The 144179-nt window shown below is 45.2% G+C and overlaps 2 protein-coding genes across 3 annotated transcripts; both read left to right on the forward strand.

Moving 5' to 3' along the window:
• Window positions 1-10241: 10241 nt before the first annotated feature.
• SLC25A28 (solute carrier family 25 member 28) lies at window positions 10242-79967 on the forward strand. 2 transcript variants are annotated; one of them, XM_086922600.1, is made up of 4 exons: window positions 10242-10901; window positions 60124-60352; window positions 64485-64541; window positions 77051-79967. In XM_086922600.1, the coding sequence occupies exons 1-4, from the start codon at window positions 10587-10589 to the stop codon at window positions 77569-77571; spliced, it is 1122 nt and encodes a 373-aa protein (XP_086778726.1). In that variant the 5' UTR covers window positions 10242-10586; the 3' UTR covers window positions 77572-79967. The 2 variants fall into 2 exon arrangements, with proteins under 2 accessions (XP_086778726.1, XP_086778727.1); XM_086922601.1 differs by lacking the exon at window positions 10242-10901 and adding an exon at window positions 13386-13484.
• A 2613-nt stretch (window positions 79968-82580) lies between these two features.
• On the forward strand, window positions 82581-96115 carry LOC147711871 (uncharacterized). Its single transcript, XM_086919551.1, has 2 exons — window positions 82581-82609; window positions 94870-96115. Exons 1-2 carry the CDS (start codon window positions 82581-82583, stop codon window positions 96113-96115), a joined length of 1275 nt encoding a protein of 424 aa, XP_086775677.1.
• The last annotated feature ends 48064 nt before the right edge of the window (window positions 96116-144179 follow it).

The following is a 144179-nucleotide window of genomic DNA, read 5'->3' on the forward strand; positions in this document are numbered from 1 at the left end:
GTCTTGCAGAGCTACCCCTCCTGACTCAGCCCGTCTTGGTAGGTTCTTATAGTCCTTTTTCAGACACCAAATATAATTCAGGGTTTGGGTCTTTGAAGTTTTATGTTGGGGGTTCGCCTTCTTTTGAAGTGGGCACTTCTCCTTTTCATCTTCCTTTATGAAAGAGGTCTGCCACAGCAGGCATGACTCCAAAGCTGACTGTTCACAACATAATTCATGGGAGTGACCAGAGTTTACACCTGGACGGCAGCCACAGTGTTATGTGCATCAACAAGTTATTTCCAGACCCTCAGTCCTACTCTTTATTATCCTCTTATTAGCCCCATCTGCTTTCGTGTAATGTGTCCAGGCCCCTTCCTTGTGATCTATAACTGCATCAAAGTGCAACCCTTTGAGATGTGAAGGGAGTCTTTTCCTTCCTTCAAGTGTGTCCCCACCCAACTCATAGGAAAGCAGAAATACACAAATCTGTCTGGGGGGATTCTGATCCTCATCATGTCTTTACCAGGCAGGCCAGGACTTCCCAAAATGGAACCCGGGGCACTCCGTACAATATACCATTGCAGGCACATTCAGTGTACTTTCACAGCACACTGTAAAATCAGCACTGTTCCACCATCCATTGTACCCTTACATTTACTCATGCATCCAGCACACACACTCAAGTCTGCATGCACTGAAGGTTTTCTATATTTAACGAGGGTGTGCTATTTACAAACACACACTCTTTCAGCATGCACACTCAGTATGTGCGCACTGCACAACACTTCACCCTTCATGTACTGTACTTCAAGCAAGCATACACCGAGCACATGCTGTCCCTGTGTACGCAGTGCATGCCTCTACATCTTGTATGTACTGTATTCCTTTCAAGCATACATACACTCATTACATGTACTAACCACACACATGCTGTACAGTACTGCTCCATCATTGTACTGAATCCTTCCCAGGCACACATACCACTAACACATCACTCCTGTGCTATGGAGCCTTCTACATCTTCTTGATGTTGTTCAAGGGTGAATTAAGCACCCAGCAGCAGAACATTTGAAAAAGCGTGGACCTGTAGGTCTCACTTCAGTGATACAGAGTAAAAAGGTGATGTTCACTACTACTGATCAGTACACTGTGCTAGTACTGCTTAACTCCTGGTGAAGGCAGTAGCCTTTCACTACTATAAAGGTAGCGCTTTGGGTGCTCCTCCGGTCCAACAAGACCATAATCCGTGAGACAGGCCTATCTCAAGGCACCCATGCATGATTTGTGTTCGCCTATGATGAAAAAAATCTATATTAGGGATCCAGAAAACAGTACAATTGGGAACTCAGGGCAAGGGTACACGTCTCTTACCATGTAGAGGACTTTTCCGTCCCAACATCGACAAAGAGCGTAGCTTCCCAATCGTAAGTGACCTTGGGCTGCTTCAAGCCGCATCACTGAGTATGATCCGAGGCTAGCACCACAGGAAAACCAAATGTGGGTCAGTCACAGACATTTGTGACATTCCCCCACAGGGGAACCTGCACTCATGGGAGGTGGCTAGAGTTTCAATGAGACAATAGGGAGGTTTGGATTTGCAACTGTTGGTATAGAAAGAAACTGATATTACCACATATGTGTGGTGCTTATATAGGCCCACATGTGTCACATCCAGTGCGGAATGTCGTCTATGCAGAGCCGCTGGTGCCACATGCAGTCACTGAGGAGCACTAGTGAAAAAATGTCTGAATCTAGCCTGACACATAGAGAAGTATTCAAGAGGTGAGGAATCTGTGGTTAGAAGTCTCTACAAGAAATTTTTATACATACAAAACCAAGTACTCCATTATATCTTGATCACTTGGAGTCGTTTATATCAGAAGAAGAAATAATCACTGAGTAAGAGGCAGATAATATTACTCATGGTATGCAACTGTGTGTTGGTGAACGAAACAACACTGCAAACCATACGTGGAAAAATGCATACGGTAAGCACACCATGGAGGTCATCAAGACCAGTGGGTTAACATGAGTCAAAGCCTACCCTATTCAGGGACAATCATCTGCTCTGACATTGTGAATTAGATACGCAATTCCATTCTAAGGAATGATTCAGTCCTCATTGGTCGGGAGCTTGAGAAAAGATCCACTTAGCTTCTTTCTTATGTAGAACTATTTCTGTTGTTTGTAGCCTGTGATTCACTTATTCAAAAACAGTCCATTTCAAATCTGTTGGCTTATGTGAAGTCACTGTAAAACATCCTACAAATTCTTTGATGATCCTTTAATTCTTGAAAGTGCTCACATGTTCTTGTATACATAGTTAAACTTTACGTGTGGTGCTGCTAATATAGCACAAGCCACACAGACACTGGACTCTGTATTTCAAAAAAGGTCTTGTTGCAATCTGAGAACTACTTCTGTGCCCACATCTTCCCCATGTTAGGGTCACTTCTTTGCTATGCTTGGTCATTTTAAAAACATTGCAAACCTGCATAGGTGTGGCCCATTGGGACAGCAATGCTCTACAAAGTTCTCTGTCTGGGTTCCTCAAAGCTTGGCTGTGCGTGTAAAATGTGATGTCTTAAAATTGTACCTCTTCTGAAAGTAAAACATGACTGAGGGAAGTACAACAAATGACAGTCAGTTCTTACGAGTAATTTTATGTATTTGAGTAGTGAGTGGATTGTAGGTTGATAGACTTTTTATAAAACCAATGATCTTTGATGGTGTTTCCATAGAGGGGCGTGAAGGATTTGTACGGCTCGCTGCAGTGCCTGGCAGATCATGTGTAGTACAAAACTAACCGCTTAAAAGGAGGGTCCTAGGACAAGTTTAACGACCCAACCTAGATACGTACCCCAATCTACAATACTATTAATACAAATGGTATCTAGAGGTCAAGTGATGATGTAACTCAACTGTGGACACCGACCTCAACACAATACAAAAGAGCAGTGGAAACCCAAAAATGCTACTAAGTGTGACATATATTCTCTGAGCTAACACTCAAGGGCATGGGTGAATATTCCCATCAGTAGCTGCTCTGTACCACCATTTTTAACATAATGTGGGTTCTCCTTGCCCAGGGGACAAAGGAACACAACCTACAGATATTCACAAGGCTGTGTATAAACCTTAACAAAATGTGTTATCAAGAAGGGTGGTATTTGAAAGGTTTTAAATATATGTGTGGCCACTGAATAAGCAGTGCAAAAATGTGAGTGGAAAGTAATCAGTGAGAAAAGGGATAAAATTAGATAAACTGAGTAGATATTAGAATGTAATATTATCTTTCATGCCTGAGCCGTGGAGGGAGCCCTGGGCTGTGCTAGCCCACCATGGAGACGCCTTAACAGCGCCACCGAGAGGGAGCAAGAGCCACTGTTGGTAGATAAAGGACAGCTGTGTTTTGTGATGTGATGCAGCACACCCCACTGTGGATTATTTTTGACAATTCGTGTGCTCAAGGGTAGGATACCCACTGGGGAGGACAGGTAACTACAAATACCAGGATGCCATTTGGCTGGTCACGCCCACTGAGGCTGGAGTTATAATGCTGTGTAGCTGCCTAAAATCGTTTGCCTTTGAACACAAGCCCGAGCCTCTGATGAAGTAGAGATACGTAACGCGTCAGGCTGGACTTCCATGCTGTTGCTGAAATTTGCATCCATTTCACTGCTGCTTCCAACAAGGTTATTAAAAGGCTGAACGTTACCTTGCTTGTGGGCCCCTCCTTTCCTGCAGGCAAACTTGTTGGTATATATATATATATATATCTATATATACATTTGCATATTGTTTAATTTTAAGTGTGTTATTATTGCTTGCACATAGATATACCTACTAGCAGCCCGTCCCGACATTGTCCGGGTATCAATTGCTGCCGACCAGTAGTATATTGTTTTGTAGGATTTCGTTTTTTATAGCATTTCTTATCTGTGACAGGCCTGTGAAACGCTCCGATTCACAGTGCACTGCTGATGCACTTAAGAGTGCGCGCTCAGTAGTGTGTGAACTCGAGTTTCCCTACTTTATTTTTTCCTAGCAATATTATATACCGCCAACTCGACAACATGGCATAAGCACAATTTACATTACAAAAGAACACATTCATTTGTGGTGGGCACGGAGAGACACAGCGATTTGCCTGGAATCACAGGATGTTGAGCTGATGCCGAGATTCGAACGTAGCTCCCCAGCTCTAAAGTTCGCAATTCTAGAACTTGTGGCGGGAGGTGTGTCTAAAAGTGTATGTCGGTGCTGTCCATCAATGAGAGAGACCTGTGCATTTTTCAAATAGGTGGTGACAAAATATGAGTATGCTGCTGGAGATGTGGGCCGCCGTGCCACCAATGTACTTACTGGGGGAGGGTAAACACCCATTATTACGAAAGTACCATGACTCTGCAATGCCATTATAACGCATGGCATTACATTTTATATGCTTTTACCACGCATACATTTACAACGAAATTCGTTGTAAATGCATGAATGGTAAAAGTATGTTTTTTTAATGTTTGGATAAGGTAAGTATGGGTATAGGGGTATATGTTTTGGGGTACTGAGGTATATGTTTTGGGGTGTTTGGGTATATTAAGGGTTCAGATATAGTTTTGGGTTATGGGATACAGGGGTAGTTTTAGGGTTTAGGGATATGTATGGGTTTTGAGGTACAGGGGTATTTTTAGGGTTCAGGGCTAGGTTTGGATTTTGGGGTATAGGGGTATTTTTAGGGTTCAGTGGTAGGTTTGGGTTTTGGGGTACAGGGTTATTTTAAGGGTTCAGGGCTAGGTTTGGGTTTTGGGGTACAGGGTTATTTTTAGGGTTCAGGGCTAGGTTTGGGTTTTAGGGTACAGGGGTATTTTTAGGGTTCACGGGTAGGTTTGGGTTTTGGGGTATATGGGTATTTTAAGGGCTCAGGGATAGGTTTTGGGGTACAGGGTTATTTTTAGGGTTCAGGGCTAGGTTTGGGTTTTAGGGTACAGGGGTATTTTTAGGGTTCAGGGATAGGTTTGGGTTTTGGGGTACAGGGTCTATTTATAGGGTTAAGATGGGTTAGTGTTTAAGGGTGTTGGGGTATTTTAAGGAGTAAGCGTGTGTTATGATTATGGGGTGCAGGGGTATTTAAAGGAAGCAGGGTGGGATTAGCACACGATATGAGACATGGCATGAAGGGCGGAACGTACCACACGCCCCCAGCGTTTGTCACGCCCCCAGCACATGCCCACAGCACAACGTGGACACGCCCACAAGGGACTACTTTGCTGGCACGGTTCTTTTACCTTTTAAATGTATATGGAGGGCGTCTGCATAGCCTATGTCCTTCTGCTGCAACTGCCCTTTCCAACGCTGTATTGGGTGTTGTGATTTGTGTTGTGGTTCCTGAAATTACCCGCCTCAAAGTTTTGGGCTCTCTCTTTATTATATTAGTATGGATATATATATTACCTACTGGCAGTCGCCAGTAGGTATATATAATTAGGACGTAGTTACCATAGGAAATTCCGAACATTCTATTGGGAATAACTTTGGCGCAGATTGAGGGATCTGCCTGTAATTTTCCTTAAATTTACCTCGCTGCGCTCCGCTCCTTCCATGAAAGTTTCAGGGGGATTCGTCAAGCGGGGGATGAGAAAAAAGGGGTGTCCCAAAACATGTTTTCCCCATGTTAATTTCCATAGGGACATTCTGACAAGGCTACAGCTCGAACGGCTGAACGGAATTATACCAGATTTGGCAAAATGGTAGGGACTGGTATGCAGCAGTGCCTTTTGTATGTTTGGTGTAAATCCCTCCAGTAGTTCTTGAGAAAAATGAATTTGAAATTTTTAAAATGGCATTTTGGTTGGGACCTTTAGACACGGCTACAGCCTGAACGGCTGAACGGAATTACACCAAACTTGGCAAAATGGTAGGGACAGGTATGCAGTAGTGCCTTTTCTATATTTGGTGAAAATCCCTCCAGTAGTTGTCGAGAAAAAGAATTTGACCAAATTATATATCTATATGCGCTCAACGTTCTATTGGGAATAACTTTGACGCCGATTGAGGAATCTGTAATTTTCCAGAATTTTGGCCAGCTCCGCTCCGCTCTTTCCCTGAAAGTTTCGGGGGGATTCGTCAAGCGGGGGCCGAAAGGGGGTCCCAAAACGTGTTTTCCCCATGTTAATTTCCTTAGGGACCTTTAGACACGGCTACAGCCCGAACGGCTGAATGGAATTACACCAAACTTGGCAAAATAGTAGGGCCTGGTATGCAGATGTGCCTTTGCTATGTGTGGTGAAAATCCCTTCAGTAGTTCTTGAGAAAATTGAATTTGAATTTTTTCAAATGGCATTTTCTATGGGACTTTTAGACACGGCTACAGCCCGAACGGCTGAACGGAATTACACCAAACTTGGCAAAATGGAAGAGACAAGTATGCAGTAGTGCCTTTTCTATATTTGGTGAAAATCCCTCGAGTAGTTGTTGAGAAAATTGAATTTGATCAAATTATATATCTATATGCGCTCACCGTACCCCGCGATTTAAAAAAAAAATTGTTTTGCACTTGGTGTTCCTTCTGAGACCCCCTGAGAAGGGCTAGGGGGTCAGGGGGTCTCAACCTTGCCCCCTTTTTGCGTTTTCCACTCTTGTGCCTCACTTCTCCTGAGAAACAAGATGGCTGCTCAGGTGGTCCCAGAAGGATAATAACAAATATATACATTATCTGCTAATAGAATTAGCATTTACAAAACCTTTGAAATTTATTGAAAAAAATATAGGTTTCACGCCTAATATAGTTAGGAATTAGCATTTAAAAAAAACTTGCAAATTCACTGAAAAAAAACATAGGTTTCAAGCCTTATATAGTTAGGAATTAGCATTTAAAAAACCTTGCAAATTCACTTAAAAACCCATAGGTTTCAGGACTTATATAGTTAGGAATTAGCATTTAAAAAACCTTGCAAATTCACTTAAAAAAATCATAGGTTTCAGGCCTTATATAGTTAGGAATTAACATTTTAAAAACTTTGCAAATTCACTTAAAAACCATAGGTTTCAGGCCTTATATGGTTAGGAATTAGCATTTAAAAAAACATTGAAATTGCTCCTATATAGTTAGTTGTACTAACTATATTTCGCGCACCCGCAATCCACTGCTGATGATGTCACATATTACATCATTCATGACATGGTCAGTGACATCACTGATGACATCACTGATGACATCTCAAATGACATCACTGATGACATCTCATTTGACATCACTGATCACATCACTGATGATATCATTCATGTGATAATACGATGCACCTCCTCACACTCTAATATAACCTTTGATACACCCAGTGTTAAATACAGACTACCATTCTTGAAACCATTGACACACCAATACCAGTTACTATATACGCACTCACTGATTCCTAGGTCTACACACACATTCACTCATTCACCCATAGAATCACTCATACATACAGTCACTCATCAATACAACACTATCATATGCACTCATACACCTATACAGACACTCACACACTGCCACTCATCCATGGAGTTACTCACACACCTAGTCAGTCATGCAAAGAATCAATCACACTTCCATTTCCTCAACTATACAGTTATACACACAACACCTTACTTATTCAAACATATACTAACACATACTTACTCTCTTATACAATCACTGATACAAGTACACAATGATCCATATAGCCACTCGCACATTCACTGGCTCTCATGTATAGTCCTTTATATATGCCAACTCTCACATGCACTGTGTTTTACATATGTACTTACTTGCACGTGTAGCACTGAGATATCCATTAACTCACAAACACACCCATGCACACAGTCAACCTCCCATATAGCTGTTTCCACATGCACTCTTGAACTCATACACCTAGTGAATCCACTGCTCCCACATCTATGCACAGAGTCACACACCTATCAGCCAGTCACACACCTATCAGCCACCCACACACACTCAGTCTCCCATTCAAATACTTGGGCAACCAATCAATAACCCATATAGCCACTCTTCAATATGTAAAACATATTTAAACTTTACAGAAACACACAGTCACTGGATGATGTCATCAGTGATGTCAAATGAGATGTCATCAGTGATGTCATTTGAGATGTCATCAGTGATGTCACTGACCATGTCATGAATGATGTAATATGTGACATCATCAGCAGTGGATTGCGGGTGTGCGAAATATAGTTAGTACAACTAACTATATAGGAAATATAGTTAGTACAACTAACTATATAGGAGCAATTTCAATGGTTTTTTAAATGCTAATTCCTAACCATATAAGGCCTGAAACCTATGTTTTTTTAAGTGAATATATATATAGTTTGCATATTGTTTCATTTGACATCTGGGAAAGTCTTTCTGTTAGAGAGTGTTGCACAAATAAAACCCCAAGATTTATTCAGAAAACTGTCTTTTGATGTACCTCATTTTATGAGAGTGAAATCCCTTTCCGGGTGTTTTCTTGCTTCGCCGGGTTTGTGCGCTGTATTGAATTTATTTGGGAGAGCAGAGCAGGACAATCAGGTTAAGAGGGTAAGATCATGTTTCTAATCGTTCTCCCAGGTACTCAACTTGCTCATTAACACCTCGAATACTAATAAAATTATTTTTGTTATCTAAGAGAATTAACATACTAGTAGGTTCTCCATCATGGACCGAGGATGGGATGAGTCCTAATGAAGCAGACCGCTTTTACCTGCTGGCTTACAGTGAAGGAATGTCTTAATTGATATCCATCGACACAACAAATGTGGATATGGTTTATTCAGCAAATATCTCCAAATGATGGTTTGCATCTTCCCAGAGGCATACGTCATCAATATAACGTTCTATACTTTCAAGTAATTGAAAAGGGGTTAGTGAGTCAACACAAGGTTATCTTCAAATCGACTTACATAAATACATGCATAGCTTAGAGAGACGGTAGCTCTGATCAATGCATCAGATATTTGCAAAAACAATTAATTGTCAAATTGAAATTAATTTTTGACAAGGGCCAACATGATACATTGCAGGACTAAAGGTGAAGTGTTGTACTACCACCAACCTCCACGCCAGTATCGTTCAACAAGGCCATCTGGACAATGTTAGTACATAATGATTCAATATCAAATGTCACCAAGATCTGATAGGATAAGCCAATATGCCATGGTCTAGTCGAGTAACCTCTGCAATATCTTTAATATACATTGTCAAGTGTAAAACTTACTATTGTCGAAAAAAATTAAGATTTTTGACTAAGGTCGAAAAGCTGAATTGATCGCGGATACAATTGGTTATTTTGATGTAGGAATAATGACCTTGGAAAGTATATAAAAAGCTAGGCTGCATCTAATGGCCAGTCGAACTTGCATTGCCTTGCTGGCAGTCTCAAGCTGAAACATAAGACAATTAAGCGTCCGAACGGTGTCTCTCAGGACTCCAGGGTGCATGACTGACAAAACAAAGAGTACAATCCTAAGAAACCAGGGATGTCTGATCACCCTAGTTGACATGTATGAGACCAAATGTGCTTTAAGATTGCCTTGCTCATCAAGTATGCTCCAGGAAAATACTACCCCATACTGTACATTGTAAAGACAGGATCACCTTCGAACAATTTGACTCAAGCTCTGAAGAAGGCTCCGCCCACATAACACGCTAAGCATACCACTTTCGGTTCAGGCGGGAGACTTTCGAGTTGTCTTGCATAACATTTTCAGACTAGGTTTCTCACTCTTAAAATTTCCTCTACTCTCCAATGCATACTAACAGGTAATTTAGCCTATTTTTATGTTAATCGCCTATTTGGCAGGTCACAAACTGTACATGTGTGAATGTTTCCCTTCTACCCGAATACAGGAGAATCTTTAATTTTAGCTGCGACTCTGACGAACTGATTCTAGGGTGGGCCTGGCGCACGCTTTACCAAAAGCTAATTCAATAAAATAATGTATCCTTTCCTTTTCCGCACAGGAACAGCATCTAGCCCGATAGGTCCTCGTATGCCAATAGTAGTACTGAAGCACCTCTCAAAACTTGTGCCAGTGTTAAAGTCAAACTGACCTTGGAGGTGCGACCTTGCAAATTCCTGTTTCATTTTCCTACACGTGACCTCATGTGCCCGGTGCCACAACATACTCTTTAAGGCGTGACTGCTATTGTGCGGAATCACATAGATCCGGACAGTGAAACGTTATTAATTAATCCGGTAGCTGGAATATCAAGACAGCCCAAACTCAGACCCTCATCTCGCGGCAGACTTTAACGCTGACTCACAAACAGGCGCGGAGGCTCGCCGCGCTTATATAAAAACAAACGAGGCTTGGCGTTCTGCTAATTGTCAGCTTCCTTAACCAACCAGGATTCAGGGTTGCGAGTTTTCCTGTGACCCAACCTTTGAGAAGCAGCAGGTACAACCAATCGGCGCTTTTGTTGCTCAAGTGGGCTGCGCCGTGGATGTCAATGGACGCCATGGTGGGCGTGTCTCCAGGCCTCTGCCAGAGTACCCTGACCCCGGGGTACGAGAGGCGGTGGCACGGCGGTCGCGGGTCCGAGGCTACAGGAGCGGTGCCGAGGGAAGCGGCCCTCGGACTGTGACATGGAGCTCGAGGCCGTGCTGAAGCAGCGAGCCTCCGCCGGGCCTGGAGAGCCGGGCCGCATTTTGGACGGTTGGGTTTGGCGCGGCGGCCTGACTGCAACGGGGCCTGGAGGGGTGGGAGAGGTCGGGCCCGCCGAGGGTCGCAGAGCCCGGGAGCTCCGCCATGTATCAGCCCAGCAGGAGCAGGACGACCCGGAGGAGGGTCTGGAGTACGAAGCGCTGCCCGAGGGATCCACCGTCACCACCCACATGCTGGCCGGAGCCGTGGCCGGCATCATGGAGCATTGCCTCATGTACCCCGTGGACTGCGTGAAGGTGAGAGCCAGGGGACTGGGTTACGAGGCGCGTGCTGCTGGAGGAAGGGGATGCTGGCTGGAGGGTTGGGTGAAAGCAGTTTTCTACGCAGAAGGAACAGGTGTGTAGCTCTTGTGGCTTGTTCTGTGAGGTAAAAGACCTTCCTTGGCAATGCAGAGAGATAGGAGTTTAAAGATTCTGAAGTTAAGTTAGGAATGTTTAGTCAGAGTTGCTTGATCTTTTTATTCGTTTTGCGCTTAGGCGTTCATGAATCTGCAAAAAAGCAGTGCGTGTGGGAGAGCTCTTGTGATGCCGGGCTGACATTGAGATGACATGTTTTTTGCGATTGAGGCGTTATTCTGAGAAACGGAGGTCTTTCCTCCCGAGTGCGGTTCACGAGAGCTATCGGAAGTGGACTGAAAATCAGCAACTTGATTAGTCGATTTGCGGAAATACAAGTTGTATTTAACTCAAAAACAGCAGACGAGCCTGTCCACTCGCTGTCCTGCGCGTATAAGTCTGTAGTGACCTTTGTGCTGCATGACTTAAATGACATTCTGCTTGTCAATCGTGAGTAGAAAGTCTGCTTCTGGTGCCCTCTCATAAACTAATGTGAATCTTCTTTTCGCACGGTAGAAGCAAAGATGGACATGATGATCAGTGACCCAACCCATTAACGACTCCTGGTACAAGTGTATTTCTTGCGTATAATTGCAGTGTCTTTTTCAACGCATTGGCCTGCAATGAAAGGGAGTGCAGGGTGGCCGAAGGAGGAATATTTCTTATGTCTGTTAGGTATCGGTCTAAGCGTCCCTGAGACGGCCCTACGTTCCTAGGCTAAGCGTCAATGTCCCTGGTGGTCAAAATAAAGTAGGAAACCAAGGCTCCTCCCAGGGACTTCCTATAGGGGGCCCTTGTTTTGGAGGTATTTTATTTCGTACGGTCCAGTGGAGAAATTTACGAATGATACACAAGTTTCAAACTAAATTATAGACTTCACTGATAACATGCCAGTAAAATTTAGTCACAGAGGTAAGGTGTTTTCTTTAGCACTATCCCCAGTCGGGACCCACCATTCTGCGCACTCTAAACTGAAGCTAGCTTTATTTATTAATTTATTTATTTTAAAAGTTTTGTATAGCGCTAGCTTGACCCGTAGGTATCGGAGCGCTTGCATACATACTGTAAAAAACAGAAGGAAGTTGCATTACATAGCAGGAAGGTAGTAAGGAAGCAAAACAGATAAATAAAAATCCAACTTGAAAAATAAGTAAACAGTGCAGCAGAGGGAGAGAAATAAACAAAGGTGGTTAACACAGTCCCAGTCACCAACTATCCTTGAGTGTCAAGAGAGGGAGGAGCCAACTCTGGTATTGAAGTCTAGGTTAGTTGACGTTGGTCAGGAAAGTATTTGTTAATGAGATGGAGTTTCAGGTCCCTTTTGAAACAGGTGAAGGAGGGGTTGCATCTGAGGACTCTAGGGAGAGTGTTTCACATCATGGGAACACGTTGCCAGAAAACTATCGGTCATTTACATTTACATTGGGTGGTTTTCTTTTTCAGTTTCGGAGGAGTGAGTCAGAGCTTCTCAGCGTTCTGGATTGACCTGCTCTAACCAGTTTGTTGTTCAGTTAGTTGAGGGCCGGAGCGTGAAGGGTTTTGTGTGTGATGCAGGCCAGCTTGTAAATACACCTCTCTTCCATGGGAAGCCAGTTGAGGGAGTTGAGAGCTGGAGTGATGTGTTCAAATCTTTTTACTCCAGATATGAGTCGAGCAGCCATGTTCAGCACTGCCCTTTGTGGAGCTAGGCGAGTTTTTGGAGTCCCTGGTATAATGGCGTTCCCGTAGTCTATTTTAGAGAGAACTAGGGATTGAACTACTGTCTTGAGGTCATCATGGGGAAGAAAAGGTTTCAATTTCTTGAGATGTCTTAGAGAGAAAAGAGCACTTTTACTTTATTTTGCAGTGCCTAAATTTAAGGCATTGCATTATTCCAGCAATAAGTTGTATGTAACCTAGTTACTTCCTTTTGTCACAGATATTTACAGACAGACCAAATGTGTTTTTATCCTAAATTTGAAACCGCAACAATCATTAATCTAATGCAACCCTCTCATATTTACATCAAGGCATTAGGAAGGAGTTGAAAGTCATAAAAAAAATAAACATTCCTGTGATGGGTATGTTTTTTAATACTGCAAAAGGTGCTTTGCGACTGTTTATAATGAATCACTTATTTAAACATATGCATGCTTCGCTCCCCTGTCCGTTGGGAAAGAGCAGTGTGCATTACAAAATATCAGCTTGCTACCTAAAAGTATACGGGATCACAAATTCCGATTTCTATATTAAATTACATCCAAAATATCAAGCAGTTTGTAATGGCAATAGTGTAAAAGATCATAAGATTAAAATCCAATCCAACATCAGTATAAATGTAAAAAAAAGTATTACAAAAATTAAACATTTTTAAAACATCTAAAAGTTCACATGCTTTAATTGCAGTACGGATGCTATCGTGTATGAACATCGACTTAATGCAGGGCTTGTGCAGTGGGGGGAAACCAAAGACCAAATGATCGAAATCTCTGATTCCCCGAGAACGTAAGTTACATATTTGCTAATTTCTACTAAATTCTTTCCCAGTCTTCTATCTTACTCCTAGTGGTAGCATTTGTAATCTAACCATAAATATCAGTTGTTTGATTTTCTGTACTATGTTACATTTCAATAAAAAAAAAACGTTATTGTGGTTGATTTAGAACCATAAAAGCACATTTCATTAAAACAACTACTGTACAGATCATGTCATGGTTACCAGCAAAAAAGATATTTTTTACGTACAATTGGAGTTTCGAGCTTAATACAACCATATTAAAAATTATATAAAAATCATTGAGTTGTATAAAAATCTTTAATATTAGTAAAACATCTTAAAATATAAGTAAGTTACCGAAAAATGTATAATCGTTACATTTCAGGTATGGTTCTATTCTCTTCATGCTAACTCATTGCAAACTACGTCCTATCTAGCATTTGAGAGTCAATAAGCCACATCTCATTCCATCCTTAGTGCCGGGCTTCAAGTTTTAAGAAATGGGTTAAGCTCCAACATGGACATAGATTCCAGTACCTCCTTGTTTTAATTTAAAATGATTTACGGCAGCATAAAATTCCTCATAAAAATACTGTTTTATCTTTGCTCAATAAAAACATTCCTCCAAAGTAACCCCCTCAAACTACTTAAGAGACCTTGTTCTAAATGGATAGCAGCAAGGGAAGCTAAGGTGTTCAATTTCCGAATAACTTTTTTCTCGGTGGAGTCCATAACAGTCCAGCTATTAATTGCCTTGACGTCCACCACATACAATGTGCATGGAGTGATTTTTAGGCAGTTCGGCAAAAAAAAAGACCTCTTTGGACGTTTTAGAAGGGTTGCTGCCCATTACATTCTGCATATTATTTATGCATGTTGCCTGAAGTTAGGTTGGTTACCAGTTCAGATGCAGGAAGGCTTTGTGAGCTCTTTTTTTTGGCATTACATGGTTACCTGGTTACGTCTTCTGTTTGTTTTCATGTGGTTTAGGGCAGTGTTCTGCCATCTCGCATTATGTTCTTAAGTTGATTGACCGTGGTACCTATATTAAATACCTTTGTTGGTGTAGAAGAGAGCATGCATCGACAATAAGCGACAAGAAATGCAGTTATCTTTATTTCCATAAGTCTATAGAACTCTTGAAACAATTGAAGAGAAACTTTGTTTTATCAATACTTGGGTTTATGTCAAACTCTTTTGTTTTGGAATTAATGTTAGCTTTAATATTTTTTCAGTGTTTTTATACAAATAATGTATTTGTCAGAATTTTAGATAAGTAAGCATAGGTAGGTTTGTATTAAAGATTAGAAAATGCCCATTCTTACAAATGGAAACGTGTGGGAATGAATAGACTAAGGCTGTCGGTACAAGTCTTCTAAATAAATTTCAAATCACACACATGAGTTTCTGGTCGAATTTGGATACAGAGCTGTGAGGACATACTTCCCTTGTGGGGTTTTCCCAAGGCACATTTCGCTGGGTAAAAGTAGGTGGGATTTATCTGAGGGAATGCCCCCGTAGTAGCGAGGAAAATTGGTGGCACTTGCTAAGCAAACACTAGTGATAGTGGTTCCTCTCTTTGAGTGCGAAAACCTTTAATTGTATGATAATACAGCATTTAGTTATTACAGTACCCTTGTTGTCACTGCTTTATTTCCCTTCAAAAACTCGTAGTAGCACCATTTTGCTTCTTTCTCTAATTTTATAATGCACAGTGCAAGAATTTGTATTATTTGCGGAGGGTGACTTCCCACTTAAAGGAATAATCATTACTCTTGTCCGGTGAACCCACAAAATTAACCTGAGATCAAACTCCTGATAGCTATGGCACAAAGGAGACGGGCCTAATTTTAAGGCAATACGTAAAATATTTATGCTGCAACAAAACTGTAAAAAAGTCAAAATACCGAATAATAAAAATCCCAAACAGAATTAGAAAAATAGGGTACCATTTATTAACCAAAATGTCAAAAATCCAATGCCGGGAACAGGAAGTATGAATTTTTAAAGGTTCAAGTATGAATACTGCCAACGGCAGTATATGGTTGTAGTAGACAGCAACCTAGGTGTGATGAAGCGCTGGTCAGATAGTCAAACAAGGTTGGTCCCTGTCAAAGATTTTATCTTCTGAATTAGTCTTTCAAGTTCTAGTCAATCATTGGAGTACACTTCATAACCCCCTAGGACATCAGGGAAGACACCCAGACACTATCACCAGCAAATTGGAGACACCAAGAAAAAAGCCCTAGTAGACCGCATCAAAAGAAGCCCCTACAGCTGCAAGGGGCTAGATCTTCTTGATTGTCAAGGATTTCCCCTCACCCACGTTCAACAACATTGCTTCCTCCCAGCAACTCTGAAACTATTTATCCAGCTTCTTTCACAGCAAAATCGCAAACATATACAGCAACCTACCAAACCAACCCCAGCAAACATATCGCTAACCTACCCACCACCAACCAAGAAGGCCATCTGACTGAATGGACAACACTCACCAGAAACGACACTGCAGCAATTATGAGGACCATCAACTCAGGTGCCCCAACGGACCCATTCCCATTCTCGACAACGCCAATGACGCCCTACTCATCCTCACTGACTGACAAGGCAACACCACCAGAACTGACTTCACCGACTTCCTGCCCATTGTAGCCAACTGGATACAAACAAACTACCTGAAGCTCAATTCTGACAAGATGATAGTACTGGGGCCAACACCCATGGACCACTCAAGAAATCTAGGGATCATCCAAGAAGACAAGCTAAGCATGAGTGCTCAAGTCAACACGGTGCACCTCCTGCTTCATCTTACGCATGCTGCCAAAGATCTTCATATAGTTTCCTCAGAACACCAGATGACTTGTCACACAAGCATTCAACAGCAGGCTGGACTACGACAACACATACTGCGCCCAAATCTCCAAACAACTCCTTCAGACTCCAAACTACCCAGACCGCAGCATCAAGACTCATACTTTACCTCCCATGCTGCACCCACAGCATACCGTACCTCAGGAAACTTCACTGACTTCCCATTCATAAGTGTAGCCAATTCATACTTGACATGCACACATACAAAGCCCTAGACAACATAGGAGTAGAATACTTGAACATCTGTATATACTTTCACCAAACCATCAGACATATAAGCTCTGCCTCACTCTCATGCACTTCATCCGCCAAAGCAAAACTGGAGGTTGCTCGTTCTACATTGCACCCAAGACATGGAACCACCTCCCTCATCACATCAGAGCCGCCTCCTCACCTGATTGAGTTACGCAACAAGCCGAATAGCTGGCTCTTTAAATAAGCACTAGCAGCCCGTCCCGATGTTGTCCGGGTATGAATTGCTGTCGGCCAGTAGTATATTGTTTTGTAGGATTTCGTTTTGATAGCATTTCTTATCTGTGACAGGCCTGTGAAACGCTCCGATTCACAGTGCACTGCTGATGTACTTACGAGTGCGCGTTCAGTAGTGTGTGAACTCGAGTTTCCCTACTTTATTTTTCCTTGCAATATTGTGTAGCGCGAACTCAACAACATGGCATGAGCACAATTTACATTACAGAAGAACACATTTATTTGTGGTAGGCACAGGGAGACAAAGCGATTTGCCTGGAATCACAGGATGTTGAGCTGATGCCGAGATTCGAACGTAGCTCCCCAGCTCTAAAGTTCGCAATTCTAGAACTTGTGGCGGGAGGTGTGTCTAAAAGTGTATGTCGGTGCTGGCCATCAATGAGAGAGATTTGTGCATTTTTCAAATCGGTGGTGAAAAAATACGAGTATGTTGCTGGAGATGTGGGTCGCCGTGCCACCAATGTACTTACCGGGGGAGGGTAAACACCCATTATTCCGCAACTTTCTTTCCGCATACCATCACTCCGCATACTTTCATTACGAAAGTACCATGACTCTGCAATGCCATTAGAACGCATGGCATTACATTTTATATGCTTTTACCACGCATACATTTACAACAAAATTAGTTGTAAATGCATGAATGGTAAAAGCATGTTTTTTTTAATGTTTGGATAAGGTAAGTGGGTATAGGGGTATAGGTTTTGGGGTACTGAGGTATATGTTTTGGGGTGTTGGGGTATTTTAAGGGTTCAGATATAGTTTTGGGTTAAGGGGTACAGGGGTAGTTTTAGGGTTTAGTGTTTAGGGATAGGTATGGGTTTTGGGGTACAGGGGTATTTTTAGGTTTCAGGGCTAGGTTTGGATTTTGGGGTATAGGAGTATTTTTAGGGTTCAGCGGTAGGTTTGGGTTTTCGGGTACAGGGGTATTTTAAGGGTTCAGGGCTAGGTTTGGGTTTTCGGGTACAGAGGTATTTTTAGGGTTCATGGCTAGGTTTGGGTTTTGGGGTACATGGGTATTTTAGGGTTCAGAGGTAGGTTTGGGGTACAGGGGTATTTTAAGGGTTCAGGGCTAGGTTTGGGGGGTACAGGGGTATTTTTGGGTTCAGAGGTAGGTTTGGGGTACGGGGTATTTTAAGGGCTCAGGGCCAGGTTTGGGGGTTCAGGGGTAGGTTTGGGTTTTGGGGTACAGGGGTATTTTTAGAATTCAGGGCTAGGTTTGGGTTTTGAGGTACAGGGGTATTTTTAGGGTTCAGGGGTAGGTTTGGGTTTTGAGGTATATCTCGCGAACACGCATTTTGAGAACACGAACAAGCAAACATTTCGCAAAGTCGCGGAACCTGGAATTTTGGGCAATTTCGCGTTCTCTGCGGAACGCAAAATTACCCAAATTCCACGAGCGGAACGGAATTTACCGCCCAGGCCTAGTCTTGTTTACCTAACGGCAAACGTGCTCAAAATGCCATGTTGGGGCATTTTCAAGATGGGGAGTTTTCAGCCATTCTAAACCTGGGGTGTGTTGGATTGTCATTGGAAAATCACCGGTGTCCTCCCACATCTAACCCTAAAATCCAGTTTGAGACCGGCTTTGGTTTTCTGCATAGGACAGCTAGACCAGCTACATTAAAAATATCTTTTTGGGCCTTATTACTGTAGTGGCATAGTAATATTAATTTACTGCATATCCCACTTTTAAATACCATGCACCTTACATTGTCGGTGACGATGCCTACGTAGACGTGACTTAATAATATTTTAAAGAGGGGTTTTCTTCTGTTGAAAAGCATAATTTTGAAGGGTCATACTGCAGAGTTTACTCTGCAGCAATCGGGTGACACAGGGAAATCCCAAATCCATGTTTGTACTGCCACTGTAGGAGATGAATTATTTGGTTCTGCAGTCCACAAGTGTCAATTAACTTCCACATTCTGCAAGCAATTTCTACACCATATGCTACAGAGTTGTATGAAAAGAAATGTGCTGAATAGAAAGAAATGTGCTGAATGGAAGTAAGTCAATCAAGCCAGGTATGTTTGGAGATTGGAAGTAAGTCAACTAAGCCATGTTTGGGGGCGGGGGGCACAGACATTCTATTCCTGGTTGGCAATGGTAAAGTAACATTTAGGGACCAGCATAAGGTGAAAAATCTGGGTGATCACACACAAAAGGCGAATTTCCTACGTATAGCATTATGACCACTAAGGAAAGAACGAATGTGTGGACTGATTTGGTTAACGCTGTTAGGCAAAAAAATACCTCTGAACAGCTCTTTGGGAGTTGTATAGTTTGTAACATTAATTCCTTGCAAAGTTCAAATCTGTTCTCCTTTTTGCAGTGGGTAATGTACGTACCATTTTTAAGTAGAATATTTTCCTGCTAGTAACAGTCCTCTGGATGCATTCTATGGAACTCATTGTTATCTTTGTTAGTGATTTGCTCAAGAGGGAGGGGATGTGGCGTAATGAACAGAGCTGCCGACTTTGGAGCTGGGAATCCAGTTTTGGGTCTCTGCTTTGGCTCAACATCTGTGATTCTCGGCAAACCCCTTAATCTCCCTGTGCCTATGGACAGTGCCTGGATCCCTTCATGGGTGATTAGCCGTGCCGTACATATAAGTATTTATTTACTCCTTCGTGGTATCGGAGCACTGTACAGCAGGTTTTTTTTTTTTTAACTTTTTATTTTTGTTGTTGCCATCACATATTAAACCATGGCAATCCGTCGTTCCGTAGAGCAGCTTCAACATTCCGCTGACTACGTTAAATAGAGCAACTTTTTATATTTTACCCCCCCCAACATAAAACTCGCTACTTCAAGGGTTACAATGCTTGATCACAAGTCGTATTCTAATGCAACATCGGTGTGTATCTAGGCGTACAACAGCCCCAAGGCCCGTCTCTGGTGATTACAGACTCCCCATCGTTTATGTTCCCCAGGTCCCTGATCAAACTGTGCATCTGGGCCTCCCCCCGCCCATCGCCCATTACTCCAGGTCCTCGTCCTCCCCTGAGCTGTCCCCATCCTCCTCTTCGGACAAAGGCTCACAAATGTCCCCCCTGTATGTGTTCCACGGAGTCCAAATTCTGTTCCATTTACGTGGATTATGTCTCTGTTGATACACTGCCCTCTCTGTCACCATGAGCACATCCATATTCTTGCACCATAGCGCTAGCGTTGGTGCCTCTAGTGCCCCCCAATTTTTAGCAATATCACGTTTTGCCATCATTACGCCAATGGTCACCCATCCCTTTGCATGCAATGACAAATCTGTTGGGCCCCATATATTTAGAAGGCATGTTCTGGGGTCCGGCGTAAACGGGTTCTGGAGGGCCTGGCTGATCGTGCGTGTGACACGCCTCCAGTATTCCCGTATGATTGGGCAGGACCAGATAGTGTGGAACATTGTACCCTCCTCCCCACATTTTCTCAGGCAGTATGGGTGTTCTGCTCTGTGTATTTTGTGTAGTGTGGTGCGGGTGTAGTAGACCCTATGAAGTACTTTGAGTTGTACCAACCGAAATCTGGTGGAAATACCTGCCTCCCTGGGCGATGCTAGGGCTGCGTTCCAGTCCGCCTCATCTAGGTCTCCTATCTCGTCCTCCCAGTATCCCTTCAGCTTTTCAAGGGGATCCGGCAGGTTGTTCATCAGCTTGCGGTAAGTGAGGGAGGTCGCACTGGACTCCATGTAGTCCGTAAGCAATCGGTCCTCTAGCGGGGCCGATTCCGGGAGTGCCACACCTGGTTCCAGCACTGACAAGAGTGCGTGCCTAATTTGAATATATCTGTACGTCTCGGTCACCTCCATGTTATACTGCTCCCTCAGGGTCGCAAAAGAGAGCACGCCCTCTCCTGTCCATAGGTCGCCCACCAAGGAGATCCCAATGGTATCCCATTGATCAAACCCCTTGGAGCTTCGCAGGCTACCGAGTGCTTTGGTGTCCCATAGTGGCGTGAGTTTAGTGATCACCCCCTCCCAAGCCAGTCGCCTTTGCGCTTTGTGCCAGATGGCTACCGTGTGTTTGGTGGGTCCCTCCAATTTTCTCACTATTCCTTTGTTGTAGAGTGGGGCCAGAAGGGTGGACGTGCCCAGCTGGTGCCTATCCGCCTCATATGCCGGGTCGTTCTGTGCCGCGTGGACCCATTGGTTGATCACCTTGAGGTGTGCGGCCCAGTAATACAGTTCGAGGTTGGGGAGGGCTATCCCCCCACTGTACCAGTCCCTGGTTAACTTCGATTGGGCAATCCTAGCCGGTTTGTCACCCCACAGTAGGCCAGACAATTGCGCCGACACGTGGCGGAAGAATGATACGGGGACCATCGCCGGTGTATTTTCCAAGACGTAGAGGAAGCGAGGCAGCGCCATCATCTTAAAGAGCGCTGCTCTACCTAATAGAGTTAAGGGGAGATTTTTCCAGTGGCGCACGTCTGCTTTCAGCCTGTCCAGCTGGGGTTTAAGATTCAGGTCGAGGAAGGTTGAGTGATCTCTCGTGATCCTTATTCCTAGGTACTTAAAGGACTCGCGTTCTATGAGTAAGAGGCAGTCCTCAGGCAAGGCTGGGGGGTCACCCTGGACCATGAAGAGTATGGACTTGGACCAGTTAAGTTTGTATCCCGAGGCTGTACCGTGGGTTTCGCACAGTGCCAGTAGAACCGGGATGCTGTTCGTGAGGTCCATGAGGTAGACGAGCATGTCGTCGGCGTATAGGGATATTCTATCTTCCCAGCCACCTCCCCATTGTATGCCTTTCAGCAATCGGGTGGTTCTGATAATTGTGGCTAGGGGTTCCAACACCAGGGCGAACAGCAGTGGCGAGAGTGGGCACCCTTGCCTCGTGCCCCGTGCCAGCGGAAACTCCCTGGATATGTGGCCGTTTGCGGTTACCCGCGCCATGGGTTCGACGTACAATAATTTGACCCACGCAATAAACTTCGGGCCCAAGCCCATGTGTTCCAGGACCGCAAAGAGATAGCGCCACTCCACCATATCAAACGCCATTTTGGCATCTAATGACAGTACCGCCGCTGGTTCCTCCAGCCGCGGGGCTCGGGCCAGCACTCCGTTCAGCCGTCTCAGGTTCAGCGCTGTACTCCGGTGCGGCATGAAGCCCGACTGGTCCGGGTGGATCAAATACGTCAGGTGGGGCAGGAGTCTGGTGGCCAACAGTTTTGCCAGGATTTTGCTCTCGGCGTTAAGGAGGGAGATTGGGCGGTACGATCCGCACTCCTCAGGGGGTTTGCCGGGTTTGGGTATCGCGACAATTGTGGCCGTCCGCTGATCAGGAGGCAACCGCCCCTGTTCCCAACACTCCTGGAACATATCGAGCAAAGGCGTGGATAGTGTTTCGGACATAGTCTTGTACCATTCTATCGGTACACCATTGGGGCCCAGTGCTTTCCCAGGGTGTAGTGCTGCTATGGCTAATTGTATTTCCTCCGCTGTCAGGTCGGAGTCCAGCTCATCCCGTTGGTCGGGGGCGAGAGTGCGAGTCGGCACTCCATTGAGCGAGGTCTCTGCCATCTCCCGTGTGACCTCATATTCGGGGGTGTACACGGAGTGGAAGTGGTCTGCCAGGAGTTCCACTATCTTTGCCGGACTGGTATGCGCCTCGCCAGTAGGGTCTTTCAGCTGGAGTATGGCTCTCTGACCTCCCCTCGTTTTCTCCAGCCATGCCAGGAGTTTCCCTGCTTTGTCGCCTATGTCATACACCCTACTCGTGGTTGCTGACATGTGTTCCCTCACTTGGCGGCGCAGAAAATCAGTATGGCGTTGCTGGGCCATTCGGAGCGCATGCTGTGTGTCCCCGGTTGGGTTCCTCTCGTGGTCCTGTGTCGCCTCTTCGAGTTGTCCCTCCAGACCTGTCAGTTCCTGACGCTGTGTGTGTTTGTGTCGTGTGATCACTGAAATCGCCTGTCCGCGGAGCACCGTTTTATAGGCCTCCCACAGGATCGTAGGCGACGCCACTGAGCCCACATTTTCGGTGAGGTAGGATCGTGTAGTTCTTTTCAAGGCCTTGGCTATGACAGGCTCCCTAAGGTAGCCCGGGTAGATGGGGAAGAGTCGCCTACGGGTCCGTTCCTGACTGGAGAGAGTCAGTGTTAGTGGGGAGTGGTCGGAGACCCCTCGCGGTCTAATCTGAGAGTCAGTGTAAGTGAGGAGACCCCCTGCCAACGTCAGGAAATAGTCAATCCGCGACAAGCTGTCGTGGACCGCTGAGTAGTATGTGTATTGCCGGTCCCCTGGGTGGAGCCGCCTCCATATGTCCACTAAGCCCTGCGCTTCCATGAAGTTCTGTAATTTGGAGTGTGCTTGTGTTTGTGTACGCATTGGGTACCGGTCTAGAGAGTCTTGGGCCACTGCATTAAAATCCCCTCCCAGTACGAGCGCCCCCTCTGGAAGGTCCAATAGGAATTTACCTAGTTCCGGGAAGGCTATGGTGTGTAGTGCCGGCGGGATGTATACTGAGACCACATTAAGCGGTTTTCCTTCCCACTGTCCATGCACCGCTGCGAAGCGGCCCTGTGTGTCTACTGCCACTGATTGGACGACAAACCTGGATGAGCGGTGAATTAGTATCCCGGTGCCCCGGGATCCCCTTGTGAACTCAGAGTGGGCCACCATGCTATAGCCCTTCCTGTCTAGGGCCTTGGTGGCCGTGCCTGTGAGGTGTGTTTCTTGTAGCAGGACCAGGGCGGGATTCTGTCTTTTTATACTGTGCAGGACCAGCCCTCGTTTAATTTTGTCGCCCAGACCCTTCACATTCCAGGACATAAGGCTCAACGGGGACGCCCGCCCTACATCAGTGCCCTCCCCCATCGTGTTCGGGTATGCGGAGTGAGAAGTCGTGCTCGTGGAGGACCCGAAGGTCTGTGTCTTGATTCCGCGTGCAGTACCGTGACATTGCCATTCTGTGTTCATGCGCCCCTATGTAGCAATTTTGACCCCGTGTAGAAACTAAGAGCCATAACCCCATCCTACCCCCAACTCCCCCCCCTCCCTGCCCCCCTGCTCGACGGACTCAACACTGCCCGCCCCCCCAACTCAGCAGAGTGCTTGATCCCAACCCACAACATAGTACTTGCTCGCTGGAGTGAAGGTGTCTCCGTGGTCGGCGGCCCCCTTCCTCAGCTGCGGAGGCCTTTCCACCCAGTGTCCAAAGTGGCCTTGTCAGTCTATGTTGTCCATCGATTCTTCCATTCAGCAGCCTCGATTTATCGCCCTCCGTCAGCACTGTCCTCATGATGATCGGTCAAAGGAGAGCGTACCTCTGCGTCTTCGTCGTCTGCTTGTGGGCCCTGTCGAGAGCCGGCAGTACGGTGTTTGCTCTGTCTGTTGGACCGACGGGGGAGGCCTGTCGTTCTCCATCCCTCCAACCAATCCTGCGCCACCTCCGGGGAATCAAAAAACCAGGTCTTGTTGTCCGCCACGACCCGGAGCTTGGCCGGGAAGAGCATGGAGTACGGGATTTCCCTGGCCCTCAGTTCTTTTTTGACTTCAAAGAAGGTCCTTCTCCTCCGTGCAACCTCGGCCGTGTAGTCAGGAAAGAATGCCAGTGTGGCGTTTTGGATCTTTATGGGAGGTGAGTTCCTTGCCGCCTGCAGGATGGCGTCCCGATCCCTGAAGTTGAAGAGTCTAGCTATTATTGGTCTGGGGTTGGCACCCGTCTTATGGCGTCCTCCCGGTACCCGGTGTGCCCTTTCCACTGTGAAGAAGGCAGAAAGTCCTTTGGGCTTCAGAGTCTCTTTGATCAGGTTTTCCACGTATAGATCCATCGCCCTCGTGTCTTCCGATTCTGGCACACCAATTATACGGATGTTGTTCCGCCTCGAGCGCCCTTCCTGGTCATCCAGCTTGTCGCGAAGTTCTTTATTTTCTCTTGAGATGCGCTCCATGCTGATTTGCAGTTCCGACACGTCTTCAACCAAGGATTTGGTCACCACCTCCATATTATTCACCTTCTCCGTCATCTTATGAAAGTCCGCTCTTATAAGTGTGATCTCAGCCGAGATCGACCCCACCGTGGCTTGCACCTGTGTGAGGGCCCTCATGACGTCGTCAATGGTCGCTTTCTTGCCACTGGGCGCGTCGGCCGTCTTGCTTGACTGCGATTTGGCTTCTTGCGAGGGAGAGCCGGGCTTTTCATACGCAAACCGGTCCAGCCGTGATTGGGCCGCTCCGTTTTTAGGCCCTTTGCCGGCTATTTCGGCGTCCCTTGGGCCGGCCTGATGTTGTGTATTCGCTTCTCCCCAAGTTCCACTGGGGGCCGTGCCTGTCTAACCTCCTCAGCCAGGTATTCGGGGATTGTCTCGGGGTTTTGAGGGCCAAGCTATGTGCTGCGTCCCGTAGGGGTACCAGGCTGGTCAGTGTTTTGGGCGTTCAATAGTACGAGGCTGCCAGTAAGGTTTTGGGCTAGTGTGCGTGGCAGGCGGTCTTGGGGGAATTGCCCCTGCCTTCCGTGATGTCCACGTATGCCACCTCCTGCTCGTGGCCGTCGGACCCACTGTTCGGGACTACTGATGTATCCGAGGGGCCCCGGATAGAAGAGGAGCGCCTCGTGTAGAAGTCTGTCGGGCGTCAGGGCCCCTGCTTTACGGGGGTGTCTCGACTTCACTCCTGCGTGCTGGCTCCCCGCCGCTCACTGCACCTTCGGCGGAGTCACTGACTGGTGCGGGTTACCGATCTCTTGCCCCCGCGCTCAGGCCGCCGCCGGCCAAGATGGCGGTTGCCGGCTCTATGCGCCTGATTCCTCCCTCGTCGGGTGCCCGCAATTGTGTTGCTCTCACCTCCGATGCGTCTCAGTTCAGGAGTCGCGGGCCCCCGATGTCCGGTGCAAGCGGCTGGATGCTCCGGTTCGTCAATCACCGCTCTTCTCTGCGGCCGTGCACTTCCGGTGGACTCGGTGCCCACGACAGGTCACTTCCTCCCGGGCTCGCTGCTCACTGTGGTCCCCGGTCTGTATGCCGCGCACAGGCCCCTCCTGGATGTTGTCGGAGCCGCACTTCCCGACCTCGGATTGAGGTCCCGCTGATCCGGTTCGTTGCCTCCTGGGTGTCTGTGCCTTCCCGCCCGGGAAGTTTTAGAACACGGATAGTTGATCGGATTGATCCGGGAGCCGCCTCAAGCACGGAGCTCTCCTTCTAGGCTGCCGCCATCGCCGGCTGCTAGCCACGCCCCCGTACAGCAGGTTTTTGATGCAGATATAATAGTCAAGGAAAATCATTGACGGCGTAAGAAAAAAGAGGGATCCTAAAAACCGTTAATGTTAACAATGTTATCACACAGAGACAGTTAATGAGTCCTAGAAATAAAAGGATGTGGTCGAGATTCGGGATGGGAAATGAAGCATATATTAAACTGTCAGTTTTTGGGCGCCTTTGAGGTGATTTTTGTTTTTGAAAGCTGACATTATCTAGGTCAGTTGGTGGCCCAGAGCACTCAACCCAGCCCACATTCCGAAGAAATCGGCAAGGAATTTGGATAATATAGTTGACAATATGCTTTCCATGAAAAGATCAGGTCACCGCTGTTTGTGGGATTCGTTATGGAATCCTGCATCTACTTTGCAGCATGTTCCGCTATCTGCCTATACAGTGCTGTAAAATCATCTTTCAGGATATTGGCTCTACCCAACTAGATTATGGGACTGCCATGCATGTTGGCATTGCTTACTATTTTTTCTCATGCTTCCAAACTGTCAAGAACATGGCTAACCATTTGGTCTGTAATCTGCAGGGCGGATCACCTTTTTCACCCACTCTAAGTTCTGTCCCTCGGCTGCCAGTATGCAAACATGCCATCTTTAAACTGCTTTGTCATGTCCACACAGCATCTATGCAAAAGGGCCTTATTACTTCAGGGGTGTGGTATTCCTTTAGCCCGACACCCAGGATATTTTGTTTAGAGTCAAGGACAAAAGATTGTCATGCTTATTATCCTTGGGACAAGTAAGCCCATGCCTCTGCAGTACAAACCCTCTGGCTGCCTATTTACACCACATTATAGATCTGTGGCAGTGGCATTTCTGTAGTAAAGGTAAGATTTTTACACATGTTTGTGCTGTTTGATCTAGTATTTATGGTTCATTAATGCACAGACTTTATTTTTAGGGTGAGCACTCTAAGGAAGTGCCAGATTGCACTGTGTTTGTAAACACAATGCTCGTAAGTTATTCTCTGATTAGATGCGAATACCTGCGGAAGCTTGAAAGCAAGATTAATGATTCTTTGATTTCAAAATGAAATGTTCACAAAAATATTCAACTAGAATAAAGAACTGCTAAACTACTGAAGTTTTTGGTATCACTTCTTTGAAGCATTTAGTAAAATGTGCATTTCCCAAAAATATTCATAATGGAAAATCAGTGTAAAGCCAGTTTTAACTAATATGGTAAACCTGAAAATAAACTAACATTGGCAAAGCCAATAGGTCTGGTGTTGGTGGTCAGTCTTTTGGTTTTATCAATGCGTGTTTTGTTATGCCATCAGTTTTGAATAACTTTACTGTTGTGGGAGCTGCTGGGCACTCCCCATTATAACAAAAAACATTGACTAAAAGCAAGAATTATGTTTTGGTCTCAAAGTGAACATTGCTCCAGTAGTCCTTGGTACTGAAAAAGGTGTTGTGTACCACTATGGTCATTGTGAAAGTGGAGTCAGCAGCTAGATGGATATTTAATAAAATTAAAAGGTCTTTGTTAACACCAGACCTAATTAGTGACCCAATTCTTAAAGAAGGTCACAAAAATGCACCCTTCCTGCAGTCTACTAGGGCCCCCTTTAATGTAAATGCTCTCCGACTCTGACTGGCTGTGCCAGGGTATCCTTCCGAGGATGAGTAGCCCCAGCTAAAAATTACATCAACATAACAGATAAGTATTAATATAAGGTGGGTAGGAAACTGCATACAAGTGGGAGAGCCTATAAACAAATGTACTTTAATGGAGTACTTAAATTAAAATAAAGTTCCTGAATGTGATCAAGGGAGCAGTATGCAAGTTAATCAATCAAAAGGATGACAAAGAGTCTATGTTCTGGGAGTGGGACAAACACAAGAAGAGGAAGGTTGTCCATCGAATAAATAGCAAGCGAATGTATGACAATCAAGCCAACCTATGGTAACCAGTGTGCCTGCTTCAGTTCTTTTGCTTTTTGCCACAGTAGGTTATTCCGTCCCAGACAGCTGAAAGCTGCTTGGTGGGGAAGGTCTAAAAACGTTTTTTTTTTTTATCCGTCTGCCATGCGTTTTTCTTTTCTAGTCACCTTTTGTCCAATTATTTATGATATATTTTTGTATGCAGAGAGGCAGTAAATAACGTCAACGAAAAGCACAAGATATGTCGCTGATGTCTCAGTAGGAAAGAAATACAATTGTGTAAGTTGTGAGTTCATTTAATTCATGCCCCAGCATAGACATAGGCCTTTCGTCCCTTTCTTCTTTCTTTAATCGGCCGTTCCACACCTGGCGAGCAGTCTTTCCTCCTCTGAAGTAGGTTCCCTCCTTCCCTAACCCCGATTGTCTACAAGTTTCCAGACTCTTTACTCTAACGCTAATATTAACTGACATTCTCTCCACCAGTTTATGTATGTTCTTATCTAGTTTACTTTCAGGCTGAAATACTGCCGTTGACGGATATTTTATTTTACCACTTAAGTACAATCTACATAATTACTCACAAGTATAAAGAGTCCTACATCCCAGAGTCTTCCCTAGAAAAAAAAACCTTCGGCTATTTATCAAAATGTATTAACTGGCTGTCCCCTCCATTCCCCAACAACATAACCCAGTCCATCCCGATATTCCGCTGCTGTTGGACAGGTCTGCAGTTCGCGAACTGAGTATTCTTTAAGTTTTGAAAATATGTGGTAATCATTCAGAAGTGTGGCAATGAATTTACATAGTGTTAAGTGTAGTGATGTACACCCTATTCATGATCTTGAATTGTGGGATATTGTTTTAACAGGACATCACAATCTCTGTGCATCAATCAATAGAAAGTGTACATCCAAATTTCACCTTCAGGACCATTATGCCAGGTGTGGAGGTGGTATTGAGACACATATTGGCAGCAGCCAGGGAATCTCACTGCACCACCTGAAGTAATTATCAATTTTTCAAACCAAGTTGCCCACCTCCAAAATGACCAACTATCAATTGGCCATATATAAAATATTTTAGAACAAACAATGAGGCAACAACTGTCCAAAGTGTAAAAAGCAATAACTTAAGCACAATACAGAAGGAGGCAAGTCAGTCACTGCTTGTGATTTTATTTTTTATTCCATTCCCTTTTCAGCAAGTGCAGTCCACTCGTTTTGCCGAATATAGGCTTCCGCAGGGCAAAATCATGCAGATTATTGTCTATTCTCCTTAGCTGTATCCGTGCCCTAGTTTTATCACTGCATTCCCATCAGTTTAACCCATGAATGTCGTCTAACTGAATCTAACCTCAACCACAGTCACTTTTCTATCTTGATGCCGTGTAAGCAGGTTGACAGAATATCACAGGGCAGAGGATATCCACTTAACGCCGTGTTGGTCGAAATTCAGTATCTTGTATAATGCGCGTAATGATAAACTATGACACTGTGATACAGCCTAGGAGAATGGACCATAATCTGCGTGATTTTGCCCTGGCATCCCTAACTGCCTTGTCATTGATATTACATTGTTGAGATTGGAGACCTAATGTGATATTTACTGTGTGGCCCTGCAACAGAAATTAGTCCTTTTTTGTTTCTTAAGCCATGTTGCACTGCATCCACCGCTGCTGTGCAACACCTTTAATTAAATAAATGAATGATAATAATTGGTCCCGCATAGGCGACACCCATTCGCTTTGCTAATGCTTGTTTTAGATGTTAAGTTTTATATTTTAATTTTTTTTTTATAGTGCGAACTCAACCTGAAGGTATTGGAGCTCTTTTAATGAGCAACAATTACATTGCACAAGTACATGTTCATTTTATGTTTCAATAGCGGAGAGATGATGTGATTTGGCCAGAATCGCAGGACGTTTAGTTGGTGGTGAGGCTCAAAACTGGTTCTCCAGCTCCAATGTTGGAATCTCTAGCCGTAACACCACATCCTTTCTGTGTGATACATTTTAGTATGTATAGGTTACAGTCAAAGCGTGAAATCCCGGTATTGTATAGATGCCTGATGGTTTTCGTCAATCTATGAAATATACGTTTTTTGTGAAAATGTTACATACTTTTCCTAGGCATTCTATACAATTTCTAGGCATTATACAGAATGACCAGTACCATTTACGCAAAGTGTTAAAAGGGCACAAGGTGAGAAGCCTTTATTAATTAATACGCATTTGAAACTGAAAGAACAAAACTACGAAATAAAGCACAGGATGTTCTAACCGGAAAACAATGAAAGCAGAACTGAGATTTAAGTACTTGTTACACTAAGAAAGGCCGGAGTAACACGTGGAATTGTACTCCCTTTATTCTTCACACAAAACACCTTATATTTTGGCACTTTGATCTTGTACATACATTTCACGACTTAAAGAAGAATGCGAACAGAATATTGTTACCGGTGAAACACAAAGCAGAACTGGCATGACCTACAGAATGCGAACAGAATATTCTTACCGGTAAAACACAAAGCAGAACTGGCATGACCACCTTGTTGCAGCAGGGAAGGCTAGAGTGACATTTTGAATTGCACTTAATTTTCTTTTTCACACAAAGGCACCTCCTATTTTAGCATTTCGTCTTGCACATACACCTGACGAATCCTTGGCCGCTTCCTGTGGACTGAGAAGTAGCTGCAGATCGGAGAGGTATTTTGTGGTCCGGAACGTCTTCAATTCTCATTATGTTCTTTGGCCTAGAGTTGCTTCAAGACTCCTTGTGCAGTTCCAAGTCGGTAAAATCCATCTTCCGTCACGTTCATAACAACTGCTAAGAGATTGCGTGAGTCACCCCGCCCTTTGTCGACGTCCGGAATCGGAACTCTCACAGTGGCACCCAAAGGCACAGGTGGAATTTTTTTTGTCAGAATCCCTTTTCATTTTTTGGCCTGAATCTTAAGGTTCAATTTCGATTCCATTTTACTTTGAATAGCTTTCTCAATATTGGAGCAAACCTTGCACAAAATGCTAACCCCATAACCTTGTACTTCGTTGCCGTCATCGTCTTTAGGAGAATGTCCACAGATGGCATGTACGTTTCGGCCACACTTTCGACATGTATGAGCACCGCTGGTTTCTTTTAAGCAGACGCAACAGATATGGGAATAAGAAGGATTTTCGGTAACCGCGGAAATGGAAGGCTCTTCGATAACCATGGCTTCATCACTGTTTTGGTTTCCTCCATCATGGATTGCATTCTCAGCTATGTCGTCTGCAGGGAGATGTGCCTCTTGCATTGATTCATCTCGTATTTCTTCCTGCTGTTGTGTTGTTTGTACGCTCTCTATTATTTTTTCGAGCTCTTCCTCAGTCTCTACGTCTTGTAAAACGTTGTCAGGCAGGGACGACGTCGAGAGACCTACTCTAGTTTTTTTTTTCATCTTGCATCCAAGCACACAGCATATTTTCAATGTCCTGATTAGCTCTTTCGACGCTCCCCTGACTTTGTGAGTGGCACGGCTTACCATGGACGATCTTCAAGGTGGGCCAATACTCCTTTAGGCTGCTTACTACATTGTTTGCAAATTCCCTGCCGTTATCGGACTGTAGAATCGTTGGAGCACCAAGCAACGTAAATATATCGACAAGCTTGTAGGCTACTTCTTCCGCTCTCGTACCTTCTTTAACAGGATAGATCAACTTAGTCGTATTCTTGACTATCATTACGTCTGTGTTTCACCAGCCAATAGTCCCGTTGTTCCTTCTTAATGGTAGTCTTAGCCTTTTTCACATCGTCCACTAAATTTTGGTAACTGGGTTTCGGTTAGGAAAACAGTTTTTAGCAGCATTGGCTCTTACTTGAGAATTCATCGCAGAACCGTCGTTGCATGTCCGCATGGCGTGATTCCTGTCTTGGCACTACACTCCCTTCCGACATGGTGATACAAGAACCACGGGAAAGTATGACGGCAGAGCGTCTGTGGAACCTCAGCTGGATGCTGTACACGACCTCTGACCCTGCTTGCAGGCAGGTCGCTCCCGACACCACGGCAAGGCTGCCACCTGCTCTTTGCCTGGTTACTTGTGCTGTCTCTGCCCCTCGCTTGCTGGCAACCTGTGCTGTCTCTGCCCCTCGCTTGCTGGCAACCTGTGCTGTCTCTGCCCCTCGCTTGCTGGCAACCTGTGCTGTCTCTGCCCCTCGCTTGCTGGCAACCTGTGCTGTCTCTGCCCCTCGCTTGCTGGCAACCTGTTCTGTCTCTGCCCCTTGCTTGCTGATAACCTGTGCTGTCTCTGCCCCACGCTTGCTGATAACTTGTGCTGTCTCTGGGATTAGGTATATTATATACTTTGCCGGCGAAGTATACAATGCCTAGGCAATGTATAAAATATCAATTATTTCATACTTTGACATTCGATTTTCAGGCATTCTATACACTACTTAGCCATTCTATAGAATTCCGGATTTCACACATTGCCGGGCGGTAATAAAATGGCGGGATTAGGCGTATTATATACTTTGCCGGCAAACAAACCGGCAAAGTATACTATGACTAGACAATGTATAAAATATCAATCATTTCATACGTTCGATTTTCAGGCATTCTATAGAATGCGGGATTTCACACTTTGACTGTAACATATATATTAAGTTAAAAACAATTGTAAAAGTATTCTGTAAAACATCAGCCCAATGGCCATCCTTTAGTTTTGACAAACTGAAGTGTGTGTTTACAACATTGCATCAGTGCTGATCAGGTTAGCCGAAGTGGGTTCAGAAACAGACTACAGACAAACAAGCACCTGTCACACTGAACTGATTAGCCAGAGTATGAAGGGCACATAGGAGATCTTACCATACCACGTTCAGTGTTCAAATGGCCCTGCAAATGTGACAGGACAAGGAAATCACAGTTTAGAAGAGGGAAAACAAACGAGTCCTCTCTGAGGATAGAGTGTAAGAGAAGGTGTGGTGCTCATCGGAAGGCGACAACGGCAAAGCAAGCAGTAGAGAATCTGGACTGTGGTGGCGCACAACTTTCAAGAGCTCTGTTTAAATATCAGTTGCCAAGATGCACAAAAAAGGATTTTTATTGCAAAACATCAAAGGTGGCATGGCAGTCTATGAATTCATGTCTTGGTATTTACACAGCCATATTTTTCGCCCATGCATTAAAAACAATTAGTGTAAGAATTTGGACGTTTTCATAGGGAAGGAAAGTGCTGTTTTATGTACATCATTGGCTAATTAAAATAGAAATATGAGATTCTAGGTGGGTCAACCTCCCCTGTTCTGTCTTGGGCAACAAGGTAAACTGTATAGATAAGCACATAGCTTCAATTTCGGTTGTCGGGGTTATCTTGCATCTCTTAAGTTTTGATTTGACTATGCTTTTCAGAGAAGCGTTTTAAAATAAATATAGAACAGTGTATTTTAGCGTGAGACCGTAGAAACCGAAGACAGACCAGCATTTCGCCTAGTATTTAGTAACAATGCAACTCCATAATGGCGGTACTTTTTCCAGAAGGCGGGTTCTATGGGATGCTTTGCATTGTGTGTATTTTATATTGTCTCTGGCCGTTATTATGGTGTGAGAAAACAGATGGCAGGGTGGGGAAGTGAACAGCAGGTGGGGGTGTTTAAACGGTTGGCAAATGGGGCGGGGGAAAATGGGGAGGCCCTCAATAGAAAAAATAAGTACTTGGAGCGGAGCGCAGTCAGTGGAAGGACACTGGCCGCAAACAGGAAGCTATGCTGGGTCCATTTTCCATGGCGTGGACAGAAGCCCTGAGATGTCTGCAGGCGGAGGGTGAGCAGCTGGCATGAAGCAGGAGGCATGTCCAGTAAGGAGCAAGGAAAGCAGAGTGAAGTAGAAGCCAACCGGTTGAAAGTAATGGTCCGCTCTAAACCCGTTCTAAGCTCTCCTAGGTTTCTCTTGCGCTGTGCTTGTAAAATCACTTATATTTAATATAATCTTAAAAGGGGGCCCTTATCAGTTCCCATAGCCTAATTACTGTGTTTATTTGTTTTTGTGTGGAACTTTTTTTGTTCTCTTCTGGCTGCACGCATTTACGATACATCTACTAAAGCTGTTCACACTGTTTAAGCCCCATTCACTGTCAAGATAAGATCTCTTCCCACAAAAAAGGCAGACCGCTTTTAACAGTACAGGTATGCTTGCTTTTTATAGTTGTGAAAAGCTGGTTTAGCCTTAGTACTTTTGTGGCATTTCCTGTTAACGTCCCAGTACCTTTCTTTGCAATTTGTAGGCATTATCAGATTGATTTTTTTTTTTTCCCGACGTAATCTATTTGGTCATTATGATGAAATTCTAAATATTGTAATAAACCTTGCGTGTTAAGTTAATATACAAGAGCTATACTATATATTATTATTGAACAGGCAGCCACAAGTGCAGTTAACTTGGCAGTCAACAGGGTCCTATTTTGAATGGTGCAGTAGCACTGGCCCAAACATTGTCAGAACTCCTCTAAACTCATAATATTGCTATAGTTGAATACTAAACAGGCAGTCACAATTGCAGTTACTTTGCAGTTAAAAGAGACTTGATTTGAATGGTGCAGTGGCATTGGGGCCAGGAGCTCTAGGGACCCCCACTAAACCCAGATTATTGCTAAATTTGACTACTAAACAAGTTGTTCACAAATGCATTAATCTAGAAGGAAATCGGGTCATGATTTGAATGGTGCAGCAGGTGCAGTATTACCACATCTAATATTGCTATATTTTACTACTAAACAGGCAGTCCCAAGTGAAGCGTCCTAGTAGGCACTAGGGCCATGATGTCAATGGTGCTGCAGGTGCAGTGGCACGGGCCAAAAGTTGTTGGAACTCCTCTAAACACAAAATATTGCTATATTTAACAACTAAGCAAGCAGGCACAAGTGTAATTACCTTGCACTAGGGCCATGATGTCAGTGGTGCAGCTGGTGCAGTGACAACTGGGCCCAAAGCTCTAGGAACCCCTCTAAACACCAAGTATTGCATTAGTTTACTACTGAACAGGCAGTCAAAAATGCAGTTACCTTGCAGGCAATAGTCCTGATTTGAATGGTGCAGTGGGTGTAGTGTAACTGGGGCCAAAAGTTGTCAGAACTCCTCTAAACATGTAATATTGCTTTTATATCAATTCATTCTATCATTTCCCTCTGTTTCATTTTTCAACATCTAGCTATTACTTACCCGCACTATACCACTAGTAACGGCACAATATATTGCTATTTTGTACATTAATAAGTCAAAACACATTAAAAGACTTTCTGTAACTTATACTGTACAACTACTCAGCAAGCTGCAACAGCTTCTTATTAATCACATAGGCGAAGCCTAATGCATTTACAAATGCTTGTTTATTTCAATGGTTTTAGCTGTCTGCGTGCCTACTGTAGGGGAAATTTAAAGGGGAAATAGTGGGATTAGATCGCCAAAAAAGATGCACTGCCTGCACTTCTCGCTGGTTTTAGGGGGAAAATATAGCACCTCCTGTCAAAGGTCTGTCTTCCCATCAATACTGAAACTTGCAAGAACTGGACACTAAGATGGCAAATGGGGCGGGTCTCTGCCGAGTTAAAATGATGATAATATCAGGCATGTGAGCAGGGCATAGGTGTGCCTGCTGTGGCAGACTGTGCTTTTTCTTACATTGCCTAACACAGAAACTCATTCAGATACTAACTAACGATTATGCATCGTAAACTAATGTCCTTTCACTGCCTGCAAATACGCTCCGAGTACAACTGGTGGTCACAGAGCTCCAGGTAACTTTGAAATGTCAATATTTTTACTCTAGGAAATTGGTTGTGTAATTCTTTTAGAAGGTTAAAGTAATGCATCACGGATGGGAATACGTACAAGCTGGTAACATTAAAAATATATTTTTTAATAAGGTATATTTTATAGAAGCCACACTTGACCTGGAATTTCATATGAATTAAACTATGTATTAGTCTTCATAATGCCCCTCTTCAGGTTGTATAGCAACAGTAGCCATATGTCGTCTTTTAGTTCGTTGTTGATGTCCCTGATCTGAGCATATTGATAGGGAAGAGCAGGTAAAACGTACCTCGAAGCTCTCTGGGTGAAGTTCTCAGCACCCATTAATCCATGTTTTTCCTTTAAGAATCGTTACCCGAAAACAACTCAATAGTCTAGTGCACCATTTAGCTGGTTATATTTAAAACTCCGAAACTGCTGGCTTTGCATTTTTTTTGTCATTCGTTCTTACTTGAGCTGTAGTTTCATGCAGCAGTTGATACCTTCTATGTATCCTCATTATGTTGTAATGCGACCTCGTGGCAGGTTGGCACTGTGGAATCCGGAGTCTTTATCCTGGTTTTGCCCCCTGATTGTGTTTTATCATGGGTACATGCTTTTATCGATTCCGGTCTAGGCGTGCCATATAACCTTTTATTAATGTAAACAAAACATACAAATACGTTCAACGTGGTTTAGATTTGGGTGAGTGCTGGAAGTGAGAATCCCTATATCTCCATTTTATAGGTTACTAGACTATGTATGCTGGGAAGTTTCCTCCATTCCCTAATCCCTCTTTAAATATTTGTTCAATACCGCCTCTGCTTTCTCTGCGGTATGCATTCATTAGCACGACCTGGGCTGTTTGCTTTTTCTTTATCGAGATAGTTTATTCCTTCTTGTGTGTCGTGTTTAGCAAAATGTAATGCTGTTAAGTTTGCCGACAGTATACATTTCCAGTTCGTGTGCTATTTTAAGCTCTCTTTACGTCGCAGCCCGATTTTGGCGAACTCTTTTTAAACTCGCAGAATCTAGTTTTGAAGCATAGTGTAATTATGGTGTTAAGCAATTTGTTGGTACTTATAGGATTTCAGTGTATCTACCCCTTTAAAACATCTTGGCATGAAGGAGAGAATGTGCACAAACACGAGACAAGGTAATTCAAGCCTTCTCCTAATCTGGGACGATTTGAAAGATTTGTGGTAGCTTTGTACAGCCGAGACAAGGGTAGGTGAATACTCGCAGTGCTGAATTAGTCTGAAATACCAACGAGTGAGCACTGCAGCTACCTGCCCCACTTCTTGCTTTTTGAAATCTCTGGTGCTCTGCTAAAATGGGAATCTCATAGGAATATGCAGTATTTTACAACACCAATGTATTTTTTTATTCATTGAAAATATTGTATATTGTGCCTCAAAATGTTTTATTTTATTAGCTGCCTAATTCTCCCATGCCTGCTTTGTACCCCCTCGTGGCACTTAAAGCTTTGCCAGACCTCATCCATAAACTGTTGGACTTGTGTAGATAAGAGTTTCAGCTTTTCTGTAGGCCTAAGAGTCTTGTGGCGGTGGTATTGGCTAGGTTGGCAGCTTTGTTAAATCGTGAGTTATGCACAACTTTTTTCAGATGAAGTAAAAGTTTTTTTCATATTTATCGCATACTTACACGTATTGGATGTGCGTTGGATTCTCTGCTTCACATGTTATGGTGATTTTCGAGTTTCACACAAACTGTAACAATTGGGTCTGGTTGCCTGGTTGAGAAGAATAGGTTACTTATCTTTGGTCATTACAAATAGGAGCTCAGAGGGTAAAGACGCCAGTTGCCCCCCAATCGCAATTATTCATCACAAAAAAACCTGCTCTATATCTGATAGTGTCCTAAACATCACCTGCCTCCCTTCCTAGTGAGGATTCTTATCGTACACGCAATATTTCTGCTGTACTTCCAGTGTGTTCCTATCTCTTTCCTAAACAAGCACTGGCGTTGCCAATAGGTCTCGCAGTAGGAAAGTTGGAGCTATTGGTTTTGTAAATGACATTTTAAATTTATATATTGTTATTGACAATGCCAATAACTATATATAAATATAAAATGTCATTTACAAAACCAATAGCTCGAACTTTCACAAAGCGAAACCTATTGGCAACGCCAGTGCTTGTTTTAAAATGTTAGTTATAAAATGTTTAGGAAGAAAGGCTGGCTGCGAGGGGTGTTGTCCCACTTAGGACTGAGATTCGGCGAGTCCGGCTTCGTCTGTCTTGTTGTCTGTCTGCACTTCTACCTAGTGTAGGTGTTTGTCTGTGGGCCTGCAGTCTGACCTCTTAGGGTGAGTGTTCCGAGTGAGCAGGCATCATCATCCAGTTTTGCTAGTAGTATCAGTGAGGGACCCCTGCGCCCACTCTGAGAACATGAGAACTCCCCTCTGAAGCGAAAGAGTAGGGAGTGTGTGTGTGTGGGGGGGCTCTCTCCTAAGAAGAGCATGGGGTCACTGGCACTCACTCATCTTTGTACTAAGGAAGCGCTGCACAGAAGCACGCGCGGGAGTGCAGTGGTCGTTTCCTCACACCCCTCTATCTGGTGTCTCTGATGCACAAGGGTTAGCTATAACTACTACAGCAGTTGCACCGGGGGCTAGGGGGTGGGGAAAGGGGCGTGGGGAGGGGGGGCGATTGTGCCCCAAGTAGAGCTGATGGAAGGGGACAATTTTCCTATAACTACTTATCGTGCAACGTAGGCTGCGTCTAGCGATAGCTCTGCTGTCTGGGGCCTGCGACGTTGGTGAACCACAGCAAGTACATGCAAGTGCATCAGTGAGGAGGATGCACGCATGCGTGCTCGTCTTTGCGATCAGATAGTTAGTTAATCCCAACACGTAAGGAAGTGTATCAGTGGGGAGGATGCGCGCATGCACAATTTGGCACTGTAAAACAAACACGGGCCAGTGAGGTTTGAAAATCTATGTCTGTCCTTCTTGGCACAAGAGGGCAGAGGCAAAAACAGAACCTCGGAGCTGCCATAGCGAAGTGACTCCGTCTAATGTGAGACTCCAATAGACATTGCGAGCTAATAGAACAAAACCGCTTTGTACTCTGGGTCTTGCAGTTTCCCAGGCACCCTCATAAGTATGGACTTAAAACCACAACACATATTAAACAAGCAGGGCAACATTTGCAGGGAACGGTGGAGGCAGGGCGGGGGAATGTGACGTCAGGGAAACTGATACAGGAGGGAACTGAAAGTAAGGCCGGCCTGCGGCCGGCCATGAATAATTAGGGGAGGAGAAGCCCTTTGATGTGCTGTGCTGGACGTGAATGCGCGTGCTTGTTGCTCACGTGAACTTCAAGAAAACCGCAGCTGAAAGCCCTTGGTTTGACGAGGATTTTGCCGACATGAATTCTCGCTCCGCTCAATGCGCTTGCGCGCATTGATAGGTCGCGAGACCTAAAAACGCAATACTGCCTGTATCTCCACCTCCTATTGCTAACACCTTTTCAACTTAAAAAGTGTGTAAAGGGCCTGGCCTTCAGGCGATCAAGATGGCTGCACTCTAGAGGAGCTCCAGGGAGAGAAGTAGAATCCATATATAATTCGGCACTTATCCGTTTAATGGAATGCGGGGGGGCATCGATCGCACCGCCTTTTGACCTGCAGGAGCTCTACGCGAAATCCCACAGAATACGGCTTGAATACGGCTTGAACGCTTGTCTGCAACCGGGGACTGGCGTAAAATCAAGGGTGGCGGCGAGTGAAATCCAGGAGGGAGCAGGACGTGCGAAAGCAGAAAACAAAGCGCCTCCTGGCAACGCGCATACCCTGTACTTTGCTTTTTTTCCCCCCTGAGGAGCCTACAGGTGGCGAGCTTCGCGGAGTGATCACGGGGCGGGCCCCGGCCCCTGGCTCCAATTTGCCTAAGAAGAGTATAGCGGAGGGGGTGGACAGACTCCGAGATTGCAACCGGCTGCAAAAAGGTACGAGTGCTTGAGACTGGGCAAGCGGTGCCAGATTCCAGCCATTATATGCCAATTTCAGAGCACCGGAGCAGAGGTAGGCCTGCACAGCGGAGACATCGGGGTTTCTCCCCTAGGCCCGTGTGAGGAGTTATGTGGGCCTGGTACTCACGGGGCCCTCTGCCGCATATTTATTGAGGGTGGCAGACTGAAGCTACAACTTGCTCCTCTGAGGCCTGGGGCACGTAGCGGCGCTCAGGTCGGCCTGGCTAGACTGGAGAGTGCTTCATTTGCGGCACAGCAGTGTTATATTATGCCCCAGAGCCCTGATTGACTGACATTGCGGCACTGGCATCTGCACTACTTTGTACAACGCCATAATCCACCGATTTGACTGTAACCGGCGAATGGCTCATTAACTGACAGCCCCCAGAGGCTGAAAGAGGGCGCGCAGAGCGTAAGAATACTCTTGGTGCTACAGTACACCATTACTAATCGCATCTTAATGGTCCAAGGCCCAATCTATTTCAAACTAGCTGCGCGAAAACTGACAGGCCGCGCAGGGATTACCGGCCTGCAGCAGGGATTACCGGCCCGCAGCAGGGATTACCGGCCGGAGCAGCATTCATGGGGCAGAGACCCAGAGATAACAAAGACTTTCCTGTGCTACCTGAGCGCAGAGGCATTGCCGATAAAGACTCTGACCAGGAGGGGGTGACAAAAGTGACGCTGGAAGATATCATGTCGGCCCTCAAGGTGCAATGGACAGTGGGGACCATATCCACTGACGTCTCATTCTTGAGGGCGGACTTTCAGAAGATGATGGCTAGGGTCACCGAGGTTGAACAAGTGACAAAATCTCTATTAAAGGACACCGCCACGTTGCTTAGTAGGGTCAGCCACATAGAGGCAGAAAATAAACTGATGGCAGAGAAGCTGGACGACCAGGAGGGGCGCTTTCGACGTAACAACGCGAGAATTACGGGTATTCCCAAAAGTGAAAGGTCCGGCCATGGATCTCTGAGGAGCTCATAAAAACTAGACTTCAACCCAGAGGGCTTTCCAATTTTTTTTCTGTGGAGAGAGCACACAGAGTGCTCCGGGGATAAGCCCAAACCTGGAGCGCCCCCAGACCAGTCCTGGCCCAATTTTTCAATTTCTGCGACAGGGATGTTATACTACAAACAGCGAGGGTAGACCCACCACTGCGTGTCAAACTCTGTGGTGTCCTTCCTAAACTATACGGCGGCTGTGTCGAAGCGTCGCAGGAGCTTCCTTGAAGTAAAGAAAGAACTCGGGCAGCTTCCATACTCCATGTTATTTCCGGCAAAGCGCCGCGTTGTGGCGGATGGAAAAACCTGGTTCTTCGAGTCACCGGAGGAAGCACACGACTGGCTCGAGGGATGGCGGCGAGTAGAAGGATTCAGGCGGACGGAGAGAAGACAGCAACAGCGCAGAGAGAGCAAAGACTCAACGGACCACAGACTGGGACAAGAGGAGGAAGGTGCGCAGCGGATTGAAAATGAAGACTGAAGAACGGCGCTATTATATAAAAGAGAAATGCCAAACCAGAGAGATGGTTACATGGTTTGGCCACATGCGAGAGGTGTTTCGCAATTATGGCCGAGGTACAAATAACAGGCTCTTCATGCTCGAAGGTAACAGGCCATGGACCGGAGCAACAACATGAATTTCTACCCCCCCCCCCCGCCCCTACACGCAAGTACTGTTGATGGGATTGCTATTTTGGGGTGGCGCATGGTTGGGGATCTGTCTGGCAGGGAGGGGGTCTGGGGGGGGCAGTTTTATGCTCTTTGTGGGGTTTTTTCTACATTTTATGGGCTAACCAAATTGTGATGACTGAACGGACACAAGTGCATTGGATGGGGACTTGACCCCGTCCAGTAACGGGTGTGTTGTTTGAGCCGTATATAACTCCTGTGGACACGGTCTACCTTAATAAACACCAAAAGCAACACCTTGATGAACATTCAATTATAACCCGCTCTTTAACTCAGGAAGGTTTGGTGTTAGGGAGGAAGGTGGAAAGGAGGGGACGGTGGAGTCGGTATTTTCCTTTTGGTGGGGAGGTAGGGGTTGGGAAGGAGGGAATGGGTTTGCTTTTTCGGCTATGTTTGTTCTTTGTTTTAGTTCCTAGTGAAGTTTTCAGGCATGAAGCATTCTTCCACACTGTCCAGCAACAGTACACATGTGACTCCTTAACTTCTTATGCACTTATCGTCAGGTATGATAGCACAACCTCGAGCTATCCCTGACCCCGGAACGTACCCCATAACTCAGGTGACACCCCTGTCGGTGCTTACGTGGAACGTACATGGTCTGGGCGACAAAATAAAGAGGGCATTGTTCTAGACAACGCAGTGCTCTCAAACGGTAGCCCTGCTGCAGGAAACGCACCTTACTGGTACTGCATGCAAGGCTATGGACAGATTGGGTTTTAAAATGAGAGTACACTCTGAATTCTCTTCTTGTTCAAGGAGCGTGGGTATTTTAGTTAAAAAATAATCCCCACTGATAGTGCTTAGCACAATAACGGACGATCACAGCCGCTTCGCGGCCATAGTAGGGCAATGGGAGGGGCGGTCTATACATATAGTCTCAGTTTACATTTTCCCCGCACTGCGTGCGGTAGCGCTCCCAGCTCTTAGTGAATTCTTACTTTATCTTCCCGAATGGGAACTATTGTTTGGGGGGACCTTAATGCAACTATGGATGGCACCTTGGACCGATACCCTACGAAGGCACATGCACCTGGCGTTTCCCGCCTTGGGTTTTTTTTGGAGGCACTTGGGCTTACTGATGTGTGGAGATGGCACCACCCCACGACACGGCAATTCACCTTTCACTCTGGGGTCCACAACAGTTTATCCAGGATACATTACTTCCTAGCTTCAGCAGTTTGCTTAAAAAACATTGACAGTATAGAGATAAGACCCAGAGGTATCTCCGGCCACTCTCCGGTGCTATTGCTGTACACATACCGTCACAGGACTAGGAGACGTACTTGCCCCATTTATGCTGGCTAATTACAGGTCCCAAAAATCAAAAAAGCCTTTATCTCGGCGACAAAACACTACTTCCAGGAGAATGTTATGTCAGTTGACTCTCCGACTACCCTGTGGGAGGCGCACAAAGCTGTCCTCCGAGGGCAGGCCATTGTCTCTATTGCAGCGCACAAACTGGAGAAGCAGCAGGAATTGCATGATATAGAACTAGAATTACATGGCGCTGAGACCCAACTCTTCAGAGACCCAACGCCGGCTACATTTCAGAAATTGCATCTTAAGCAGCAACAGCATAGGCAATATCTTGAAAACCTGACCAGGTCGCGTCTGACGGCCACCCAACACAAGATATATGAAACCGGGGATAAAGCCGGAAAGCTTCTGGCATGGCTAGACAAAAGGGAACAGAGTAATAAGTGGATAGCGAGGATTCGGACGGAGGAGGGACAAGCCACAACAGATCCACACACAATAGTACACACACTAGCACAACATTTTCAGTGGGTATATAATTCGTCCTCCGAGATGACATTAGAGGAGGCGCTATCTTATATAAAAGATATTGACCTGCCCAGGCTCACCCCGGACGCAGCTCTCAGACTTGAGGCTGACCTCACGGTAGAGGAGCTGCGAGTGGCGATCGTGTCATTACAATCGGGCAAAGCGGCAGGACCCAACGGCATCCCCATTGAACTCTATAAAAAGTCGGCTAGGACTATTGCCCCACACCTACTACACATGTATACTGACTGCTTACAGATAGGAGAGTTACCACTGGATCAGCGAATGTCCACTATAGTGGACGACACAGCATGGCAGGAGGCATTGGCCTCGCTGAGGGAGGAGGGTATACCCTCACGACTTAGATTGGTGCAGCTTAAAATTCTGCATCGAGCCTACTACACCAGATTCACCCTGTATAAGATAGGTGAAACATCGCATCCATACTGCCTGAGGAACTGAGGGGAGGAGGGTACTTTTTATCATACCATGTGGCGATGCCTGAAGATTACGGAATATTGGGCAAAAGTGATGAAGACGATATCGCAAACTGAGGAGGTGTTGTTAATACCGGAGCCCAAGAGATGTTTCTTAAATGTGTGGGAACCAAATGACCTTACTCAACCAGCGCAAGAGTGGGCCACGCTGTGGATAATGGTTGTTAAACGCAACATTGTGCAAATATGGGCAGCAGAAGTGTCGACACTCACTGCATGGTGTAAAGACATGGACAAGGCAACGGTAGCTGAGAGAACGATATTCATTAATTGCGGTTATCCCCGAAAATGGAGCAAGATCTGGGGGGCATGGAATACATTCAGGGAAAATATTTGTGAGCCACCACGGGAGCAGGCAGATGAGTTTGGAAGAAGAACTCTAGGGAGGGTGACGTATATAACATGAGGGGTACTGTTTGCTAATATGATATCTCGATTATCAATGTAACAATGTATTGGGGATGTACTTTGCTGGTTTTTAATGAGTGTGTATGCCATTTGGAAAAACTATGCCTTGTTGATGCTGATTATAATAAAAAGAATTACAAAAAAAAAGTGGAAAAAAGTGTGTGGGAGGGTACCTCACTGAAACAACCGCCAGGGAACTACTGATAGCCGGTACTCATCAGTGTGTTCCACTTATCTTCATTGGTACAAATCCACTTGCGAAACAAATGTTGCAAATAATGTGTCCAACTCACTTAGTGCAACAATCTGAAAAAAAATTAAAAACCCGACCCCTGAGTTAGAACTCCCTACATGAATTGTATGGTTCCAACCTGTTAAAAACGAGCTAGACCGAACCCTCGCACTACAATCCGTTTTATTCACTGCTGGATGTCAGCTCACATTAATAAGCATTTGCAATGCAATAGGTCTTGCATTATTTAAGTTTGAGCTATTGGCATTGCTAATAATAATGCAACACCAATAGCTCAAACTTTAATAATGTGAGACCTATTGCATTGCAAATGCTTGTTCATCCTTGCTTCTCCCTTTGGCAATGTTTTCTTATCTTTTGCTTCATTCTTCTTTGATGAAGAATAAGTGCTGCTCCCCAAAGTGAGCGCACGTGTCAATCACCAGCAGCCATTTTCATAAATTATACCTATGCTTTTGAAAGGAAGCTAGTACCCCTATTGTCTATGATTTATGTAGGAGAGATGTTTCCACTGCTGTCCGTGTGTGCTTTACATTTGAAGGAAGGTTCACATAGGTGACAGGAGCTCCCTCACTTTCCATGTCAGGACATCTAGGCACATACCTGCAATTAGAGTACTGAAAGTATAAACTCCAGAATGCATTCTGCTATTGGTTAAAAATAAATTTTGAATTGCTGAATGTCACTCGTGGTTTGAAGTTTCTTGGCAGCTGCATAGAGCTTTCCTGCTGTATGTGCTGCATGTGTATATGTGAAGTATTATGTACTTGCACAGAGTGCAAGAAAAGTAATTTGCAATTGTATCTAGTACAGAATAAGGCAGGTAAACTACTCTACTGCAATCTAACGACTAGCAAAATATAAAAATTGTATTCTAAATTAGGGTAACAAAATAAAAGGTGCACAACAAATAGTTGAGGCTTCAAAATATGAGGCACGAAGGACCTCACCATCGAAACGGCACTGGGTACTGTACCAATCAGTGAAACTTCAGCAGTTACAAGTTTCCCATACTGAATCTGTTCTGTGCGTGATTGGTTGCATGCTCTGTGCAACGAGGAGAACCTGCCAATGCTTCACATGGTTATGTATTGGTATCTACATAGAAAATTCTATACCTTTTGCAAGACCTAGTGTGCCGTAATGTTATTTCTGCCTGAATGAAGCTTGAGAAGAAGGCCGTACTAAACATGCTGGCTCTGATTCACAAAGGAAATATACAATTTTGAGTGTTTACTATTCTTCGGTATTCACAAACTTCGAGTGTAAGTTAATACATCTAATAACAAGCTTACTCTGCGCAGCAGATACTAGTGCCAAACGTAAAACAACAGAGAGCACAAACAATGTTATGTCATCTGCAGTTCTACATTGCAGAAGATATGTTCTTTGCGGTGGTCAGTAAAAAAAACAAACAAACACAAAGCTAGAGATGACAAAGCAAATAGGCGTGACTAGCATGAAGTCTACACTAATATTTTTTAAAAGCAGTAGCGATAAAACTGCTTTTTTTCAATAATACATCTATGAAAAAACATTTACTTTGTGAGTACGCATGCACCTTATATGGTGAAAGGAAATGCAGATTTAAATGTTTCTCACAACCACGCTATCAAAGCCAATGCTGTCTTATTAGAAGTAACTTACAACTCTCTGTACGTGTAAAATAAATTATAGATGGTCACCCTGGCTCTAAGCTAATTATTTCAAAACATGCTGCCTTTTCCAGTGTTTCATGTAGAAGGCAGTACTACGGCTTCTGGCCTTCCTTCGTCAACACTGTCAGCAAGCATTAAATGAGAAGCACATCTTCTGCACAAAACATGCCACGTTTTCCAGCATTTCATACAGAAGGCAGTACTGCTGCTGGAGTTCCTTCGTCAACATGGTCAGCAAGCATTAAAGCGCTTTACATGAGAAGCACATCTACATGAAAGCCTACCTTTCTGCCTCCGTGGCTTGGGGGAGGTCAATCTGAGCTCCTGGTCAACTTCCTGTGTTTCTGGGCAAATCACTTAATCCCCCGCTCCACAATAACAAAAAAAATCCCCTCAAGTGTAAAACCTCTGATGCACGTGTAAAATGCTTTAATGCTGTTGCGTTACGTTTTTGCAATGTAGAGCTGCGAAACACATACTAAGTATGTACCCACTTAACATGGTAGAAGAAAATGCCGATTTTAAATGTCTTTCTCAACCACGCATCAAAGCAAATGCGGTTATATTATAAATAACTTACAACTGCCTGTCCATGTAAAGGGAAGGATAGATGGTTACCCTGGCTCGAAGTTACTTAACTTAAAATATGCTGTGTTTTCTAGCGTGTCATATAAAGGCAGTACTGCTGCTGCTGGTGTTCCTTCCTCATCACAGTCGGCAAGCATTAAAGGGATTTACATGAGAAGCACATCTTATACACAAAAGCATACCTTTCTGCTGCCACGGCACGGGCAGGTCAATCCCAGCGTCGGGTTAACTTCCTGTGATTCTGGGCAAAACACTTAATCCCCCGCGCTCCCAAAACACAACAAGCTAATCTACATATGTAAGGGTCCTTGCACCCCTTGTGCAAATCTCTCTTCACCTAAAATGAAATAGCGGATAAGGCCAATGGGTCGCTAGGGACTTCCCTGAAAAGTCTCACCATGCAGAAATCCACTGTTCAGCTCAGCCTGAAACTCGGATAAGGTGCCATTAAAACAAGCCGCTCCTGGCGGAGGTAGGGCTGAGGCAGTGAGGCCAGCCTGCCAGAGAAGCAGGGCCGAGGTGTCCCTTACAGACCCGCCCGCAGCAGGGATTGCGCCCACAGTCTGGGAGTTCCGAGGCCACAGTTGAGAGGGGCAGTGAGTCCTGGAATGCAAGAGGCCGCGTCCGCGCCACTCACTAAAATAACAAGCAGGAGTTGTGTGAGCAGGTGCGCGGCTGAAGTCAGCGGTGCGGCTGACATCTGCGGCGCACGTCTGCGGCGCGGCCGCCTGGGCTTGGAGGCTGCTGGAGCGCGAGACGGGCGTGCGGGCCAAGAGTTGGTGGCGGAGCAAGGAGTTGTGCGGGGGGCACGCGGGCAGCTGAGAGGGAGCCGAAGCCTCAGGAAGACGTGCGGGTGGAACGATGGGGCGCAGTGGCGCCTCCCGCTGCCGCCAGCAGCCATGGCGCGGGCGCGAGCTGCGATCCTCGGGACTGGACTTGCGAGACCTACACAGGTAAGGAGAGCTGCGACCCCAGTGGATGGGACAGATATGGGTGCTGGGGACAGTGGGGGGGTGAGCCCTTCTCAATTGTGCTGGTGTGCTGTGCTAGCGGAAGGGAGCACTAAGGGGCGCATTGAGGGGCCGTGGAGTCGTAACTGCAGGAGGTTTGCAAGGGAGACAGGAGATGGGCACAGCGCGCAACTGTGGTGAACGCGCGCGTCCCGATCCGCAGCCTGCGCGTGCCCATCTCCTGTCTACCTTGCAAGCCCTTGAAAGCAGAGTCGACGACTATAGGTCTCGCTACGACATCGCTTCGCGCTGCGTCGCAGGTGCGAGACCTAAAAACAAAACTTCTGTCGTACTTTGTTTCAATTTATATGAAGCCAACATGTTTCATTGCCTAGCACTCTTTAACAGGAACTTCTTCAGGGCTAGGGGTCATTCCACGCCACATTGTGACTTCACAGCTTAATACCTGTGAACACAGACACAGACAAAGACACACACAGAGTGACATCCATCAATAATTGCTCTGTCAATAGCCGTTTACTCCTTATGTAATTACCCACGGGACATTTTCAATTACCTGGTGGTTGCCAACTACTGGCATACCTACAGCCACCAGTTCTGAGAACGTGTGCGCATCCACGTTTCCCAGGTCTTCAGGTCTCAATTACTCTGTCAACCTGCAAGCAAAAAAACATCAATTTTTGATAACTATCTATATCGAATCGTTATACACAAGCATACCCCAGGAAGCCACGCTGGTGGCAGCAGCGAGAGCCCTGGCAGCATGTGAGTGGTTTTATGACACGCCGCCATCATTCGTTCTCCAGTGTGTGGAACTAGCTCTAACCAGGAATTTCTTCAAGTTCAAGGAGCAGCTAGCTGTACCTCCAAGTGTCTGGCACTTCAATGGGGGCAACTTTTGCCCCCCAGTCTGGCCTGCATCTACGTAAGCCAGTTTGAAGCAAACTACATCCACCATGCATCTAACCACTTCCAGAATAACCTCTGTCTCTGGAAGAGGTTTATAGATGACGCACTTTGTATTTGGTCCGGCACAGAAACCAACCTCCAAGAGTTTCTCACCTGGCTGAATGGATTGGACGAGTGCCTTAAGTTCACCTATCAGTGGGGTTATGGTGACCATACTTGGATTTGGACATCTATGCAGTAGAGAACAGGTTGTGTACTAATGTACATCAAAAACCGACTGATAAGAATTCTCTACTGCACCATAGGTCTCTCCACCCCCGCACCCTATGGGACAATTTGCCGAAAGAATGCAACGCACTCAATGAGATCAGATGCCAGCTGAGAACAGGTGGACAGGCCTCTCTGAAGCTCAGAGCGGGAAAAATAAGTTGAAGGATGTAAAGACATCCACTGAACCATGAAGGGAGATTTACAGTTAATCGCATTTTTGCCCCAGTAAATACAACCCATCTAGGAGATGGTGACGGGAGACCCACAGGAACATAATGCTATTCACCACAGACAGCTCTAAGGGACTAATCGCACCCAGATTGTATACAAATATCCTACTCCACCAGCACCACTCATACCTATCTAAAAGAAACCAGGCAACGATACCAGCGAATAGAGTAAGCCTTCCAACAAAGGTTAATCCTAGATGGTAGAAGATGGGCACCATAATAATGTACTGCCTGTCCCAAACAAAAGTCTGCAATCCAAGCATGAAAAGGACCATGATAACTGTCACACCCAGCCCTAAGTGGACACCATGCATATGCAGTTGGTAACTGGCCCAGTGGCCCTGGCAAAGTCAAGGCTCCACTGACTGACTTGGTGTAAACCTGAAGAAAAGTACTAGAAATGACACCTCTGACTGCCTAACCTCGTTTGTTTAGTGGCATTAACGCCAGGCACTGCAAGGCCATTGGGTTCGCTGTGGTGGTGGTAGATGTATTTTCCAAATGGCTATGTGTGAAGTTTCTTAAGGAGATTAGTACAGAGAGCACTATCCAGGTTTTGGGTGGGCTGTTTCAGGCAGAAGGTGTTCCATCCATTACCATCACAGGCAATGGAACACAATTAGCCTTGTGGGATATGTAAATATTTTTGAGGGGTATGGTACTGTCCATCATCGCACTTCGCTATACAACCCACAAGGTAATGATCTCTGTGAGAGAGCCAATAGGTTGGTCGAAGGATGATGCAGCTGGCGTGTGCCAATGCTCTTGTGGTGCGGAAGATGGTAGATGAAATGGTGTGGACGTATCGCACTTCTAAGCAAGGGCTGAATATGAAGTCCCCCTTTGAATTGATGTGTGGCTGAACTCCTGGATCCAAGTTGGTGCCTGCATGGATGAAGGAGTGTGTCTCAAGTGGTGGAAAGTGCAGTGAACTTCAGGATGCTCCGGTTGTTGGGAGTCTCATCATGGTAGGATACTTGGTGAAAGTCAAGGCAGAAGGGGTTGGCAGAGGTCTTTCTAAATTTAAAGGGCCCTTTAGGGTTAAAAGTGTTTATCGTCCTGGTGCGATGTTCGAGAATGGTGAAAATTTGGATTTTTAACGTTTGGCACTTTATCAGAGGGGCGGGGTGACAGTTGAGGAGTTAACCACATGGTAGTGGTTATTTGTTGGCACAGGACATGGGTGGGATGTAGGTATGGATACGAGTGGCGAGGATGGTGGAGCAGATGGAGGTGTACCGGACTGTCTCTTTCTGGATGTGAGTGTTCCCCTGGGCCGTGTGGGAGAAAGTCACCAGTGTGCCAGGAATCGCAGGCCACCTGGATACCTGAAAGGCTTTGTACGTTAAATTGTTTTTCTTTCTTTTATTAGGTTTTATTTCTGCATTTTAAACTGTTTTTGTTTTGATAAAAAGGGGGAAGATGTGTTTTATTCTTTTGTGATGTAGTAGTGTTCCAGTTAGATGGAACCAGAAGGGTTCAAAGCAGACATTCCCTGGAGGGTCTGCTTATTCCCTGACCAGCTGGGAAGTGTCTGTTTCTGTTTGAACCTCTACTAGAAATTAAGAAGGTTTTCTTCCCTGCACGGAGTGGTCCTCGTCTTCCTTTACAACAATATGCAAACAGCGTCCATACATGCCAGTGTTTGAAAGCATTAGCACATTAGAGCCATACCTACTGCTTTTGTCAATGCTATTCACCTGCTGGATAAAAGTATACTTATGCCATGCATTACCATCTCTGTACAGAGACCACTAGTTCACCTGCCTACACAAAACCACCATATTCGAACATCCACAGCGCTCTCCGTGTACAGACAAACTATGCTAAAGCCTCATAACCAGCCCTACTGCAGGGTCATCCTGCACCAGGGTCAATCATCTCACTAGTGAGCATAGTCCGACTTCACTGAGCTTACACTAGCTCCTTGTCCTTTCCCACTACTTCTTGTCCAGCAAGGTGTACTACAGGCATATACATAGTGCTCTAAATAGCTGCACTCATTATAGCCATGATATACATCATCATCATCATCATCATCATCATCCGCTACATCAGTGGCCCTGAGCAGTCTGGTAAGATGCCATTACAACAGCTTTGCTTTATCTTTCTCCTGCTGGGCACACTAGGATACATATGGCGGTTCTCCCCAGAATCCTCAAAGTAAATGCGGTGGCCATAGCTGAACGATGGAGTCTGATTACACTGAAAGCAGCTCTCCTTACCAGCAGCAAAGGCCTCGCGTTCCAAGTTCTAGTTACCTTATTATATGCTCAATACTGGTTGTAGATCCCATTGCTATTCTAAATAGTCTTTGGATTATGCTTCATGTAAACACTAAAAGTTTGAGAATGTGTTACTGCCTGCAAATGAACAACTGGGATGTGATGTGACCAGGCCTTATATCCTCCTATATACAGGAAGTCCACTTATACAGCCATAGGGCGCCTTCCACGATCACATTAGCTAAAAATCATACTTAACACATACTGTAATCACGGACCTAGACCATGGTACCAGGTAGCTGTTTAGCAGATGAGACTCCCTCACCAGAATCTTCTCTAACTTTTGTAGAGGCGTACACACTCAGGTGTAACTTGGCAAATGCTCTGCTAATTCCTATTTTATAACATGCCGAAATATAATTTAGATGTTGTACAGGGATCTTTTCTAAATGGTTGGGATGAACATGCCGGTTTCTAATTGGTCAAATCTGGGTGTGGTACATGGAAGAGAACCTTAGTCCCCAGATTTATTAGTAATAATCCCCATTCATAAAATCTTTCCTTGGCTCAAACCATTTCAATGATCCTCTTCCACGATGATTCTGAGAGGATAGCACCCAACTCCCTGGCACTGATGTTAACGGTGATGATGGATTTGAGTTTTACATCAAAGGGGGCTAACACGTTTGCCTCACAAATCTTTCTTTATGTTAGCAAAACTTACCTCCTGCTGTGGTCCCAATTCAAAGCTTGTACCCTTTTTGAGCAGACCCCTCAAATATACCTTTTTATCTAAAATTCTCCACAAACTTTGAATAGTATTCAATCAACCCCATAAAGGATCTCAATTGATCTTTATCAGCAGGCGCCAACTCAGTTGCACTGAGTGAGCTTTTCTTTGGTGTAATACCCATTGCAGATATAGTATACCCCAGATATACAATTTTGTTCTGCCAGGAATAAACATTTTTCTTTTTGCAAAGTCATACCCTCATCTATGGATTCCTCATTCTTTTGCAGCGATTCAAGACCAGGGTCTCTTCCTTAGCATATCGCGCCTCCAACCTACAAACTTCCTCCTTATATACATCTGGCACAGGTTGCCCATTGGCTCGCAAAGCTTACTGTAAATACCTAAATAAGCATTGACCTTCTATACCCAACATGCTACGCAACAATGCTTTCTTTGTTGGCTAAACCCCTGCCCAGCCAAAGCATCTAAATAGTTTTCGAAGACTAGGATCCCATCATCCCGTAGAACAGGTGGTGGACCGGTTTATTATAAGAAACTTTGGGGTAACACCACTGCAACTTACGATGCTGACATATCAACCCAAATTAATACAGATCCACAAAGCAACAAGGAAGCCTAAGTAAAAAACAAAGGTACCAATAAGCCTCGAAGAACAACAAAATTATGAAAGTACTATGAACCGTTGTGCATATCACCGCTGGGAAACACACTACAACTTTACATTTGCAGTGAGATATGTGTGAGTATCTCCATTAAGAATACGTGCAGGACTTACTTGAACTTTGTAGAAAGTGATACTCCAAGACTCAAGACTAGAAAAACACGAAGAATGCTTCACCAAGCAGGCTGGCCAGCGTGGTTACTTATGTCCATGAGGTGCCCCTGTCTGTCACTCTCTGGACACCTGCACCAAAATGAACGGATAACGTAGTCCACACACATACAATAGAGTACCAAGCAAAATGGGTTTTAGTGTACACACCAAAATGGCTGAGGAGAGCGGTTACGTCTGTGGACTAGGTGCGTCGACTCAAATAAGAAAGGGCGCTTCCATAAATGAAGCTTGGCAAACCCAAATTCTATACTTCCAAAGTAGCTGCCATACGTGATTATGCAAGGTACATCTGACAAAATCTTTGTCTCTCTCTGGACACCCACACAAAATGGACAGAGAACGTAGATCATACACATACAATGGAATAAGCACAAACATCACACGAGTGCATTGTCTGCAGACGTCCTCACTATTGGGTCAAAGGCACTTATCGTTAACGTTGAAATCTATCTCACTTGGATACATTTGCAGGAGTGTAGCGTACTGTGGCTCTGAGTTCTCTACAGGAACTATGGGCAGATCCACTGTTCCGTTCAACTTTATTGTCCATTGCTGTTGTCCTCCGCCAGTGATTCCAGTTCAACTGAAATTCACCAAAACCCTTTCGAAATGTTCAAGGTCCCCGCAGCTGCTCTTCTGATCAGCTCGTCGCCAAATTCTGTTGTGAAGTGAGAGGATGACCACTCCATGCAGGTAAGGAAACCTTCTTTATTTCTAGCGGAAGAACAAACAGAAATGGACACTGCCCACCTGGTCAGGTAATAAACTGACCCTCCAGGGAATGTCTGCTTTGAATCCAAACAAAAGATCTTAACCCCTTCTGGTTCTATCTCACTGGAATGCTACTACATCACTAAAGAATACAACATATATGTTAATACATTAAGGCCAGACCTATTGACTTCTATTTTGAAATCACCATGCTTAAGGTTCTCAGTTCTAGTTGAATGCTTTGGTCCACTCTTTAGCTGTCTCACTGCTTCAACCCATTCTAACTTAGGAGGCACAGTTGCCTTATACTTTTGGTTACGGCTGGATGGTTAACCAGCATTTACAATGCAAAGGTCTCGCCTTTGCAAAAGTTAGAGCTATTGGCATTGTAAATAACAAACTTTTTATTTGTGTGTTGGTTTTGAAAGCCGATAAATAAATGGCATTGTCATTTACAATGCCAATAGCTTAATCTCTTGCAAATGCGAGACCTATTGCATTTGCACCCACAGGCACAGAGCCGCACCCACAGGCACAGAGCCGCACCCACAGGCCCGCACCCGCACCCACAGGCACAGAGCCGCACCCACAGGCACAGAGCCGCACCCACAGGCACAGAGCCGCACCCACAGGCACAGAGCCACACACAGGCACACACACAGAGCCACAGACACACACACAGAGCCACAGACACACACACACAGAGCCACAGACACACACACACAGAGCCACAGACACACACACACACAGAGCCACAGACACACACACACAGAGCCACAGACACACACACACAGAGCCACAGACACACACACACAGAGCCACAGACACACACACAGAGCCACAGACACACACACAGAGCCACAGACACACACACAGAGCCACAGACACACACACAGGCACAGACACACACACACACACACAGGCACAGAGCCACACCCACAGAGCCGCACACACGCACACAGCCGCACACACACACAGCCACCCACACACCGAGCCACACACACACCGAGCCACACACACGCACACAGAGCCACACACACGCACACAGAGCCACACGCACAGAGCCACACACACACACACACACACACACACACACACACACACACACACACACACACACACACCACCCTTACCCAAAATAGTATACGAATGGGTTTACAATGGACATTTAGCAACACTACTAGTGCCTTAAATGTTTAAATCAAAGGGATTCAAGCGAAAGTACAAGCACTGGCAGGAAAAATGGAAAAGAGGAAGAAAAATGACTGAGCTAGAAACAGGCAGAGTAGAGAGGAAGAGGGGATAATAAAATGTAAAGAAAACTGCTGATAAATAAATAGGCCTTGTGCGTCTCAGGTCAAAACTCGGAATGGGATACCACAGGAAAGGTTAATGCGCCTTTTGCTTAGTGACTGACTAGAAGGTGCAGTGAGAGTTCCCATGGAAGGGGTCGAGAGGACGGACGTACAGTCTTACATTTTGTGAGCCCGTAGCCAACCCACATAATTCCACACTACATACATCCACTCCAAACCAAAACACATGGGTAAAAGCCATTGTCATTTACTATGCCAATAGCTCGAACTCTCTCGAATGCGAGACCGATTGCATTGCAAATGCTTGTTATCCCTAATGCTGTTCTCCTCCTTGTGCCCTGCGTTGTACCTTATGACGTTATAACCACTTAGTGCTTTACTATCTTGTGTTTTGGATATTATGAATAACATCATGTACCTCTTGTTAATGTATTTGCATATTCACACAATTTGTAATGCGTTCTGAGACTCGAGTCTTGCAATTGTATTTGCACATTCACAGAACTTGTAAAGGGGTCTGATAATCTCGGGTCCGGCTATCGCTTTATAAAACTCAAATAGATAAAATACAAAGCTACTGCAAAATGAGACGCAAAATTCCCATTCTTTAGCGATCGTGGGAGTCCAAACATGCTATTAGTCTAAACCAGAACTACATTTCCCGTGATGCACGGCCTGGTACAGGCAATGCTAAGACAGTCCTGAAATGTTTGTGACTCTATTTAGACAAGACTCCGTATCCTAGACTACAAGAAATAAATGGGCAATGCAACAGACTGGCATGAAACGTACATATCCTGACCACCTTCCCAGTCTCCAACATGAATACAGGGCGTCCCTACACAACATTCACTTGCTAGTCCGAGTCAACTGCCTCAGACTAAGTGATGTGACTTGGGGTATGCTGGGAACTGAAGTGTTGGTTAGACTTCTAGCTACTATATGACATAGTTATACACTACGAATCCTGGCAGCCACTGCGACTGTCATGCTTCAGATCGCTCCAAGCAGAATGACGCATCCAAAGCTTGAGCTGATGGGAAGTGTAGTCGTGCGTCACACTAGTTCCGTTGCAGATAGCCAGCTGCGCACTCAATGTCCCAGCATTCAATTTGGCGGACGACGCACCCTGGGTACAAAGAGGAGTGGAAAGAAGGGAAAGAGGGGAGGGGGCTGCTGGACCTTACTGGTGTGTCGAAGGAGAACGCACACTCGTCCTTGTGCACCCGGTCGCCAGCTTTGGGCACCCGAATGGTGGGCAGCACGGCCACCAGCGCCTCGCTCACCTCCGCCATGGCCTCGCCTGCTTTACACCTCTTCCAACTGTCACAGGAGCTGGTGGGACGCACACAGCAGCGCGAGGCAGTCAGAGCTGGGAGGGGGGAGGTGCCTGCCCGCGCATGCGCTGCTTCTCGGAAAAAGGCACGGTGCCTGCGTTAAAATTATCGCCTGGCGCAAGGTGAGGATTTGGGGGCCATACCCGAATTGGTAATCCAGGGACAGATTTTGCAGATTGACAGAGTATGTGCCTTTAACTGAAAGACAAACTCTTGGCACAATAACATAACACCAAAGATGGATAGGGGAACAGTAAACCCAACACGGAAGCCCAACAAGCGCTCGCCATGTCTGTAAGCCCTGATCTTTTGCGATTGGGGGGCATGTTTTTCTTTCTCCCCTCTTCTCCATTGGCTGGAATGTGAACAATGAGCGTGTTTTTGACTGTTGTTTTTACATTCCAGCCAATGGAGAAGAGGGTAGAAAGAAACTAAAAAACACGCCCCTCAATCCGAAAAAGACTGGGCTTAGAGCGAGAGAATGACGTCATTGAGACCTCTTCTCCAAAGACTGGCTGCTGTTAGAAGGCCAGCCAATGGAGAAGAGGGGCGGGGCTTAACCTCGCTACTCGGTCATTGAATCTCGCCCGCGAGACTGTGCATGTGCGCAGCCTATGCTATCAGAGACCTAAAAACCACAAGCCTCCAGTCAAAAACGACTTCTTGGAAATCCTGCTCCAGTATCTTTGAACTCGTTTGACCGGTGCAGTTAAGGAGATTCTACCGATTTTGTCTCAAAGGAATTCAACCTGTGTTGTCTTCACCACGTGGGATCTGGAGGTCATGACTGTCTCCTACTTAGCCATTTGTCATTTTCATGCTTATTATTCAACACAATTTTCTATATTTTAAAACTGTGCTGCTACAATCGTACCTTTAAACCTGGTATTGTGGAATCCTCACCTCATGCTGGGTATAAAACTTTTACTGTGCTGGGTGCTCATTCACCTCTAACATGCCTGTGTCGTAGGGCGTAACCAGCTGGTCTTATACATTTTAGGGCCCAGGAGTGGGCATTTACTCAATGGACGTCCTGAATGGGACTACTTCTCCGAGAAAGAATTCATAAGAGCACTTGATTGATGTGCACATTTGCTCCAGTTGTTCGTTTACTGCCAGGGTATGGATGACTGCCTTTACATTTTCTTAATGTAAGGTAACCTTTAGACCTTGTAGCCAACACATGCCAGCAACAGGACTATAGACCTTATCATTCCTTAATAAGATACACAAGTGAAAGAGGAGGGTTCCTTTTCAATTATATTGGCGGAGTCCTTGCGTAGATGGGGGACAGTGACATGTAATTTGAAGGGCGTGAGTATGGTGTATGGTACCATGTTTAGTTTGAGTGCTACAAGGCAAACCGCCCCATCAGTAGAGGGTTTCAAGGTGGAAGGGTACCTTTTCTGCCATTAGTTTTTTTTTATTGTTTTTGGTCAACTTGTGAAAACAGTAAGCCATGTCAAGCCAGGTATCTAATAAACCCCCATTGATGGATGCTGTTTATATCAGAAACGCTTTCAGAAGCTGCCACTTTCCATAGTCTCTTTACTGTTCGGACTCCACTCCTAGCAACTGCTTACAGGATGCTGTTGTACAGATCTATGCGCACGTTGCTGCCAGTTACTGGATTTCCCTGCTCTCCTTTCGTTTAAAAATTACCGATTGAAGACCTCGGAGCCCTCATGCTGTGCTTTCCTTTCTGTTCCTTTTCCATCAGGCGAGGCTTGTGGAAGTTCCATTCCGTGGTTAATAAAACCGTGTAATTGCGTGCTGCCTCTTACAGATTTATAATTTTTGTTTCTGTGACTTGCTAATTTGAAGAAGGTCTCAAAAACTGCTGTTAAGATTGAACCAAGCCAAAGTAGGTTTCAATATTTAATTTATTTACGTAGTATAGTGCAACACACCGGCAGGAGCGACAGTGCTACAGCCGGCATCTCAATCTCTCTAACCTATCTCAACTGTTACACCAACTGTCTACACGAGTTTCAGCTGGCATTCGAGAACGCCAGCTGATGTCTGATGTCAAGGAGATAAGCGCGAGGGCAGGGGACGCGTGCGGAGGGGACAGGAGCCTACAAGGGACACAATATAGGGAAGCAATATGATACAACACATCTCCTTCCCAAGGAAAATTAACAATAGAACAGAGGGTAAATATAGAAAAGTTAGTCGCCCACAAAGTCTTTGAATTTGCTTGGCATGGCCACCGTACGTCCGCATCTACTGGTGTTGGTTTCTGCAGTGGTGGTACCACACTCAGACTCCAGTTCTTCTTCAGACATTCCATTACTTTCTGCCCCGGAAGCGTTGGTAGGATCTAAATCTGGAGCAAATAGTCTATTGGGGAAAACAGAAGAGCCATGTCAGCCTCTTGTTCCCTACTCTCTGTCCCCTCTAATTCCAACTCATCTCTATCAAAGTTAATCAAAGTTAATTTGTCTGTCGTAGTCCCTACAAACTTCCTCCTCCACTGGTTTGTCCGTTTCCAACCTCTCTTCTTTTCCATTTTCTATATTGTCCTTCCTCTCACATGCAGATAGTGCAGATGCATGCCACACTTTCCCAACGTGGTGGAGGGCAGAATTGCAAAATAATTTTTTCCACAACTAATGGTTGGGTGAATCTGTTCTGTCCTTTCTCAATGTGCCCACTTCTTTTTACCCTCACTCTATCTCCTAATTGGATGGTTAGGGGTTTGCATCCGTGTTTTATGTCGAAACGTTGTTTGTATGCCTTCTGTGCTTTTTGTACATTCTTCCTGACCTCCTCTGCTGACCAATTAGCCTTACTACTAGTCTTAAGACACCCAACATTGTCCTTGGATAGTGCTGTTCTGCCTCATCATTTTGAATGGGCTGACACCCGTGCTTTCCCTTGATGTTATTCTGTATGCCCAAATCATTTTCTTTATTTACATTTTCCATCCCAGCCCGTTGTTGTTTGCTAGTTGTATGGTTCCTTTCAGTACTCTGTTAAATCTTTCCACCGCTCCATTGCCTGCTGGGTGGTATACAGATGTTGTTTTGTGTGTAATGCTATTTCTATGAATGAACTTTTTGAAAGCAACTGATGTGAATTACCTCCTATTGTCGCTTACGACAGTTTTAGGACTACCTTCTCTTGTGAACACACCGTTGAGGAACTTGACAGTGTCGTTAGCGTCAACTTTAGGGAGTATCTTGACCTCAACATTTCGACAAATGGTCCACCAATAACACGATATATATTTGATCTCCTTGATATCGTATTTGGCCCATGATATCTATGCCTACACTCTCCCAAGGCATCCACGGGCAAGGCAACGGATGCAAATGTGGTTTGTGTGAATTGGGATTTGTCGGAGTTTTCACAATGTGCACAGGTCATTCTTCCATCTTTCTAATATTAAACTGGAAATGGCGGTTCATGTTAATTATTAGTGACTTGGTTCCTAGAAGTGTTGTATATAATATGCGCTTAAAACATTGCCCAATTCTTCATGTACTCTGACAGGGCTGTCACACATTTACTTTAAGATTGTGTTATGAGCACAAGCACTTAGGAATTGTATGTTATCTTTGCTCATAATCTTTAGGTACCAAGTAAGTGAGTACACTGCCACCTAGTTCAAGATCCACTATGCCTCTCACCAGACATTCTGTAATTTTAACGATTCCGTCAATTCATTTCATTACTACCCAATGATCTTTGATAATTTCTTCTTTTCACCAGCCTACTAACATTAACCTGATCTAGTCAAAGGTTGTTTTACTGTGGATTGAACAATCTTTAGTCATTTGTTCACTTGTCACATAATGGGTTTTATTGAAATTTTTGCTCTTTGATCATGGTATGAAAAATGTAAATTTTAAGGGGGGAAAAATCTTTTGTTTTTTTGCAATTTCGTTTTTACGGAGTGTTGAGCTCCACCAAGTTCTCAGTTTGTTTTTGAAATGTTATTTGTACTTCTGTGGGTCTTTAATCATAGCAATTTGTTTTTGTTTTTAGACCCGTATGCAACGCCTTCAACCTGAACCTGCAGCTCGTTATCGGAATGTGATGGATGCACTCATGCGGATCATCCGAACAGAGGGGTTTTGGAGACCTATGCGTGGATTAAATGTTACCGCCACAGGAGCTGGCCCAGCCCATGCACTATACTTTGCCTGCTATGAAAAGTTAAAAAAGACACTGAGTGATAAAATCCGCCCTGGGGGCAATAGCCATATTGCCAACGGTATTGATGATTCCTGTCTGTTACCACTGTGCGGCTTCTTACTGCTCCACCTTAGCATTATCTTACCCTGTCTATCAAATAACAGCGTGATTGTACACTTTCCCTCCAAATTAAGAGTATTCCACTCCCCTCGCTAACAAACTTGAATAAACCAATTCTGTATTAATGCCTTCAAGAAAGTACCTTCTGTTAAGCTCCCTTTTCTACACAATTATAACTTGTTTATGGCCCCTCCTTTTCCCACATCAAGACCCTAGTGAACCTTGTAACTGATAAGTCTTCAAATTCCACTTATCCGTAGACATACATAAGTTTCTATTGGCAGGGACCATAGTCATTTTGGTGTTGATCATCAGTGCTGTTTTTAATTTTGGTGGAGATGATGATTCCACCAAAGTATTATGTTTTATGAAAATGTTAATGCAAAGTTAATGTGTCGCACATTAAACCTTGAGAAATCTTATTACTCAGGTGGCAACGTCTCCAAACCATGGCTTATCTACTTTCCTTACATCTACATTCCTTGGGCAGGCTCACTTTTCAATTGGTTGAGCGAAGAGGCAGAATCTTTTTGGCTTGGAATCTAAGGACAAGTAGGCCTGTTAGTTTTTCCTCAGTATCTACAAGAATACGTAAATGTTAAACCAATGTACTGAATTGTTGTGTGAACGGCTCCTGATGTTTTGGCCTAGGTAGATGGTCACTCAATGACCAAACACCCCATGAACAGGGCCATAATGTTAGCGATTCTCAATATATTTTTTTATTAAATTACATGTTTTCTTAATACATTGTTAAGAACCAGCTATATATTTTTTTCACCATGAGAAAATAACAAAGGCTCACAGGTTTGCCAAACTAAGCAACAGGCCTTTTAGTATTTTGGCATTGTTGGCTTTGGTGTGTGCATTTCTTCTCCTTTTGGGGATGCACAGTAGGGATTCTGGGATTTCCATTGAGCATTCTCTGTGCCTCAAGCATGACTAGAATCTGGTTGATTGCAGTCGACCTATTCACAGATTCCATTTCTGGCCGTTTTTCCATTTCATTACTCTATGAATGCTTTGCCACCTGTCCACCTTGTTCGAGTTGCACTTAGTTGCAACCTATTCACCGTGCTATCTTTCTAATTAGCTAGTTGAAGAAACTATTCCAAACAGTTTGCTCTTTTAATTGTACAGATATAACAACCGTTTTCTTTGATAATCACTTCCAAACTAAAGTATAAAGAAATCTCAAAAGGGGACATTTACCTCATACCGCCCATAATATTCCATGGTGTGAACGTATTGGAGTAAAATGTGTTTATTTATGGTTTTGCTCCCTCTGTTGTCTGCTGCCGACAAAGGTCTGTTTTCGGTACCTCTTCCAATACGCTCAATTCATGAAGTATAACTAAAGTCTTGTGTTTAGTGAGTCAGCCTTAATTTCCCTCACTACACACAGACTGGTTCTTGTTCTGTAGTTTTTCCTTTTCCTTTTCCTTCACAACACAGTGTTTCCAAAGGATGTATGGACTCTCTTGCACAAGCAGCTTGTTTGACAACTTGTTTGACAACTCGGCGTCTTGGGATTCTTTCGGTCCCAAAATTCAACTTTTTCCCACTTGCACTTTTAATGTTGAGTTTTCAAAGGTTTGAGAGACAGATTCTCGGTCACGTCAGTGCCACTCTTAGAGTTGTTACTGCCCCCTTGATTAATGGACATCTGTGAGGCCATAACTACTTAGTGTGATAGGGTTTGCTTTTTGATCACCCTGGGACTGTTCTACCTGTCCTAGGCCTGTTTACCTGACTTCATAGGTGCTTGGACTTTTTTTCTCCTACAGTTCGGCCGAGGGCTAATTGGTTCGGCAGTCTCCCAGAAAGTGCTAAAGCAAGAGCGCCTCATAGCGTACTCCTTCTTACGTCACTTTTTTGTGTTCACAGAAATACTACTTACACATTTCTAAACTCGAACTTTAGTTCTGAAATCATACGTCACGTGAGTTGGAGCTGCTCTTGCAAAAGTTTTGCCTCACTTGGGCACTTGGTGCTGGTGAGTTCAGCCTGCTTACCCCGCCACAGAGAAATGAGGGAGTTCCTTTCTTCTGCATCAAATCCAGTAGACTAAATTTTCTACTTCTCTGTTGCGATCTCCGCATTTGACTTGCCAGTGTTAGAGTTAAGATTTTAAGTCACTGGTAGTAACCAACATTCTTCACTATCTGGTAGTCGATTTTGTGATGATTTGAAGTGAGCTGTTGGGTAGCCTGTCCATATAGCAGTAAAGTTTGTCTCTCAGTAAGAACCCTTTTTACAGTGTTTCCCAGATAGCAGTGTTTCAAAGAGCCTGTGGACAAACGTGTTACCACGACCTCTGGCCTGAATGGCATAGACTGACAGGCAGTGAGGCAAGTGTTGCACATTTACTGGAGGCCTCAAAGGTAATGTCAGTTTTAAGCTTTTAAGAGAACAAAATACATGCAAGCACATACAAACAGCCGGGCTTACTAATGAGATGTGTACTATTTCCTTACTGTGCTAATAGCAAAGTTTTCCTTTTAGTTTGTTTTGTAGATTTTTTGGGTTTGTCCGGTGAGTGAAGGCTGCAAAATGAAAGCAAACGTGGTTATAGGTTTGCTGCTTCGACATGTTAAGCCATTTATTTTTCCCTCAAGTGAGGTTTAAAATGCTTCAGAAAACCCACTGATGCTGACTCGCCTACTTTTCCGTTATTTTAGGGCATAAAAGGAGCATTTTAAACTTCAACTGTACTTTTTTCCGTAATAGGATTGATTGCTTAGATGGGATCTTACCATAGTCTAAAAAAGAGCATTCTGGAAGTTATCTTCAGCATGTTATGGAAATTTGATCTGATTATTCGTTTTTGATATTCGTATAGATTAGGGTTGTGCCTTCATGTGCAAAATCAACCCTTTCACAAATACTTATTCAAAGGCCAATGAACAACAATGGAGTTTGACTAAATAGTGTTTCATTCATAGTTTATTTTTTAGGTCAACATGCAGTACCATACCAACGTGGTGTACAAGAAGACTGGAGGTGTGATTTGGCCTGTTCCATTATTGTGCTATGGTGGAGTCGCACACAGTCCGTCATTACTAATTGTGAAGATCCCTGCTCCTTTTCAGATACAATCCTAATTGCTGTATGTTGTTCCTCCAAGTTTTGAAGGCCACCAGCGGTTTTTATATTCTTACCATGGTGTTTTTTATTTTTTTGTGCTTAGCAGCATTCATGCATTTGACTAATTCTGAGGTATTTTACTACTTAGTTAACCATGTTTAATACGTGTTGGTTGTTTTTTGAATCTCCGGTTGTCACTCGTTTTAAAACCAATATTTTAACTTATTCACAGAATTGTCATGTTGTCCCCAACATGGTGATTTTAAGGAAGGTATCTATATTTGGATTATCCCGTTCATTGCTGGTTGCCTGAGGAGATTTACAGTGACACACCAGCATTAATATTCTCAAGGTTTGAGTAGCTTGTGGTGAGGGAGAAGCCTTAACAAAAAACATGTTGCAAATCAGCAATTGGGCATTTTTCCTTGATACCTGCTGTCTTATCACGTTGTGCACTTTCAATAAGCCATGTAGGACATTTTGTTTCAGTTGCAGCCAACAAGGTTTTGACTTGTTTAGTTGAAAGGTCATTATTTGTCTTGACCTTTAATTGAAAGGGATTAAGCAATGGGACTTGTTTTGCACTCTCAAATGTTGAACATGTGTTTAAGTGGGTATGCATTTGAAATTTTTATCTGGGTGTGATTTTAGAAGAAATCCTTGTTTTTTAGGGAACAGGTATTTATAGGTTTCCTCCGAGCTGTGTAGTCGATGAGGGTTACAATGCTCCAGGTCTGCGGGTTTCATTAATTCAATATTTTAATTGGTCGCTGTGGCATGGTGGCTGTTGGTTGAGATGATTAGATATTTTTGGGAATATTATTCATTTATTCGAGAAGATGCCTGTAAATAAAGCAAATGTATGGCCTTCTCTAATGAAGTCATTCTATTAATCAAATGTTTTGATATACATATGGTTTGGAAAGTCAGATGCGTGCCATTTCCCAAGGATCTCTGTCAAAGCAAACGTTCTTTTCCTCACGTGACTGTTTTTCCTTTTGCAGGTGCAGCTGGGTGTGTGGCGACTCTGCTTCATGATGCAGCCATGAATCCAGCAGAAGGTAATGCTTTCAGTTGTTGAATAGATTGTCTTTTGGTAATTTAATGATCATCAGTTCACCCCCAACGCCTTCACTCGTATGCATCATTGAATTGTTAGGAGTTCCAAATTGAAGAGCAGTTGGATCTTCACGTTTTAAACATTTTGTGAGGTATTGCTGTTGACACGTTATGCCTTGACATGTGCTGGCATAGTGCTTTCAAGGCAAATGGACATCAATAAATGTATGTATTGTGACTCTTATCCTTTTGGAGTTGAGTGATCGTGTGAAAACTGTCTTTATGACGGGTTGTTACCTCTGCTACCTGCTTGGAGTTACAAGGCTGCAGTGACCGCTGGTGTACCACTCATGTAGTTACCTGCTACTTACCTTGTGTGGCAGTGCTGCGCTAGCCTCGGCCCCATCCTCTTCCCCTTTACCTTCCTGTCTTGTTTAGCTGGTGTTGCCCATTATAATCTGCACACTTATATGTTACAACCTTCCCTTCACATTTTCTGTGTCCTCTTTTGCCTATAGTTCCATTTAGCTTGAATCTTTCTTGTCTTTTTCCCTCTACCCCCCTGCCTGGTCTCCTTTTCTGTCTGCATCCCTTTTTCTCTGGACCCACTCCCTGTATATCCCTTGCCATGCATTCAGTATGCAAGGTCATCGGAGTGTTTACATCTTTACTGTAATATTTGTTTATTATGTTTCAGCACTTTATATTGAGTAGTATCGGATCATTTATGGCATATATTAGGTTTTATCTGAAATATTGATCGAATAAAGGAACTTGAACGGATGAGTGTATGGAAATATCAAACAATTTAATTGGACTCAGTTGAGAAAAGATCAGACAGGCTGTTGAACTAAACCATTAATTTATTAGAAGGTAATTTGAATTGGAATATCCTGAACTTAAAATTTTAGAAAATACTGTAAGTTGTGATTTTAACAGAAAAGAAAAGGTGCATACTGTAGAGATGACTAATGTAGAATGTTAATGGTTGCCTAGCAGCTTAGAATGTTATCTCTTGAGAGATGAAACTGAGCTGTGAAGCAGGCTGTGGATGAGCTGGAGGTTCCTGTACTTACTCTTCAATAAAGACTACAATTATAATATTTCTTGGACTCATCTTTACATTGGCGACGAGGGAAACCTTTCTGCGCAAGGGGCAGATGCTGGGTACCTCCACCCTTGGATTTTGGAACAATTTAAATACATCATCCACCGATTGGTGAGTAATTGATTAAATTCTGCACTCAACTGATTGAATTCTGAACTCAACTTCGAACTAATTTGCATTCAGATTGACTATTTTAATTTATTGGAGATTTTTAAAATAACATCTGGAAGTTCGTGTGAATTACTGCCTATATTTACAAGCCTTCTGCCATGAAAATGTTAATAATGCTTGTGAAACGCTACCTTATGGAAGTGACGGCGCTGAGAATGGTTCTTCGTGCACTTCTCTAATGCTTTATACCTTCGTGTGCTATAATCTCCGTTTTCTGATGTAAATGGCAATTCTGAAGGATTGATACGATATCTGACAAAGCGCGACGTCAAGTTCTTTGTGTTTGCAAGTTTATTTCCTGGATTCTGACCTGAGGGAGCTAACTGAGACATCGTCGTGATAAAAGGAAAACTTTCACTTACTGCTTTTAAAGAGGAAATCTGCAGAAAACGAAGAAATTGCTTTTAAAGAGGAAATCTGCAGAGAACGAAGAAAACGAAGATTTCGATCTTTATAATCTGTTGACTCTGGACTTAACTTTGTCAAGAATTGAAGGTTTTTATTTTAATTTGTTATGTTAGTTTCTTTATTTTAAACTAACTTTTCCTTCCTTTACAGGTGCAATTTGTTTAAAATGTCTGATCAAGCTTTGTCCACTCCACCTGCCTTTTTGCCAACTCCTGGAGAACCAATAATTCCTTGGAAGGAATGGAAAAAGTTGTTTTTTACCTACATTCTTGCCACTGGTGCTGATAAATATGGTCCAGTGCGTAGGCAAGCTATTTTACTACACAATTTGGGGGTGGAAGGTCGTAGATTATATGAAAATCTTCCAGAAGTTTCCCTTGGTAGTGGAGATGGACAAGCTACAAATGTTTATGAAATGAGTTTACAAATGCTTGAAATAAGGTTTACCACAAAAGTAAATTTAGTTATTGAAAGATACAAGTTTTTCTGTAGGGTACAAAAAGTTGACGAAGATATAGCGTCATATGTTGGTGCATTAAGAGGGTTGTCACTGACTTGTCAATTTGGCACTTTAACAGACTCACTTATTCGTGATCAGATAGTTAGATGTACTAATAATAAGAGAGTACGTGAAAAGTTATTGATTAAAGATTCTGGACTAGAAGAAGCTATTCAAATAGCAAAGGGGTTGGAGCGTAGTGACATTTGGATTAAAGAAATGGATAAATGTACAAATGCTATTGTAAATAAGGAGGGTGCATTGAAAGTTTCTATTTCTAAAGATTCTGAAATGCATGCAAATATTGATGAAACCAAAATAACCAAAGCTTTGGCTAAAATTCATGATAGGGAATTTCGCCAAAACAGTGGCTTTATTAATGTGCGACCTATCAAATGTTACCGTTGTGGTGCACCCGGTCATATAGCTTCCAGTGTGAAGTGTATGGCCAGGAACGCAATATGTAGGACATGTGGTATGAGAGGCCATCTTGCTAAGGTTTGTAGAACTAAAATTCCTTCTGTTCATCAAATTGATGATTCTTGTGAAGATGTTTGTGAATTTATCCCCTCTATTGACAATGTCAATGGTTTTCAACTTAATGTTGGTGTTGAGGTTGAAATTAACAATATTGATTTGTCAGGTATTCCTAGGGAGAGCACTGACAAGCTAGATAAACCTCATTATGTTATCAAGTTTGATACTGTGGGGGTAAACATGTTAATTGATTCTGGAAGTTTATATACCGTGATGTCAAAGGAAATGTACATTAAGTCATGGAGTATCTGCTAATTTAAATAACTGGGATCCATCAGATATCAGAGCTGTAGGCTATGGGGGAAAGAACATTGACATTTTGGGTTTAAAATGGATGGTAATTGAATTTGATAACAAGATACTCTATGGTAGAGTGTACCTAACTGAACAAGGTTCAAATTTATTGGGATGGCGTCACCAGAGAGATTTAGGTATAGTTTTAAATCCTAATGCCACTGTTCCAGTTCAGTCTATATGCTTAGTAAATAGTGAGGGTTATGATTCCTTAATTATGGGAAAGTACTCTGATGTCTTTTGTGATGAATTGGGAAAGTTGAGAAATTTTTCTCATAAAATTATTCTCAAAAGTAATGCTACTCCCGTAGTTCACAAAGTTAGATCTGTTCCCCATCTCATGAAAGGTCCTTTACAAGTTGAACTTGATAGGTTACTGAATTTGGGGATAATTGAGCCTATTGAGGCTTCTGAGTGGCTTGCGCCCATTGTCGTCGCGCCCAAGGATGGTGGAAAGAAGATTCGTTTATGTATTGATCTTCGCGATCTAAACAAAAACATTTGGGTTGATCGCCAACCTCTACCAAACATTTCAGAGATGTTGACGGCAATGGGCGGGGGGGTGTGTTTTTAGCGTCATTGATATGTCGTCAGCATATCACCAGATTGATCTCAATGAAGAATCTAGACATTTGACATCATTTGTAACACCGCTGGGTGCTTTTCGTTACCGTAGGATGCCATTTCGACTAGCTTCGGCCTCAGCGGTGTTCCAAAGGGTCATGGGAAAAGTTCTTCATGGTATAAATGATGTACTTTGCTTCCAAGATGATGTGTTAATTGTCGGCAAAGATTTTGATCATCATGATCAAGTGATGGAAAGTGTCTTGTGTAGAATGAGAGAACATGGGTTGACTATTCAGAAGGAGAAATGTCAGTTAAGGAAGGATGTAGTTAATTACCTTGGCCACGAAATTTCCAAGGAAGGAATCAGACCAAACAAAAGTATTGTCTCTGTCATTAGAGATGCTCCTGTTCCTTCTACTAAAGATCAGTTGAGGAGTTTTCTCGGTTTAGCGGAGTATTGCTCCAAGTTTGTGAGAAATTTTACTAATATTGTGGAACCATTGCGGATATTAATGAAAAGTGGTGTTGAATTTGTATGGAGTGATGCTTGTGGAAAAGCATTTCAGGATGTTAAAGATAGAATATTGTCTGCACCCAGCCTTGGACACTTTGATGTTAGAGCAAAAACTTTTATCACCACTGATGCGAGCGCTATAGGTATTGGTGCAGTTTTAACGCAAGTATGTAATGGAGAGGAAAGAATTATTGGGTTTGCATCTAGAAGACTACAGGGTGCTGAGAGGTCATATTCAGTGATAGAAAAAGAGTCCTTGGGATGTTGTTGGGGGATTAAACATTTCAAATACTTTGTATGGGGTTTACCATTTAGACTTCGTACTGATCACAAACCTTTAGTTCATTTGTTTAAGGGGGGCAAAGGTTTAGAAGGGAGTGTTACTCCGAGGATATCAAGGTGGATTTTATCAGTTTTAGAGTACAATTTTGAAGTGGAATACATGAAGGGATTGAAGAATATAGTAGCGGATTGCTTGTCGAGAATACCTGTTGTTGTGAGTGATATTGAGTCTGAAGCTGATGTTGAGGAAGTGAGATATTCTGAAGAACAAGCTTTTGGGTTGGAGCAATGGGATGCTGCAATGTTGGAAGATGAAGTATTGGAAAGAGTTTTCTATTTCTAATGGATGGGATGCGCAATTGTGCAATGATTTACGGTTTAAAGGTTACATTAATGTTGCAGAAGAGTTAAGTGTAAGAGAAGGGAAACTGTGGAGGAGAGACAAATTAGTACCACCGAAGAATCTTAGATCTAAAATTCTCATCATGGCACACGAAGGTCATTTGGGGAGAAATATGACTAAGCGACATGTACGTCAGTCATTCTGGTGGCCTAGTTTAGATAATGAGGTTGAAGCAGTTGTCAAAGATTGTTATGCTTGTGCTGCTAGTGACAAGACCAAAGTTTTACGGCAACCTCTTATTTCTTCTGTGAAGTTTCCTGAGCGTCCTTGGGAAAGGTTGGCTTTAGATTTCATTGGTCCTATTTCCAAGTTGGGAACAAATTGCAAATTCTGAATGGTTTTGGTGGATTATCACTCCAAGTGGTTTGTGGTTGAAACATCTGAGAGTATTACAACTGAAAAAGTAATTACGTTTCTTGAGAGTCTTCTTGAATGAGGGAATTCCAAAGGTCTTGGTGTCAGACAATGGTCCGCAATTAATTTCTAGGAAAATGGTGGAGTTCCTGTGTGGGAAAGGGATTAAACATGAGAGAGTTGCTTTATTTAGGCCACAAGCCAATGGCTTAGTTGAGAGGATTAATCGCCTGATCTTTGACAATATACAACTTTCTTTGTGCAATGCTTTGTACTGGTCTGAAGAATTGAAGAAGCTGATGTGGTCTTATAGGGTAACACCACATTCCATGACTGGAGTGTCACCTTTCATTTCTCTTAAAGGAAGGGAACCAGGTTTGAAAGAAGTACCAGGCTGGTTGAAAGACAGGGAATATGTATGGGTGAATCGTGATGAGGTTGGAGATCAAGTGCTTAACAAACAAATCATTGCTGCCAAACATTATGATCACTTAAAAGGTGTCAAATTTCCTAACATAAAATCTGGTGATTGGGTTGTAGTGAGACGTGGAGGTTTTATTGTCAAGGGTGATAGCAAGTTCTCTAACCCTGTTCAGGTGAAGGAAGTGAAGAAGAATGTGGTGATTCTGTGTGATGGGACTACTTGGAGTTTGGGAAATGTATCTAAGTGTTTTTCTCCTTGTAGTTACATTGATTTTCACTCATTTTTCTGTTCTGTATAATAGTTTCCTTCAAGTTTTTGTTGTGGGATATATAAGGGGGAAGGTGTGTAGAGATGACTAATGTAGAATGTTAATGGTTGCCTAGCAGCTTAGAATGTTATCTCTTGAGAGATGAAACTGAGCTGTGAAGCAGGCTGTGGATGAGCTGGAGGTTCCTGTACTTACTCTTCAATAAAGACTACAATTATAATATTTCTTGGACTCATCTTTACACATACAAAAAGGAAAGTAGGAATGATATGTATTTTGACAGTTTGCTTTCTCCACAACCACTTACGGACCCTGATAACCAAAAAGGCATAGGTCCTCTGATTGGTGAACAGCAGCTTTGCTCCGTCTTCCAGGGTTCCCCTATCCAGGCTGCTTGTACTCCGTTCGGCATCCCTAGAAATCTTGCGGGAGTTAGAGAAGATCCACTCTTAAGTGTTGGTGAACTTGTCTTGCTCTCTCAAATGGGCCAGGAATACTATGCCTACTATTAACCTGCATGGAAAAAGGAAAGGGGGAGGTTCTGCCCTATCTCGCACCTTTATGATATTGAACCCTTCCCACTGGAAAAAATACACAATACCAACTCTGACTCCGATATTGACAGCTGAGCAAAGACAAAAGTAGGATTTGCGTGGACTACCTTCTTCCTACCTACTGCCGTGCCCCTTGCTGGATGATCACAGGAATTACCTATTCATTATGATAAACCAATTTTACCAATACAGGTTACTGCAACTTATTATCAGTGCCTTCCTTCTTTAAAGATCCTTGTACCAACGGTGATGTTCCTACAAGGTTCTCTGCTATATAGGCTTGGACAGCTCTCATTTAGATGACGTTCCGAGAGGTTGGAGAGTCCTCATTGACAATAATATTAGGGACCATAACTAGTACCACAAACCTCATACAAGATAGAGTACTTGGTGAACAATGCAAAAACCGGTCTGGTTCAATTTTTTACTCTGGGTAACGTCCATTAACCAAGCAGTTGTTTATATTTTGACCGGCAAGGCCAGCCCTTTGGTTCCACATGTTTGTAGGACTATAAAGAGTCACTATAGGGGAGATAACGCATGCTAGGTTTCACTCAAAGGAGTAGTCAGAAAATCTTGATGCCACCAAGCAAGTGAGCTGAACCCTCTATACAACAGCTTCCTTGTATTTTCTATCCATGTATCTACCTATTTATTCTTTCACACTTCCAACCACCTACGGATATCCACTATTTCACCTTAACAATTTGTCATCTGTTCATTCTTTGATCTATCATTCAATCTCTCTCCATTCCATTCAGCCACCTAATCTGCTCTGTATCCATCCATCTATACTCTGCCACCCATTGATCCATTCCCTTTGCCATCCTTTTCTACACTCTGCCACCCTTTTTTTAAAAATTGGGTTTCCGTATAGCATACATATTTAACCCCTTGCGCGCTGCGTACATATCCCCGCGGTGCGGGAGAATTAATGAGTGGGTGGGGTTCGGACTGCCCCAAGCCGTCCTCCACACAAGCCCACCGTGACGCCGGGGGTCGTCTGAAGCACGCAAGGGGTTTAAAAGTGTGTATTTTACAATACTAAAGTAACATAACGAAATCAGAAAAGTAACCCCCATGATCGATTAGATCAGTTTTGCATTTGTCCATAGATGCATTCTAATAATCTGTTCTGCATATTAAAGTACATTTCATGCACTACCAGAATTATCCTTCTGCGGATCCAGAAATTGTTTCTTGTTCTTTAGTTCGTAGATATTGCACTAGTGGTTCTCAGATGTCTTTTGGTCTAGATGTTGTTGGTAACTCCTCAGCATATAGTTCAAGATTCTCCCTGCAGTACACAAGGTCCTTAATCCAATGATCTAATCGTGGAGCAACTGAGCCCTCCCATGTCACCACCACTCTTCTTTTTGCCAGTAACAAAGCTACTCTTAAATTTACCAATGGCCGCTTTTAGTTGTGGCATAAAATACAGCAGACCTGTCTGAGGAGTGCATGGTTGAGTGATATTGGTCATGACCTTGAGTCTGTTTAGCACCTCTATCCAGAATTCAGCCACCCAACCACATTCCCAGGCCAATTGCCAGAGGCCTGCACCGGATACCCCACAATTTTTACATGCATCACTGTCACGGAGATCGCATTTAAACAGTTTAGCTGGAATTTGGTATATTTAGTGAAGGTATTTGAAATTCTATGTAAATTGCCATTAGATGTAAACACACTTGTGAATTTACAGCAATATTCCCATTCTTTTTCTGTTAGCTGAGGGTGTAGCCTAGCATTCCATCTAGCATGCCATTAAAACTCATCTGTTTCTACTGTCCTAGGCCATACCTCCCTCCCCCCTGACCCCTCAGTAGTTTCTGTGGTTCCTAGCGCCGGGACGCCTCGTTGCTGGGGCAGCTGTATGCGCTCAAACAAATACATAACATAACATAACATCTGTCTAGGCTTTTGTGGTCCGTCATTGCCTTCTCCTCCCTGGCTGTCCTGTATAATTTAGTTATTAGCCTTCTTCGCGTGGGGTTAACCAAGAGCAGTTGGAGAGTTTGCAATGTCTGCGGCTCGTCCGGAAAGGTGTGGTAGTGTGCTTGTATTGCCTTCTTGAGCCTATGGAATATAAATAGGAAGAGCGGTGATCGGTTGTGAGCATACCCCATCTCCTCTTCCATGAGGAAACTGCCATTAGGAAATGGGTCCTGCATAGTCTATACCTGCCAGTACCAGTGTGTGCATAGCACCTGCTTCTTGAGTTACTGATAGTGCTGCATTGATGTGCTGGTGGGAGCGAAGGGGCATATAATGGGAGTTTTGCGGCGAGTCTGCCTATAACCTGCCAGGCTGCAATTGTGGTGTCTATGGTGTTGATTTCTTGTTTAGGGGTGTCTCTGCGGGCGTGCAATAGCATACATTTTAGTGGTACTGGGTGAGCATCCGCGTCTTCAACCGCAACGTGCGGTGTAAATTCGTGGTGACTGCGCCAGTAATACGCATACTGCGCTTGCGCACAGAGATAGTATAAATGCATGTCCGGCACGCTAAATCCTTCCTTGCTATACACTCTGCCATCCTTCCCTACACTCTGCCATCTATCCTCTCCGATTCATCCATTAGTGTTTCCATTCATCCATCAATCCTGCTGTCATCCATCCGTTCTGCTGTCCAGCAGCTATCCTTCCAATCTTCAGTCTTTCCATGCACTCCACCCTGCCATCCATTCACTCCTTTTCACCCACTCATCTATCCCTTTGCTATGCCATCATTTCACCTGTCCGTCCTTTATTCCGCCTTCCTTTCGTCTGCCCATTCACCTATCCATTCACTTCAATTCATCCATCTATCCCTTTAATCTTCAATCCGTTCACCTGTCAATCTACCTATCAATCCATCCTTTCACCTGTCCATTCAACCTCCATTCACTCATCCATCATTTTACTGTGCTGTCCTTTCACCTATCATTCCACCCGCTTCTCACTTTCATTCACCTACTCATTCATCCATACTTCTTTTCACCCTTCCTTCCAATATTCGTTCTTTCTTTCCCTGTTTAATTTACTCAGCTGTTCCTGCTGCTCTTGCGTTTGAGTATTCCAGCGTTAATGATGGGCTTTTGTCTTTCAATGCACAGACAGTAAAGGCCGATAGAGGACCCCACCCCTGCTGTAGCTGATAAATGGAGGCTTCACTAAAGGACCCCATCCCTGCTGCAGCTGCTAAAGCGGAGGGTTCAAGGCGCCCCTGCATGATCCTATTAATTTAATCCTGCAGAGCCCTAGTATCAGCAGCTAGACCAGTCAAAGCTCATCTCGGTCACCTAACCTTGGCTCTGACTTTAGAATGGTGGGACCATTCTCTCAGCCTCGTGGTGGGATGCCCCCTTCCTCTGGGTCCAAACGGGGGTGGCGTGGTTAGCAAAGGATCCTTGTGACTGGGGGTGAATGTTTGCATTGTTCAGCATTCTATCCATCAATTGTTTCTTTTGCACCTTCCTCTTGCAGCATGCAGTGAACACTGACTCCTCAACATAGTTGGGGATCATACTGCTGGGAAACTTTCCACCAGTGCTTTGTGGGATGTACTTGCTTTGGCTGGCCTATAAATGTGTTGGTGCTTTAGGCAATCTTGGCATTTATGACCTTCCTTCCTGTCTGTGCTAATATCCATGGTGGCAATGGTCTACACAGACAACATGATGACTACCTTCTACATCGGAAACAGGGCCCACACAACTCTGCTAGCTGACCGTTACTCTATGGGGAGACAGAGTACCAGGAACATGTCTTGTTGCACTGCTCTTATTGTAGGGATTTTGGAACCACAGTGGACTGCTTAAGAAGGTGCCTCAAATCCTCCATTAATGGCAGGTGATCAGCCTCCTCTTTGAGGCTTACGGTGGCTTCCTGTAGATGCATTTGTGACCTTTCACTTTTCTAACCATGATTACCTTGCTTTTTGGATGGGTGAGGATCTGGTTCTTTTGGCGGTAGACTGGCTATCCAGTGGACAGGAAAGCTCTTGTCCCCTTTTCCCTGACTCACCTGCCTCAAAGAATTCTCCAGTAGACCAGGGAGTGTGATCTGATGCCAATTCCTCCTGCTTAGCATTGCCTAGTTGGGAACATTGTCTGACTTCTGTCCCGCTCCCCTGAGTACGGACAACCTCTCCATGGAGAGGAGCGTGCTGCACCCCTCTGTTGCATAGCTTATCTTGAGCTTGCGACTCTTGAGGAGTTTACTTTTTAGCACTGTTCTTTGAGAATCTGAAGGTGTAGGGTTCTTCCAGAAAGTCCTCTACTAGCTGCCAGTACAGAAGCAAGTAGCTTGTGTTTTTCTTTGGGTCTTGTTGATCAACAAGTCTGCTATCCTGCTCAATGAAAGTCATGTCTTTTTAATAAATCCCGGCCGTGTTCGTGTTCCTGTAAAACCTGCCTTCCATCCACAGATGTCTATCGCAAACCGGTTTAAGAAGTCTACTAATCAGGCAATGCGTTAGTCTAGAGGCATTTATTGGGCCTAATGTGCTTTTCCCTCTGGGATGGCATCCTTTCACTCCCAGGGCTTCATATGGGGTTGTGCTAGACTGATGCACACACCTTTTGAGCTAGTGGTATCCTGCGACCTAAAACTCCTGTTGTGGATGGAGGCCTCTTGAGTTGCCACAACAACGGCCAGCAACATAAGTGAAATTCGGTCCTGCACTCTTTAGGGACCTTCACAGTGTTTCGCAGGGACAAAGTGGTTCTTCAGATTCACCATTCATTCGTCCTGAGTGAAGTCATTGATCCACCTAAAAAGACAGATTTTTTTGCAAGAGTGAGGAGTTGAAAGAAATGTCACCCATACTGTAACCAACTGGCTTCTGCCTGTACTGCTGCGTATGTTACATGGCATGCAAGGTTTACCACTGCGCAACCCTATGCGCCCGGTATATCCTTCCCTGTTCTGTCTAAAACGATAACCCTCCTCCACTTTTCTGCTCCATCACAGTGACCTCTCTCCCTGGAGACTGGTTCACTGCATCAAGTATTCTCCAGATACCTTTGACATCTAACCTTGTCCTGTCCCTCCCAAACTTACAACCCTTCCATGGGCCCATGCTCTCCACTGACCGCCATCGACACCTCCTCACAGTTCTCATTTTGGTCAGCCTTTGAAAGACCTATCTCCCTACAGCAAATGTTTTGTGGCCACTCATCAGCCTCTTTGTGGCCAGTGATACTAGTCTGCTCCCTGGCACCTAGCTCTATGAAGTATTAGTCTCATGCATCTCACACTGACCCAACAATTTGTGGTTGGTGTCCTCACCTTCTTACATTGACTCACTTCAACGATGCCAGTGTACAGTGCCTTACACTATCCCATAATGACAGATTTCTCCACCATATTCTGTCTGAACCTCTTAACCACAGCGAGTATCCCAAGCTAGCTCTTGACTCATACCAACCTTGCCTGTATCTGCATTCTGCCTTCTTCGAGCCACACGGTCATACTTCCTCAGATCCTCTGTTCTGTTCGGTTACCTGCTGGAAAAGTTGCCTAGTGATTAAGTCTACGTCACCTCGTGCCATTTGCTCGCTTCAATAGGTTGCTGTAAATATAAAATATAATATTTGTGATCATCAGTTTGTCTTTGTACCTAGAGGAAACGTTGTTTGGTAATTTGAGTATGTTATTGAGCCCTATGAAATGTTAATTTTTGGGTTTAAAAAATACAAGAGTTTAATTCACCCCATGTGTGACACTCAACTGATGTTACATTGGTATTACATAGCTACTAGGGAGCAAGAGACCGAGGAAAATATGCATGGATTCTTATTTAGATTGCAAAACTCATGCTTTCTTATACTTTTCTATGTAGCTTGGACCCCCACATCTGCATTTGATGCCTGTTAATTTTGTAAAGCAATTTTAATCAATTAAGTGAAAATGCTCATTATAAGTTGTGAGCAAATTAGTTACTGTGTGAAAATTTGTTAAGACTTGTGATCTGCCAAATCGCAAAAATGTGTATGTATGATTTTTATAGTTTTCAGTAGGACTAATCCTTCTCGCTTTTTTTCTTTTCATGTTTTCGGACTAATGGCGTTTTTGCACCCGAACTTGCTGCTGCTCTTCGTACATCAACCTTGCGGATGACACAATCCCCTCTTCTATTGATAGTGGTGAAGCAGAGGATGCAGATGTACAACTCCCCCTACAGCAGGGTGACGGACTGCATGCGGGCGGTGTGGCGGAAAGAAGGCTCTGGTGCCTTTTATAGGAGCTACACCACCCAACTGACTATGAACATCCCGTTCCAGGCCATTCACTTTATGACTTATGAGTTCCTGCAGGAACACCTCAATCCTCACAGACAATACAACCCAGGCTCCCACATGCTGTCTGGTGCATGTGCAGGAGCAGTGGCTGCTGCAGCCACCACACCATTGGACGTTTGCAAAACGCTGCTCAACACTCAAGAATCCCTGGCTGTAAACTCCATGAATGTCGGAGGACACATCACGGGCATGGCTAATGCTTTTAGGACAGTGTACCAAGTGGGCGGACTGACTGCCTACTTCCGAGGGGTACAAGCCAGAGTCATCTATCAGATGCCCTCCACAGCCATTGCATGGTCTGTGTATGAGTTCTTCAAATATTTCATCACCAAACGTAAAGAGGAAAGGAGAGCAGGGCACTAAACTTGCATTTGAGAAAAGTGGCAAAGGTTGCACCTGCTTTAGTTCTACTCCAGGCAGAGTTGATCTCTTTCCAGTCTGCTTCTCCTTGCCTTTTTATTGCTTTTAACAATATTGTTTTTTGATTAAAAAGAAAATGCACGAGTCCCAGGAGCGTTTTGGATATCTAAAACTAGCTAAATATCGTCCACTCAAGTTTTTAGCCCTAGCTGAATACTTTCGGTGATCTAACTACTTTGCGTCTGCTAGTCCAGACTAATATTAGTTGGTTACATTAGACCAGTTCTAAAATAAGTACTAGAAGAGTTATCCCTCTCTTGCACCGGACTGGCTCGCCATTTCCTTTAGTGGGGAAATACCATCATTCCATTTACTTACTAATAAACAAGATTGTGTCCCTCCTTGAATCAGCCGTTCCCACCACAAGGCCGCTTTAATTTGAATGGTGTAGGCTGGACCCTGCATTCAGCACAGGGGGGGCATGTTTATTAAAAGGGCCTAGAGGCATGCCTTTCACTTTACAGAGCTAAACATTTTCCCTTTCCACTGCTTTTTAAGTAATGTTATTATTATAATAGTCTATTGCTGGACTAGAAGTTATTCATTTTCATAAAAAATGTCTTTCTATATTTGAATCCCTCCATAAGTACAGACTTTACAGCACATTTCAGTGTACTGTAATTCAGGGAATACAGTGTTGTGGCCAACATACTTGGTCAAATCGATACAGGTGTTGACTTTTCTGTCCCATACAGTTCTTGGTATAAAAATGCTTCCCCCCCCACCCCGCGCAATAATCTGTTGCTACTTAAAACCATGCTGGCCTTTTGACGAAGTGCAAAACCGAAATGCACTCCATTACTTTACGGGTAGAAAATGTTATTGTCTTTCTCTACGAACGTTTTCTTGCAATTGACTTAAGCTGTGCAATGTCCCAAATTAAGGCCACGGTGCTGTGGAAGAAGTTTCAACTTTGCCTGGAGTATGACCTTTATACACTCTACCGGACTAAGCTTTTCTGCCCCAAGTTGTTTTGTTAAATCAGCTCCAGAAAAAGGCTGCAGTATTTGCGGAGCTTGTTAAACTAACAAACGCTCGACCAGTAATCATTGTTTGCTGAATTTTTATTATACTGTTAACCAAAGTATGTGGACTGTTTTTCTATAGGTGAGAGGATCTAGTAGTCTTGGCCGTTGTCGCTAATAAGCACGCACACTTAAACCAGTCAAAAAGGTGGCTGGAGCCCCAACACTGTGGGTGAGATTTATATGTTCAAATTGTCTTGAACCTAAAGTTTACCATCTCCCTTTAAGAAAAACGTCTGGGTTATTACCCCAAACAATTTTAAACCAGCTATTATCAAATTGTTATCGTTTCTGCTTGGAAGGCTTTGGAGGAGATTAGGGAGAAGAAAACTGTACAACAATAGTATGGAATTCTGTTAAAGTAGGATTGTTTTATCCATTGAGTTCTATTGTCATACTGCTTTGGAGTGACACTTAAAACATGGCCAAAAGACACGGAACAATTATTTGTAAAGAGGAAAGTGAATGCATTTAAACAGTTTATTGTATAACAAAAAACAATCTTATGAGGAGTATCCTGGATAATTGGGCATGAGAAGGTTAAGAGTGGGCTGAGGATCGTTGATGTGGCTAACCTGCTACTGGAATGACTTGGTGGTTGTGAGGGATTCACTTGCAGGAAATATATAAAGTATTGGTTGGTCCTACTTGTTAGGATGGTTTCTTTGCTTTATACAGAACAATCCCAAAAAGCGTCCTCTTACAATGGCTGTTGGAAGTTGGGCTTTACTTGAATGGTTAGTTTGCAACAAACCTCATTTTTGTGAATCTGATCTTTTTTTTTTTTTTACCCGGGGTAGTATTCTCCCTTGAAGACCTCAAAGCACACACTCCTTAAAAGTGTTCGAAAGTTGAAAATCATTTAAATATAAACTGTTTGAGGGTAGGCCTATTCCCAGTGTGGAATTGTGCTTTTGATTGATGGATGCACTGTTTTTGGCCTTTAGTGGCTATGAAATTGAAATTTACCTCTCGTTGTTTGCACCCCACTGTCTACAGCTTCCTTTTACAATTCATTGTGTGCATTGGAATAAGCCTTCCACTTTGTTTCGCAATAGCAAGGAATGTTTAAAATGTTATTACTTGTTCTTCGATAGCACTGAATATGCAAAATGAAATATTTTGAATCCCTCACACCTCCATTTCTGGACTCCACTGATAATTCGTACCTTCAGAAATAGCACTCCATTTATGAAGTCATGTCAACTGACCGCAATTACAAATTTGTTAACTTTATAAATCCTGCAGTCACCTCAATTTACGTTTGTCTCTTTTCTAGAGCTGGTTGTATCAGAATAAACATTGGGCATGTGACTTTTCTTTCTTCTCTTTACTTTGAGTTGTTTTCATTTTGTAAGGCATTTTTGTGCCAGATTTAGAAAGTTAAATATCTCAATATTTAGTAAATTTTGCAATTTACCATTGTAGTTTGCATCAAGCAAGTTGCGATGTTAATGGCCACTATAGTTAAAGACTATAAGCGGATGCCGATACCCTTGCGGAGGTAGGTGCTGTTTCTGTATGATCATGTGAAACCTCAGCTATTTCACTTGTGTGCCACCCCATAACTAACTTTCGCCTGGGACTATTTTGTCTGGTCCTATCTTGTACAGACTCTTGCTCAGGAACTGTGGCCTCATATCAAGTGCATGATTATATAGGTGGTGAAAACAACCCTAGTGGAAAGACTCCGTATTCAGGTTTATTTAACCTGAGAGTGTTGCACTGTATTTTTTTAGTTTTTTAAACCGGTTTTAATATATTTCAGTGTCTTACAAAATATACAATCCATGCGAACAGCATATCATTAAAGTTTGGAAAATCATTGTGTCCCGATTCGCACACAGTATCAGACGTTGAGATCTACTGGGATGGACTTAGTTTCTATCATCCCATATCTGATTGTAATTGTGACGTGTCATGAAGCAGTCATCGTATGCTGCTAGGTGGGACTTGAATTGATGAATCCTTCATTTGCCAGTGTTATGCTGTAGATCTCTTTAGTTATTCCATATCTGATCCATTGGGTATTTTATTGCTGTGTGGTCGACATGATCTGTATGTGTTTTGTTTGAGTATAAGAAGTTCTGGCAGTAAAAGAGGGTTATTTTGCAGCCTGTTTGATCTACAATTGGTTTCCGACTGCGGAGTGTTATGGTATTAGTGAGTGTCATTAGCGTTCTATACGAATTGACATTACTATATAATACCCACGCTAGAAAAAAGCCAACTCTGGACAGCTTACCTGTACATAGGAAGGTGTTTGCTGGTTGGGTTATTACATGTATGTGAATTGTAGATTGTACTTGAAGGAGTGATTATTTCTTTTCTATCCAATGGGTATGGAATTATGTAGTTGTCTTAGAAATAAACATGTTTTCATCCCTCCTCTGAAGTGTAGATTCTCCAGAATACTTTGAATCTAATCTGGTAGGTAATTTTTATTTTATTTTTATTTAAAGTTTTATATAGCGCTGGCTAGACCCGGAGGTATCAGAGCGATTTACATGAGAATCAACAATTTAACAGAAAAAGTTCCACAATTACACAATAAATCCCAAAAAATAGGCAATACAATTAGGAGAGGAGAGAGAAAAGTAGTGGAGGGGGCAGGGCAGGTGAGAAAGGGAGAATAAGGGAAGAGACCATACGGAGAGACGAAAAGAAGTCTGTCTAAAGACCAACTGGGTAGGTGACGACCAAGGAGGGAATCCACTGCCCATCTCCCCTATAGCTAAACCAGGCAGCACCATCGGGCGTCATACAAAAAAGTTCAGTCTCAATATATTGAGAGAGGGGAGAAGGAGAGACATAAATAGAGGGAGGATGCGGGAGGAGACGACAAGAGGGACGAAAGGAAGTGCAACAATGTGGTTCAACAGTAGAACAGAAAAAGATTAAACAATTACACATTACATCAAACAATCAGCAATACATTAGGAGAGGAGAGAAAGGAGAGAGAAAAGAAGTGGGGCTAGGGGGGGGGAGGGGAGGTGAGAAAGTGAGGATAAGGGAAGAGACAACCGTAGAGACGAGAGGAAGTCTGTATAAAGACCGACTGGGTAGGTGACGACCGAGGAGGGAATCCACAGTCCATCTCCCCTATAGCTAAACCAGGCAGCGCCATCGGGCATCAGACAAAGTAGTTCGGTCTCAAGTGTCGTGGGAAGAGGTTCGTAGAAAAACAAGATGGGAGGGAGATACGGCAGAAAGACGAAGGAAAGTCTGCCCAAAGACCGGCTGGGTAAGTGACGGTCGAGGGGGAAGTCCCAAAACCCATCTCCTCTATAGCTATCGGGTAACTCCACCGGGCTTTGACCAAATAGCTAGGTCTCAATGGGAAACATTTAAATAACATGGTGGGCAAAATGAATGGAGCGTAGAGGGGAGGGAACAGGGAAGGTGAGAAAGGGGGGTTAGGGGAAGAGACAACTAGGAGAGACAAAATTAAATCTGTCTAAAGTCCGACTGGGTAGGTGACGACCAAGGAGGGAATCCACGGCCCATCTCCCCATAACTAAACCAGGTAGCTCCATCGGGCATCAGACAAAATAGTTCAGTCTCAATACATTGAGAGAGGAGAGACATAAATAGAGGGAGGAAGCGGGAAGAGACGACAGGAGAGATGAAAGGAAGTCTGGCTAAAGACCGACTGGGTAGGTGACGTCCAAGGAGGGGGATCCCAGACCTGTCTCCCCTATAGCTAAACCAGGTAGCTCCATTAGACAAAATAGCAAAGTGACTTGTACTGAGAAAATTGAGTAGGCAGCACCTTAACTAACAGAAGTTCGATGAAGGCGGGTTTGTGGAGGATTTACATCTGTAGGAGTGTGCCTGAGGTGGCACTGAGGATCAGTGGAAAGCTTTTTGGTGAAAAATTGGCTATAGTGTAGGGCGACAGGGAGTACTACACGGGTGCTTAAGGCGATGAATAAAGATAAAGGACAAGGATTATGGTGAGTGGCCTGGGAGGATTGATAATGGGAGAGAGATGAAAGGTGTGTATGCAGTCATGTTTAAAACTATATTATTGAGTATCTACAAAGTATCTTAAATGTCAGCTGGTTCCTATCATTGTCTTGTATCATGTACCATCACTGTAAACATTGATAGTGTGTTTCTTTGGGACACTGCAAGAGGTGGTGGTGTAGAGGCATATTGGATTTCTTGGTGCTTATTAGTGTTGATTTTGGATTCGAAGCTGTGCAAATCTTCAATGCTAGTTGTAGAGAAAATGCCAACATTATTGCCAGCCACCATAAATGTTCTCCTTTTGATCTCAAAATGCCTTTTTTAACTCTATGGCCTTCTTGCAAAATTGAATAATATGGGTTTGAAGGTACAGGATGGAAAAGCTTTTGGGACTCTTCGAATATATTTGGACTCTGTTTCTTCCACTTTTACTGATTGCACATTCCATGGGTCGTGTGGTGTGTTATTGATGGGTATTCAACGAGGGAGAGAAGACATTTAGTGCTGGTGTCCAAATCATTACATATGCCAAAAGAACAATCGAACAGAATGAAGAACAATGTCATACGTTCACCCGAGTACGGATATCTGGGCCATTTTTTTTTTTGCTCTCTATGCCATTCCAATTTGAACCCAGCCACATTCAAAACAGTCTTGACCCTGCACCCATTGGAAACAGTCCAGCCTAAACTGCCAGGCCGGGTCATTTAAGGACTGGAAACAAACATCCTAGGACCGGTTTCCGGATTTCGCCCTTCATCCCTGGGGGTGAATGTTTGATTTGCTCTGCACTCCGTCTATCTTCTGTGTGTCTCGCAAATCATTACTCAGTTTTGGAGCTTGTCATGGAAAACAATTGTGGTTCCACGTTGCATATTCAAAGACTGACTAGAAGAAGGGAAGGCTGACCGGGAGGGTATTGCCCAAATGATGGTTTTCTGGGTGGCAGTCTGAGATGTTCAAGTTAGTTCCTGGGTGTAATCATACTGGTACAGGGCTGAAATAGGGTCTACTAAGACATGGTTGCTGTAGAACAGTACTACCTGTTCAAGCTAGCCATAGGGAAGCACCTAGTAGGACTTAGGAAGACCCTCATTGTTGAATTGTTATGTGACTTAATGCCAAAGAAACAACTCAATCACGTACCTTAACCCACAAGCAAATTTTGTCTCTTAAAGTAAAAGTACTTCAACGTTGTCTACAGACACCAGTAAAGCAATTGTTACATGTGCTCCTATCCAACCCCTTAGGCTCCAACTTTCAGACTCTGTTCCTCACTACTGCCAACTTACCCAAGTGTTCAAATGTGCCTTCAGTGGTTCATGCATGTCTGATCTTTATCGTAGTGCCATCATTGTAGATTGTGAAATCTTTCGAAGGCTAGATCACGCCGGCCAGAATGGAGGGTTAAGACTGTTAATTTTATGTTGTACACAGGGCCACTGGAATTATGAGATTCTATGGCTGCCTCGTTTTCTGCATAGTTATGGATTTGATGAATTTGCAATACAATCCTCCAACTGCAGCCTATTATGCATATCTAAAAAAAGTTTGAGGATCAGGAGTTAGAAAGCCACATGTGTGGTGCCACATTTCAAAAGCTCCCCAAACAAAGGTTAATTGGTCACTCTTCATTAGCTTATTATTAGGGCTCCCGGTTTCCCGTTTAAACGGATTTTTACATATAAATACAGACGGAAAACAATTTTTCCTTTGTCTGTATTTATATGTAAAAACGGCAAAATACTAGAAAATGTTGCTGCGCTGCCGTCTCAAATACAGAGTATCTCCCCACGCCCCCTTCCTGGTGCTGGAAATTCCTCCCTGGGCACACACACAGCCGCACCCAAGTACTTCGCAGGTCTTTTGAAAGACCATTTACTTGTTAAAGAGGCATGATTGTTCTTTCACCCCATGCCGTAGCCTCCTCCAGCGCCCCTGACACCTCCTGACCCAGGCCCCATAAAGTTGCTCAGCTCTGCCCACTGATGCCTGCAGAGGTCTTCAGTCTGTGGGGCGCGACCCCCAGGGAGGCCGTGGCGTCATGGAAGGGGGGGGCGCATTCACCACGGACATTCCGTGTATGTGTACTCCGTGACCTTCAGCAGTGTCTTTGAATCTTGCTGTATCTGCACGCATACGGGACAGGGAATCAGTTCTAAAATTCTTTTAATTAACCTTTTTTACTCTTCTTGAAAAATCGTTTTTCTTCGTCTTTCCTTCCTACAGCTGCCTGTGACAGTGTGAAATATCTGTACACTGCCCATGCCTTGAGCCCAAAGTTCACCGGCCCTTGGGACGGAAGTGTAGATGTCCAACCAAGCGAGGGGCTGAATTCCACGGGTAGTGCCTGCAAGCTTTTTTTTTATGAACGTGGGGGTTCACCCCTGGGCCTCATGTTTATATGCATAAATGACAGGTGGCACCGCCGCGTGTGTAACTTAGGCATTTTTGCCTTTATGGACTCGTATTGCCACGTGTGACCTGAGGCTTTTTTTCCACACTTGAGGTACCTGATGAGTTGAAACAACGAGATGATGGTGTCAGACTCTGGTATCCTTTGGGTCTGGCAATGTCAAGTGTGGTTTTTTGGCAAGTAGTGTGGTTTGGGCAAGTTTGATGTCATGATTATTTTTCGTATATAAATATCGAGGACTGAACCGCTCCGCATCTTGGCGGTGGAATACAAGAGCTGTGAAACCGGGGATAACCAGGCTGGTTTCCCAACCGGGCATAACCAGGCTGGTTTCCCTATCAGCCGAGGTTTCACCCAGAGGTCAAAGTGGTCGGGACCGGAGGGGAATGACGTGTCCAGACTTTTTGTGATTTATGAAAAAAATTCTTCTACTTTTAGTAAAAAAGACAACTGTCCTAGGATGGTTTCTTTCAATAGTTTAAATGCTTCACGTAGAGTATCATTCAGGGAGTGACTTGTGTTGTGAAACCCGGGCAGACAGCTAAACAATGGGAGGTAGAGGCGCAGTGCAGTTCAGTATTTATGGATTTACCACCGTCTTCCTCGAGCTGTCAGTACAAATTATCGGACTCCTATTTGTGCCATATTATAAAACGGTAATGTGACGACTGGCTGATTTTATTTCGAACAACTTCTGAGCCCTTTTATTGCACAGGCGTTTTACTCTGGGAGACGTGGACACTGTTCAGGATTTACGAGCCTGTCATTTTCTTTTTTTCATTGTTTATACAAATTATTCCACTCTATTTGGCTCATATCCTAAAATGGGAATATTAAAAAAATTGATACTCTGACTGACTTTAAACTTAACAACCATCAGAGAGCCAGTCTCATTGGGTTCCTTTATGCTTTTACAGACACAGACCACCCCACTGAATATCGAGCAGTAGTTATTAGTTTACCAAAGGATGATCTTCAGGGATGGAATATTTAGAAACCACAGAGCTCCTTTTTAATCCCAACCTCCCCTTGACACTTTGATGTACACACGTTGGTATCAATGTTGCTTTGTTTTCTCAACACGTTATTCTGCACATATTTTGACCCATTCACTAAGCTAAAGTGTTTTTATAGCAGAACTGAGAAGCACAGGTACTCTCCTTTACAAATTACTCAGTACCAGACCATTTAAAGCACTGCTAAAGCCACAACAAATCGCTAGTTTAAGTGAGCGCATGTGTGTATTGCCAATTAAAATAAATGTGGAAAAATACTAGCTGTAGCATCGTCTTTTGCTTGTGGCAAAAATAAACGTGGATAAATACAGAAAAAATGCCCAAAAAATAAATATGGATAAATACAGACGGAAATGGCAAAAGAATAAATACCATAAAACCGGGAGCCCTACTTATTATGTATTCAGGTGTTCAACTGAACTTAATGATTCGTATCTTATGCCCACACAGAATCAATGTGTGCTAAAATTACAAAATGGCAATTCTAATGCTGGAAGAGAATTTCCTTTTCTTGCTGCTTAACCCCTTCCATGCTAATGACAAGGTCAGCTAGTCATGGGTGTTACCTGTGCTGTGCTTATGACGAGCTGACCTTGTCATGAACAATGGGAATGAAGTATCTGCAGCGCAGGAGGGGAAAACCCCCTAGCAGCCAAGGTGTTAATTAAGTCTGAATAATTTGGCCCTCCATTGCTACATAATTCCAATGACCCTGACCATGCATACTTATATGGTGTATCTCCTCATTAGTATGGCCATTCAGTTTGATATCGCCTCATCCAAGTTTTAAAGATTTCATCACTGACAGTTGTGAGTTGTAGTGGTTAGTAGGGAGTGTGAGGATATTTGTTAATATAATTAAATGGTATTACGAAGTTGGTTGTAGCTGGAGGTCTGGCAAGGTAGCTGCATACTAAATGGTTATTTTGCTTGTGCATTGCCTAATGAGAGTGCCGGTGTGTGAATTAGTTGCCATTATTGTGTGCTGTTGTGGAGCCCTTATGACCATCTGCTGACTTCTATGTGTTGAGGGAACGTTATGAATTCTGGGTAAATGTATAGTGAAATGTGTTAATGGCATGTGTACGTATTGCTGGGAGTCATTGATTTCTACCCAACTGTATGTGTTGGATGCGTGCAAGGTGGTTTGTCTAATAAACATAGTAGTTCGTATTTGTTAGTGAATGTTAAGTGCTGTTGCAAATGTTTTCAACCCTACCAGTACCCTTGGGAAGGTTATGTTGCATTTCAGTCTATTTCTTTTTTTTTTTTTTCACACATACTGTAATTGCAGGATTTGCGACCGCAGTCCGTTCTGTACATCCGGTTCTATATGCCATTTGTGTGCTGTTGGTGTTCGTGCAGAGTTCTAATGTGTCTTGTCGTAGGCTTTTACTTTTGAGTGCTGATGGGACCCATGAAATACTTGAGGCATATCTGTGATGTGTGCACTGCTGTTACATCTTTCCTGCTGTCTAACTTCTGGTGTCCTCTTCTTGAGCCGCTTAATTCCCATGGTAACCATTTGATTACTTTTTTTCGCAATACTCTTTTATAATCGAACCATTCACCCCTCCCCCCCCCCCCCCCCCCCCCCCCCTCCCCATAAAAAAATTGTAACTGGATCTCTAATCATGGAATTAATTACCTGCCTCTATGAGATACTATACTGTTTTTCAAAAACTTTTAAAGACCTGGCTTTTCTAACTTCTGGTTTATCTTTACGTTTCCGTTGCTCTATCTGAAGTTCCCTGGCACTGGGAAGCCCTGTTAGGGTAGCTATGCGCTTTACAAAACTATATAATAATAATTACATAAAATCTGCTTCCGGTTCAAAGTGCTATCTATTGACCTGTCCCCGTGGCCACCCGTAATGAAAGTCTTTCCTTACTCCAGATTAGTTGTTTAAAAAGCAGTAGCCATCTTGGACTAGCTCAGGCATATATGCACTGGAGCAGTACTTCAGAACTTTTTATAACCATGACTCAATTTTCAGACCAGACTTATACGGCCCACCTAGCTTTAATAGATAACAGGCAATTAATAATTTTTTGAAGAGTTTTTTTAGTTTTTTTTTTTACGTTTGTTATTGAATATAAAAAATGTGATTACTTGCATACACCATGACTATCGTGACTCACCAAAAATGGGCTCACAAACCACCAGAGGTTAACTATCTACAATTTGGGCAATGCGCAGTGGAGGATAATATGGCTACCCACATTGTCAGACCTCACCTTGCAATTACTCACCAGTCGTAGAAGGCACAAAGTCAGGCAATGTTCACTTCTGTGGAAGATGGACCGTGAATTTCAGCGTAAAAACGTAGACACCCAGAAGAGATACTGTTTGCAATGTGCCCTATACAAACACACAAGAGCAGTTGAGAATTGGGGGACAAAAAATACCCTAGACACCATTTAGGATGCAATAAAAAGACTCAAAGTTTGAGGTTTCATATTTCTCATACACTTAGTTTGTCAGTTGAGACATCTTCAATGGTTCCTCAATTTATTAAATCTAATGTATCAATTTGTTCTGTAAAAATCTCAACACAATTAGAGATGAAGAGACCAATATTTTATTTTCTTGGATACAATGAGAACTTTTAACTCTCCTTAAAGTTGTATCAAAATTCCACATGAGCCAGACCATTACTTTACCTTGAATTTTTCCCCAATCCAGTAACACATGCACCGTGTTACCTGCACTCCTTGGTTACAAGAACTGTTCTTCGCTTTAAGCTGGCCAAAACTGAGTTCAGTTATTTATGAACTACAGTCAGTTTTGACAGTCTACCAACATCCAAACAATCTGTTACTAGATAGATTGATTGTGGTATAAAGATCAACACCATGCCAGTTAGCTAGTAAGCTCTGCAATAAATGTCCCACTGCAGGCATTTGTACAGCTGTCAAGTACCATCACAATATAATATTGTTTTGATTCAGATACAAAGCTAGACTCAAAGGTTGGTCAACCCACCTGGCCAAATTTGTTTTGTTAACTAGATGGCATTACCCGCAATGCTTAGTGATTTGTTTAACTTCTATTTCTTCTGCTTAAAAGCCACAGTTCGAGATTTGCGTGTAGCTTGCTAGTCTGTTTTAACGATTAACTCTCAATGTAGATCCTTCAGTGCAGAAGAAATTGTTACGTACTTGTACTGGTTTTGGATTGTAGGAATCTTCTCTGAAGTCCTAAACTAACATCTTGCCTCCCTGGCCAATTACTATCTTGTGCATTTGAAACAGCAGTTGGGCCACTCAGTTAGACAAGCCATGTTTGATACAGGCTGTAGTCCCTTAAACCAAATTCCAGAGAATGTACATCAGCATTTAGATCGCACTATTCACTATTAAACCAAACCTAAAATTGGTTAAATCAGTTCAAAGACCTTTAAGGTTAACAAAAATCTTCCTACTGCGTAAATGACATCTAAAAATTGCATACCAAATAAAAACCTTAACTCACAAGCGTAAATTAATATTGTGTTTGGTTTTAAAACCTAAACTTTATATTAAGTACCGTTAAAAACAAACAATTGAGCAATATATAAGTGCATTGGTGCATGCATGCCTTTCCCAAATTTACAAATCACCTCAGCTTTTTGTAAGAGTCTTGCCGCCTCCTGCTTGATGTAAAAAGCATTTAAGCCAATTATGAATTTTATTATTGCATGCCTTATTTCTGTATTCAGGAGAAGGCAAATATATGAAAATACCATGTTTGCTTGCCACATGTATTTTAAAGATATTGTTGAGTACCTTGTTATTAAATGATTCAAATCCTTCTTAGAAACAACTTCATCCTTGGAACACAGTTTTTAAGTTTGACAAACTTAAAGGTTTTATTAATATGGAGGCATTTAGATAAAACTATTTTTCAATTACAGCCTCAGAGCCCACTTGAAACCACTATTTGCTATTTTTTTCTTGCAAAACGTGGTGATTTTATTGTGCTTTTAGTTTTACTGCCTATTCCAAAATTGTAGTATTTTCAGCTTAGTTGATATCATAAAATGAATCCGGTACCACCCATCTTAATTGCACCATTGAAGGTTTAGGTAGAGTTAGCAACCTTTTCAAGCATTGTTGTTAAATCAAAATCCAATCCCGTTTTTCACCAAAGCAGAGAATCTCTGCACCATAAAACATTTTGGTTTGAGTCATTGCTTCAAAAGCAGTTAAAATTTGTAATAAGGGCTGCTGGAGTCTGTACCAAATTTCTCAGAAAAGTTTGATAAAGATTGTGATTTAATATCGATATGCATATTCCAGAATAATTTCTTATTAAAATTCATGCTCCGATATTTCTACAGTGATACGCCCTCCACTTTAGTTTCACCAATTTATCAATGGAAGACTTTAACAATAGTTCCAAACACCATGGTTTTACTTTCATCTATGTTACTTAACTTTTTCATTTTGCAATATTTTTTACGTTCTGTTAATTTCCTGAAGTCGTATCCAAAAGTCCACAGTTGTCTTCATACCAAAGACTCTCAAAATAACCATCTCCCATTCTGGGTGAAAAGGAAGCTGTTCTTAAAAGGGCAGTGGGAAAATTGACTAATGTGCAAATAATGTAGGGTCTAAAACACCGCTTTGACTTAGACCATTCATTATTGGAATTGTTTTTGAACAAGGAGTCCCTTAAATCTAATTCCACACTAGCCCAGCTCCCACTGTAGAGCTCTTGCAATATTGATAAGAAACCTCGGGTATTCTCAGTTCCTTTAATTTCTTCCAGAGTATGTCACTGTTGATCAAATCAAATGTCGCATGTAAGTCTGTGAAATACTAAAACCAACGGCCTCTTACCTCCACCGACTTCAGCAGAATTGTCTGTAAGAAAAGGCGGAGGTCCACTGTTGAATGACCTGCTTTAAAAGTACCTTGCTCAATGGAGATTAACTCGTGAGTCTCAATTCAATCTTTTTAAAGATTGTAAATGTATAATTCTTTGTACCCACATATATAAAGCATATAGGTTGGTAATTTTTTTGAGGCAGAGGATGTTATTTATTAAAAATTGCCTGTATAACTACCCCTTTACAACATTTAGAGAAAGGCGTAGTCTGGTACATGCTTAAATAAATCCTTTGCCACCAGTCAACACAGAATTTAATTATGTTCTCTGAAATTGCCTGAGCCAGCTGCTCTGGAAGGGGTGGGTGAAAAGATAATCTTGTTTTTAGAAATTTTGAAAATACTGTTAACAATTCTTTATTGCATACAATTTCAATTACATTTCAAACACCATCCAATTTACTGTGTTGTTGCCTACCAGTGCCATGCTGCACTATTCTCCAAAATGTAATGCTGTCAGTGCCCATTAAAAGATTCCATCAGTTCCCAGTTACCGCTATAGAATGCCCACTTTTTTTTTTAACAATTCTATTGCAATGTTAATCTGATTAATTCCTCTTCAAGTTGGCTTTCACAGACTATCCTTTGCTTCATCGTACATTTTTATTTTCCCTGGGTGAACTTGTCACACTTGTTAAGCACCACTTTTAATCAGTTGACAACCTCTGTTAATACTTACTCCATTACACCAGCCTGTTGTATCATAGCGCAACAACTCCTGATTATTCTAAGGTCTACTTGCCTAGAGGTGTAAAGCACCGACTGCCAAGAGCTCATCTCTTCAGTCTGATAACCACCTTGGAAGCTTCACATAATAGGGAGCCCCTTTTGATGCAAATTTGTTATTTAGAGTTGTAGCATCGCTCTTAACAGAAGGTAACAAGTACCTTCCATATATTGGAAGTCTAAAACCAGTCTAACATGTCAAGTGGGCTTAAAGATGTAATCAATTGGGTGAATATACCCTGTACACATGTCTGTGATAGTGGAATATCAAACCTAAAATGGCCATCCGAGCACCGTAATCCCAGGTTCTTTTGCATATTATGAGTAGACAGAGATGTAAGGTACCCTGCGGAATATTGTAGCCATATAATGACTCATTCTGATGTACATGCTCCAACTTTAAATTCAGCCCAATATTGAAATCACGCATTAGTACAAGCTAACTATTGGGTACCTTACTCATTATCGCACACAAATCATTGCTAAAAATGTTTGCTTTTATTAAAACATGTTTTGTATCCCCTTTGACAAGTAATTCCCCACCCCTCCTTAAGCGCCTTGAGACCCTCTGGGTATGTAGTGCGCTATATAAATCCTCTGACTTGACTTGACTTTATGAGCATTGTGCTCCATTTATACTCTCACTATGGAAGTCCTCTTCACATAAGGGCAACAAAACAAATTAGATTACCTACATGGTGATTATTACAACCCTTGGAGTATATAAATCTTTCGTGTGGTGTGCATGGATTTCCGCAAATGCACAGGATATATTCAAAACAATAATCTGATCATTCGCACCTTGAGAAAATCCTGTGTGGGATGAAACATGTCGGCTGGAAATTGTCAGTCAATGTTTTTATCAACATTTCCTTCAGATTTAACCCCTTAAGTGCTGATGACGGAACCGCTCCATCATCAGCTACGGGTGAGCTGTGCTGATGACTGAGCGGTTCCGTCATGGCCCGCTCGGCGCGCCTGCGCGGCGCGAATTTCGCGCCTGCGCTGACATTCGATTGAGCGGGGCGGGCCATGACTGAACTGCTCCGTCACAAGCACAGGTCAACCGATGCTGGTGACGGAGCGGTTCCGTCACCAGCATGCGGCCGCCCCGCCCCCTTAGCACTGCGGCGGAATAGCCGCCGCAGTGAAGGGTTAAAAGAGCGGTAAAGGAATGCAAATCGGACTAATTGAGAGTTCTGGCTTAACAAGTATTGAAAGTATATAATTTCTGCTAACTGCACATAAACATTTTTAATATGTAGACTTATGTGAAAAGTGTTAGCATTTTGGGGGTCCGTAGTAGCTGACCCTAAGTGATTGCATCAGCATTGTTTGCTTATAAAGATTATGGACAAATATGAGTGTTATCTTCACCTCATTTGATCTTCTCTATGCTTTGGTTTTAAACACTTGTGGCTCACATCGATCGTTGTTTTAGTTGACTCTTTATTGTCTTGTTTCAAAGACGGGCACATGTAATTGCAAATGTAATTGCAGTATTTACCAGTGTGGTTGTTTAAAAATGACTCCACTTACAGTTTTTCAGTTCCTTCATTTGGAATAATTTTAAATTCCATGGGTATTGAGCTCTTGTGCAGTGTGTAGTAATAGAGAATTAACCATTGGGTAAAAAAGGATCTTTGTAACTTATCCAGTATTGGGGTATCTTTCATAGATTCACATGCCTGAATCATTCCCCGTCGTCGAGGCGGGAGTCCCACGGTAAATAAAAAAGCAGTGCCAAAAGCACTTTGCAGTAGTAGGCCCTAGAAAAAGGCCTGAGGCCTATATTATAGTAGCCTATCTACCTCATTATGCTAAAAGACCCAAAGTCTTTGCTCCAACCAATCAGCTCACAGCACCCTCTAGAACCTTCCCTGCAGAGCCAGCTCTCCTCAGATTTTCACCGCACGTCGTGTGGAAGGGAGTCTCCCTGAGTCTTGACTCAGTTTTTTCTTCAGAGCTTCAAGATGTCTGACCGGAAGGCCTTGTTCAGACCCTGCAGAACATGCGAGAAGAAGAGGGTCCATGTGGATGACTTACACAAGGACTGCATTTATTGCCTGTATCCCAAGCATGAGGCAAAAACCTGTAAGATCTGCATTACCTTCCCTGCCAAGACCTTAAGGGATAGGGAGGCCAGAGTCCTTTTGTGGCTTAAATCCTCTTCCAAGGATGATGACGACAGAGCCTCTACCTCTAGCAAGAGGGTGAGGTCTCAAGAGGATAAGATAAGTGAGGGGAGAAAGCATGTTAAGACCTGCCACTCTACTTCAGGCTCTTCACAGAGATCCAAACATTCTGTCTCTGGAGCCTCAGCCACCAACGATCCGGCAAAGAAAACTGTGAGTAAGACTTCTACTGTCTCCTCTCCAGTGACCACTGTCTCTACTTCAACCTCTTCTTCTATGGATATGATATCCACTACATCTATTACTACTCCGATTGTGTCTACTAAAATTAGTATTGTGACAAAAAGAACTCTCGTGGACGACTCGTCGACGAAGACGCCGTCATCAAAAAATTCGTCATCTAAGAAGAGCCCGTCGACGACTGCCTCGTCGACTAAGAAAGCATCGACGCCTATCCCGTCGACGACGAGCCCGTCCTTGGTTACCCCGTCGACGACCGTCCCGTCGACGGTGGCTCCATCGACGACGAGTCCATCGACGACTGTCCCGTCGACGTCGAGCCCGTCGACGACAGTCCCGTCGACGGCAAGTCTATCGTCGACGATGCCCTCGTCGTCTATCTCGTCGACGATAAATCCGTCGACGACGGCATCTTTTCAGCAAGTAGATGCACCTTGGTCTCCGGGGTCATCAAGGTCGATGGGATCAGCTTTACTAAGACCTACCACTGGGAATCAGGCCTTTTGTACGCCAATAGCGACAAAGAACTTTCAACTAGTGTCTTATAAGAGACACCAGGGTTCATATATATCTCCACTTATGCCTTCTCATCTTCTAGAAACTTATGCTGATGATGAAGAAGATGACTTTGAAGATGATGATGATGATGAGGGTGCTTTTGGTGTGGCACGTCACCCATCCGAGCTTGTCATCAAGTGCCAAGATGATGATGAAGAGGATTCATACGCTGAGCACTACTACCAAGAGGATATCATAGTGCCTCATTCATTGGAACATCAGAGAAGGCCTAGAGTCCCGGAAGTCACTCAGTTGCCGCCTAATTTGATACAGGATTTACAGGCTATGCTGGCGGACTACAAGCAGCGTTTTCCTCCAAGTACCTCAATCTGATACGGTAGCTCCTCCTCGGCAACAGCCACCGGTTTCTCCAATTGTGGAAACTCCGCAACCGGTCTTGCCTCCACAAACTCCGGATACATCATCAGAAGAGGAGGTAGAAGATGGAGAGTTGCCTAACATACCTTCATCGGATCCATGGGATGAATATGTTATACCCATGCCGTCCCCTCCAACTCCACAACCTTCAGATTCACCGCCTGAAGATGTAGGTGGTTTTCACAACCTGATGCAGAGGGCATCAACCAGGTTTAAGCTCCCGGTTACAGTGGAGCAAACGGAGTGTTTTCTCCATGACTTTAAAGAGGAAACAAGGAAGATATCTAGAGCCATTCCCATGATTGAGTTTATTTGGAAGGAAGGCATAAAGATAATGAAAAACCCTGCATCTGTGCCTGCTGTGTTACCCAGAATAGAAAAGAAATATCATGCTCCGCTCTCTAGTCCGGCGTGCCTTATTGGTCATCCACGCCCGGATTCGGTAATCTCTCAGGCGGCGCAGCAAAGGTCAAAGAACCCAGCTACCCCTATTTCTACTCCACCAGATAAAGAGGGGCGACGATTAGACCTTATTGGGAAGAAGTTTTCCACTATGGCTGCAGCATCCATCAGGATAGCAAATTCAATGGCGATTATTGGACGCTACGATCGCCAAATGTGGTCGGAGATGGCTAGATTCATAGAGCTATTGCCAGAGGACTCAAGACAAGAAGCCAGGAAAGTTTTAATGGAAGGAGAGCGGGCAGCGGAAGAATCCATCGACTGCGCTCTAGATATGGCGAATACGAATTTCAGGCAGTTGGCTGGGGCAGCTGTCCTGAGACGTCAAGGGTGGTTAAAAGCCACTACGTTTCGTCCGGAGGTTCAGTTGAAAATACTGGACATGGCTTATGACGGAGAGTCCCTCTTTGGAAAACATGTCGATGAGGCTCTCCAGACGATTAAAACTGACACAGATACTGCAAAGTCGCTAGGATCCTTGCAATATAAAAGAGGTTCGTTCAGAGGAGCTAGAGGACGAGGTTATTCGTCCAGAGGAAGTTATTACCAGCAAGGCAGACAGTATCAACCACAATACCGTCAAAACTACCAGTCCTCTTACAGACAATCTGGATCGGCTGGTTTCTCTCGTCAAGGAGGAAGAAGGCGCGCAAACAACCAAGGACGAGACAGTCACAAGAAACAGTGAGAGCAATTGGGCGCCACCTCCAACCCCTTACCTTCCCGTGGGCGCGAAAATATCTGCTTTCCAACAGCAATGGCAGAATATAACATCGGATCGGTGGGTGTTAGACTTGATCCAACATGGTCACACCCTAGAGTTCATCACCAAACCTCCACCAACTCCACCCAGGGGTCCCCCTCGTCTTCACTTATTGTTCAAGGAGGTGCAAGCTATGCTACTCAAGAACGCAGTAGAGAAGGTTCCAATCCATCAGAGAGGGACAGGTTTCTATTCCCGTTTTTTCCTCATAAAAAAGAAAACAGGGGAATGGCGACCGATCCTAGACCTGCGCAATCTGAACAAATATCTCAAGAAGCAGGGATTTCGAATGGTCACCCTCTCGGACATTCTCAGTTGCCTCAACGAGGGAGATTACATGGTTTCCTTGGACATGGAAGACTCATACTTCCACATCCCAATCCACCCAAACCATCGGAAGTACCTCCGTTTCACTGTGGCCGGCGCCCATTATCAATTCAAAGTTCTCCCATTTAGCCTCAAGTCGGCCCCAAGGATTTTCACGAAGTGCCTGGCCCCTGTGGCAGCAGCTCTTCGGGCAGCAAAAGTGCAGGTCTTCCCGTATTTGGACGACTGGCTAGTCAAAGGTCCATCAGAAGCCAAAGTGAGAGCCGACATTACGGCATGCCGCAATCTCTTCGCATCGCTAGGCCTCACAATCAACAAAACCAAATCTCAGATGCATCCAAAACAAAGCCTGTTGTTCCTAGGAGCTTGCTTGGACACGGTGGAATGCAAGGCATCCTTAACTCGAGAGAGACAACTCCGTCTGCAGGCGTTAGCCAGAAAACTGGCAAGAAGAAGGTCACTTTCAGTTCGCCTATTTGCATCACTTCTGGGGATGTGTTCTTCAGCCATCAACCTCATTCCATTGGCGCGTCTAAAGATGCGACCACTGCAAGAGGAGCTAAACTGTCAATGGCATCAAGCGACAGGTTCATTCGAGGACACCATCACAATCACCAACAGGATGGTGCACGCACTCCAATGGTGGTCTCAGATCAGCAATCTGGAACAGGGGCTTTCATTCTTGCAGAATCCTCCGGATTTTATTCTGACAACGGATGCGTCCATGGAGGGTTGGGGTGGTCATCTCCAGGAACTGCAAGTGCAGGGAAGATGGTCTCAGCAACACAAGAAATGCCACATCAACAGCCTAGAGTTGAAAGCCATTTGTCTGTCTCAACACCACAAGCATGTTTTATATCAACAAGCGGGGAGGAACGAGATCGGCAACGCTATCCAAACAAGCCCAAGAGTTATGGAAATGGTTAACAGTTCACAACATAACCCTCAAAGTGGAGCACGTCAGAGGCCTCTACAACACTTTGGCAGACAAACTGAGCAGAACATTGTCAGATTGCCACGAGTGGGAACTGGACAACGGCCAGTTGAACTATGTGTTTCAGAGATGGGGCAAACCCAGGTTGGTTCTATTTGCGACCCAACAGAACAAGAAATGCCGGTACTACGCCAGCAGATATCCTCAACAGGGGTCAAGGGGGGAATGCCCTTTCGATGCGATGGTCAGGGACCTATGCATGCGCTTTTCCTCCGATCCCTCTGATTCCACGAGTGGTGCGCAAAATGAAAGTGGAGAGTTGTCGCCTTCTCCTCATTGCTCCCAAGTGGCCTCGCCAGTATTGGTTTCAGGAACTCATGCTACTTTCTCAGGAGCCACCGATCAAGCTGCGGGTAACTCCGAAGCTACTGTCACGCAACGAGGGTCAGGTACTTCACCCAGATCCTCAATCACTGAAATTGCACGCATGGCTCCTAACTTCTTAGAATTCGAGCATCTTCAAATTCCTCAGGAATGCCGGGACATTTTAGAGAAGGCAAGAGCCCAGAGTACATTAAAGACTTATCGTCTCAAGTGGAAGCGTTTTTGCGCATGGTGCATCTCTAGTGCTTTACACCCTATAGAGGCACCGGCAGAAAAGATTTTGCCCTATTTGTTACATTTAGCGCAATCTGGCCTTTCTTTTTCATCAATAAAGGTCCACTTAGCGGCCTTATCCAGGTACAGAAAGATGACCAACTCTCAGTCACTCTGCTCTTCATCGCTAATCAAGCAATTTATGAGGGGTCTGTTCCGGGCTTATCCCCCAGTCAAGCCCTCACCACCGGAATGGGAGCTCAACACGGTTCTATCACAACTGATGAAGCATCCATTCGAGCCTATCCATAGAGCCGACCTAAAGTTCTTGACATGGAAGATTGCTTTATTATTGGCGCTAACTTCCGCAAGAAGAGTGGGAGAAATTCAAGCTTTCACTTTAAAGGAGCCCTTTTTACATTTCTCCCAGGACTATGTCACTTTACGAACGAATCCAACGTTCATACTGAAAGTGCCTTCCCAGTTTCATTTAAATGAACCTGTCAAGCTGAAAGTTTTCTTTCCAAACCCGTCAACCCCGGCTGAAAAGACATTGCATTCTTTAGACATTAAACGATGCTTAAAATTCTATCTTCAGAGAACGAAGACTTTGAGAAAATCAGATCAACTGTTTGTAGCTTATGGCCAGAATACATTGGGGAAAGCGGTCACTAAAGCCACAATTTCAAGATGGATCGCATCCGCGATTCAATTCTGCCACGTCAGGGCTAATCGACCCTTGACAAGGTCTGTTCGATCTCACTCCACAGGAGCTGTAGCAGCGTCTGCGGCTTTGTTTGCAGGAGTGACGCTTGAGAACATTTGCCGTGCTGCGACATGGAAGAATGTCCACACGTTTACAAGACATTACTGCCTGCAATCAGCAAATCAGGATGATGCGGCAGTGGGCCAAGCTGTTTTACGTCACCTGTTTCCATAAGGAGTATGTTCAGGTACTGATGTTCACTTATTTCATATAAAGTACATGCAATTTAATAGATTGTTTTTAAATATGCAGACACATGCTAACATGTTGTGTATTTTTGTATGATGCTTAAGATTTCTTTCCAGAAAGAAAATGCATAATTTCAATGTTGAACTTGAACATGATTTATTAATGGTTCAATCTCTAGGCGTTTGTTGGTTGTTGACGATACATTCATGGGGGTGCACTGCAATAAGTCTCCCACCATCCGCAACCGACTTTGCCTGGCTTACTGCTTGCTATTGTGATTCAGGCATGTGAATCTATGAAAGATACCCCAATACTGGATAAGAAAACAAGTTACTTACCTGTAACTTCAGTTATCCAGTATTGGTATCTTTCATAGATTCACATGCACCCACCCTCCTCCCCGGAGAGTCAGTTCTCTAAGTTTGGGATACTTGTTCCCACTTGTGCTACGAAAATCTGAGGAGAGCTGGCTCTGCAGGGAAGGTTCTAGAGGGTGCTGTGAGCTGATTGGTTGGAGCAAAGACTTTGGGTCTTTTAGCATAATGAGGTAGATAGGCTACTATAATATAGGCCTCAGGCCTTTTTCTAGGGCCTACTACTGCAAAGTGCTTTTGGCACTGCTTTTTTATTTACCGTGGGACTCCCGCCTCAACGACGGGGAATGATTCAGGCATGTGAATCTATGAAAGATACCAATACTGGATAACTGAAGTTACAGGTAAGTAACTTGTTTTCTTATTTTCCTTTGGTTTTCGTTACATTACCAACCTTTTTCAAATTACTAGATGAAATTGCTTTTAGGGAAGCAGAGTTATGAAATATCTGCAAAAGAACCCTCTGGCTTCATGGTCTCAATTTGTTTTTACTTTTGCCTGATTTAACTAGGTCTGTGAACACCCAGCGATTATGCTCCCTATCCTTATCCTGCTGCAAGAATACCTTAAACTTTACCTTTTTTCCTGACTTGAGGAGGGCTGCTGTATCCCTGTATCCGTTGCACCTTAGTCTTTCTAGACCATTTTCTTTTTTGTTGTCAACATTCTAATTGAAATGCACCACAACCCCTAATCCCCCCCCCCCACCCCACCCCTAGTTTGTGAGGGATCTCAACCTTGATGTTTTTTTGTTATTTTACATGGGTCACAGCAACCTTTAAGTTGGCTGTAGGTATTGTTTGTGGCCATTTCATTTGTACTGGACCTTGATGGGTGCTTGGTCTTATTTTCGCAACCTAGAGTCAAAAGAAATGTTTTCATTTTCATATCACTTGCCCTTGAATATCCACGGAAATATGTATAACTCCTATAAAAAGCACAATCACACACTTTTTGATCAGCATAGGTCTAAATGAAATATTAACTAACCCGTTTTAAGCTGGCTTTACCAGAGAAGTGTTTTTTTCTGCAACTGAATTTGGTGCTGTGGCATTTTGAGGGCTGTAGAGCAAATGATTCTCTCCTGAACAACCAAGTAAGCACATCTTGGAAAAAATAAGGGACCGATTTAAAAGTCCCTGGCAGGTAAATGACCTTAATAAAAGTCCCTTGTAGGTCATTACTTGGGGGAATTACCTGTGCCTGCAGGAAAAAAGACACTTCTCTGGTAATACAAGGATACACATTTATTTAGATGCTCCAAGGTAGAGTGTTGACCGATGGAGAACATCAGTCAACAGACTCTTACCAAGACTGAAAACTCAGTCCGTATTTATTCATTTCTCCATGGTCAGAGGTCATCTGGTTCCTGGTAAGATGAGGCCTGTACAAACATAGGGTTTTCAGATGGATACACCTGCCTGTGGATTCGTCACCTTTTGAATTACCCCTTGTGCTGCATTCTACAGAAACTTTCCTCCATAGCTCTCCCACGTTGAGGAGGACTTCACAATGAAATGGCTCCGATCGTGATGTCATAAGAAGACCATTTGTGTGCGGACCTCAGTTCCCTTTTTTCCACGCCATCGACACGTAACGTTTTTTTTTCAAGGGCTCTCCATTTCTGAGAGTTTCATTGTTGCAGGTTCATCCTAAAATTGTAGCAGTGCGATGGCTGCTCAGAAGAAGTCTGGTTTCAAGCCTTGTAGGGAATGTAGGGGTCATATGTCCATCACTGACCCCCATGATGATTGTAGTTGGTGCCTCATTGGACCACAATGTCGAGGGGTGTTGGTCGTGCCGGTGTATGAATCAGAAGGCCCTCAAAGAGAGGGAGGCCAAGTTGTTCATGGCCAAGGTGAAGAAGCAGAAGAGTGGCTGAAAAAGGATGACATCGAAGTCAAAGCCTTTATCTCTGCACACCTCGAAGTCATTGAGGAAGCACAAGAAGAAGCAGCGCCATGGTTCCAGGGTTTGTTCGTCTAAAGTTAAGTCGCCGAAGTCATGGTTCTTTGACGCCACAGAAAAGACGAGGTATTGCCTTTCCCTTCTCCTCAGGTGACTCCGGCACACTCTCCGGCTTCGAGAGGTTCTTTGACACCCAGGGAAGCGACACCTTCGCCTCCGGTCCCCCCCCCCCCCCCACCCCACCCCCCTCATTTCTGGCCCTTGTTTCACCGGTGCCACAATCGGAGCCAGCCTTACATCTTCCTTCAGCTGTCCATGAACAGGTGGTACTGGATCCGTACCCACCCTTTCCGGCGGCAGGTACGGATCCTTCGCATTTTTTAGATGCAATGTTCGGCATTTTTGCCAAGGCGTCTAACCCTATAGGTATGCCAGTTGGCCCCATGGGAGTGCTGCCTTACAACCTGGGCGGTTTGCCACCTCATTGTGCACAGGCACCATTTATGCTGTTCATGCCCATAACTCCAGGAAGTTGGACTCTTCTGACGCCGAGGTATTCGACTGTGCAATTCCTGGAGGGAAGGATGGAGTATTCTCTGGCGATGCGCTGCGCCTTCAACTATCCTGGTGGAGCCTCCATTGATGCCAGTTCTGAAGTTATCGGCGCCTCGTCTGGCACTACTGATGCCGATACCCAAGGTATGGTTTAGAAGAGAGGCACAGAGGCTTCTTGAGGAGGAAGAATACCAGGAGGAGCAGAAAGAGGCCTGCAGCGCGCCATTGGAAGACACGAGGGCTATGGCGCCATACGGTATAGGCGAACGGTGCGAACCAGTTTGCCCCCTCCCACCAGAAGGGCAAGCTGGAATAAGGTCATACAAAAGAAGCGGCACTGCATGGTGGAGAGTGTGCACGAAGGGGGATACCAGAGGCAGGCAAAGTAAGAAGCAGTCGACTGTTGGCATGAGCACTAGGAACTGAGCCCACTGCTGAGAGAGTACGTGTGGTGAGCCATAAGACCTGCTTCGGAAATGAGGAGCCAAAGCCTGCTGTCGCAAACTAGGCGGAGCACTGAATAAAGATTTGCGTGGATTTCGTGGATATAGTAGACCGGTTTTTGGAGACTGGGGTGACTGAAGAAACCCCAGCCCCCCCCCTCCCCTCACCCATCACCCCCTCCTCATACCACAGACCAAGAAGACTGGCTAGCTGGAAACTGAGGCAATAGCACTGCACGCCTGTGTGAATGAATGAGAGGAGGCCGTAGTGGCAAGAAACGCTAAGCACTCTTACATACTCTCGGATACGCAAAGCACTCTGGAGATATCGCCAATTCCATTAGTGAGCCCGCACTGGACTGCGGAATACTGGGCCTCTATTGTAATAGCTGGGTTATAAGGACTTGTTGGCAGCGCATACGGACGGCCGCGGTATGTGTAAGTAACAGGCGTGCTTGGTGGCAAAATCAGTCTTTGCGCAGCAGTACCGTGACTGGCTTAAAGAGTTCCTTGAAGCACTTTGAAGTGCGTAGCTGAGAAAGTGAAACCTAGTCATACTCATAGACTTAAGACATTTGGTGTAAAAATGGGAAAACCAGATGCTAGGCAGCCGAATATACATTTTGAATCATCCAGGAGCGTGACCAAGCACAAGCAAAGTGAGTCGTAGCTGGCAGAGGAGGTAAGAGGCAATGGAGGTAACACGTCGCAAAACGCAGATATGCTTAATATACTGCAAGAAATGAGGCAGGGGTTTGCGACTGTGGTGGATGAAGTTGATCGCATGTCCTCTAGAATGGACGCTATAGCACACAAACTAGATGCACATGAGGAACACATTAAAGACACGGAAAGGTGAATATCTGACAATGACGACACAACGGCTGGGCACACGGCTCAACTTGCGCGCATGGATAAGATTCTGAGGACTATAGCGGCCAAGAATGAAGATTTAGAAGTGCGCAGCCGGCGGAATAACATACGGGTGGTAGGTATTCCAGAGACAACCAACACCGGTAAAATGGAGGAATACGTGGAGAAACTGTTGACTGCCACTATAGGGGCAGAAGCGTTCTCCCCGCAATTTATTGTTGAACGGGCCCATAGATCCCTCGGACCAAGACCTGTGCCTGGTGCCCCACCTAGGCCCATAATTGCACGATTGTTGAACTATCGGGATAGAGATGTGGCCCTGCATGCAGCTAGGAACGAACAGGCCATGAATTACGAAGGCAATGCGTATTTGATATATCCAGACTTTACACCCATAGTGCAAAAGGAACGTAGGAAGTTTATTGAAGTCAAGAAAAAGCTACGTGAGGCACACATTGATTACGCATTGCTCAACCTGGCGAAATTGCGGGTCACGCGCCAAGGCAAACAAAGATTCTTCACCTACCCTAACCAAGGGGAAGAATTTCTCCGTGCAGTGAAACGCATGCAATGAGGAGGAGGAAGCCGTAGCAGTTCCCAAAGATCCTCCCCTGCTGGAGAAGAGGAAAACCCACAGTGACTGCGTAGTAGGCGAGGAATGATCGCTGTATTGAACTTGGCAAGTATACATGACTATGGTAAAATTGCATAGGTAAGACTTTAAGAGGTACCAGTTGTAAGAAGTAGTGGAGATCCAGGCCAGACTCCCCCTCTGACGAGGTCCTGACGCGTTACACCACGGAAGGCCTCAAAGGGGGAGGAGAGACTGTGTAGCCCTCTAGAGATGGCCCCCAGAGGGTGTACCCCCATAACGGAACACAGCACACTAGATGCTGAGGAACTATATTGGACTTGATGTTGGGGAAGGGGGAGGAGGGCGATAGATACTGGCAAGATTGGGTTGCTTCAGTGGGAGGTGGGGGTGAGGGTGGGGAGTGTGTTGTTGTATGGTTGAGATGTTTAGAGTTAACAGTACACAAGTGAGGGAACAAAAGGGACCGAAGGCAAAAACATGGACAACCTATACATCACAATGTGGTTAAGGGGAGTAGAATGATAAGGGAGGAGTGTCCTTCCGACTTGCTGCTCACTGTAGCGCACACATTTGGAGAGTATGGCTGAGACAACGATGAATACGCTGAACATCATTACATGGAATGTGTGGGGACTGGGAGATACCAGGAAAAAGAGGCAGGTTTTGTCTTATTTGGATAGACACAATGTGCACATTGCTATGCTACAAGAGACTCACTGTCCACGTAATGCGCCAGTCACATTTGCTAGTAAATGGGTAGAGACTAGAATATTCTCTTCTTATTCCACTTATGCCAGAGGCACTGCGATATTAGTTAAGAAACATGCACCGTTTCAGCTGGCAGGAGCTTCATGGGATTCGGAAGGCAGGTACTGTATAGCGTGGGGCGGCTGGGATCCCAATCAGTCACTTTGGCCTGTTGCTATGGGCCAAACTTGGATGACCCCGGTTTCTTTGATGTGCTTTGGGCTAAGATTTTTGAGACAGAGTCTACGCATGTCATATTGGGAGGGGATTTCAATGTTGCGTATAATCCCACCTTGGATAGGTCGCACTCAGCACTGCATCATTACACTAAGGCTCAGGCAGTGGTAAAGGAAATCAAGATAAACTACCAGCTGCTAGATGCATGGCGACATAGGCATCCACAGAAAAGAGAAGGTCCACACTTCACTGCACATGCACAGTCTTGGGCTAGATTGGATTATTTTCTTGTGACTAGGGGACTGGCCCCTGCGATAGCTGACACAAGGCATCTAGTTAGGACATATTCTGATCATGCACCAGTGCTAACGGCGCTCTCCTCCACAGATTTTAATATACCGCGTAGCCCATGGAGGTTATATGCCCCTATCCTACTGGATATGGTTTTTCAGGAGGAACTAAGGGAGGAGATTAGCGATGTTTTCAGGTGCAATGTGGACTCTGTTGCAAGTGTGGAAGTAGTTTGGGAGGCATTTAAGGTGACAATGCGAGGATACTGTATAAGGAAGAGCTGGAGTGCCTAAGGATATACGGGCCACACTACAAACATTGGACAGGGATCTAAAACGACTAGAAGCTGAACTCTCGGAGACACCAAGTGGAGAGACACAGGCGGCCTTTAGAGAAAAACTAACGCTATACATGGAAGAACTGAAGAGGGAAGCAAGATTTAAAAGTAAATACTGGTTGGCCAGGAATTACGGAGAGGGAGATAGGCCTGGCCGGATATTGGCACTGCTCCACCATCATTACCGAAGTATGGAATCTGCACGGAGAGGTTTGCCGAGATACACATTTTATACTCAATACGTTCTTGGAGCATTACAGCACACTTTATACCACAACAGGGCAAGGCGAGATTGAGTTGGATGACTTTCTTGGAAATGTAGCTTTGGGGTTGCTTAGAGACGGGCAGAGGGCCTTTTTATGTGCGCCATTCGAACTGGATGAGGTGAGGGAGGCTATAATGAGTATGCAGTCCGGCAAGGCCACAGGCACAGATGGAATACCAGTGGAATTTTACAAAACATACATTGATATCATTGCTCCTGTGCTTAGGGAAGTGTATGAAGATGTACTGGAAGTGGGACATCTACCCCCTACTATGAGAGAGGCCCTCATACTATCACTGTTGAAACCAGGTAAGGCCCTAGAGCAGAGGTCTTCAAACTTTTGGATGCCGAGACCCCCCTGTCAACATTTTCAAGCGTAAGGACCCCCTCCTGACAAAAATTTCCAAACGTCTAGGTTATGAGGATGGTGAGGACCAAATTATGTGACAGGCTTGACTAAATTGTGTGAGTAGAAAATGTAAATAATGTTCTGTGATGCTGCATATTTTGGGGTAGCATTGCTTTATTTAGAATTTTTTTAATTTCAAATTTGTTTTATTGAGTTTAAGAGCAAGAAAAACAGGCATAGTAAGGCGAATAGCATGCAGTAGGTTTATGTAGCGAGCGAGACAGACAGGCACGTCTTCTCTGAGAGGCAACCAAGAAGCATATAAATCACGCCTACACAATATTGCATTGCCGACATTTAGGTGAAGATGCCATGTGGGAACTACAACCAAACAAAACAGAAGGAAAAACTCAACCCCCCACCCTTCACCCAACAGCCCCTCCCCCCCTCCCCCCACCCCGGCCAGTATGCCAATAGTTCGGAGTCTCCCTGAGTTCACTCTCGGGCTAGTGTGTAGCAAGGTGTCTGTTTGTGGCGGGTTCTGCGGTGGTGTCGTGAGCCGTAGAATGCGAAGATATTTTGGGCATGTGATTTCGTGAAATTCCCTGGATAAGAGGGACAGGAGCGGTTGCCAGGTCTTCTGGAAGGAGTCAGTCGAATGTGTGAGTGTGGCTTGGATGCGCTCCATGCCCAGTGTGAACCACAATTTGTGTAACCAGCCAGTGTGGGTGGGTAATGTGGTGGAGCCCCACAGTGACAGAACGTGTTGTGACGCTGCCTGCATGGCAATGCCCATCTGTTTGCCACGTAGTGACCTTAAGGGAAATGTGAGTGCGTTGGGTAGCCCTAGGATAGTGTATGCAGGAAAGCGCGGGATTTCAGTTTCAAAGGTGGAGTCAATATCGTCTAATACCGCTTTCCAGTACCCTTGCAGAGCGTTGCATTCCCATAGGAGATGGGTCAGAGTGCCCCTTTCACCGCAGCCCCTCCAACACAGAGCGCTTCGAAGAGGATTGCCCTGATTGAGTCTTGTCGGGGTAAGGTGCCAGTAGATGGCCAGTTTCACCGCCGACTCCCTGGCGCTAGTATTACGAGTGGTGTGTGCCGCTCTATAGTATACGAACCCCCATTCCTTGGGCGAAAGTGTCCTTCCGAGCTCAGATTCCCAGCGCCTCTGCCCCGCTGTTTTAACCGGGCCGGCCGCGGGGGATAACATTTTGTAAAGGTCCGATATAAGGTGCCTATCCGAGTCCTTCGTAATCAGCCATTTCTCAAACTGCGTCATCGGTTGAGCGACTAGGGGAGCGCGATCCGGGTGTAGAAGCCAGTGACGAAGCTGGAAGTATTGGAACATGTGAGGTTTATTCACTCCGTAGCCGTGTGTGATCTCGGCAAGGGGGAGGAAGTCCTCTAAGTCAAAGAGATGGCCGGCCGAGCGGCAGTCCGTGCTCCGCCATTGTAGAAAGGCACGGGGATCGGCGCCCGGCAGAAATTCCGGGTTATCAAAGAGCGGAGTGAGCGGGGATGGGAAAGTTGTCAGGCCCCGTTTGACCGCTACCGTGTCCCAGGTCTTCATGATGGTGCGAGTAACCGGAGATTTAAGGAGGTATCGCGGTCTATGCTGGCGGGCAAGAAATGGGATCTTCCACAGCGATGTCTGAGCCATCGCTCTGTCTTGAAAGAGCCACCTCTTTTCTGACTCAAGCCTGTACCATTCCACCAAGTAGCGGAGCTGCGAGGCCTGAAAATATTGCCTGAGATCAGGGATCCCGAGGCCTCCCTCATCAATACGTCTGTGCGCCACCTGTTTATGCAGACGTGCGCGTTTCTTTTCCCAGATGAACTGGTGGAAGGCATTTTGCAATTCAGCAATCGCACCTGGCGGCGGCGTTACTGGGAGGGTCTGGAAAATGTACAAGATCTTGGGCAAGGCTGACATTTTTATTGCCGCTATGCGGCCCAGCAAGGAGAGGGGTTGTTTTGACCATCGCGCGAGGTCGGCTCGAATTTGGGAGATAAGTGATTTATAATTAAGGGTCACCGTTGAGTCCGTGGAAGCAGTAAGAATGATCCCTAGGTATGGAAGCTGCGCGGAGGTTTGTAAGTCGCAGCCAAAATCAGGTGGTGGGGTGTTAGGAAGGGCGTTCTTGCCCAGGGGCAAGATCAAGGATTTCCCCCTGTTGATTTTGAAGCCCGACACCGCTCCGAAGCTCTCCAATTCCTCCAGGAAAGCAGGTATAGAGCTGGACGGTCGGTCCAGAGCAGCGATGATGTCATCGGCGTATAGCCCCACCACGTGGGGTTCATGGCCGAATGAGATACCACTAATGCGAGGATTGTCTCGAATTTTCTGCGCCAGGGGTTCCACGTACAGGGCGAATAAAAGGGGCGAAAGGGGGCACCCCTGACGCGTGCCTCGTTGTATTTCGAAGGGGTCCGACTTTAGGCTGCCCAGCCGGACCCGGGCCATAGGGTGGTGGTAGCAGCTCGCGATCCCGGCCTGAAACCGGTCGCCCAGTTGGTACCGCTGCTGGACTTTTTGTAAGTAGGTCCAGTCGACACGGTCGAATGCCTTTTCCGCATCGACGGCTAGAAGCACCGAGTCAGAGACCTGAAAGTGAGATTTATCCACGAGGTGCATCAATCGTTTAGTGTTATCACTGCATTGTCGGTTCGGGACAAAGCCCGACTGATCCGGCTCGAGGATACCCGGTAGACAGGGGCCCAAGCGGGCCGCCAGCACCCCTGTGAAGAGCTTTAAATCTAAGTTAAGTAAGGAGATTGGACGGAACGCAGAGCAGTGCGTCGGGGGTTTGCCCGGTTTGGGCAACACCACTATGTCAGCTGCCAGCATGTCCGGCGGAATGGAGCTCGGGCCCTCGAAAGAATTAAACAATCTCGTGAGTACCGGAGCTAGTACGTGGCCAAAGAGCTTGTAAAAGCCTGAGGAAAAACCATCAGGCGCGAGATGGCGGCCAGGACCTCATCAGGGCGAATGGGAGCATCTAAGGCTTCCGTTGTCGCTGGGCATAACGGTGTAATGTCCGCCGATTGCAAGTATGCGTCAATGTCGGTCGGCGAGACACTGTCCTCGCTATACAGGGAGGCGTAAAAGGAGCGGAAGGCGTTAGCCACTTGTGCGTCTTCGGTGAGTGTGGTACCGGAGTCGTCCAGGAGAGTGGTGATTTTTGAGCGGTGAGTTTTGGCTTTTAAGGCACTGGCAAGAAGGCGTCCGGTGCGGTTACCTCCTACGTAGTACGTATGGCGGAGGCGAAGAGCGGCAAATTCCGCTCTGTCTGTATCGATGCCGGCCAGTTGAGCCCTTGCGGCCTTCAGCTGACGCCAGATCCTCGGGGCCCAGGTGCGGCTATGAATTCTTTCAAGTTCAGCTACTTGTGCTGAGAGGTCAGCTCTCTTTTCTTTGCGGATCTTGGCGTCAGCAGCTGCGATGGCGATCAGCTCCCCCCTGACTACTGCCTTCAAGGCCCCCCAGAGAGTCGACACAGACAGCTGGGGTGTCATTGGTGGCGAGATAGTCCGAGATGCATTTATGGATTTGTCGAACAACGGCCAGCCTCTGCAATATGGGTTCATTGAGTCGCCAATAGCCAGGAGTGCGTGGCACCTTGGTTATATGGAGTGTCAGCTCCACCGCGTCGTGGTCTGAAAGGGCTGCCGGGACAATGGAAACGTCGGTGATATGAGGGTGCAGTTCCGAAGAGCCTAAGAAGTGATCTAGACGCGCGTATGTATGGTGTACATGGGAGTAGAAGGTGAAGCGCTCTGTGTTGGGGTGTGCCGCCCTCCAGAGATCAAGAACGCCCCTCTCCAGCAGCCAGAACCTACCCGCCTCCGAGAGTGCGCCAGTATCTCCATAGCGGTGCCCAGACCTGTCTTTATTCGTGTCCATGACCAGATTGAGGTCCCCCCCAATGAGTAGATGAGAGGGAGGTGACTGTAGTGCCTCGGAGAGTGCAGTTTTCAGGAATAGTTCCTGACCCGTGTTGGGAGCATAGATGGTGCCTATTGTCAGCGCACTATTCCCTATGTGGAAGGAGTAGGCCAGGAGGCGTCCCTTAATCTCCCCTACCTTGGTTCCCACCCGGCCTCTGAAACGTCGGGATACTAGGATGGCCACCCCAGCTTTCTTAGACGGGAGAGAGGAAAAGTACTGTTGAGGAAAAGCCCGGGAGCGCATTCTGTGCAGATCTTTAATCAGGAGGTGGGTTTCCTGCAATAAGCAGACGTCAGCCTCCGAGTGTTCGAGGTATGAGATAACAGCTCTACGTTTAATTGGATTGTTGAGTCCCTTTACATTGAGAGATAGTACCTTGAGTGTATCAGTCATATTGGGAGAGTTCGAAGAGACCTAAGCTTATCATCGTGTAGCGCAGTCGTGTTCGACATGCCGTAGTCAACATCTGAAACCTGTAGGAGTCCCCTGGCATACTGGTCCCCGCCTTCGTCCCCCACCCTGCCCTGCCCGCAACATCGTACCCCCCCCCAGCCCCTCTCTCCCCCCGTCCCGAGAGGACCTCCCTAACCCCAACAAGATGTGCCCCCGCAGGATCAACAGAGCCCACCCCCCCCCCTTCCGCCCCTCCCTCCTCCCCAGAACAAACCCCAAAACTGGAACTAGTCAGAGTCTCGGGCCGAATTGTGTATGACACAGGTCCGTAGAAAGTCAATAGAAGGGGTACCATGGTTGCGGCAGAATTAGCGGCCCCCCGACCTGTCGCCCCAGGTTATTACAGCGTGAAAGAAAACCCCCAAGCATACTTAGTCTTACAGATCTGTTGCAGTGTTGTCCGCCACTTCTTGCACAGCCGCCTGCCGTTCTTGAGCGACCGTGGCAGGGTCCGGTTTCGGGACGCGTCTCGGGGAGCGTCTTCGTCGCACTGTTTGCCAGCTGTCCCTCGGCCGCCGTGACGAGTCATCCTGTGATCTACGTGGGGATGCGTCTCTGGATTCGGACCCCTCTGGCATTTCAATGTTCAGTAGGGCACAAGTGTCGCGGAGCACTCTGAGCTGATGGAGTGAGCCATTCCACTTAAAGATCAGGCGGAACGGATGGCCCCAGGAGTAGGGTACCCCATTGTCTCTCAAGAAGTTTGTTGCTATCCGGAAGGACTTACGCTTCTGTAGAGTGATGGGAGAAAGGTCCTGGAAAAGAGCCACGGGTTCGTCGCGGAACCGGATAGGCTGTGCCCTGCGGGCCTCCCGTAGAATGCGTTCCTTGAGGGGAAAATCCGGTAGGAAAGCCAGAATATCCGGTGGAGGGGCTGACTCCCGGCGCGCCAGGCCAACCCTGTGCGCCCTGTCGATTCGTATCTCAAAATCCTGAGGTTCGCCCAAAATCTCCCGGAACAGTGCTTGCAAATAGGCAACCAGGTCATTCTTCACTGCTTTCAACGGGACTCCACGGACCCGTATGTTGTTCCGCCGGGAGCGGTTCTCAAGGTCCTCTGAGTGCGATTGCAAGTCTACTTGTTGGTCCTGGAGTCGAAGGATCTCTTGCTGCAGCCTCTCCACCTCCATGCTGCGTGACTGGTCCGACTCCTCCACCGAGGCTACCCGCTCGCCCAGGCCGTCCAGGTCTCGGCGCAGTTCCCGTTGCTCCCCCGTCAGTTCTTGTTTCAGGGTTTGAAAATCCTCCCTCAGGGTATTGAAGAGGGAGGCCAGGAAGGCTTTAGTGATGGGGGCATTGTCCTCTTCCTGTCCCCGGGGGCTTGCTTGGGGCTTCGGGGAGGCCGCTGTTTGTGACTTCTCCACTTTCGGTGCATTTTTGCTCAAGAGGTCCACGATGTTCCGAGTCCCTTTGCGGCTGGAGTGCGTCATGATGTCAGAGTTAGGAACTCGTAGAACCGGACTGGGGGGGTAAGAGGGACTCAGGTAGCGCTCCTTTGGTGTGAGATGCAGAGTCCGCAAGGCCTGGCGGTCGCTCCGGCGGAGTCGCGCAGATGGCTTCTGGAGCGGGATGTAGCGCTCCGGCAGTCTGGCGCCTAGAGCGTTGTAGTCGAGAGATAGAGGCCGGATGCGGTTCCGTGGGAGAGACCCACAGGGTACCCAGGGTGGGCGCGCCGGGAGAAACGAGCATTCAACCACGGGCAGTAAGGTCAGGCTCCCGCCGGTAGTGTGGGGATCAAATCAGGTGAGGTCAGTTCCCTGAAGATGGGGCACCGATGACCCCTCGGAGTCAGGGGAACCCTGCTGGTGGGGGCGGTCGATGTGCAAGAGCTGCTGTGAGCGCTAGGAGCGCCGATCCCTCAGGCGTGAGCAGGCCCCAAGCCGGGGAGTAGGGCAGCAGGCCGGCCGTCCGCCGTGCTCCGGTGCCAGGGATGCCGTCTGTCTCTCTAGAGGCCTCAGAGGTGTTTGCTTCCTGAACGTGTGCAGCGTGGTCTGGCAGAGCAACGCAGGAGTGTCCTCAAGCTGGAGCTGGGGGACCTTAGTGGCAAAGCAGGGTCCCGTGTGATTGAATCCCTGTAGTGGTCCCACGTGGCTCCCAGTCCACAGGGGGCCAGAGGTAGCAGGCCAGGGCCGCGGCGCAGGAGGGCCCAGGTGTTTCAGAGCGAGGTCGCAGCAAAGACAGGCCCCGCGCCGGGGCCTCTGGTATGGCGCTGTCCCCGCGGGGGAGCCAGTAGCGGCGGGTGGTGTTCCAGCCCCGGGGCGAGGCTCTCCCTCGACTCAGAGCTCCAGGCGGGGGGGGTCGGAGCTAGGTGCTGGCTGTGTGTGGTCGGCAGGTGAGGCGCGGCAGCTTTGGTTGGACCGGACTCCCCAGGGAGGGGTCCCGTCCGGTCACGGTGTAGGCCCGGACCGGGGGCTAGATTTGCGGGGACCCGCCGGATCCTCGCGCGGTCCCCGAGTGCAGAGGGCGCCAGGCGCTGGTCGCGCAGCCGCCGCTGGGATCCGAGTGTCTCTCACCGTCTCTGGTGGGGTAGCGCCGTAGGACTGCAGACCGCTCTCTCTTCTCCGGTCCCGCCGGGCAGCTTCAGCTCCGCGCCGCCATTGCGCCGGTCACCTCGGTCTCAGCAGCAGCGGGCGCAATGGGGCGACGGTGTCCTCCGCCGGTCCGGATTTTGGCCAGGGGGGTGTTGCGGTGGGGTGCCACCCAGCGATGCAAGTTTAAGCTGGGTTCTGGGGGGATTTCTGCAGTTTACACCGTGCTATGGGGCATTGGGCCGGGGAGCCTCACAAAGCACGTCCGTTCAGGCCGCCATCGTAGCCACGCCCCCCTAGAATTTTTTTAAACACAGTAATACTGAGGAAAGATTTCACCCCACCAGTACCAGTTTATAACCAAAATACAGCAATTAACATCAGAAAGATGTCTAGTCAACCTCTGTGAAGGGCCTCCCAATTCGCAGGAATTCGCATGGCCGGGAGCAGCAAGGGTGCATTCAAACCGTGGCGGTCTTGTGCAGAGTTAAGCAGTTTACCCATGCCCCTTTCCTCTCACCCCCTTCCTTCCACTTCCTTCCATCCCTCTCTTCTCTCCTCTCCCGGCCCCGGATCCCTCTCTCACATTGCAGGCAGATGGTTATTAGCCCCAGGACACCTTTTGGTAACAGTAGCGCACTACAATGTAAATAATAAGCAGAAGCAGGGTATCCACTAGACCCGAATTCAGGGGGGGGGGGCTTAACACTCCCAGCCAGGGCTTGTCCAAGCACTGTTAGCATACGGTGCAACAGTCTTTCCACCTTCTCCATGAATTCCCTCACTACCACTCACCAACAATACACCTCATCTCTCTATAGCACCTGTCTGACAAACATTTCATTTTTTATAGCGCTACTCATAGTTTACTCTCACTCAGTTCTGTGATGTGCATGGTACATCTTCTTTGTACCAGGCACTTTAACCTTCTGCACTGTGTGGGTGACAAGAGTGCCCATGTGACTGCACGGTGAGCAATGCAACAGTGTGAGAGTAGGGTAAAAGGAGTGACTGCAGGGTGAGTGAGGTGACCATATGAATTTGGGTTCAGCGGTAAGTGCAGAGTGGGACAAATTAGTGCATGGTTAGTGATGGCCTTGTTTGAGTTAGCTACAGATTGAGCAGTAAGGGGGGGACAGGTGAGTGAAGTGTCACATGAGTGCAGGGTAAGAAGTGTGGTTGTGTGACTGCAGGGTGAGGTACAGAGTGAACAATGCAAGCGAATTTTTAGTGCAGTGATCACTGTAAGAGCAGGGTGAGCGGGTGATTGGTGTGAGTGCATGGTGATTGGTGTGAGTGCAGGGTGAGCGAGTGAATGATGTGAGTGCATGGCGATCAGTGTGAGTGCATTGTGATCAGTGTGAGTGTATTGTGATCGCTGGGAGTGCAGGGTGAACGTGAAAGTGAAGGCGAGAATGGAAGTGAGTAGTCTAAAAGCAGGGTGCATTCCCAGATCTTGAAGCGTAGGGTTTCAGATATAAGTTAAACTATTGCTATAATGGCATTAATCAGGGTTCGAGGGTGGAGGAAATAAAGAATGTGCTGATCCTGCAACAAACTTCCAGTCTAATGATTAGGGTTACCAGCTCATTATTTTGATGGCCCAGAAGTAAACAGTCACCTACAGCTGTATTTTTTTCACTTATCTGTGAATACTTAGAACAGCAAATATAAATAGAAAGCACTTTTAATTGTGTTCTAGGCATGCCTCAATGATCCATGACTAATAATTAAAGAGAATAAAGACAGAAAAGTCACATAACTAATTAATACATACTTTTTTATTTATAACTCAATTTAGTGTCAAGAGCAGGTCTCTGCCGGATCTTTAAACAACACATAGCAGGGATGTTTCTTTTGGCAACCCAACTTTATATTTCTTTTCATTAAATGCATTCTCACACTACAGCAGTAAGTGTAAAAATACAAATGTAAGGAATAGGCAGAGTGGGGGACCAGGGGGATCACATTTAATGAGTGTCTGCCGTCTTAAAAGCGATCATGATATAACTTAATTCCCAATGCAGGTGAGGCACTTTTCAGCTCTCAGATAACAGTGGTCGCCGCACAGCTGGAGTCAATGTGTGCCACTCATTTATTAACACTTCGCCCCCACGCATGCAGGCTGTGGATGGCTCCAATGCAGGATTCAATCAACAAGCATTAGTGGTACATAAACAGACTGTGATATCACTTCCTGAGTTTCCACTCATAGATCATGTGCACTTTTGTTTCACCCCAAACTCGATCTTCATTTAGAATGCAGAAATACATGCAGTCATTTCTTCTTTAAAAAACTATCCCCCGAAATCGCATTTCTTTGTCTGCTCCTAGCCATCCCCTCACCACCACTTCCTGCTGGTCAATTTAACTCCATATCCCCTAAAGTATAGTTTATTGTGAGCGTGTTTAGCTTCGGCGCCTCGCTATGCCTTCCCCACCCATCACTGCTTGTAAGGTGGCTGTTCTGTGTTTAAAAAAAAGAAAGGCGCTGCTCTTCAAACGCTTCAGCAGGTCTTTAAAGACCATTAGCATATTTACATGCCTTTGTTACCTGATTACCAAAGCTTAGTTTTTTTATGGTTCCAGTACCCCCTGGGCCCTGGAACCATAAAAACACTAACCTTTGGTAATCAGTTAACAAAGGCATGTAAATATGCTAATGGTCTTTAAAGACCTGTGAAAAACTCGGGATGGAGATAAGACTCCAGACACTGCCCAGCCGAGCCCCCAGGAGCGTGAGCTGCACTGCAGCAGCCCGGGCTGAGACACAGGATGGGGGAGGAGGGGGGCTGAAGCCCTGGAGGCCAGGGCAGAAGTGACACTGTGAAGGCGCGACCCCCTTTGCATCGCTCCACGGCCCCCCTGGGGGTCGCGCCTCACAGTTTGACGACCCCTGCCCTAGAGCTTTGTGACTCTTACAGGCCGCTGTTGCTGCTTAATTGTGACGCTAAAATTCTGGCCAAACTCATAGCAACGCGATTGAGCTTACTTATGGAAAACCTGATCCTACCTGAGCAATCGGGCTTTGTGCCTGGCAGAGCCACCTCTCATAACTTGAACGCTGTTTGCTATTTTACATACAGTATCCCCAGATTTCCCTATGGCGGCGATCTTTTTAGATGCCACTAAGGCATTCGACTCCGTGGAATGGAGTTATATTTTTGGAGTGATGAAGAGAATGGGGTTCCCGCCATTGTTTTTATCGTGGATTAGATTACTATACACCAAACCAGTTGATAAGATTCTGATTAATGGAACATGTCACACACATTTGATATAATGAGAGGTACTAGGCAGGGTTGTCCACTGTCACCACTTTTATTCGCGCTTGCTGTTGAACCACTTGCGGCGAAACTGCGGCAAAGCCATAATGACAAGGCACTGAGTGTTATCAACGCCAAATACTTATATCACTCTGTGCAGACGACATCACCTTGTATGTTTGTGACCCACGACAGAACCTGAACCCAATACTACGAGAATTCATAGTTTTTGGGGGACTATCCGGAGTACAGATTAGTTGGGCAAAATCTAGTTTCTTCCCACTCACGAACGCTATTGAAAGCTTCGAGATAGACTACCCATTGGAATGGTGTGCCGACTAATTAAAATACTTAGGGGTCATAGTCACGAAGGACAAGGGGGAACTTTTGAGATTTAATTATGGGACAACCATGACTAGACTGATAGATAACGTGACAAGATGGATGGCGTTACCATTGTCCATGGCAGGACGTGCGTCATTATTTAAAATGGTGATACTTCCACAACTCTTGTATCTCTTTCTGAATATCCCATACTACCCGATTTAAAACACTTAAATCGGAAATGATAAGACTGGTATGGGTTGGCAAACAGTCCAGATTGCAATGGGAAGTAATGATGCGACCTTATTCACAGGGTGGGTTCGGAATTCCTGATTTTGAACTATATTTCACGGCAGCGCAAACCCACTTTGTGTGGTATTGGATTAAGCAACCTCGCTATATGCCGCAAGTGGTGGCAGAACATTGGCTGGCACACCCTATTCCTATACATGGTGCACTATACGTTTCGGTAGGGGTGAGAGAGACACAGCCTAATGCAATTCATAGCACGGTCATACCCTGGCGGAGTATTGCTCGTATTGTGGTAAATATTTTACCGTATACGAGTTTGCCATATAATTTCAGACAGGTAAAAAGAAATAGCTCAATCAAATGAGAGGCAGAGTCCGTGGTGTCTGAGTCATAAGGGCTTTAATCATAAATAACTCGAGTCATGGAAACCTATTCCATCAATACAAGGGTTCGGGTATGCAATGATGGCAGGAAAGATGTCGACGATTTATTAACAGTACATGACATATATAGTAAAATGACACAGTAGCATTGAATACAGAAGGCGTGACAATTGAAATGTATATGATAAGAACACATGTGCGTAGCAAAAAGGCGTGAACAAGGGTGTGCACAGAGGCGTGTACTAGAAACGTCACAGAAAAGTGTCACAAGTGGGTGGATGCTTAGAGAATTCTTGCAGAGTCAGCTGAAACCTGTGGCCTGAATGCGCGCGCAGCTAATATGACGTGTGATTGACGTGCATCTGGAGGGAGCTAAGGGTCTGACTTTTAGCACTAGTAATGGAGACAGAAGTCTGGCATGTTAGATCGACCTGTCCCTATAACATATCTGATATCTAGTATTTGGAGGATGTTTAATCTGGAGTAAAAGGTCTCTTGGGCAGAGGCTATTCTATACTGAATGTATGCGTGTCTAGGTGCAATACGCGGAGCCAGGGCCTACCATGGTAACGGGAGCAATGAATTTCATGAGGAAGACGGGAAGGCTTGGCCCTTGCTCTGCAGTCGGGGATATGTTTACCTATTTCACTAGATAGGAATGTGTTTTCGAGGAGCTGAGCTGGCTACGCTGATAACTTGAAGGTAAAATACTGTTTTTGGCAGGCAGACCAGGCCGCTCGCTTGGCAGGAAGTAAGGCAAAGGTCAGGGATGCATCTCGCTGCAGCTTTCAGAGACAGAGGCAGAAGTAGCTCGAAGGCAGAAATCAGGGCCTAGCTCGGCAGAGCCAGGAAAACGTGAAAGTGTACCATATAAAGACGGTGGCACGGCATACTTAGGAACTGAATTATCGATCCATTCATGGTGGATCTGATAGAGGACATGTTAACGTTGGACGCAAATGTATTTGCGTCTTCAGATTCGGTTGTGGAGGGAAATTACATGTACTTGAAACTCGTACATGGAGCCGTTGGGGTACACGTTTGGGACACATTCGACCATTAAAAATTTCAATTACCTCATTCCCTCCTTGTCCCCTACGGACCTTTGAATGTAGACTTGCCTTTATCACTGAATTCGACCACAGTAGTACAGTCACTGTGACCTAGATGTACTGAACCATTCTTTCTGACACACAATACACCTTTCGCTGGTAAAACTGATATGGATGGTAAGTCTGGACTGGTTTCTGACTGGACATTTAGAATCATGAGGTTAAGTGTAAAATTGCCTAATCCATACACTTCATTTTCTAGATCTGTCCCTGTCCTTTGTGGAAGACCCTCCTCGTTTGGAAAACATGCTTTGTTCATGACTGTGTTCAGATTTCCCCATATCCAATTGCCTTGGGAAACCCTAGAATCGGTGTCTATAGAGGATATTAAACTGAACCATGCACCACAGGAACCATTATGTGTAAACGGGTAAGGAAAGAGGGGCAGAGCTCCCTTGTAGTTCTGATGGGGAGGGAGTCGGCCACATATCCAACAATTAGTAGCATTGTTGATCTGGTGAGAATGATGTAACATACGAATAAATGTATTATTATGCAGCGCAAGTCGATAAGACAATTCGTGTGGAGGAAGAGTACTAAACGTGTGCTCTGCAGTGTCATTAGAAAAGGAATGTGCAAGAGGAAAATACATGTATAACATCCAACTCATAGCAATAATCGTAAGACTCAGAAAAAACATAATAAGTAATGTGCAGACGCATCTGCTCCGGAGACTTTTACAATATTTGTGTTTCTTGGTCTCCTGTCTATCTCTCTCTCTCTCTACTTATACATTGTCAGAAACTGCCTAACCGCTTCACCCGAGGGGGACTTAAACAATTAAACTGTCTGACTTACTAGACCTCAATTTCTGTCGGTACTCCTCTGGGGAGTTTTCTCTAGAAGGGGGAGTTTGGTATCTGTCTCTGGTAAGTGAGAGTTCTGGGAATCAGATTTTGGCGGAAATCCATGGAATCTTTTTACATGACTGGAGTGCACCCAGCCCTTCCGCCCCTCCAGCTTAACAGCAGTCCTGGTTGTTAAAACAATCTTCGGCTCCTTCCAGTGGGGCTCCAAAGGGCTCGACCTGTCGAAATTTCGGACAACTACAACGTCTTCCGGGACCAGTTCATGTGGCTTCACCTCGGTGTTGTCTGGGAAGGCTGCCGCGACCTGTGAACGACATGATTGTAGTGCAGACATCAAAGAAGCAAGGTAATCTGTCAGCATAGTACTGTCAACATCAGTGATTTTTCGCGGCAGAGGTGTCCCCCACATATTAGGAGGTCTACCGAAGACCACCTCATACGGGGATAGCCCTGTCCTAGAATGGGCTACCATTCGCATATAAAAAAGTGCAACTGGCAATGCTACTATCCAATCTACGCCTTTCTCTTTACACACTTTGACAAGGCGAGTTTTCAGAGTCTGATTGTGTCGCTCCACGAGACCTGCTGCCTCTGGATGTCGGACACAGTGAAACTTCCACTGGTACCCCAATAGAAGCGAGACCTGCTTCATTAGTTCAGATGAGAATGGCTGACCGTTATCTGAATACACGACACGGGGCAAACCGTATCGAGGGAAAAACTCACGAACCAACTGCTTAGCAGTGGTCGGGGCAGTATAATCTGGAACGGGATATGCTTCTGTCCATCGGGATAGGGCACATACAACTACGAGGACATACTTGAATCCTCGGCATCTGTCCATCTGGATATAATCCATCTGGAGGACTTCAAAAGGATAGTCGGGAGGATGAAATCCACCTTGCTCTACGGGAATCCCTTTTCCTGGATTGAACTGACAACAGATCATGCAGGTACGCACTTTCTGTTTTGCTGCTGCTCGTAAATGCTTGTTGAACCAAAGGTTCTGTAAACTGTCTAACATGGCTTTTTCTCCTAAATGTGCTGGACTATGTGCTGTGTTGATGAGAACTTGAACCATAGAGTCGGGGAGAAACCATGTGGTCTTTCCCCTCGTCATCCATCCCTGATCTGTCTGGACCCCTCCTTGTTCAGCCCATCTCTTTATTTCCTCTGGAGTGGCATGTGTCTGTATGCCAATAACATCTTGTGTGGGGTCCTTGACTGTCATGCAATGTGTCAGTGAGGTTACATCAGTCTTTGTCATGTCCGTCGTTTGAGTATGAGTCAGCGCTGTATGTTTCGCTATTCGATCTGCAAAATCGTTGCCCTGAGAAATCTTGTCTGTGACTTTCGTATGTGCTTTGCACTTCATGATAGCTATAGCTGTGGGCAAATGTATTGCTTCCAATAGGGCTTGAATGAGGGGGCCATGCTGAATCTTGGCTCCGTGAGAGGTCAAGAAGCCTCTTTCTTGCCAGAGGACACCGAAGTCGTGAACGACTCCAAATGCATAACGTGAATCTGTGTATATATTTACTTTCAAGTTCTTGGCTCGTATACAGGCTTGGGTCAGAGCAATGAGCTCTGCTGCTTGGGCTGACAGGGTGTCAATGCGATGTGTTTCTATGACTTCAGTTTCAGTGGTCACTGCATATGCGGCCACTAACTCTCCTGTACTTGTTCTTAAACATGAACCATCCACATAAAGTGTCAGGTCTGGATCGGGTAGTGCGACATCCGTCAAGTCTTGTCTGGGTTTCGTAACTGTGTCAACTACATCTACGCAGTCATGTGGAGCAGGATCTGTTGTACTCGATGGTAAAAGTGTAGCAGGATTTTAGTGTATTACAACGTCTGATTTCTATGTGTGGTTGGAATAATGTCAATTCATAACCTGTCAGTCGTGCTATAGTCAAGTGTTGAGTCTGTGTTCTGTTTAGGAGAACCTCTACAGAATGTGGAACTTGTACTGTCAATTGATGTCCTAATACAATGGAGTCACTTTGTCTGATTGCTAGACCTGTTGCTGCAACTGACTTTAAGCACGCAGGCAAGGCCTGGGCTACTGGATCCAATGTACTCGAAAAATAAGCACACGGTCTGTGTTTGTCTGCTTGTAGCTGAGTGAGAACCGACAATGCTGTACCATCGCGTTCTGTGACAAAAAGTGTAAAAGGTTTACTGTAACATGGTGTCGCTAAAACTGGTGCTTGACATAAGGCTTTCTTTAATTCGTCAAAAGCTTGTGTAGGTTCCTGAGTCCAAGGGAGGACAGTCGAAGACGCTGCCTCCTGTGTTGTCAACTGTATAAGTGGTTTAGCTAGAAATGCATATTGTGGAATCCATTGGCTGCAATAGGAAGTGAGTCCAATAAAGGCTCGTACTTCTTTCTGTGTCTTGGGTTGCGGAAGATGTGCAATTAACTGAATTCGTTCGGGTGTCAGCTGCCTACCCCACTTGGACAGCAAGTGCCCAAGGTACACCACTTGCTGGGCACAGAATTGTAGCTTCGAAGGAGACACCTTGTGTCCCTTGTCCGCCAAGAAATGCAAAACTGTCAGTGATGCTTGTTCACATTCTGGTTCACTACGGGCGGTGATCAATAGATCATCGACGTATTGGAGTAGGGCAGTGTTGGCAGGCATGTGAATACTGTCAAGTTGTCGTTTTAATGCTTGGCTGTAGATGCTGGGGCTTTCTGTAAATCCTTGAGGTGCGCGTGCAAATTTGAAGCTTCGGCCATTTAAACAGAATCCGAAAAGGTATTGGCTTTCCGGATCAATGGGTACACTAAAGAAGGCGTTCTTGAGATCGATTACAGTAAAGAACGTCGCTTCGGAATCAATAGCAGTCAATAAGGACGAAATGTCTGGGACCACTGGATACTGTGGTATAATGCATTTATTTAATTCTCGCAAATCGATGACTAATCGATAAACTGGGGGTGCATTTGGATCTGTACGTTTAAGAATAGGAATGATAGGGGAATTACAAACATTGGAGTCGGTTTCTACAACCACTCCTTGTGCAATGAGCTCGTCAATGATTTTCAGTAAAGCCACTACAGCATCTGGTGGTAACTTGTATTGTCGGATGCGTGGTAGTATAACTCCTGGCTTGAGTGTGACACGGTATGGAGTAATGTGCATGCAACCTACATCAGTGGGGCCTTTTGCCCATAAATGTGCAGGAACATTCTGTAACCTGGGGTCAAAATCTCTCAATACATAATGTCCTTTAAAATCAAGGAGAAACAACCTTACTCCTTCCGTAGAACAACAAATTATAGCTCCTAGAGCTTTCAGGGTCTTAATGCCAAGTAAGTTTTCTGGACATGATTTCGTGAGCAATAAATCTGTAGTACGGGACAATGGACCAACTGCAAGGTGAACTGGTTTCGATACTTCATTAACAATAGGCTTTCCTGAAAATCCAAGGGAAACATTCTGTGAGCCTGAGAGGGGTGCCCCTGGAACCTCATCATGACTGATGGTTGTTCTGCTTGCCCCTGTGTCAATCAAAAATTTTCTATCCTTCCCTAATACCTGACTATGTACATAAGGGCCTTCTTGATCTACAGGAACCTCAATAAGAGGCAAGCCAACCTCCCTCTCTAGGCTGTTTCATGTGTATTGCTGATAATCGGGGTAGTCGGATTGTGCATACTGGTACATCTGCTGTGTAACATGTTGTGTTGCGGCAATGGGTTGTGGCTGTGGTACCGCTACGGTCTGTTGTGGAATCTGCATAGGCTGAATGTTCTGTGGAACGTGTTGTTGGACCTGGTCCTGTCTAGGAGGATGCGGCCTCTTTAGTTTTACCTGTAGCTATGTTGTGTTTCAAAACTGCACAATCGTTTACATAGTGACCTGGCTGTTTACAATAGTTGCATGTCCCTTTAACAGGAGCTGCTGAATTTGAATTATTGGATTGTGTCGTACCCCTTTTATGACTATCAGGTGGAACTGACTGAGCAACTAGTACTTTCATTTTCGTGTCTTTCATACGTCTCTGTTCGTGATCATGTTCTTCTCTAATTCTGTTCTGATGGTACTGTAACATCTGTAACATTTGGGAAGGCGTATTAGCTTGCCATGTGCTCTCGACTTTCAGTACACGGTTCTTAACCTGGTGCAGGGAATTCTCGACTAATTTTGACACAAAAAGGTGTGGGTATGACTCGCTACTTGTTTTCAGGCCACTATTAATAATAAAACATTTCTCGAATCTGGAATAAAAATCACTAGTGTCTTCGTCGTGTTTCTGTTTGCAGGCTGAGATTGCATACCAATCCTCCTTTTTAGTTGCCAACAATCTTGGCAAAACCTGTACTAACAATCCTGGTAATGCTTTAGTTTTCTCCCCAAGACCTAAACCTGGGGTCCGACCAGTTCCTTCGGTTTCTAATTCAGCCCAATTAATCTTTTTGTCTCCCACCTCCCATTCTTTTTCCTTTAGTTTCTCGTAAATACCGGCAGGCAATAACACTTTCAGTATTTTCATAATGTCGGGATAGGTGTAATCTCCCATGAGTAACATGTCTTTTATTTCACGGTGAAAACCTGCAGGGTCTTTATCATGACTGGGCACTATTTTCTTCATTTCTAATAATTCCATTTTAGTTATGGGCGTGTATACAAACACACGTTCAAGGGTATCATCGGGTTTCCGGATTGGATGTACTTCTCGTAAAGGATTCTGTTTGTCTAGGTGATATGGTTGTCTGACTGGGGGTGGAACAGAAACAAGATGTGGAGTCAAGAAAGTTCTATATTTATGACGTTGTTCTAAAATCATTTCAATTAAATCGGTACCTAGACCTCTCTATCTTTTCAGGAGTAAGTCCTGCAATAAATTATATAACGGACCTGGATCAGATGCTTGGTTTTCATACTGTATAATGAGGTGTTGGGTCATGTATATACCAGCTAGTCGCTGTTCTTCTGGAGTAAGACTTAAAAATGTTTGCACTACTGGATCGTCTTTATATATGCTGTCATCCCCGGCCCACTGTACTGCGGACCGGGCTAGTTCCTGATCACGTAAGGTATTGAGTTCGTGATAACCTACTCTTTCTTTCAGTACTTTATCAGTAATTTGGAAAATATGCTCAAGGGAACATCGCTCTGGTATCGGACAAAGGTAACGTTTCTTGTTTTCTAAACGAATGGGTCTGTCGAAGGGCCTATCAAGAGGATATGGTCTAGGGAGTTTCTCTCTACCTACATATGCCACCATGTCTCCCCTCACTAGTTGCGAGGTTTCTGCTGGATTCTCTGGTTCTTCCTCATCTGAGGTTTCTTTATCGTCAGACTCTGAATGCCTTTCAGATTCTCGACGGGCATGTATTGCTACTATTTCTTTACGGATCTTTCTAATCATAGCATGTATACATTTCTCTCTATCATGTTTACACTCTGCAATATTCTGACTCCATTTTGACAATCTCTCCATCTCATCTTGCGGAAAGCTGGGCTGATCTTGTTCCCTTATCAAACAATTAATCAAAAATCGCATAATTAAAGTTTTTGTCTCAACTTTCTGATGTGCCATGGCTTCACTAATACACTCCGGTCTTTCTCCTGTTCTGATAAAATGATATATATTGTCTAGATGGTCTGGCATTTCTGGTAATAACATCAAATAATCTGTAACACGTCTTAAACGTAGGGAGGCTAACATCATGGGTCCTGATTTGCCAGGCACTGTATCATATCTGCAATCTGTAAGCTGTTCTTTAAGCTTTTCGGCTGGGGCTGCTTTAGGTGTACGCTGCATTGCTAATTCTCTCATTGTTATTCATTGTAAATGTGGCGGGTGCGATAACCTCCTGTAGCACCTCCCGAGGCGGAGGCTTGAGCATAACCTGGCTGTAGGATCGGTATCTGTAACGGGGTTGGACCCTGAACAGCGCCGGGCCCAAAAGGATTAAGCGGATGAATACCAGGGGGAATAGGAGGGGAAGTGACAACAGGTGTGGGAAGTGGACGTGGAGGGGTCTGCTGTTGCGGACCTGGGGGCAGATTATTGTCAGCAGGTGGTACGGGTACATTGATGGGTACATTGGTATATGCGGGAGCTACGTCGTCTAAATAGGAAGAAAGGAAAATGTCTGCTGCGGTCTTGTGACGTAATTTAGTCGGAACCAATGGAGGGGGCAGATCTTTCGGTATTTCCGGGGTCGTCTTGGGCAGGCCCTCGGCCAGAACTGGATACAGTCCTGTCATAATGGCATTACTCTGTCTGTCGTGTTGTTCCATTCTAACTCGTTCTCCTTCTTCTAGTAGTTCTTTTTCTTTGGCTTTTTCGGAATCCTCTCTACTTTTCTCTGCTTTTCTGAGTGCTTTCTCTGTCCGCCTATGTGATTCTTTACGCCATAATTCAATGGCATCTTTCTGTGATTGTCTGGCTTTCTTTTTCCATAACGCTTCCTCTACTCTCATGATGCACTCGGCATCCCATGTCCCTGTAACAGGCCATCTCTGATTCTCTGCTAAGTCTTTCGTATAATCCACCCACAAGTCTAGGTATAATATGGCATCTAAGCCGTGCTTGTGGTACATAAAATGTCCAGGAGTGTCCCTGGGTGGGATGGGAACTGCTTCTTCGAGTATCCCTTTCCTAGTTCCTATCTGTCGTAACTTCGAAAATACTACCTCGGTCTAGACACTATACACGATAAACACAGTAAGAAAATGCAAACAATCACTCATACCACGACATTAAAACACATAGAAACATTTCGAAACGAACAACAATAACTGGATAGCTGAATACTAGATGCACTGCTAAACAGTACAGATACACTGCTAAAACAGTGCAGACCGGATCTGTGTACCCAAACCCGTCTTGACCGGACACAAATTAATGCACCCGTCTTGATGCGTCCCCAGCAACGGTACTCACCGGGAAGCACGGAACGGAAGGCCTCGGAAACTCGACTGGACTGGACCGCTACGACGTCACTGCTGCTGCTGCGCACTACGCATGCGCCTCGACACTACAGGTGGGCCTCTCGATACCTCGGACACTGCTCTCTCTGCTGGGCTCTGGTCGGGATCCTCCGCACTCCTCACCGCCTCGTCTGGATGTCGACCGCAGTCTCCGTCACCTCCGTAGGCCTGAGGGAGATACAGGAAAACCTGCAGATGCGCATGGGGTCCGTCACGGCTGTAGTCGGGGGCAAAGCCTGCGACGCATCACCGGCGCGTGGGGTGGGGGAGGGGTCCCTGTTCGGGCGCCAAATTATGTGGTAAATATTTTACCGTATACGAGTTTGCCATATAATTTCAGACAGGTAAAAAGAAATAGCTCAATCAAATGAGAGGCAGAGTCCGTGGTGTCTGAGTCATAAGGGCTTTAATCATAAATGACTCGAGTCATGGAAACCTATTCCATCAATACAAGGGTTCGGGTATGCAATGATGGCAGGAAAGATGTAGACGATTTATTAACAGTACATGACATATATAGTAAAATGACACAGCATTGAATACAGTAGGCGTGACAAGTGAAATATATATGATAAGAACACATGTGCGTAGCAAAAAGGCGTGAACAAGGGTGTGCACAGAGGCGTGTACTAGAAACGTCACAGAAAAGTGTCACAAGTGGGTGGATGCTTAGAGAATTCTTGCAGAGTCAGCTGAAACCTGTGGCCTGAATGCGCGCGCAGCTAATATGACGTGTGATTGACGTGCATCTGGAGGAAGCTAAGGGTCTGACTTTTAGCACAAGTAGAGGAGACAGAAGTCTGGCATGTCAGATCGACCTGTCCCTATAACATATCTGATATCTAGTATTTGGAGGATGTTTAATCTGGAGTAAAAGGTCTCTTGGGCAGAGGCTATTCTATACTGAATGTATGCGTGTCTAGGTGCAATACGCGGAGCCAGGGCCTACCATGGTAACGGGAGCAATGAATTTCATGAGGAAGACGGGAAGGCTTGGCCCTTGCTCTGCAGTCGGGGATATGTTTACCTATTTCACTAGACAGGAATGTGTTTTCGAGGAGCTGAGCTGGCTACGCTGATAACTTGAAGGTAAAATACTGTTTTTGGCAGGCAGACCAGGCATGCCGGGCACCGCTCGCTTGGCAGGAAGTAAGGCAAAGGTCAGGGATGCATCTCGCTGCAGCTTTCAGAGACAGAGGCAGAAGTAGCTCGAAGGCAGAAATCAGGGCCTAGCTCGGCAGAGCCAGGAAAACGTGAAAGTGTACCATATAAAGACGGTGGCACGGCATACTTAGGAACTGAATTATCGATCCATTCATGGTGGATCTGATAGAGGACATGTTAACGTTGGACGCAAATGTATTTGCGTCTTCAGATTCGGTTGTGGAGGGAAATTACATGTACTTGAAACTCGTACATGGAGCCGTTGGGGTACACATTGGGGACACATTCGACCATTAAAAATTTCAATTACCTCAGTATGCTGGAGGTACCATTGTTGTACTCACCGTTGTTGCCCCTAACGTATCACCCGGACATACCACTGTTGCAGAAAGAAATATTTCATAACATTAAAAGAAAGACTAATATAGCCACTTGGGGAGACGTGTACCACAAGAGCAAGTTTTGTGCCCTTGATCATATGTGCCCATCGGAACAGAGGACACCGCTAGATGTCTTTTTTGTACATAAGATTACGACAAAGTATAAAAGCACTAACCCCGATGTTCCCGGAAGAACCTGGGGTGCTGGCCCCTCTACAACTCATACTGGGAATGGCCAAGCCCATGAGACTAGTGTCCCTGATATATAAATCAGTGCATGCACAGAGGGAGCGACCTGATGCGTGCTCGTGAGCGAGATGAGGGTAGGAACTGGGGGAGACCCTGACGGATGACAAATGGGAGACCTGCTTACAAAACGATTATCAAGGAGTAGTAGACTCCGAATAATACACTAAGTTTTTACACACACTATACTACACACCAGCTAAGATGTACAGATTTAATCTTAGAACGGAGGATAGCAGTGATAGGTGTCATGCTGAAGGAGCTGATATCCTACATTTGGCGTGGGATTGACCGAGTGTTAAAGACTACTGGAATCGAGTGTTTGGTGCGCTGCAAAAAATGATAGATGCCCCGTTGGAACCAGACCACCTGTTGGTGTTATTGGGTTATGTTAAGCCTGTAAGAGCAGAACATAGGAGATTCATTGCCATGGTACTTCTAATGGCCAAGAGAAGGGTGGCCTGCAGATGGTGAAGGGGGCGGGCGCCTAAATTTAAGACCTCTATGGATGACCTGATAACATGCCAGGAGAAGCTCGCTACATATGCGGAACTATTGCCAGTGTCTTCTAGACCTAATGATATATGGGCCCCACCGACGTGTTCTCCGATTAACAACCCGAGAGATAAATCTTAGCGCTGTGCAGCTGCCCACATAGGGTGAGGAGATGGGCATAGACACAGGTAGACTGAGAAAGTACAGTAGGTCGCTTATTACTTGAAGATATATAGGTGGATAGCGGGGAAGCACAGTTGTTACTCTCAGACTGTACAATGGCACAATCCCTGACACGGGTAGATTCCTAATGGATGCACGATAGATGTCAAAATATTACAGCTATGTATAGTAACTAAGGAAAAGGGGCCTCTGGATCTGCAAATATAGCGATGGTAAATTTGATGTTGGGCGGCGTATGTAATATCTTGCGTAGTGATGTAATTATGAGTATTGTAAAGGTGGACCCACACAGGATTGTATTATGAGGACGTTGAGAAATGTACTTGTTTGTAACTTGAAAACAAACAGAATGTTAAAAAGAATTTGAGGGTCTGCAGGACGCTAGTGTCTTGGATACGTCTCCGGAGTGGAAACTCTCTTCTCCGAAAGGCATTCCTTCTCAGGTGGTCTCTTCATTAATAGGAAGGCACCTGATCTGCTACACTTGCAATTGCCTACTGCGGAAATTAAATCCAACATCCTCACGAAAGTTCTTCACTTTCCTTCAGTGATGGAGCCTCTGCTTCCCTTTAATGAGCCTATTTAGAGGTATGACAGAAGCCTATGACCGCCCATGCTGTGTGCAGATGGTACAAAGTAGCGCCAGGGATCCCGCTTTCTTGTCTGCACATCAATCCCCTGAGAGCTTAGTAGTTCAGGCATCATGCTCTACAAAGTAGCCTACAGGCTCTTTTCCATCTACACCTGGAAATGGGGAGTCTAATGGGTTGGAACAATCAGCTAAGAAGGTGTTTTCTTCAGCCAGTATGGCCTTAAATCCACAAATGAGATGTGCCTTCTGGTTCAATACATTCATGCTGTTTTTTTTTTTTTTTTTAATAATCTTCATTGAGTTTTGTATTTTCTCCCCCCCCTGCAAGCAATTAGCAAACATATATATCAAACAACTTAAGGTGACAGACATAAAAAAAAAACTCTTCCACATATGCGAGCCTAACAAAACAAAAAGAATTAAGCTCAGGGAGCTCTAGATTTTATACCTAGATTACACACTAATCCATTAATCCCAAAATTACATTTCATATACTTAAAAGAAAAAGAAAAAAAAGGAGAAAAGGGAGACAGACAAAGAAGATGGCGGAGCGTACTAAGAGAACATCCAGTAAAACACATTCAAAAATAACATTTTATAACAGAAATCTAATAATAGCTGCATCCCAAACTATATATATATATATATATATATATATATATATATATATATATGAATCATTTTTCATTCCATTTTATTAAAGGAGCCCAAATACTTTGTCCCAGAATTTTTGATTTCCTACCCTTTCTATCATATATTGCCCTCTCAATTGTGTATATAGAGAGTAGGCGAGCCAGCCAATGTTGAAATGTAGGTGGTAGAGGATCTAACCGAGCAGCATCAATTTTAATCCTTAAAACAGACATGGCCACAAATAAGAACTGAAATACATTCTCCTCGTGGGTCACCCTACTGACTCCCAGCAAAATCAATTCATGAGTTAGCTTAGTTTTAATCGCAAGAGACCGATCTAGATAATCCTCGATCATATTTAATAGCCCTTGTAAGCGAGGGCAGGACGCAAACATGTGGACTAAATCTGCATCAGAACCCCCACATCTCGGACAGGTTATCCCTGATAGTCCCCCCCCCCCCCCCCGTGTGATTCTGGCTGGAGTATAATATAACAAGAACACAGTTCTATAGTGCTGCACTTGTAGCCCAGCGGAGCATAGACTGGTCTGGCCGAGCTCCAAAGATCTAAAAAAACGCCTGAGCGACTCCCCTCCGCTCAGCCCACTTAGCCTCCTGCTTTGTTAAATCATCTTGCTTTAGCTTTGCTAATTCTGCATAAATCAATTTAATACTCCCTAGATTACCTCCAAGCATTATATCAACCACAGCATTACTATCAAACCCAAATCTCCCGCCTATTTTTTTATTTTATTTTAAACTCCGGCTTTGTAAATATTTAAAAAGATTATACTTCGGCAATGAAAACTCCAACTGTATGTCGCAAAATTGGCGAAAACCATGTATTCCAAATAGATCCCCGACCTTTGTAACCCCTTTGGCATCCCACTCTGCCATAATTTCATCTGAAAAAATGTATGGAAATGTTGGATTTTTATATAACACTGTGTAATAATTAACCCTTCCCAAGCCAATCTTTTTCTTTAAGGTCCCCCAGATCTTAAATGCAGCAATCAAAGTCTTAAACGTAGTTCTTTTGTAGTAACTAGGCTCCGTGAACTTACAAAAACAACTCTCCGCATTATCTCCCAGTAGCAATTTATACACATTGGGCAGTTTATTTTCCCTTTCACCTTCTGGGGGGCCTCCCCCTATAAGTACCGCCATATACTGTAGTGCAGAGGCCCAGTAGTAACTTTTCAGATCAGAAATCGAACCCCCCCCCTCTCCTGTGGTAGAGACATAAAAAGTAATGCTTGCTTAGTTTTTCCATGTGCCCAAAGAAACCTATTAAATAACCCTTCTAACGTTGTAAACCAAAATTTTTGAAATTCTAAAGGAATTGCTTAAATATAAAAACCTTGGCAAAAAAATCATTTTAATAACATTGCCGCGCCCCACCAAAGATAAATGAAGATTATTCAGCCTATCTAAATCCAGCCGGGTCTTTCTAATAACCGTTTCTATATTTTTAGCGACTAATGTTTCAAGCTCTGCAGAGAACCTTATCCCGAGATATACAGCTGATTTAGTCACCCGAGGATCCTCAAAATTAAGTGGTTCACAATAATTTGAGTCTTCGCTTCATTAAGAGCATACCCGGAAAGCACACCAAATTCAGAGGCTAATGAGACCACCGCATTCATCGGTTCTTCAGGATCTGAAGAAACAATGGCCACGTCGTCCGCGTATGCGAGCACTTTTGTTACAATCCCCTGATTAATAACCGGGAGGATTCTGCCATTAGCTAAAAACAAACGTATAAGAGGGTCCATATATATGGCAAATAATAGAGGGGACGAGGGACATCCCTACCGGGTCCCTCGTTGAATGTCAAATGGAGAAGTATAATTCCCATTTATCCGTATTCTGGCAGTCGGAGCCCTATATAATACTTGAACCGAGTGGATAAACCCCTCTCCAATGCCAAACCATCTCAAAGCTTCCCAAAGGAAATCCCAGGAGACCCTATCAAAGGCCTTTTCCGCAATCAAAAAGCAGGACGGCCATGAGGTCTCCTGAGATCTCCATTGCATCGAAAAGGGTAATTACACGTCTTATATGTTGTGCTGTCTCACGTCCCATAATAAACCCATGTTGGGCAGGATGAATAGTTCTTCGTAGTATTCCATTCAAGTGCTTGGCCAAAATTTTAGAGAAGATCTTAACGTCGCTGTTCAAGAGCGTGATTGGACGATAAGAGCCTGTCTCCCTGGCCGGTTTATCTTTCTCCAAGAATATCACATCTGCTCCAGGCCATGATTCTGAAGCAGACCCCCCTTTTGTGCCAGTATCATCACGTCTATTAAATCAGGCCCTATATCATCCTTAAAATTTTTATAAAACTCGAGCGGGATTTGATCGGGCCGACAGCTTTTCCCAATGGCAGATCTTGTAGAGCCCCCATTATTTCATCCTGAGAAAATGGAACTTCCAGTTCTTCCCTATCTTTACGATTCCGTCTAGATATTCATGAATATCCTCCCTTAGAACCCCTGTACTGCCAGAATACAACCAATAAAATAGCCGAAAGGCCTCCCGAATACCTACAGGGTCAGTGATGACCTTCCCATTGCCGTCAAATTTCAGAAACCTCACCAGCAGCTATTTTCTGCCTAGTTCTAACAGCCAACGTATGCCCCACCCGCTCGTTGAACTCATAGCTCTGTTCTTTTCTGGCTATGTAGATCTCAGCTACTTTTTTGGCGTAGTGATCACCTGCTTCCGCCTTTTTCATAGCTAATTTCAGTAGTGTTTCATCCAGTGCTTCCCCTAATACAATCGCCGAACCCAGTGCTTCCTCAAGCTTAACCAACTCCTGTCTAATTTCAAGATCTTTTAAGCGCTCCTGTTTCTGACGGTGTAAACTGTAACTCATTGTTTCCCCTCTGACTGCAGCCTTGAACTTGTCCCAAACAACTCCTACACTCAAAGAGCCTCGATGTTTCCCCCAAATTCTCTGATCTGCTCTTTCATATATAAAATATACTCAGGGTCATATAATAACCTTCTTTCAAATTTCCACCCAACATTCCTTTTGTCCAGAGAAGAAAAGTTAAGACTCAAAACTAATGGATTATGGTCTGAAATGATACGGGAAGCTTCTCAATCTCTACCTGGGAAATACACTGTTTAGATACAAAAAAATAATCCAGGCGGGAGACTGCATTATGAGGTCCTGAAAAAAAGGTGCTGCCTGAATCCGACAAATTCAGATAGGGCCACATATCAACAAGCCCATTATTGCAAACTAAGTTAGAGAGGGCAAAGCCCACTTTCCTTTTTTCCCTTTAAATTTACTGAACGGGTCATCCCACCTTATCCCAAGACCATTGATATTAAAATCCCCACTGATAATTATAGGGACCGGCCATGTAGCTAAATTCGTATCTAAGTGTTCCAAAATCTCAGCATCATCACATGTGGACCCGACCCATATACTGAACTAAGTGTAAACTTAAAGTGATTCAAGGAGCACTCAACCAAGACCCACCGCCCCCATTTGTCAGCAGATTTTCTAACCACAGTAACATCCCTCCTTCGGGTTAAAATTGCCACCCCCCGGGTACGTGCACCTTGCGTTGTAAAGACCAATAATTTATAACCCAGCTGTTCTAGGACACGTGCTCTACATCCCTCAATGTGCGTTTCCTGAATACACACAAAATCCGCATGTATGGTTTTTAACCACATTGCTACTTTATTCCTCTTGTGCGGGTCATTAAGACCACACACATTCACTGTCAAAAATCGTAAGGTCATGATACAATTTCATGAGAACTATTCCCAAGGATCCTACATAAAAGAAATGTTTTAATCTTCGATTGCCTTTTCATTTTAACAATAACTTCTAGAATAACATTAGTTATCCTTCTATATCTCCTTTGTGTCCAGCTGTCCCCTGCCTCACCAAGTCTTCCTTTGGAAGACATCCCTTGTGGTGCTGATTGCTTGCATGCATCCACCTCGCAGACACCCCCAACCCCCACCACCCCCCAACCACCCATACAGGCAACTAGGTCAGACAGGACCTAGGTGTGACTACTGTAGCCCCTGCGCCTCCCCTCCAAATGCCTTCTCTACACAACAATCCCTACCCTGTGCATACCCCTCACTGTTTCTTTTCCCCCTCTAGAAATACCTAATATTCAGACAGAAAAAGAAGAGAAATAACCAATATTAAAGCAAAAATAAACAGTTTAACCAATAAGTTCCGGGCATGTCAGTCAGCTCCAATTCACCCAGTCTCAGTTCTTTCCAAACGCTCCCTTTCACGGGCTTTTCCAACTCCCGATTCTGTAATTTTGGTAAAGAAATCCTGAGCCTTGATCTCCGAAAAAAACATCCTGACTTTTCCTTAATATATAACCTTAAGCCTTGCCGGAAACAGCAGGAAAGCTTCATATCCAACAGTCTGAAAGGGGGTAATCAATTTGCGCAATCTCCATCTCTGCTCGACCATGGTGTGACAAAAATCCGGTCGGGCGAAAAATGTATGCCCCTCAAATGTTCTTTTAGAGTCTGGCTTGGCCCGATCCATAATTGCCTGTCTTAATAAAAAATTACCTACAAATATCAGCATGGCTCTAGGCTGAACATCTTGTTTCTCCGAGTGGGCCCTTTTAAACATAGGATATCGATGTGCACGTTGTATTTCCGCCTCCCAGTTCCATTGCGCCAGCTCTGGGAAGGCACCCCTGAGAAGATTCACTGTAAAAGCCAGAGCATTATCTCCGTCAATCCCCTCCTGTAGCCCAAGAAGGCGAATATTGTTACCGCTTTGCCAGTTTTCAAAATTTCCAGCTTCTAGTCAATATCCCGGGCTTGTTTCTCTTGCAGAGATTTGAAAACCAGAATTTTCTCCACTTCCTCCTCAACTGCAGCCGTGCGATTTTCCACCCGAGCAATTCGATCTGCCATATCCGAACATAATTTATTTGTCTTCCTAATAGCCCCTTGGAGCCTCTTGGTAGCCAACTGTGCCCGTCTGCTTTCTTGCCTAGTCCCCCCCTGCATTGTTTTCAAATTCATGTATAGCAGTTCCAGTGTTGGTGTGGGTCTAGTGCTGCTCCCCTCCCCTCCAGCCCCCTCACCGATTACCGTTGGAGTATTGCCATTCCATACTGTTAAGCTGGATGCTGAGTGGTCCCATTCCAACTGCTGTGCTGCAGACTCAGGGGATCTGCCCTTCATTCTTGCTCTCCTCCTTGGGCTCCTAGATTTGCCTTGTAGCTTTAGGAGTGTACTGGGAGGTTCCTCATCCGTTTCGCTCTCTTGTGTTGTCTCCTGCTCGCTGACCTGTGAGGTATTGTTATCATCATCGTTTAAGGAGAAAAACGTATCCCCATCAGGGGAAAGCAGCGCCCCCCGTTCTGTATGGGATTGCATATCCCATCCTCCTGGGCCTGTAAGAGTTTAGATCCCACAACCAGATGCTGCTAGGACCTCACTACTATCCTCCAGGGAGCCAATTCTGCCGCTCTCAGTAAGGTTGGTGGAAGGATTTATAGGGCTCATTGGGCGCGTAGGACTTATAGGGTCACAGCCTGCTTTGCTCCCCGTTCTCCCTCCTTCCCGTTCCTCACCATTTATCACACCTCGAGGAAGCGGCGGCAGAGGCGTGTCATTAACAGCAGTGGCTTGATGAGTCATGCTACTGCCAAGTGCAGCATTTCCAACCACTCCAGTACTTGCGCCTGAACTACAAGCCCCAGCATTCCCCAGGCTTTTCTCTTGGAAGTTCGTTCCGGGTAGCGTCCTCTCCCCATGCATTTTCAATCTCATTTTCATTAACCACGTTCATAGTGGGTAGTAAATCCATATGTATCACCGGAGCTCCCTGACCCCCCACCAAAGGTTTAGCCATGATCGATATGGCCCCCGAGCCCCCAAACGCCTCCAACACAGAGGGCTGCTGCATAACGTTTTCGCCCAGATTTGCTGTGCGGAGCCTTGTCCCAGAGGCTACGGCGCCTTCATGATTTATTTGCTCCTCTGTTTTTATCTTGGGTCCGCCGTGCCGCGGCTGACCCAGTTTCCTGGTGAAGTCAGCGGCAGCCTCATCACTCAGGAATTTTCCCGGGATCTCTCCTAGCAGTCCGATCCTTTCGATCCTTCAGGATTTTTGGTGCCATCCCAAGACGCCACGAGCCTGCAGCAGACACAGCAGTTCTACCCTGGACCGCAGCCGACCAGCTTCAGCGAGCCGAAGAGTGCAGCAAACGATGTAGACGATGCAGGTAAGCATAGACACGCTGCGTGCTGTGGAGATTCAACAGATGTCTCACTGTGTACATGAGAGGGCTGACATCCATCAGGTTATTCAGGTATTGCAGGGTTGCAGCCATTCAGCTCTTCCAACGAGGCATCCGAGGGAAGGGTGCTCAGCACTGACTAGCCGTGATCTCTTCAGCAGCCATCTTACCCAATACATTCATGCTTTGATGGATTCTGCAAAAGAAGTGATCTCTAAGCTTCCAGAGGTCGTTTAGGACCATTTTGCAGCAGTTCTGTCGGACACTCAAGCTGGTGCCTGTCATCATACAACCCGGCTGGATACAGCAGACTCTGTTGCTAGGGTGATGGGTTCCTCGATGGCAACCATGGGGCACGCCTGGTTAAGGGCATCTGGCTTTTCAACAGATGTGCAGGCCACCCTTTTGCACTTGCCTTTTGATGGCTCTCGCCTCTTTGGTACCAAGACTGACTTGGCGCTACAGCATTTTAACAATAGAAGGACCCTGGCTAGATCAATGGGTCTGCAGTCCCAGCCTAGAGGCTTTGGTTACCGAAGATTTTGTGGGTTTGGCAAGACTGTTTCCTTTTGGTCCCAGCAGCAACAGGCGGATCATCTGTATAGATCATAAGAGCCAAAAGTAGAGGTTGCCTGTGAGTCTCAGCTTGTCAGCAAGTCTCCTCCTCCTCTCCCGTTCCCCCAACTGGTTCTGCTGAGAAGCAGCTCTAGATCCCCCATCTTAAAACATGTTTGTCCCGTGGGATGTCTGGTGTCCCATTTTCTACAAAATAGGTGATTTGGTACATCAGATCTCTGGGTTTTCAATCATGTAGAAAATGAATACGCCCTTCCTTTCTGGGAGTTTCCTCCTCCTTACCCCCTTGCCAGGACTGGTGCTCGGAGGACCATTTGTTGCTACTGCAAAAAGAGGTCCTGTCTTTACTACAGAAAGGTGCGATAAAGATTGTTCTGGAGCAGGATAGGTGTCTGGGATGCTACTCCTGGAATTTCCTGATCCCCAAAAATGACAGTACTAGTACATGAGCTGAGCTTGTCATGACCACACCCGTTTTTATTGCTGTCCAGCACAGCAGAGGAATCTCTCAAGCAGCGATGTGGTTAAAGTTAGAGCTATTGGTGTTGCTCATGACATTATTTTTATTTATGTTTTTGTTTTTAAAACATATAAATAAATGGCATTGTCATTTACAATGCCAATAGCTTCATCTCTTGCAAATGTGAGACCATTTGCACCCACACACAGAGCTACACACACATTCAGAGCCACCCATACAGAGCCACCCACACAGAGCCACCCACACAGTCATTCACATAGAGCCCCCCCGCATGCACAGAGCCCCCCCCCCATGCACAGAGCCCCCCCCCACACACACAGAGCCCCCCCACACACACATAGAGCCCCCCCACACACACAGAGCCCCCCCACACACAGAGCCCCCCCCAAACACACAGAGCCCCCCACACACACACAGCCTCCCACACACAGCCCCCCCACACACACAGCCCCCCCACACACACAGCCCCCCCACACACACAGCCCCCCACACACACAGCCCCCCCACACACCAGCCCCCCCACACACACAGCCCCCCCACACACAGCCCCCCCACACACAGCCCCCCCACACACAGCCCCTCCCCCACACACAGAGCCTCCCCCACACACAGAGCCTCCCCCCACACACAGAGCCTCCCCCTCACACAGCCTCCCCCACACACAGAGCCCCCCCACACAGAGCCCCCCCACACAGAGCCTCCCCCCACACAGAGCCTCCCCCCACACAGAGCCTCCCCCCCACACAGAGCCTCCCCCACACACAGAGCCTCCCCCACACACAGAGCCTCCCCCACACACAGAGCCTCCCCCACACACAGAGCCTCCCCCACACACAGAGCCTCCCCCACACACAGAGCCTCCCCCACACACAGAGCCTCCCCCCACACAGAGCCTCCCCCCCACACAGAGCCTCCCCCCACACAGAGCCTCCCCCCACACAGAGCCCCCCCCCACACAGAGCCTCCCCCCACACAGAGCCTCCCCCCACACACAGAGCCTCCCCCCCACACACAGAGCCTCCCCCCACACACAGAGCCTCCCCCCACACACAGAGCCTCCCCCCCACACACAGAGCCACACCCCACTCACAGAGCCTCCCCCCACACACAGAGCCTCCCCCCACACACAGAGCCTCCCCCCCACACACAGAGCCTCCCCCCCACACACAGAGCCTCCCCCCCACACACACAGCCTCACCACACACACAGAGCCTCCCCCCACACACACACACACACACACCCACACACAGAGCCTCCCCACACACACACACAGCCTCCCCACACACACAGACAGAGCCTCCCCACACACACATACAGAGCCTCCCTACACACACACAGAGCCCCCCCACACACACAGAGCCCCCCCACACACAGGGAGCCCCCCACACACACAGGGAGCCCCCCACACACACAGCCCACCCCCACAGAGCCACACACACTCACACAGAGAGCCACACACACTCGCACAGAAAGCCACACACACACTCACAGAGAGCCACACTCACAGAAAGCCCCACACACTCACACAGAGAGCCACATACACATACACACACACACACATACTCACACATACAGAGAGCCACACACACACACTCACACAGAAAGCAGCACACACTCACACAGAGAGACACACACACACACACACAGGGAACAGAGGCCAGACAAACAGATCAAAACGAGAGAGAACAGAGGGCAGAAAAACAAGAGGGAACAGAGGGCAGAAAAAGGAGGGGAAACAGAGGGCAGAAAAAGGACGGGAAACAGAGGGCAGAAAAAACGAGGTGAAACAGATGGCAGAAAAACAAAAGGAAGCAGACGGCAGAAAAACGAGAGGAAACAGAGGGCAGAAAAAGTAGCGCAAACAGGAGAACAGTGTGGCCATCCCAGTTCAAAATAAAATAGAAATAGGAAAGAGAGGGGACACAGCAGGGAGATGATTAGCATTTCCAGATTGCGCCCCACCTCCACAGATGATGCTGCTGTTCCCTAAACAAAGCAAGAGTTCTGGAGAAGAAAGGCACATAAATACCAGGCATGGATGGGTGAAGGAGGAAATGCAGAGGTCTGCTATGCAAAGCGGGCACTGGGGTGGGTCAGAACCAAAACCTGGTGGAAAGTCCAGAGCACACGCACAGAGGTGTCCAGCTATATATATTTTCATCGCGTGCAGCTAAATGTTAAAGAAACTACTGAAAGTAAGTCAAGCATGAAGGGAATTGAAAATAAACAATAGCACGTGCAGTGTGTTTAACCAAGCATGAAGAGAAGCCAGTATAATTAAAAGTAAACACTTGGCAGCACGTGAGCTCTAATACGTGCAGTCAAGCGTAACAGGAAAACCGGGTTGAAAGTAAACCGAGCGCGTGAGCTCTAATGCATGAAATAATTTAAGATAATTAAATATAAACAGAGATTCAGTGCGTGCAGCCAAGTGCGAAGCCAGCATTCGAAAGTAAACATTACCAGCGCATGTGCCCCTGCGCGTGTAACTGAATAAAAGCTGAGTGAGCTCTTAATTGAAAGTGTCCAATGGATTTCTTTACAGTTCGAAGACATCGCTGGTCCGTGGGGCGCTGATCAGGGAGATCTCGGACTGCGGCAGGCTCCGACTGAGGGAGGGGGAGGCACCGTGAGCGGGGTGACGCGGTATCCATATCGCCTGTTGTCTGCTCACGCTGCCTGCAGGCGCCAGTCAGCCCTCTGATTGGTTAATAAGGAAGACCAATGGTATTGTCTTTGGGGAGTTGTAAACCAATCAGAGAGCCGACTTGAGCAAGCAGGCAGCGTGATGAGGGGTGTGCTCTCTTCCGATGACATCGGGGAGAGAAAGAAGAGAGGAAAAAAACGCCCCCGAATCGGGAAAAGACGGGGCTTAAAGGGAGTGACGCCCCTCTCCTCCAATGGCTGGACAGCATTTATGAGGCCAGCCAATGGAGAAGTGGGGCGGGTTCAAGCCCCCATACTAAGCATTATTAAATCTCTGACCGAGACTGCGCAAGCACAGCCTACGGTCCTCGACCTAAAAACTACTTATTTGTTTGCTCTGTTGAGATAAAAGTCTAAGATCATTGTGTAGATTGGAGTACACAAAATAAGTGCACATATTTTATTACAGCAGACAGTATAAATGTATGAGCAATGTATTTAACGAGATCAAAATGAAGAGAATAGTCTTTTGTGTTTCAATCATATATAATAATATATTGCTCCCTGGTTACTCTCTTTAAGAAACTGAAATACTGGTTCTTATGGCTTTGAAATAAATATATGCAGTGAACACGTCACTAAAGCTGTCCTGGACAATCTGGACTATGTGGATTTGTCAGTGTTAAGGAATCATTTTTCAAGCAACTGGTTCCTTGGCAGCACCAGTGTGTGCTGAAGATCACACCAGCTGTCAGCTGTGGAATGGACTCGAGCAGTTGATCCTCAGTCCTACAAAGAACACAAGACCGAAAATGCTGTTTACACGCTGCATAGCTGGTAACCTTTTGGAACCCCGTGGTTATCAGTGTGTACACAAGTATTTTTAAATGAATATGATAAATGCATAGTTAAAACATATATATTCACTGAAAAAGCCAAAGGTTACACGGATGTTATAGTGAGGAAATAGAAAAAAAATGTAGAAATTACCTTAAAAAACCAAAGGTTCTAGTTAGGAAATTGTATTTAAAAAAACCCTTAGAAATTCACTGAAAAAAACAAAGGTGACAGGATACAGTTGGCTCTCATTTCACTCGTACAAAACGGGAGAAATTTGGCAGTTATAGTTGCCTGACCTAACTATAACTTAATGCCCCTGCAGTGCACTGCTTCTGCCTCCTCATATTTAACATCACTCATGGCATGGTCAGAGACATCACTGATGACATCCACAGAACCACTCACACACCCATAGACCCTCTCATACACCGACACCACTTACATATCCATTCACAGACTCGTACCAGTACTTGCAACCAATTGCTCATCCATAGAGCCACACACACATCCACTCACTCATACTGCCACTCTCGCACCTTCTGGGACACCAAGACCTAGGTTTGGGGGTCAGGGTATTCCTACTCTGACCCCTTTTCTTTTTTCCCATGTTTTTTTGGGACTCCGCTAAAGCAGAGCTCCAAGTTGGCTGCCAGCACTTCCTGGTTGAAATGTTGGCAGCCAATTAGAGCTCTGCAGTTTTGCATTGTAAATCTTTCTGGATTCACTATGCGCTGCATTATTCTGCCATCTAGTGGTTGGGTCCGGAATTGTAGTCTTTTTTTTTTTTGGCCCAGGTGGGTGTCGACATACCACCATTTGGTGTCCTTCCTGACGTTGAGGCGCTTCCTCCGGAAGCTCCCACCTTTGGTCACCATCTTCAGATTCTTTTTTCCGCAGTTGGGTCTGGATCGTTACCGAAGAGCTCCAGGGATTTTGGAGAAAGAATAGTTGGAAGAGAAGAAAATCGACGAAATTCAAACTTCTTAAGATACCTGACTACAGGTCAGGTAACTGGGGCGACGAGGGAGAAGGTTTTTCGACCGAGATCTTGATGTTCAAAGGAGAATGCGCTTGCAGGGGGCTCCCTGAGCACCGGAATGGACAAAACACCTTTCAAGTTTTGCACCAATTGCCACAATAAATACGCCCGAAGGACTAGCATCCAGTCTGCAACCTCTGCCTGCCACACGACCACAACAGCGAGGACTGCAACGCATGCTCGGCGTGCACACCCAAGACCCTCAGAGTAAGAGAGAGGCAGAGAAGGGCAAACCACAACATACAGGGGCTGGGGCATGGGCCACCTCCATCGCTCCGCGACCTGCGCATTTTCCAGTGGCGAGGAGGACAACATCACTGAGGGACCGGAGGACTGCATGGTCGTCGAGGTCCCAAAGAAGATGTCGAAGGAAGTAAGAGAGTCGCCGACCCCCAGACCTTCGAGCGACACTCGAAAGGGTGAAGCTAAGTCCCCAAGCGACACTCGTAGGAGTAAATCAAAGTCCTCGAAGGGAACTTTGCAGCTGGAAATCTCAGCAAAAGCAATAATGCACAAGGACAAACAGCCCAGCGGATCATTCGAAAAGGACTCTCAGACGGTGAAATCAAGGTTGTCGAAGGATGCCCTCGAAAAGGACACCTCTGCATCGAGGAAAGAAGGGCCAACAACTACTGTGATGTCGACGACCTCGAAGCAAAGCGGACAAGCTCTGGACCCGAAAAGGCAGCAGAGATGGAAGGGAAGAAGAGACGGCTCGGGTTAGAAATGGCGAGCATTCTGCACCGAAAAAAGGACTTGGAAAGGATGAGCCAGTACACCATCCCACCGAAAGCCGCACTTGAAGTCGAAAGAGACTACGAGGACTCCGAACCACCAAAAATGCCTGAACCGTTTGAGGAACAGGTGGAAGAAGTCTATTATTATGAGGGGGAAGACGACGTGGATTAGCAGACCTACCGGGACTCGACGTCCTCGGAGGCATCAGACTCTGAGTGGCATGACCTCAACGCCGAATTGCCGGAAGGAGTAGACACCTACCCTTCGAGGCCTTCACCGCCAGACGACATAGGAATCTACAATATGGTCGTCCAAAAGGATGCACAGACATATGGGGTAAAACTAGAGGAGGAGAAGCCCAAGGGATGCTTCCTCCTGGAAACTCTGCTGCCTCAACAGACTAGGAGCCAGTTCCTGCCCATGCTCCCTAGTGTACTAGACCAGGGAAGGGATGCCATTAGAGAACCAGCAGTATGCAAAGCAGTGACTCCAAGAACAGAGAAAAAGTATAAGCATTCCTCAAAGGACTCCGCATACATTCAGGGGTCAGTGCCAGCCAATTCCATAATTACAGCAATGACTAGGAAAAGGGCCATTGTACCCACAAATGCCGGACCACCTCCAGACAAGGAGAGTAGAAGGATGGACCTCGTAGGGAGGAAGGTGGAATGGAGTGAAGCAATTCAATGGCGCATCGCAAATTCCAACGCCCTAATCTATAGGCACGCATACCAGCACTGGGAGGAAGTGGGACAACTCCTAAAGCATGTACCAGACCAGTACCAACAAATGGCAGCTCACCTGGTAGAAGAGGGCAAGAACATGGGGAATACATGTTTAAAATCGGGCTTGAATGCTGCGGAAACGTCCAGCAGACCGATTATGATCGGAGTGACCGAGAGAAGACATGCATGGCTTAGAATTTCAGGCTTCAAGCTAGAGGTGCAGAACACCACCCTGAACACACCCTTTACATGGAGAACAACTGTTTGGCACACCAGTTGACGACAAGTTAACCCAGCTCAAGAAGGACAACGAGGAGCAAGGTCCATGGGAGTGCTGCAGTTCGAAGGATGAGCATGGGTGAACCCCCGAGAAGGCCAGGTGGTAGGGGAGGCAATGTGCATACTACATCGCACCAAACGTTCCAACAAAGCTACCAAGGAAACAACCAGGGCCAGCAACAGCAGGGACAGCAGCAGCAGAACTGGCAGTACAAGCCCTGGGGCCAGTCCTTTCTAGGGCACCCGAACGGACGACGGCAGACACAGAAAGGAGGCCAGCAGCCTACCCCCAAGTGACTTCGCCCTAAGGCAGACACCCACCCTAGCAACACCTCGGGGTGGCCAGAAGGACATACAGAAAAACAAAAACCAGCTGTTCCACAACAAACAGTACCCTGAACACAACGCCAGTAGGGGGCAGAATAAGAGACTTCATCCAAGAGTGGAGGAAGGTCATAACAGACAAGTGGATACTAAACATCATACAATACGAATACTGTATAGAGCTAGAAAAACAGCTTCCAAGCAAGAACCCAAGAAAAAAGGCACACTCAACAAAGGAATATCGCTCTTGCAACTAGAAGCCCAGGAACTGCTCAGCAAGGAAGCGATAGAGGTAGTACCGCACAACCAAAGGAACAAGGGGGTTTACTCCACTTACTTCCTTGTGCCAAAGGTGGACGAAACACTAAGACCTATTCTAGGTCTAAGGTTCCTGAACAAATTCATAAGGACTCAAAGGTTCAAAGTTACTTCCCTACAGGAGGTAATACCACAAATACGACACGGGGACTACATTGCAACTATAGATTTAATGGACGCGTACTTGCACATCCCCATCAACCACAAGCACAAACGTCCACTGAGGTTTGCGATCGACCATACTCACTACCAGTTCACAGTACTGGCATTCAGGCTCAAATCTGCACCAAGGGTGTTTACAAAATGTCTAG

This window comes from Lissotriton vulgaris, chromosome 5 (genome assembly GCF_964263255.1).
Source record: "Lissotriton vulgaris chromosome 5, aLisVul1.2, whole genome shotgun sequence".
NCBI classification, from domain to species: Eukaryota; Metazoa; Chordata; class Amphibia; order Caudata; family Salamandridae; genus Lissotriton; species Lissotriton vulgaris.

Bases quoted from the DNA above. Each gene is read 5' to 3' on its own strand.
- SLC25A28 (XM_086922600.1), top strand. From the start codon at position 10,587: ATGGAGCTCGAGGCCGTGCTGAAGCAGCGAGCCTCCGCCGGGCCTGGA. The intron at 10,902-60,123 runs GTGAGAGCCAGG...TTTTGTTTTTAG, and splicing joins ACCCCGTGGACTGCGTGAAG to ACCCGTATGCAACGCCTTCA. The intron at 60,353-64,484 runs GTATTGATGATT...TTCCTTTTGCAG, and splicing joins CAATAGCCATATTGCCAACG to GTGCAGCTGGGTGTGTGGCG.
- LOC147711871 (XM_086919551.1), top strand. From the start codon at position 82,581: ATGAATAAAGATAAAGGACAAGGATTATG. The intron at 82,610-94,869 runs GTGAGTGGCCTG...CAGGATTTACAG, and splicing joins GATAAAGGACAAGGATTATG to GCTATGCTGGCGGACTACAA.